General features: G+C 46.3%; 3 protein-coding genes across 7 annotated transcripts in view; all 3 read right to left on the bottom strand.

Moving 5' to 3' along the window:
* The window catches only part of Nep2 (M13 family metallopeptidase neprilysin 2), an 83,741-nt gene extending 66,306 nt beyond the window's left edge, over positions 1–17,435 (bottom strand). For 2 of the 4 annotated variants that reach the window (XM_037433548.2, XM_037433549.2), the window contains exon 1: positions 17,340–17,435. In XM_037433548.2, coding sequence (XP_037289445.2) covers positions 17,340–17,395 — 56 coding nt within the window. In that variant the 5' untranslated portion in view covers positions 17,396–17,435. Of the gene's footprint in view, positions 1–5,699; positions 5,747–16,320; positions 16,357–17,339 lie in introns of those variants that run through there. The other 2 variants (XM_075888844.1, XM_075888843.1) reach the window with 2 other exon arrangements.
* A 30,457-nt stretch (positions 17,436–47,892) lies between these two features.
* Positions 47,893–124,427, bottom strand: LOC119163969 (uncharacterized). 2 transcript variants are annotated; one of them, XM_075888837.1, is made up of 8 exons: positions 124,357–124,427; positions 114,135–114,349; positions 68,639–69,046; positions 64,139–64,268; positions 61,868–61,924; positions 57,145–57,393; positions 51,011–51,258; positions 47,893–48,273 (listed from the first exon to the last, which is right to left on the bottom strand). In XM_075888837.1, the coding sequence occupies exons 1-7, from the start codon at positions 124,379–124,381 to the stop codon at positions 51,017–51,019; spliced, it is 1,326 nt and encodes a 441-aa protein (XP_075744952.1). In that variant the 5' UTR covers positions 124,382–124,427; the 3' UTR covers positions 47,893–48,273; positions 51,011–51,016. The 2 variants fall into 2 exon arrangements, with proteins under 2 accessions (XP_075744952.1, XP_075744953.1); XM_075888838.1 differs by lacking the exons at positions 114,135–114,349; positions 124,357–124,427 and adding an exon at positions 105,529–105,658.
* On the bottom strand, positions 95,831–105,283 carry LOC142803586 (zinc finger protein rotund-like). The gene is made up of 2 exons (XM_075888840.1): positions 105,163–105,283; positions 95,831–96,856 (listed from the first exon to the last, which is right to left on the bottom strand). The coding sequence occupies exon 2, from the start codon at positions 96,854–96,856 to the stop codon at positions 96,092–96,094; it is 765 nt and encodes a 254-aa protein (XP_075744955.1). The 5' UTR covers positions 105,163–105,283; the 3' UTR covers positions 95,831–96,091.
* Positions 124,428–133,303: the final 8,876 nt, after the last annotated feature.

Genomic DNA, 133,303 nt, shown 5'->3' with positions numbered 1-133,303 from the left:
GCCACCGAGAAAGCTTCTTGAGACACAGCTAGGTATCCAGCACCTATGCACGTTTTACAGGTTCTGTACCATTTGTCATAAGCTATCCGCGTTCATCTGTACCTGTGATTACGCTTCGTGCGTCATTTGTGCGTGAAAAACGCCGGGCACGTTTCGACCTGCTTGCCATTCTTCGCGTGACCTTCCAATATGTTGCTATCGCGTTTCTTGCTTCGCCTTCGCGGCAGAGCTGTGACATTTTATGTGATGGATTGAACAACCGTATTAATTACGAGCGCCTCTGTGACAGGTGTTTGCCAGCACCACCCCTTGACTACGTTTATTTTTTTACTTTCTGAGTTCAGATTACTTTACTTTTCAGTAAAGAGAGAGCAATAAATAAAAGGAAGAGATAGAGAGGTTAATCTAGAAGAACTGGTTTGCTAAGCTGTTTAGGGGTGAGGAAATAAGGGTCGGAAAGAGGATATAGATATAGAAATTAAAAAAAATCACATGCATACACATTCAAGGCGTTCGGATCACAGTCGTTTGGACAGGCCGGTTGAACGCAAGAAGCGCTGGAGCACCTTTACAGCCTTCTTCTGCGACATTAAGTCCTGTCGATAGCGCAGGTTTCTTTCTTTCGAAAGATTCTGGTTGTCCAGTTCATCTAGTGCATTGCAGAGTGACTCTCTCTGCGAGCAGTATTGTGGGCATTTACACAGAATGTGCCAAGTTGTTTTGTCACTGCCGCAACTATAAGTATAAGCAAAACATTTGGCTAATAAGGTAACGAATTGTGCAACATAATCAACTATACTGAAAGAAAACGGCTCTGTGACAGCGTGACAAGGCAGCGTGACAAGGACCAAGTTCAAAGCAAGTCTTCATCACGTATCATGACAGTGTTCTATCGCACCAGTTTCTGTCACTGCACACGTTTTCTTTTTTGTGTTTTTTTTTCTTTTTGAGGCACGCTTTCCCCGTAACCTTTCGAGGCCCTCGAACGTGTACGCCATTGGCTGGCGCTCATGCTCGACGCTATTTGCTGCAGAGTATTCCCGTTCATCTCTCCGCTGATTCACTCCCTAAGGTTTGTAAGACTAGACTTGACTCGAGATGACTCGGAGTACTCGGATTTATGGCATATGGAATATTGAGCAAACATTTCTATGAGAGCGCGTTGGTTAGAGTGAGAGCACACCTCTGCACACTTCTATGAATATAACCTGCCATATCTTAGCCGCGAAACATTATTCACAGAGCAAAGAAACACACAACTACAGAACAAGCGGTACTTCCGACTGAATTAGACTGGGCACAGACTCGGAAATTAATATACAACATACATACATTCGCAGTCTTGACATAACAGGTTATCGAGCAATCTTCTTGTCGATACGTACAACGTCATCGACGTCACCGACGTATCGCTGATGCAGCTTTTTTCCTTTCTTTTTTATGCAATAGGCTTCCATCAACTCGCGGGAACTTTGATACCTGCTTCTGCCTAAAATCTTGATATCTAATTGATTGATTTGTGTGGTTTAACGTCCCAAAACCACCATATGATTATGAGAGACGCCATAGTGGAGGGCTCCGGAAATTTCGACCACCTGGGGTTCTTTAACGTGCACCCAAATCTGAGTACACGGGCCTACAACATTTCCGCCTCCATAAAATCTTCATATCTATAAAACGTGGTTTACACTTGCAAGTTTTTCGATACATAGGCAAATGCGCCAAGCTATCATTCATTAGATATAGCTCATGGTGCCTGGCTCGTTCATTAATACAGCGCCCGCGGTTTGCCCGGTGTATGCTAAAATATGTTATTAAGCAAGTACTGACTAGGCAAACAATCAGCCGTGTTAAAGTATAGATAGAACGCAGCTGATCTATGCGCTTGAAGCCCCACAATGTCGTCCAAAAGTTATTCATTATATTAAAAGTTTATACTCTTCAATATACAAAACACTCTTTAAAGTATGCATTGAATAATTTATAATAGTAATCGTCAGCTTTTATCGCCCCAAAACCACGGTACAATTATGTGAGACGCCATATTGGACTCCCGAAATTCCAACTTTTTGGGGATCTTTCACTTGCATCTAAGGAGGAGGAGGAGGAAAGTTTATGCGGAATGACAGGGAGGTTAGCCAGTTCTTAGACCGGCTGGCTACCCTGTGCTAGGGAAAGGAGTGAGGGGAATAAAAAATGATAAAAAGAACTGTTAGAGAGAGAGAGAGAGAGAAATTACAAAAAACATAGCGACGGAGGAAAGGCGTATAAGGCGTCAAAGAGTATAAGACACTAAAGTCTGTCTCCGAGGCCAGTTGTCCGCAAAAATCGTAGCAAGGCTTTCAAAGCCTTCTGGGCTGAAGATAGGCTCGGTCAATGACCGAGAATACTTTGTTCCTATGAAGGCCGATCATCCAGTTTATCCAGAACTGCAAGAAGTTCTTGTCTTGGCGCGTTGAACTGCGTGCACTCACATAGAAGATGCGCGATGGTTTCTTCGCAGCTACAGTAAGTGCATGTAGAAGAGCTGGCCGTTACAATGAGATAGGAGTATGTAAACTTGGATCCCGATGTGCAGCTTCGTCTTCCTTCAGGAATATCTCGAGCTGAGAAGACTTCTATGCCGCCTATGGCTTGGAGTGCATCTAAATATAAGAAGATGTACTACATGGGCCGCAAGCATCTCTGCCTCCATCGCAAATGCACCCGCCGCGGCCAGGATTCGATCTCATGACAAACACCACCTAGGCAGGTTATTGAGTGATTTCTTTACGCAGCTTGTATGTTATACTTCTATATTAAACTGACATTCTAAGGCGGGGCATTCTTTGGCAAAATGTCCTGAGTCATATCATCTTCGTTTGGCTAACAAATCAGAGAGAGAGAGAGAACGCTCTACGGCGTTTTGTGTTCGACCAGGGGAACTAGAAAAAAAAACAAATTGTAAAGGGCACGCAAGGTCTAAAATGCTTCGTAACCTTCCAATGAACGGTGGACCTTCTGACCTCATGTGAGACAAGGGTACCGATATGGGCGCTATGCTGGAAGCCAGCCTCACGTGAGAAACCTGCATATTTCGTTCCTTGAGGTGATCCCCTACCACGTCTATTCCTCACATTAGGCAGTGCTTGATCACCTCCAGCGGCTTTCGATGCGCTTGATCGGGCAGTTGTGCAGTATATCGTCTAATTACTTCTGGCAAGGGGAGTTTGCATAACCCAGCATACGACGACTGTGGAATTCGTTTATATAGAGTAAGCTCAAAGAAAGAAAGAAAGAAAGAAAGAAAGAAAGAAAGAAAGGAAGAAAGAAGGAAGGAAGGAAGGAAAGAAAGAAAAAAGAGAGAAAGAAAGAGAGAAAAAAAGAAAGAAAAAGAAAGAAAGAAAGAAAGAAAGGAAGAAAGAAAGAAAGGAAGAAAAAGAAAGAAAGAAAGAAGGAAAGAAAGAAAGAAAGAATGAAAGAAAGAAAGCACTTTATAAAAACTGATTAGGTGATTGTCCGCGACAACTATCAAGCACCTCCCGCTTCTCGTCTCTATTTACCGAGGCACGAACCGAATAAGAAGCCGACCAGCGCGTCGTCGTTGCATGGCTTCTTCCGCCGCGCGAAGCCAGAGCGCCACTCTTTGCAGGCTATTTAGCTTGCGCAACAACATTACAGGGAAAAGAAAGAAGTCCCCGCCGGAGATCAGGTTTAATCCGGCCGAATGCAAGCCGCGACAGTGGTAGGCTCTGAGGAAACGGGAGCGCCCAGTGAATACTGATGCCGCAGTGATGCGCCCACGGCAGCACCAGTGCTGATTCCCTTGTCATGAAAAGCAACTCAGGCTGAAAGCGTCCAATTCGGATGCAAGAAACGCTGGAGGCAGCTCTTCGAGAAGGTGACTCGGGGCAGAGCGGCGAGTGCGTTTCGTAATGAAAAGGGCCCCATGGGCCCGCTTTACGATGCTCTGAGCTATGCATGCCACGAAACGTCTTGCCTCACTTACCATATGGTACTCCAAACTTAGTGACAGCCTGATGGTCTGGTTGCATGGTTATGGTCGAAAACTATAGTACTCATAATAAACATCAGACACTTGGGTCATTTCGTGAAACTACACCGGCTACGTGTTTCAATCGTTCTGTAACGTCATGCTCTCAAAATGATCGTTACGCTCTTTGAATGCACGCTATTAAACGACACCTCAGTTCTCTCCACCGACTGAGTTCTTCAAGACTTCCTTTATTCTTGGGCACCATATGCGGACTCGTTGCACGTCAACATACTCATCGCGACGAAAATACTCTGGCCCGGTCACGGGACTATAGCTAAAGCCGAAGAATGTTATTTACGAAGGCTACAAACCACGTTATTTATAATTCATCAAATATATACATAATATCGGCCCTTCCCAACCCGAAGTAAGTTCTGAGACAGAAAGCATTATTCCACTATGTGGAACCTGCCATGATAATAGTGCCTTAAACACTGCGCAGCCACCAATATAAGGTTAAGAGGCAGCCCCGTACAATCCGACCCTCATTGCGATGACTTGCTGGTCCTCAAGGACCAGCAAGTCATCACAGGAAGAGCCAAGACAATGACCATAGCAGAGAGAATCCGCAATGCCCAACGAACTGTAAGAGCCAAGATGGCGCCTGGAGGAGGGTGCGCTCATTAGTTAGCATAGGAGATACGACGTGCGAACGTACGGCCGTGCTACTTTCAACAGTTGAAGTCATGAGCTGCCCTGAATGTATATGAGACCAAGATACTTTTCCAAACCATGCAAGCTCACCACCTAATTATTTGCCGCGGTTCGAAAGGCTATATTTCCACTCCGTTACTGTGAGTGAACGAGTAGCGCCATCGCTGCTGCAAGAGACCGAATGTTTAACGTGGTGATGGTTTGCAAACATATTACGCCGTCGTCATCACTTGCTCTGTCAGGAACACGGAGTTGCTTCTTAAACAGAACACAATCAGTTAACAATTCATTCAGTAGCGCTTGTGTCACTGCCACGCTCAGACTTCAGCTGCGTGCAATTCACTGCACTCTGACGCGGCTGGTTCGATCTGAACGATCAAAACATGAATACCGAAAAGAATGCACACGTAGGTTTTTCAACGTCGAACCATTCGGCAGTGCGAAAATTCATCGAACAAGATTGATATGTGGGATTTCACGTCCCAAAACAACCACATGATTATGAGAGACGCCGTAGTCGAAGGCTCCGGAAATTTCGACCACCTGGGGTTCTTTAACGTTCCCCCAAATCTGAGCACACGGGCATACAGCATTTCCGCCTCCATCGGCAATGCAGCCGCTGCAGCCGGGATTCGATCGCACGACATTCGGGTCGGCAGCCGAGTACTTTAGCCACTAGACCAACGAAGCGGAGCACCGTCGAAAAATAACGCCGTTCGCAAGGTACCGGTGAACTACGGAAATTAGCAGAGAAGCATGGGTTGTGGCCATTGCCCGCTTCATCTCTCTACCATTTAATTTCGCTTCACTGGTCGAGCTCGAACGTGATGGCAGCATGCGGCGCACCAATATATGCACAGTGGTTGCGCTGCATGCAAAGCTCGAAAGAAACACTTCTCTTTTACTTTGATCTCGCTGAAGAATGGCGTATACATTAAATACAATGAAAGTGACTTATACGGCCGGGAAATATACATTACCGCACGACGGAATGTGAAGTGCAACTCACTGCTCCTGAGTTGGCAGCAGATAGTTTACCATCGCTGTTACCCTCGGTGCTTTCACAACCTTCTACGTCCAATGAAAAATTGTCGTCCTCAAGATGGTTTCTTTCGACATCACTGCTTAAAGCAGTCTGAAGAATATCCTGCGCCGAACGACTTCAACCACACATCATCGTCACGTTATCTAAGCGCAGAGAACATTTTGCCAATTTCTCGCTCAAACCGGTCATCAAGCAAACCACGCGCATTGTGCTGTCACTTATATTCAACAAACGTACAAGAACAAACGGCACAGCACTGACTAATTTGAGATCACTTAGTTATGGAAGAGCAAACTGCGAGCAAACGCGACTTGCAGCATACAATTTAAAAGTGAGATTCATGCACTACGAAAGCAATGACGAATGCTACGAGCGAGGAAAACAATGAGTTTCCACTGAAAATGGCAGACAAAGCATTTAACAAATCTACATGGCTACAGACAACCTCACGAAGCTGATGTGTGTACGCTGTGGGCTATCACTGAAAGCTCAAGTTGTCACGTATTTTCACGAAAGCTTCGCATTTCGCAAGAACAATTATTATTTGTTTACGAATCAGTTATTATTTATGGAGGGCCCGGTTTGTTCACCGTTGCAGGAAACACGCCAAGTCGTAGTGTTCATTCCTTGCCAACGCGTTAAACTGATGCCGGCATAGCCGAACAAGGGAGCTTCTGCCTCCATTGAAAGGACGCTCCTGAATTCCGCTTGGCAGTGCAACAGTTTATGGGCGTTGGGAGTACCGAAATCAGGATAAGAGCACTCCTCCTCTATAATTTTCCCCCTTTTTAACTAAAAAGTGTTTTATGACTGGGTCCTACACTTCTTTACTTACATATTTCCGTCAAGGATGTGACGTTGTAAAATATAATCATACAGATGGCAAAAAAAGAGCTATAAGAAAAAAAAAAATCACGGCATATCCACGGAGTGAATGATGATCAGTGGGCGAAGCAGCGGAATGGTTCGGTGTTACCATAAATCATCCGTCGTGCATGTAAATTAGTGACAAAGCTGTGTACAGATGCTTATTGGTCATAAATAGTGCATTGTGTTGATTTGTGAGTATCGTTCCGCCTTCATTATTTCTGCTATCGCACCTAGCTTGAAGTCGAGGTCTCTGCTCGTTTGCCTGGTGGTTGTTGGTTATTTCCAGTCGTAAATACGTCCCAGAGCTTATCGAGACGTCATACACTGTATACAAGCCAGTTGTTGTATCGGCCAGTCGTATCATAGCGTATAGTGAGTACCTTGCATGTGCTGCGCCATGATGGCAGAAAGAGAATGTTTGGTCTGCAACGCGCTTGTTCTTTGTCATGATCAGCATCATCGCATTTGTCAGCAGCGGCTACGGCGCGACAGAAGACAGGCCTCGTTCATAAGCTGCTTTGTAACTCAAATTTCAACGCCTGCAGTTGAACCTACAACCCTTCGCTCCAGAACGCGCGGCACGAAACGACTTGGCCACAAGGGACAATGTAGTTGCGCAGGCCATTACATTACAATGCCGTACCAGCTAGCCCAAATTGAATCTTTGCTAAACATGCTAACGGAAAGCTATTTATATACTCCATTTGCCATTGGATGTACTCATTCGCTTCCACATAGAGGTGACACAACATTATACTAATGATCTCCACGACGAAGACATGCGTATCATGGCTGTGTTGAGGTCGTCGATTAGCCACTGCGCACACTCGTCACCGGATTGACAACCCGATCAGCTCGAAGCGCATTGCAAGTTCTGGATACCTTGGAGTCAGTCCTTGCAAGCCTTCTTCAACATCATGGATTGGAGTTTATACTTTGTATAAGACAGTCTAAGTCGACCAGCTCTCTGTGACAGTTCAGTTTAATGACCTTCGGGGCAAGCGCGGTATACACGTAGAAACGCATTGCTTGTCCTCTCTTTCCTTCTCTATTATTTTCCTCCCTTCCCCCTGCCGAGTCGCAAACCAGGTGCAACCTTGTTCATCTCCCTGCATTTCTGTTGCCTTTATATCTCTCTCTTTTTCTCTCGTCATCCCTTGCGAGATGGCGCGGCAGGATAAGCACGTTGCGATGCGCAAGCGCTTATCTCGCCATAGGAGCATTTTGTACGTCTTGAGCTCTCACCGCCAGTTAGAGAGAGCTTTCGCTCACAGCATCGGCCATTTTCGCGAAAAGAGTGCTCAGCTCACACATACAGGAACTACAACTGCGATAGTATTTTTTCTTCCTTTTTTTTTTCTAGTTCGCGCACATCCTGTCGTGCGTTCGTTTAGTGCGTCCTGCATTGTGTTTGAGCGGCGCGCTATGCTATCAGTGTCAAACTGTTGGCGGTTGGTTCGCACTCATTCTGCGTATGTTCTTTTGTGCGTACGTTCTTATTGAGCACCCCACCGCGGTGGTCTATTGGTTATGGCACTCGAGTACTAACCCGCGGGATCGAATCCCGGCTGCGGCGACTGCATCGATGGAGGCGAAAATGTTTGACGTCCGTGTACTTAGATGCAGGTGCATATTAAGGAACCCTAAATGGTCGAAATTTAAGGAAAACCTCCACTGCGGCGACTCTCATAATCATATCGTCTTCCGGCGTCCTTCACTGCAGCGTCTCTCATAATCATATCGTGGTTTAGGGCGTTCAACCCCACATACCAATAAAATCAATAATCATATCGTGGTTCTTCTTCTTCTTCTTGAAGAAGGCGTCGTCGTCGTCGTCGTTGTCGTCGTCATCGTTGTTGTTGCTGTTTTTGTTGTTGTTGTTGTTTGAGTTACGTTACAATTTGTTGCTATAGCATTGATTCCTCCGCCATTGTGGCGAAACAATCCTCAATAAACGCTCAGCTACTTCTCTGAAGGCAAATTTTACTTTCATGTTACGCTAATTCCTATGATAGAGGGAAGAGCCCCGTTTCTTCCTCTCAATAAAACCACTTCACTGTCATCATTTGTTCGCGCGAGAGGCTCCTTCGGTCGTTCAGTGCTGACTGCTGTGACTTAGGCACAACGTTTTCTTTGGTTGCATTTATAGTTGTAGCGCAAAAAAAAAAAAACAGACGGAGACACAGAAGGAACACATAAACAAGACGGGCGTCTATGTGTTCCTTTTGTGTCTCCGTCTTTTTTTTTTTTCCTTTTTGCGCTACAAATGTGAATGCAAGTGCCCGAAACCAACTAGCCCGCATCACCGCCTTGAGTTTTGTTTGCCGCGACCGAAGTAGAAGAATCGAGACCAATTATCGACAACGCGACAATGATGAAAAAAAAAAAAACGCAGAATCTGTGGAATATATACACGTATACGCGCAACAACTTCCTCTCGGTCTTTGGAGCAACAATAAATGCCTGCCACGACTCGCACCGTCTATAATTACAAACTGAGAGGATATGCCAAGCCTGTAAAGCACTTTAACGTAAACTCTTATCTTCACAAAAGAAAAAAAAGAAGAGCGTGCGGGTGAAATACGTCATGTATGAAGGAGGTGGAGAGATAGGGACACACAAACACACAACGTGACAGTCACTCAAATTGTGCGGTATACGGAATAACTATGCAGCTGCTTGTACAAGTCTGTGGTTTTTAAATACCTAAAAATGAGCGCCTCGTCTCGATCCACGATTACTTTTCAAGTCGACCTCCTCAAACGGTCGCAGCCGACGTCAGTCTGTGGTCAAGACGAAAGAACAATCGCGAGCGACCGTCTCTGCACATGTATATAGCGAAGACAGCCCGAGAAAACGTGTCGTCTTCTCGCTGCTAAAGTCGTCACGGAGAGCGTTGTCGGCCATTTGCGAAGGGAGCGCGTCTACGTGAAAACCACTTTTAGCCATATTTGACGAGACAGAATCGCTTCATTTCAGTATTTGTGCTATTTATTGGGTAAAGAAGTACAGCACTGCAGCGACACGCCGTGTGGTCGAGATGCATCATTCTTGAGCCCCGTGCACTGCAGCCGGGCGCTTCTATCGTGTTTTTATTTAGCTAGCTATCGTGCTTTCCTGAGAAAGCAGGAAATGCCTCCCCGAAGTTTGCGTTTGCTGCTTGAATGAGGATTATAAAACCTGGTGAAAATATCACGATTTCTCGATATCAACCAAATGGAACAGTATTCAAGCTGTGTTTTTATCTAGAACAATATATATATATATATATATATATATATACCATGTACTTTCTTCTTCAGTAATCTAAGTTGGCGTAAAATGGGCTCGATATAAGACGTTTGAGGTGCTATATACTCACCAACATGTCTTCGACTTCGGCGTAGGAAAGCATTCAGTCTCTTGACATTCGTCGCACACCATTGCTAGCAGTTTTTTTTTCTATTCTGTTAACTCACTTTTTGCAAAGAAATATATCTCTGCTCCATTTTTCTAAGTTCTGCAGCACAAAAAAAAAAGAAGAATGGTTACTCCAAAATGAAATTGCAAGCAGAAAAAAATTCCGCGAACAACAGACTGTTTGCTGGAAATAATTCAATCTATAACTTTCAAGCTCAATCCATGAAGCGTGGAGTTGACCGCTGCCGAGAAGGCATAAAAACAGTGCCATTTGCACCACAGTAAGCTCTTGAATGCGATTATTTTTGAGATTTCGCACTCGCCCATCGAGAGACCACCCCAAGGAACTAATGTCGACGGCGACCTCGGGCATTGTTCCCGCTTTTCTACCTAACACCATTTGCCGAAGAGTTCATACGCCCGCCGTCGCTACAGCATGCATGGGCTTAGCCAGAACTTTTTTTTCCGTAGGAGCGGGGGGAGGTAGTTCGGCACGACGTTCATGCGTGTGTTTGTATGTATTCACGTATATGTAAATGCACAAAATATTAAAAAAAGTTCGGGCGGGGATTGAGCAGACTTCCTAAATCACCTCCGCCACTACTCAACTGGACCGGTCTTTTCTACAACACAATCTTCGAAGCATGGTTGAACATCCTATCGGCCTCGAAAGATGCCAGCGCCAAATGCGAGGCCCAGACGTAATGCAGTTAAGCTGTCACCGGGCCGGAAAACACGCTGTACACACTTCCTCGTGCAAGTTAGCCGGTCTTGAACTCATTTTTTTATATTTCGTTTAATTAGCCTTTTTCCTTCATGGGAAAGGGATGTCAATCATTAATCTGCCCTAATTTTCCTTCCTCTCCTTCACTTTTACTTTGTTGAGCCCCCCCCCCCCCCCCCCCTACTGGCACTGTTACGGCACTGCGGATCTCCACTGGACGTAAAAGTGCAGCATTGGGCTAGCGTGCTCCGCTACTGCGTAACAGACGTCTTGAACGTAGCACGACATGTCGCCATACGACGCGGCCAGAGATTTTCCCGCAGCGCAGTGCAGAGACTTCCGGGATTGCACTGCACACATGTTGCGTGGACAGCGGAGACGACTGCCGTCGGTATAGAGCACCCGCTCTTTGCCGAATATGGAAAACTTTCGCTCCTTCGTCGTGAGGACAGTGGCTGACGAAAAAGGCATCCCGCAGAAATCGATCCATCGCAGAAGGCGGCTCCCCTCACAATGTATACCGTGTAACGGGGGAGAGAGGGATACACGGCCGCGGCGGCGGAAATCACGATCTAGGCCATCTGCGTTTGCTTCCTCAAGCGTGGTCGCTCTTGGGGCCCCGCCAGAGACCTCGCCCGCCGTCGAGCATCGCTGCAAGGCCTTCCGCCGATGCACGACTCGTTCGTTGCTCGGTATGGAAAGTTACGCCAGCGTTCGAACTGTCCCGTTCGGTTGTTACGCAAATAAACCTTTCATGTTTTCCTCTCACTACCGGCTTCCTCCCTTCCTTGTGCGAGCCGCGTGATCTAACGGGAGCAGCGACGACACCGCTTACGTCCTTGGTGTTGCGCGGGAATTCCTCGAATAGCCAGCTGCTCGGACGCTGATTAACAAGCTTCTAAGGAAACGAACTGAAAGGGTAATGTGAGAGAACTAAGGAAGAGAGAATTGCCAGAATGAAATTGACAGGATCCTGTTATTTCTTTGCATGGCACTTTCACTGCACTTCTTTTTTAGCGAACGCTCGTGTGTGTGTGTTATCAAAGCTGTGCTTCTTTACTGTAGTGCGGCAGTTAAATTCCCCAGTGTCTTCCATTTCTATATCTTTCCGTTTCTATATCTTCCATATATTTCAAGAAGCTGTTGTAAGTTGCGAGAAGCGATAATTTGAATTCTTCAGCACTACACTGTTGGGCGCTGGGACGTAATCCAGGAAGTGTCGGGTACTTTATTTCCATCGCTGTTTCAAAAACTTGTTTAGAAGCGTTTTCCTACGCACTGAGACGAACCAGCGTGCCACAGATCGGAGAACTTCGCACTGTTGCATAAACAATCGGTACGGCGAAAACAAAGACAAGGTACGGCGTATTAACGCCAGTCGAAGTTTCGTAACACGCTCGCTCTGCCGCTTTCATGTAGCACGATGCGGAAGCGTAGCTGGCGGCACTTCTACAAGTCGAGGGGGTAATCTCTCGCGCGATAAGCGCCCGAAACACCCGGGCAAAACTTAACTTAAAAACTCTCTTTCAATAAGTACTACCTCTTAGCAGCACGTTGCTTGATGAAAGTGTAAGGCCGCATGCACAGTCCCTCAACTTTGGTACTCTATTCCTTATTTCCTCACCACACACACACACACACACACACACACACACACACACAAAAACAGAAGGCAATCGTGGCGGCGCGCTTCCTACGCAAATCTTCGCGGCACCGCCACATCACGTCACGTGATCATCATGCCTGAAGCAGTTGTGCGGATTGTCTAAGCACGGTACCACTTTTGCTTCGAATCATTTAACTCAGCTGCCCCACGATAGAGAAAAAATGGTAAATATAACAAACGGGAAATTCTAGAAACTATCTTAGAACTCTGAATAAATTGAGAAATAATAACGTGTTTCGCGCAGTGATTATTTTGCTGTCGGCGAAACCCGAAGAACCACACTCTTTCTCCGTATGGTGAATATTAAACTCGCATTTTTGAGAGAAATTTCCGCCTGCTTTGTAGCGCATTTATGCGAACCTATTTAAATTCGCTTACTTCCTATTTTTTAATGGACTGCGTTATCTTTATTCCATTCAGAACCATTCGCCTTAAAAATATCGCTTTATTTCATTGGAATGTCCTGGCAAATTTCGACCGTTGTGCATTATTATCGAGCCAGATTATCCGAACACCAAACTTTTCATAGCATAAAAACTTAGTAGGAATTGTGAAATTCGTCCGATATAGCACTTGCTGCAGAATGTACAATGACCACTTCGTTCGAAGCAAGCTAAAAAGGCGAAGATCGCTGTGCAGGCCACCCAAACATGAGCGCACGAATGGGCAGGGTGGGGCCGGGTGACAAGGGGGGGGGGGGGGGGGAGCGCTTTACTCTTAATCATCTAAAGGGGGCGCAAACTGTGCCCCATATAGCTTCTCACTCGGGCCTTTCAAGTCATATTCTATTGCGCAGGGTTGTGGCTGTGCATGTATTTTTTATTCTTTTTTTACGATAATGGCGCTCAAGCAACCCTGGTGTTGAACTTGTAGACGTCTTGTCTGTTCTCATGTCAGAGAACGTGGAGCAGCGCAAAGTAGCCCGAGTGACAAGAGTGAAATGCAGTGACATTGCAGTTACCTCAGTATATGGAAATCATGGAATAAAGCCTCAGCGAATGGGCACGCTTTGGGCGGCGAAGACCACATGAGAAATAAACCTTTGCGTGTGTATGTGGGGGGGGGGGGGTATAGTAAAAAGCTCATTTGGATAATATCGTTTCATACGATACCCTGGTGCAAATGTTTTCAATATTGAAAAGCGAACTGAACAAACGGCGATAGGCGGGCTGGACATGACTCAAAGAACTAACAGCGCCAACACGCGACGCAAAAAAAAAAAAAACAAGGAAGAAACTATGAAGCGAAACTGCGCAATGTTTTAGTAAATTCGGATGGTACGTTTTCCCTGACAGCACAGTTTTCCTCACGTTTTTTCTCAAATACGAAAAAAAGAATCAACGAGTAGATTGTATACATATAGGTGTATGTGCACGTGCTAGTGACCTTGTCAAATTTGCACGCCCCCGATAACAACGTTAGCTCGCCCTTCTGGCCTGACGAAATTCGCTCCACGTGACTGGTCGATGCCCAAAGACGGAATGGGCGTACAGAAGGTCCAGAGCAGGGCCGCACGCTACAGCCCTCACGTCGACAATCGACAAACACCGCAGAGGCATGGTGATGGTCGGTCGGCTTTTCTTTCGGCACGACGGCTTCTTCTTCCTCGACTTCTTGTGGCGGCGAGAAGGCGGCTGACCCGCTTGCAGTCACTTGTCTCCCTCCCGCTACGATGGCTGCGCACGACGCAGTGAATGACGCCAGCAGAAGCACTCGAGGGTCCCGACCCGAGGGCCCTCGCCGATAGGCTGCGTGCCAAAGGCCGGAAAACCAACAAACAGGCCTAGCAGCCGCGTGTTTAATATACGCATGCGCACGACAGCGACAAAAGAACAGCAAACAGCTGCTTCCCTAGGAACGCTACGGGATTCGAGAGTGCGGAGAACGCCAGGATTTGCAGTCGTTCCTTGCGATCGCTGCCGGCGAGATGCGATAAGGAACTCGTATAACTTAACGAGCAAACGCATCGCTGGTGAGGTATGGCGGACGTTTATTCAGTGTCCTGGTATGGTGACCTCCACGGCTGTTCGCCGGATGATCAGTAATGCATTTCCGCTTCGCCGTTCAGGCTACAACACCACGAGAAGTGAATCGAAGTGGTCACGATGAATATTTGCGGCGGGAGCCGTGTGGCCAACCCCTCATCCACGCTACATGCGGCCAGTATAGCTAAAAGCGATTTATAATTAAACTCCCAGAGGAAGAACACCACCTACCAAGGAGCATTACGTCACTCAGACTGCCTTGGCCGGCCAACGCTCCAAAAAGCCAGCAGCGTCTTGGCCCAATGCCTAAGTTCTTGCGCAAACATTGAGACTTGCCGAAACATCGGAGAATGATACCCGGTAGTGTTCAATCAGAGCCGGCTAGTTCAGTCAGCTTTCGAGAACAGCACAAAGACGGCAGTACTAAAGGTGAGCGAACGCTTTGACGTCTTGACCACGTATACAGTAACTTTTTCTTCCTCCATGTTTAAACTATAGCGCCCCGAATGCGTTATCACGAGAGAGAAGAAAACGGCCGTGTCGTTGTCAGGAGGGAGAAGCGCGGCGACCGGAGGCGCTTTGTGCCAGAGATCTACGATACTCATCAATCCACCATACTCCTTACACCTGTCATCATCTTAACCTCTCCCGAGTTGTAAGACGAGACAACGCAGTACCAGCGGAGCGCTGGCGTTTGTCGTGCAAAAAGCGAAACTGAAAGTGCCCGAGCACACACTGCACTCGAGGGGGTGCCTGGGAAAAACGTGCGTGACACCGCATTCGCACGACAAGGCGAGGCATACACACGCAACTGTCAGGTCTTGTGTTCTTCCTCCTGCTGCGCTTTCGAAGACGCGCCGACCTGCTTCCCGCCGAAGGTCCCCGGGGCCAGGCTCTTTTTCTGTCCGCTCTCAGGATGCACGCTTTCCTCGCGGCTCGTCCGACACGAGACAGACCCGACGTGCCGCACTCGTCGCAGCCGACGATTACGCGCGCCAGTCACGGGTTGAGGTTGGCAGCTCTTATACAAATACATGCTGTGCAGATGGCCGGCGACATAGAAAACAGTAACTTCCATCACGCTAACTACATAAGTGGCTTGGTGAATTTACATCTGGGTATCTGGCGGTGAAGTTAGAGCATGTGCTCCTGTTAAGGACGGCGTATATAGTGGCAATAATGCTGGGCAGGCAGGTGTTTATAGTAGGACGAACTAGAGAGAGGTGAGTAACATGATGTACTTGTGATGGGTAACATGGAAAGGATGGTCGACTATGGCTAGAGTAGTAGCAAAATATTGGGTAGTGTTAGGAGACTGCGCCTACTATCGTGTAAATGATGGAAAGCAGCAAGGGAATGGTGGGCGAGAAAAACAATATACTATGCTGCACCGTTCAGAGGAAGTTCCGCAGAACATCGTCATTATGCTAGGAAGCAGTAAGAACTGCGTCTGCACTATTGGTAATCGCTTTGAAAAAAAAAAAAAAAAAGGACCGGACGCTTGAGGGAAAAGAAAGCGAATAATAGCCGGCTCGTACTGCCTCCTAAGCATGCGTAGATGAGAAACGGTACAGAATTTAAAGGCGTTTCAATGGGGTGCGCCTGTATACGTTGTCGCTTCTTTCGTTTCCCGCTCCTCACATTTAGTAGTCATCGCTTAAGAGCAACAGCGCGTTTTCGTGTGCAAATCGAAACGACGGCACTTTTTTGTTTTTGTAAGTTTACGAAATCCAAATAATAATATTAATAATAAAAGGGCATGCAAGCTCTGAGACTCAAGACTCAAATCATCCGGATTGAAACCCTCGTCAAACGTGTACGCCTTCAATTTTTTCGTGTTTATTATTTTGTAGCCCAGAGCACGCATTCTTATACAGTTATACAAACACATGAAATGCAAGCCGGTGAAGTTATACAAACACACGAAGAGAATTAGCATACCTAGCAGTCTTCTCTGACATTCGAACTTTCAGAACGATCCAGGAGCATGTTATGCGAAAGTGAGCTTATGAACACGCAGCAAGACTACAACAGGGGCTCAAGATTGCCGCTGGGTTCACCCTATACAAAACGTGTTTACGAACACCCGCTGTGCATTCAGGGCGCGCGCGATGATGCATATTCTCTTTCTTCCCTGCGCACATGCGAGGGCGCGTGTGCTCAGCGGTGGCGGCGTCACAACTTCGCGGACTTTGGCGGGAACAATGCCCCGACAATCTTTTTTACTGTGTGCACGCACTGCAGCGAGAGTTGCAGAAACCACCGTCGCACGCCGGTTCCTCGCTAAACAACACATTTCTCAAGAACATTTTTCTTGCCCTTTCCTCCACCCATTGTTTATACTTGTTTTTTTTTTTTGCGATACTCACAAATAAACTACTGATGGATAAGGTTTCGCCCAGTGAAAACTAGCGGCTACTACGGTAGCGAGAGACCCCAGCCAACATCTAATGTTTGAGCCCCGGGCGCTCATTTTGACGCTGGCCCACCACGACAGTTAGAATCGTACAGTTGTCAGGTCGGGTATTTCGTTTCTACTCTGTACCACTCAGTCTCGCTGCTACAAAAAACACGCTGTTCTTTTCTTCGCATTGAACAATCGCGAATTTCTGCTATTGAATGTTCGCGCGTGGTCAAGAATTTACAATGTGAAATGATGAAAGAGAGATGTGCATTATCACGGTTTCTAAAGAAACGTATCGTCCCTCGGCCAGAGTCTGCCGCTTTGCTTCGTCCAGCGGATTGTCCATTGTGTTCACAGACTGCCGACCTCTGACAGCTCGGCGAGTTGAGGGCGACGCGTGCTCACATCAGTCGCACGGCGATTATGTGTTTCGCCGTGCTCGGGCAGCTGTCGTTGTGCACACCATGTGCGTGCACGAACCAGACCAATCTCGAATGCCGGCCGGCACTCCACCTCAAGAGAGAAGGTTGCAAGGGAGAGAGAGAGAACAGCTCACCGGAACTTGTCCAGGTCGCCGCTGGTGAGCGTGAGCTGGCTCACGCTGACGGGCATCGCGGCGACGCCGAAAGAGCCACGCCGCTTGGCGGTGCGTTGCGCTGTGTTTGCAACAGGCCCGGGACACGCGGCCCGTTTTTTAAGGCGCCCCTCGCCCACCGAGAAGGCCGCCACCCTCACCCGCCCGCGTTGGTGGCTCCGCGGGGCGGCCGCGCGCCAACCCGCAAGGCACCGCCGTGCAGTTCAAGTGAGCTTCAGTGCAGTGCAGTAAGGGCCCACCGGCCTCTGCAGCTGACCAGCAGGCGCGCATTTAATGTACATGGCGTGGTTTCGTTGTTATGACGGCCACAGGGCAACTTTAGAGAAACAAGGCTCGCAAGCTGAGTAGTACAAGTGTTAGCAGTGGTCCATCGAGTACTCCATCGAAACATGAGATTATGCATTCTTCTTGATATCGCAACTTTTTTTTTTCTGACAGCTCAACAAGGCCATATACTTGCACATCAAAGTGTACTCTTAAAGAGGTAATATCGATTACTAACGCTATCTCCCTCACTCTCGCTCCCTCTAGAGCCCTGCATTAAGGCTCCTCGCATGGCCCCAGTCGCTTTAAGGCGTTAAATTCCTTTAAACAATATCTATCTATCTATCTATCTATCTATCTATCTATCTATCTATCTATCTATCTATCTATCTATCTATCTATCTATCTATCTATCTATCTATCTATCTCTACACACACCTGTACACGTGTTATCTGCGTATATACGCCGAACAGCAAAAGTTTGCGGGACACGAAATTTAAGAAAAACTTATAATTTCGCCTTGTTTGCGAACATAGCTTTCAATGAAATGTTGCAGCCTGTGGTATTTATCACCACCCGTACAGTTACCAGCACGCGTAGGCGGCAACCACGCAGGACTAGCGGATCATGACGCACATCACATTTGAAACAATGCGTACAACCGCGGCCACGTCTCTGTAGAGCGCGCGAGAAGCCGGTTTTTGCTCTGCGGGTCGAAACCTTGAGGGAGTTTCGGGCTCTGAAGTAGTGTGACAGGAGGATGCGAGGCTCAGTTGTCAGGCTGAGCATGTCACAGCCCGATACTGCCTCAAGGTTTCGCGCCGCGGAGTGAGAACAGGCTGTTCGCGTGCTCTACACAGACGTGGCCGCGACTAAGTACCTCAGGCAACATGCTAGGAACCCTTCTCACAACTTGGCAAGCCTCGCTACTGCGAGGCCACGCACAAAATTTAGTGCAATTGCCTGTGCGCACCGTGCATCGTTTACGACAGGTTTTACGCCTGCGGAGAAATCAGTGTACCTTCCGTGGTGCCTGGCCCTTCCTTCCACAAGTACGTCTTACGATACTAGGAATGCAGAAGAAATCAAATTTGCCTTCATCAACCCTAAAACAATTGAGCCTGCACCTTTTGCACGAAATGTACAATAATCACGTGCACATATACACCGATGTTTCAACCACAGAGTCTAGTTCTGGTGGTGCGGTGGTGATATACCAGCTAGAGGAATCACCGCTGCGAATCAAGCTGTCACACGTCACTGCGTCTACAGCGGCAGAACTTGCGGCTCTGCGAGGCGCCCTTGAGTACATAACATCACAGAGACCGAGTGAATGGGATGTCTTTTCCGACTCGAAACCGGCCTTATAGAGCGCACAGTCAGTCCTTTGACGAGGTATCCACTGATACGCAATGCTGTTTCTCGATTGCTTGGTGATGAAGAAGCCTTATTTCAGCTACTGACTGTTCATTAGGTCCATGGCGAAAGGATGACATAAGACATTGAAGAGCTGCCTTCGAGTCCGAGAAGATAGACCAAGTTCCCGAAGGTTCTTCAACTATAAACTACAGAAAGCTTTGCTGCGCTTTTTGCGGACAACTGGCCTCAGAGACAGACTTTAGTGTCGTATACTCTTTGATGTTGCGTTTCCTCTGTCGCTATTTTTTTTGTGATTTCTCTCTCTCTCTTCGCGACATTTCTTTTTATCATCTTTTATTCCCCTCACCCCTTCTTCCAGCACAGGGTAGCCAGCCGGTCTAAGAACTGGCTAACCTCCCTGTCCTTCCGCTTAAACTTTCCTCCGTCTCCTCCTCCTCCTCCTTTGACGAGGTTGCTACGAACACTTGATGTACGAGGTAGTCAAGCTTTTTCTCCACGTAACAGAAAGAGGCCATGAAGTGAATTTCAGTGGCTATCTGGGCATTTTGGGATCAGTGGCAATGATTCCGCAGACAACGCGGCTCACACATACCACCAAAAAGAGCACACCCTTCCGATTCCTTTGTCAAGTAGAGGCTCTGCAAAGCAACTTCATCACCTGGCACGTAGGCCTGTGTCTGCTGAAGTGAAACACCCCAAGCATAAGACATACGAGACTCTACCAAATAAACTCTCGACTGGAACTTCGACCTACATCGGTACTTCGCCAACGTGAAGCTTCGCTTCTTTGTCAGCTTTGGTTGGGTGTTGCCTTCACAAAAACATATACAACCCTTATTGTAATGACCGACAGTGCGGAATGCGACGTCTGCGACACCGAAGAATATATCGACCATCTGATATGCCGTTGCCCTCGATTTGCCTCCGAGAGACAAAAGCTTTCTGACGCATTGCGACAATTAGACGATCGGCCACTCTCTGTGCAGATGCTGCTGGAGCACCATCCTCGTCATTCGTCGGCTCAAAAGGCAGTCAAAGCCCTCTTGCGCTATTCGAGGACTACGGGCCTATGTGAATGCTGTTAACTTTTGTGTAGTGCCATCGCTGCATACGCGTCAGCCCATTGACTGACAATTTTTTTGTCTCTTCTCTTTTTCCTCTCTCTCATCATTATACTCCCCTTTTCCATTCCCCCAGCGTATAGGCTAGCGAACCGGGCATTTGCCTGGTTAACCTCTCTGTTTTCTATCTTGCTGTTCTTGTCCTTCCCTATACAGTACCAGCTGGGTTAGAAGCACCACTCACTAAGAGAGCAGTATACTTCCCATTCGTAGCAGAGCCCACGTAACGTAAAATTTTGCTGTCGGCTAAGAGTGAGTAAAGATTTAAGTCGATCGCTTGGGTGTGCTTTGTATAAACCCGCCTACCACGCGTGCTACTTGTATATTTACCAATCACACTTCCGCGCCCACGGGAGCAACAGTGCACCTTGAATTCTGTCATATATGGTGGTTCTCAATACTTGTTACGAAAGATTTGATTTGATTGTGTGTACTTGCTGCTATATCAATTTCGTTACTTCAGGTCAATCACATGAGGTATGCAGACGTCGGTTACACGAAAAATAATGATACATTTGTAGCCATTAAAACGATTGAATATTTAACTTTTTGCTGTTGTTCCGCTTCTCATGCATATGAATAAGTGAAAGACAAAGAAAATACTCAATTGCCTGGCGAAAGAGCAAAAGTTCATAATTCTCAACCACCCTGTGGAGTCTATACAAAACATTCTTCCACATGTATCTGACATTATGCGCCTGGTAGCCAGTGGGGAAAAGAGCCCGGTTTATTGAACGCCAGCTGGTTATATCCGCTGAATGCGTGCGTATCAGGTACATCTCTACACAGTTCATGCGCATATCTTGCGCCACGTGTACGATACATCTTTCTTCTTTGAGAAGAAAGAAACAGAACATGAAAACATCGCACCGCCTCCGCAAGGTTAGTACATTATTAGTGAAGTGTGAGTACACTGCTAATGGCATGCACCAAAAAGCACGCTTCTGGAACTTGTTCAAAGTTTCTGTCATAACTTAAACGATTTGGTGGTCTACGTTGCCTCTGTGATCTTCGGAGTGTTGACGCGTTCGTCAGATGCCCCAGTTAATAGCAACTGTTCTTGTGCTGATGCACCTCCACTGCTGTTGAGTGGCTCGTCCTCATTGTCGTCCTCGCTGTCATCTGAAAAATCACGCACAAATGTTCTCTGGTTCGCAACAAATCTCTCCTGTTACGTCGTAGGATCCTCCCCTCTTATGTGACCACATTGTAAGATCTAGGTTGTGTGCAGTGCTCCACCACCCGCGCTTTTGTGTCCCACGATTGCTTCTTTAGACGCACCACATCACTGCGCTTCAGAGCTGGCAGTGGTCGCCCCTGGCTGTCTCTCTGACGATGCTTGATGATGCGGAGACATGGATCACCTCCGAAGTCCGGTATGCTTGTTCTCAGTTTCCTGCCCTGGAGAAGCTCCGCCGGTGCCGCGCTGCCTTCCATGGTTGCTGTCCTGTAGGCAAGCAAACCAAGCCAAAAGACGTGTTTTGATTCATCAGTTTTCTTTAAAATCCGTTTCACTACTTGTACCCCCTTTCCTGCTAGACCGTTCAATTGTGGGTAGCCAGGACTAGAAGTGGCATGCTGAAAATCGTACTTTCGCGCGAACGCGGCAAAAGACTTGCTCGAAAAAGGTGGCCTATTGTAGGTACGTCTTGCCGCCGTAGTGGAAAAGGTCTATACCTACTCGGCTCCATGCTTGCTCAGGTATCGGTCGCATCTGCAATTGTTCACGGGGCTGGCTGCAGGCAAATTTCCTGCAAATTGAACACTTTTGTACAAAGTCTTCAATGTCTCGACTCATTCCAGGCCAGGAAACGCTATCACGCGCACTGGACTTGCACTTCGTGAGGCATAAATGCCCTTGGTGGATTTTTCTAGTATTTCATGCTTCATGCTAGCAGAAATCACAATTTTTCACCCTTTTAATAACACACCTTGCACGTGTGAGAGCTCTCCGTTAAACACATTTAGCTGGCCATCAATAGGTGTGTTTTTGCTCAGACTTTCTAGAACGTTTGCCAGGTATTTGTCCTTACTTGCCTCATTGGCCAGTCGTTGCTGGGTCCTGTTGCTGATACGGGATGAAAGCACACTCACGGCGTGTACCTTCGAATCGTCGTCGGTGAAATTGTCGTTGCAGTTGACAGTCGCCCGGGAAAGCATATCGGCCTAGCAGGAGGTGTTTCCCTGGAATAAGCGTAATTTCCAACTCGTATCGAAGCAGGCGCAAAAAATAAAGCGTTGCAGCCTTGGTGGCATGTCGCCGATTGCTTTCTGAGAAATCGCTATCAGTGGGCGGTGGTCTGTTTCCACGATAATCTTACGACCATATGTGAAATGGTTGAATCTTTCGCACCCATACACTATTGCCATGGCTTCCTTTTCGATTTGCCAATACCTTTGTTGGGATTCGGTGAGCGATTTAGACGCGTATGCCACAGGCTTCCACGTGCCATTTTCACACTGTAACAAGGCAGCACCTACTCCGTTTTGCGACGCATCACATGAAACTTTGGTTTCCTTTTTTTGGATCGAAAAGTGATAGCAAGGGCTGGTGACACATGCTATCACATAGAATCTGCCATTCTTTAGCGTGGTCATTAGTCCATTCAAAATGTGTGTCGTGCTTTAATAAGCTCCGGAGGAGTACCGCTTTCCGAGCCAAGGATGGCAAGAACTTGCTGAAGTAGTTTGCGACACCCAGCATCCTTTGAACCGCATGCTTGTCCTTTGGTTCTGGCATGTGGGTCATGCACTTCACCTGGTTAGGATTGGGTCTGATGCCTTGATGACTAATTAGGTCACCTACGAATTCTATTTCTTTTACACGCACCGCACACTTATTCGCATTAAAAGTTAGTCCAGCTCGTTCTGCTGCTTGCAAGGCACACTTAATTGAGTCGTTGATCATGCTCCTTCATTGAAGAGCCCCAGATTATCACGCCGTCTACGTATGCCTTTACCTCTGGCAGATTCTCAAACACTTCATTCAAAGCTTTTTGGAACACCTCTGGAGCTGAAGAAATGCCGAACGGTAGCCTCAAGAAGCGGTATCGGCCAAAAGGTGTTGCAGACGTGCAAATTTTCGAAGTTTCTTCATCCAATGGTATCTGGTGGAAACCAGCATTAGCATCAAGCCGGGTGAACACTTTTGCGCCGGCTAGTTCCGCTTCTATGTCCTCTCGCGTCGGAATTTGATAATGCTCCCTTTTTATGCATTGGTTAATCTTCCTCGGATCCATGCACACTCGAAGCTTTCCGTCCTTTTTACGTACTATCGCGAGAGGACTCACCCAATCCGTAGGCTTGTCACCCTTGCAATTATGCCACCTCGTTCCATACGCTCCAGCTCTTCACGCAGTGGTTCTGGCTAGTGGAATCCGCCGTGCTGGTTGGACTACCGGAACCGCGTCGTCACGGAGTACCATGTGGTAATGGCGCTTGACGCATCCCGTGCCACTGAAAAGGAGCCAAAAATCCTCCGCTACGCCTTCCGCTGTGCTTTTTTCCACGCTGTGCACTGGGCGTGAAACCAGCTGAAGGCATTCACATGCTTGCAGTCCCAAGATTGCTTGACCTTTACGTAGGACGAAAAATTGAAGGACTGCGGTGTGTCCGTTCAGTGTCACATCGGCTGTTATGCTGCCGCAGTGTTTGGTTTCATTGCCGCCGTACGAGCGTAGAACTGAGCAGTTGGACTTTAACAGTGGTTTTGGCGGGATCTTGGTGAGGAAACTCAAGGGAATGATGTTTGCTTGCGAGCCAGTATCGACTTTAAGGCTCGCCGATACGTGAGCAACGTTCGCGCGAACAAGCCAGTCGCGGCCGCTGGCCTTGCTTCTCAAGGATACATTCAGTACATCAAAGCATTCTTCATCGCCAGTGAGCTCGTTGACTTGACTCCCTACTTTGCAACAAATCGCGAAGTGGTTCTTTCGCTGGCAGTTGTAACAAGCACGCCCGAACGCAGGACACTTTCTTAGCGCGTGCGTTCGCGCGCATCTGGGACATATGTAGCTTGGTGACTACCAGGCGTTGCCGTTTCCTTGTCTCGCTTCTTGGTGCTGCCTTCCTGGCGCTGAGAAGTTCCGAATTGGATCCACTTGATGGTCCCGTAGCCACGTTTCTTGCTGGGCTGCTGTTGCTTCTGCTGCCTTGCAAGTATGTTCCGCTTTCTGTAGCGCGAGATTTGTGCTCCTTAGCAGCTTCTCTCGTAGTTTCTCGTTTTGTATTCTAAAAAACAATCTGATCGCGGATCATGGAGTCACGCAAGTGCTCAAAAGGTTCCCCTGGCTCGTGCATTCGTTTTCTGAACAAGTAGCGTTCATATGTCTCATTGCTCTGGCTCTCACAGTACTCATCAAACTTTTTGATTACCGTAGCGTAATTAGTGTTGCTTTCGCCTTTCGAAAAAACGAAGGTATTAAATACCTCTATGGCTTCTTCGCCTGCAGTTGTCAGCAACAACGCAGTCTTCGTCTGCTCTGGTCGTGGTTGTCTGGAAGGTTCTGTAGCCGTCAAGAAGAGCTCAAATTTCTGCTTGAACAGTGGCCAGCTCTTGTCCATGTCTCCTGTGAAGCGTACCGCATCCGGTGGTCGAACAAATTCCATCCCGACTGCTCAGCGCGCCGTGGGCGCCTACGTGTGCGGCGATGGGTACGCGGCATTTCTGACACCATGTATCGATGACATTATACGCCTGGTAGCCGGTGGGGAAAAGAGCCCGGTTTATTGAACGTCAGCTGGTTACATGCGCTGAATGCGTGCGTATCAGGTACATCTCTACACAGTTCATGCGCATATCTTGCGCCACATGTACGATACACCACATAGGTCAATTACTGAGAGGGGTGCTTGAAAATGAAATTAGATGGGCCAAGCACTTAGGCCAGGCATTCCGAAATCATAACACACATGTGTGTGCTGTCCCTAAAAAGAAGAGTGTACAAACATTGTGTACAAACATATCCTGGTAGCAGCGGTCGCGTTTGAGTGAAGGCTGAATGCGAAAGGCCCTGTGCGATGCCAGCGCACGTTCGTGGGGTCCAAATTTCCGAAGCCCTCCACCACGGTGTGCCTCTTAATCGCACAGTGGCGCAGCCCGGGGATCGTACACAGGGCCCTTGCCCACCTCGTTTTGTTTTTTTTTTCTTTCGCAATGACATACGTGGCACAAAATGACTCTCAACCACATCGCCTATCCGTTCCCCACTACAGATCAACGTTCCCTCCCTCATACTCCGAATATATGGTGGTTTTGGGGCGTTGAATCCCACATATCAATAGATTTGATTTATATGTGGGGTTGAACTTCCAGAAACCACCATATGATTATGAAAGACGCCATATAGCGGAGGGCTCCGGAAATTTCGACCACCTGGGGTTCTTTAACGTATACACCCAAATCTCAGCACACGGGCCTACAGCATTTCCGCCTTCATCGAAAATGCAGCCGCAGCCCCACATATCAATCAATCAATCCCAAAAATATATACTAGCGTTCTTCTACTTCTCTTCCTCAATCTAAATGTAGTAAGGTTCTTCTATTCAAACTAAATTCGAGCGTTTCTCTATTTCGCTCTCATCAAAATCATTGGAGTAGTTGCGTGTTTGTTTGCGCTATAGAAGTAACAGATGTGGCGTGATCTGTAAGTTACAACTATATAGGAGTGTCTAGCGCTTGGATAGAAGTTTATTGTATCAAAGCTGCCAATATGACGCCTTCTTATTTCTATCTTTGTCAATTTGTTTATTCTTTTCATGATTTCCCCTGACTGCTGCCGACGTATGCGGTTCGCATTTCTTCCGCTACACAACCACTCGATTTTCTAGGTTCGATCCGACGAGGATCCGCGTATAGAAGATGACTCAAGCAAAATCAAAGCATTTTCATATCCAGAAAATGATAGTTTCGCAATCTTCTCGGAGACCACAAGCCGACGTCACAGCGTCCTTAGTGAATGTGTTGTTTTCGGCGCATCAACGAAGCTTTCATAGCGCCGATGTTGAAATGTTAATTCTTTGATTTTTTTACTATTCATCATAAGGAAGTCCCGGATTTACGAAACTGTCAGGGGTACCTCCTATTTTTCAGTTGACAATATGAATAAATTAGGTATACTGGCACTTAATAGTAGCGAAATAGAAAAAGAAAATCACCGCCCAAGCACTCCGTGCAAATGGTTAACTAGCGAAAGCTAAAGCGTCCGGCACCAGTGTTTATCAGTCGGTTCAACCCGACGCTGCACTGAAGCCTTTCACAATTATTGGTTACATGTTCGCGAGGTTAGACAAACGTTTGGCTTGGGTTTACCACAGTTTATTTCACTGCCTACATGGTGCCTCGCATGATCACGGTCATGGAGGAGTGTAATGAGCGGTTAAATGCGTTTCGCAATGGAATAATCCACTTTTTTACCACTTTTTTTTTTTTTCAACGAAGCATCTAAACTCGGTTGTCGTGAAAGACCCGTTTCAGACTGACAATTCCTCGTTTGTCACCCACTTTCTTCAAACGAATCCTTCGATAGGGTTATCGGTTGATGTTGAGGGCCTATTTTATTCTGTCCCGCACGTTGAATTGTTTTCTTGCCTGTATAGAGGGGAGTGGGATTGTTGCCACCTGGAATGCAGCGGGCATGAAAACAAAATCGTTTACGTCACTTGAGGTTTATGGTGAAGTAGCCTTCATCAGTTTTAATGGTGATTTTTATGTTCAAAGGCAAGGCATTTGCATCAGCTCTTGTGACGCTCGTGTATTGTGCAATTTGTTACGTTTTACTGACCGTGCCTTGCACCAACATATTAGTTGAGGGGGGGTCTGAAAGTTTTTAGGTAAGTTGACGATTTCTTATTTTAAAGCAACTAACAACCGCTACATACCAGCCAATTGTTAACAATGCTTTGGCAGCCTTTGCCGACTCGGGAAGGGACTGACGAGTTGCCAGCTTGTGGCTTTTTTTTTTTTTGCACTTTTTAGGTTGTGCATTACATTTTAGAGTCGTCACACCTGTTGGCCTTTTTTTTGTTTGTGCGAAAGAATTGCTTCCCTACACTAACCTCCCTGTCCTTCCGCTTATTTTTTTCTTCCTTCTGCACTAGTCAGCGCATTCAAAAACCGTGAAAAGGGTTATAGCTAAGCACATATGCATGCGCACGAGAGGGGCAGCGGGGGGGGGGGGGGGGGCACCCTCCTATTATTTACCAATAAAGCGAGGGGGGGGGGTGAAATCTGCCCGATGCATTGACTTAGTAGGCAGAGGGTGGGGCGATGCGATGAGCCTTCGCCCCCCTTGATGGGGAACCCCGCGCACGCCCATGTCTGCGCTTACAAGGTCGCGTGCTCGCACGTTATGCAGGAGGCTTTTCAAAACCAATTGGATCGGCTGTCCTTGGCTGGTTTCCATCGCATGCTCCTTATCGGCGTCGCCGAGTCGCTCCTCCGGAAGTTCAAGGGTAAGCACAACGATAGGAAGTCGCTCCTCCGGAAGTTCAAGGGTAAGCACAACGATAGGAAGTTCAAGGGTAAGCACAACGATAGGAAGTGTCTCTTCATAGAACGCTTCTGCTTTCGGCTCCGAGCATTGTTATCAAGTTTTTCGCTTTTTACGGGAGACGCTGCTCCCTGCCCCAAGGCGACGGACGCGGAGTCATCCACTGGTCCGCCCAGCCAGAGGTCTGCTATGGCGAGCTCCTCGGTAAATCAGCGCGCCTGGCCCAGAACCAGTGAGGCCAACGGTGATAGTCACTGCATCATGGCTGTGGACGTGGAGCCTTCTGCGGCTCTGTCCGACCATAGACCACCTTTGGCAAGCTCGTCGCGGAAACGAAGCACCTGTTCGAGCACCAGCGAGGACACGGAACTGTACTCGGCCACTGGCGACGACTCGTCGGATGACGACTTCGAGACCGTGAGAAGCAGGAAGGCCAAAAGAAGAAGTATCAAGTCGTCTTCACCAGCAGGGACATTAACGTCTCATTCAAAAGGAGAATGCTGGCCGCACACCATCCTCTTCATGCCCGAGGACTCCACCATCAGCCTTCGAGCAGTAAACAGGCAAGCTCTCTCTATGTACTTTGAGGGGGTAGCACCAAACGACATTAAGGATATCCGGGTGAACACGCGGAAGAATATTCTAGCTGTGGACACAATGACTGCCAGCGCCATAGACAAGCTTCGCAGAGTATCAGATTTGGGAGGCATCAAAGTTCGACCGGTTATTCCAATGGACGGTGCCTGCACGGCGGGAGTAATCTACGACATTGATTTGGCCATAGCAAATTCGGACCTCCCAACTCTCATAAAACCAGCGAACGAAGGAGTTCTCATCGCGAATGTACTTCGCCTCGGAAACACCCGATGTGTAAAGATAATGTTCAAAGGAGATTCCATTCCGTCGCATGTCAAAGTGGGACACTTCCGACATCCTGTTCGACCATTTGTCCCTAAACCACTCCAGTGCCATAACTGCATGAAAATTGGTCACATCAAGAGTGTATGTACAAACACCACAGTATGCCCCCGATGCGCTGAGCCGCACACTGCAGACGCATGTCGGGCAACAAGTCTGAAGTGCAGAAACTGTGATGGTCCGCATGATGCTGCATCCAAGGAATGCCCTCGGATTAAGAAGGAAATCGCCATTATCAAACAAATGGTTAGGGACAATTCAACCCACAGAGAGGCTGCTGAAAGGGTACGGCGGCGACGTAGTCGCCGACGGAGGCGTGTAGGACAGAGTGTTGCGCATAACCCATTTCCTCCGAGCACGAGAGAAGTAGTAAACACGAAGCGAAATGAAGTGGAGAAGCTCACAGCTGCGGATGAGTGGCCTACGCTTCCGCGTACGCAGCCGGCAAAGGAGCCTCCTGCGAGGCCTCGCCGCCCTACACCTTCCACCGAGTCTACTTCCGTTGAGGATGTGTCAAGGGTTGATCGACAGATCATCCCGATGTTACGATCCCTCGTCGCTGTCATGGCAGACATACTAAGAAGCCTGGGAACTCCAACCGCTCGAAGCGGGTTACAGGTGTTGGACGCGCTGAGCCCAGTCCTCGCCTCCCTCGCGTAGAGTCATGGCAGGAGATCAACAATCGTTCCGCAAAGACGTCAGAGAAGCATCAGTCATCCAGTGGAACGCAAGAGGACTTAGATCACGGATTTCCGATTTTCGTCAGTACGTGTTTTCTAACCGTTTCCCAATCATCGTAATATGTGAACCGAAATTATCAAACCCGATCAGGCTATCCGGCTACGAATCAATCCCGTCCAAAACCCGAAACGAAAGCAGCAAGGTCATTGTGTATATTCGTCGGGAGCTTACCTACATCATTCAACCTGTGTCGCCTCATGATGAGAACCAATATATTTGCCTGACTGTGAAGCAGAAAACCCTCACCTTCACATTAATAGGTGTCTACTTATCTCCCTCAGCCCGTTTTGATTGCCAAAGACTGGATGACATTCTTTCGAGCGTCCCGGATCCGTGGATAATTATAGGGGACTTCAACGCCCACCACCCAATCTGGGGAAGTTCAAAAGTCAATACCACGGGCCGGAGGCTGGCTTCATTTGTATCGACTCATGAACTGTCTCTACTTAATGATGGGAGCCCTACATTTCTGCGAGGATTAACGTACAGCAGCTGTTTGGACTTGACGTTCGTGTCACGTCGCTTCGCCACAAGCGTTAAGTGGTTTTTAGACATCGAGACACATGGTAGCGATCACATCCCCAGTTATCTCACCATCGAAGGCTTTGCTAGCGACCACCCGCCGAAAACCGTACGGAGGATCGATCTTTCAGCATTCACAACCAACATTGAACACGCTTGTGAAAAAGGCTTAACCTCTGGCATTGAGCAAGCGATCAAACAAGCAGCGCAGAGGGCGATGCGCACGCTGGCATATTCTTCAAGGCCCTCAGAAACGGACATGGAGTTAGAGCGACTCCGTGCGATTCGTCGGCGTGCGGAGCGTAGATATCGACGCACAAAATCCATTCAAGATCTACGGATGGCCAGGCGCATGCAAAAGAAGATCCAGCGTCGTATAGACAAACTGGAGTTTCAACGGTGGGCGAAATTTTGCGCGAGTCTAGACCCTCGCAAACCGCTTTCTCAAATATGGCGAACCGTGCGAGGCCTACGCATATTTCCTCAACAACGTTTTCCGTTTAAAGCCTTGGCCCTTTTCCAAAATAGAAGGGATATCGAGGTAGCGGAAGACTTTTGTAGGAAGATTGCGGGCCCGCCAAATTGCACAGAAGCCCTTACTGCTGATTACACGCCACATTCACTGGACCCGCACCTGGACCTGCCTTTTTCAATGGAAGAACTGAATATGGCTCTTGCTTCATGCAATCGATCGTCATCGCCTGGGCCGGATGGCATATCATACCGCCTATTATGCAATCTCGGTGATCGAGCACGAAGTGCTTTGCTGGAAGTATTCAATGAGTCTTGGAGAGATGGAACGGTCCCCAGAGAGTGGAAAACAAGCCGGTTGGTTGCACTTCTCAAACCTGGAAAATCGCCTCTAGAGCTGACATCATACCGCCCAATAGCGCTGGCTAGTTGCGTAGGGAAGCTGATGGAGCGAATGATCCTTGCCAGACTCGAGTGGTTCCTAGAACGCCATAGAATATATCCAGACGCCATGGCCGGTTTTCGTCGTCTTCGGAGCTCCATTGACAATGTCATTGACCTGGTGACCTACGTACAACACCAGAAAATGAGCAGACGGTTATCTGTCGCACTATTTTTAGATGTCAAAGGAGCATATGACAATGTTTCTCATGAAGCCATACTTGACGCCCTCGAGTCAGTTGGTTTGGGTGGGCGAGTGTACCGCTGGATCCAATGCTACCTACATATGAGATCATTGTTTATGCAAACTGATGATGGGCCGACTTCTGAACATTATACACACCGTGGTGTTCCTCAAGGTGGTGTATTGAGCCCCACACTGTTCAACCTGGTTCTGATCGGTCTCGTTGAACGCATACCAGATTCCGTGCAGATATCTCTCTATGCAGATGATATTTGTGCCTGGACATCAGGTGTAACACGTCCTCAGGTACGTGCGAGACTCCAGAAAGCAGCGAATTCAATATCGGCGTACCTTAGAGAACAAGGCCTCGAGATTTCTCCTGAGAAATCGGCGCTGGTCGCGTTCACGCGGAAGGCAATGACGTCATTTCCCATCACCATCGATGGACACAGTGTCTGCTACGCCAGGACCCACAGGTTTTTGGGGGTCACGATCGATCGAAATCTCTGCTGGAGTCCCCATGTGGCCACTCTAAAGAAGCGCCTAACGGCCATCGCACAACTTTTCAAGTTCCTCGGAGGCAAAACGTGGGGCACATCAGTGCACGCGATGTTGCATTTGTACAAAACGCTGTTTCTGGGGTACCTGCGGTATAGCTTGCCGGTTCTGACGAACGCTTGCAAAAGCAGTATACGCACAATAGAAAACGCCCAGGGCCAGGCACTCAGAGTTTGTCTTGGATTACCACGCTGTACATCAACAGCGGAAACCATCGCAATCGCCAAAGATCATCCGGCCACAGTGCACATTACTTTGGAGGTGCTTAGAGCTCATATTAGACACCTTGCTCGCGCCCCTGCCCACCACCTAGCTTCGCTTCCAGAAGATCGACCGAGTGCCTCTTTCTGTAAGAGAGTATTGACTTTCCGTGAGTGCCTTCCAACAGTCTACACGCCTCCGGAACGGATACTAACACCTCCTTGGTGCTTGGACCGACCAAAACTGCGCTTGACAGTGCCGGGGATTCGCAAGAAGGCGGAGCTCTCGGCGCCAGCTTTAAAGCAGATGATTCTACTCATGCTACACGAAGAATACAAAGATCATGTCAAACTTTACACGGATGGCTCGACAACTGTTGGAGGATCTGCAGGAGCTGTGATCTTCCCAGCAAGAGCCGAAACCATCCAGTTCAGAACGTCACACAAGACGACATCGACAGCCGTGGAGCTCGCGGCACTCCGCAGCGCACTCCGCAGGATTGACCAAGAGACACCACAAAAATGGAGCATTTTTACTGATTCGAAACCAGCTCTCCAATGTCTACACAATGCTCTACGTCGTGGACCTCAAGACCAATTGGCGCTCGAAATACGACAACTGTACCATCACCTAATAGACGAAGGACATGACATATCTTTTCAGTGGTTACCAGGCCATTGCGGCATCATCGGTAACGAACATGCCGACAATGCAGCTAAGAATGCTCACGAAAATGGAGTGATGGAACCTATTCCACTATCAAGAAGCGACGCAGCAGCAAAGATTAATACGCTTGCGCAGGATGTCGCAAGGTCTATGCGGAATACGCCCGGTTTTCTCCACACCCGTCTTCACCGCCTGGACCCATGCCTACGACTTACTATTCCATCTGGCCTACCCCGATCCGAGACGACCCTTCTCTGCCGTATGTGGCTTGGGGTGTCTTTCACGAACGCTTTTGCCTGCCGCATCGGAATGAGAGACAGCGCTACATGCGACCATTGCGACAATGACGAAACAATTGAACATATTTTATGTCAGTGCCCCCAGTACAGCTCTCAGCGACAGTCCCTCTCAGCAGTGTTTGCTCGCCTCGACGACCAGCCATTTTCTGAGCAGTCAATCTTGGAATGTCGGAAAGATCGAGCCTCACGCCAGAAAGCAACGAAGGCGCTGATGAAGTTTCTGCGAGCGACCCGCCTCGTTGAACGATTGTGACACTACTGTGTGCGAGTGTGTGTGTGTGTGTTTGTGCTTCTCTTCCTCCCTTTCCCCCTTTTTTTTCCCCTTACCCCTTCCCCAGTGCAGGGTAGCAAACCGGATATGTTTTCTGGTTAACCTCCCTGCCTTTCCGCATTAAATTTTCTCTCTCTCTCTCACAACGATACCGGGAAATACGCCGTTCCCTAAAAATTGTTGCAAACCGACATGGCGTGCGATTGTCTTTTTCTAAGCCGTCTCACGCCCGCGTATACTATCGAATGGGAACGACAAAGGTGGATGCGCCAAGAAGCACGCCAAGTAGAGCACAAAACGTGCCACCGGTGTCGTTTATGAATTCCCGCTATATATTGCGGCAGGACGTATACGTCGGCCACACGGGAAGTTGCGCGGGTACACGAGCTTACGCTAAAGGGTAAAGATGGGGCACACTTGCCGACGCACTGACATTGAAATAAGTGAGCCATGCCTGAATAAGATTCAGATCCTCGGCTGAAGCAGGGACACCATGTCTCGGTTGGAGGCGTTCCACGTAAAATCACGAGGTTTCTTATGTATTGTGACGACGCGAAATTGACGAGCACACAAAGCGCCTCAAACAAATACGATTTATCGATCGCAGGAAACAGACTGCAACGACTTCTTCGTCTTTTGTCCTGGGCCAAAGACACTCGCGCTGCTTCGTTGTCCTCACCACTGGCACATACGCGCGTCATTATTCCCCCTTTAAAAAAACATCGTCCCGATGTTAAACGTTTGAGAAGCAAGGCGAAACCAAAACTGCACAGTTAGTCACTGAAAGTAAGGCTTCATCCGAAGCACGTGGACAATTTCTAGTGAATGTCTGCGCCGCTTTGAACACTGCACGCCGTCCGGAACAAGCTCGTAGTTGACGTCACTAATGCGTCGCAGAACCTTGTAGGGTCCGAAGTATCTTCGCAACAGCTTTTCGGAAAGCTCACGTGACGAACACAGGTGTCCAGGCCCATACTTTGTCGTCCACGTTGTATATGACGGGTCTGTGCCGGAGGTTGTAATACTTGGCATCGTCGTCTTGCTGTTTGGTGATTCGCAACCTGGCAAGTTGTCTGGCTTCTTCTGCTAGCTGGGTAAACTCTTCGGCGTCTGTCTCATTGCCATCATTTTCATGAGGGAGCATTGCATCTAACGTTGTTGTAACCTCGCGTCCGTAAAGGAGACTAAAGGGTGTCTTCCGTGAGGTCTCTTGACGAGCCGTGTTGTACGCGAACGTGACGTAGGGCAAAATGATGTCCCAGTTCTTGTGCTCTACATCTACGTACATGCTTATCATGTCAGCCAGGGTCTTGTTGAGGCGTTCGGTGAGCCCGTTGGTGTGGGGATGATACGCCGTTGTCTTCCTGTGAGCTGTACCACTTAGTCGGAAAATGGTGTCCAAAAGCTCGGCCATGAACGCAGTACCTCTGTCGGTGATGACTATTGCGGGAGCACTGTGTCTTAAGACGATGGCTTCGAGGAAAAATTGCGCCGCTTCAGCTGCCGTTGCCCGTGGCAGAGCGCCTGTCTCCGCGTATCGGGTCAGGTAATCCGTGGCGACGATTATCCACCTGTTTCCAGTGGCAGACTTTGGGAAGGGGCCCAGAAAATCCATGCCAATTTGTGCAAACGGTGTCACCGGCACTCGAACAGGCTGCAGCAGGCCAGCTGGTTTGATGGATGGTGGCTTGCGGCGCTGGCAATCTAGACATGCCTGCACGTAAGTTTTGACAACTTCGGCAAGTTTTGGCCAGTAATAGTTCTGCCTTATCCTCGCCAATGTTCTTGCGTAACCCAAGTGACCAGCGGTAGGTTCGTCGTGACAGGCTTGCAGTACCTCACGGCGAAGCGAAGAAGGAACGACGAGCAAGCAGCTGCTGCCGGTGGGTGAAAAGTTCCTCTTATAAAGAACGTCATTTCGCAAGCAGTACGACGGCAGCCCTCTCGCAAATAACTTCGGAACGCTATTCGCTCGCCCTTGTAGGTAATCTATAAGTGGTAGCAGCTCAGCATCGCCATGCTGGTGTTGAAAAAAGGCGGCAGTGTCCACAATTCTGAGAAAGGCCGTGTCGTCATCGTCGTTGTCCGGGGATGCCGTCTCAACAGGAGACCGAGAAAGACAGTCGGCATCGGTGTGTCGTTTTCCCGACTTGTAGGCAACAGTGAAGTCAAATTCTTGGAGCCGAAGACTCCATCGTGCAAGGCGGCCAGACGGATCTTTCAAGTTGACTAACCAACAGAGAGAGTGGTGATCGCTGATAACGGTGAATGGGCGGCCGTACAAATAAGGACGAAACTTCAGGACTGCCCATACCATTGCAAGACATTCTTTTTCCGTCGTAGTGTAATTAGCTTCAGTTCGGGACAGCGTCCTGCTGGCGTAGGCGATCACGTTTTCGTTGTCTTTCGACTGTACGAGCACTGCTCCAAGACCCACATTACTAGCGCCTGTATGAAGTATTGTCGGCGCGTCTTCATCGAAGTGGGCCAGCACGGGGGGTGTTTGCATTCGCTGACGAAGCTCGTGAAATGCCTGCTGTTGGTCTTCGCCCCATCTGAAGGGGGTATCTTCCCGAGTAAGCTGTGTCAATGGCCATGCGATGCGCGAAAAATTAGCACAAACCGCCGGTAATAGGCACAGAGTCCTAAAAAAACGTCGCACTGATTTTTTGTCTGATGGCGACGGGAAGTTTGCCACGGCGGCAATTTTATCCGGGTCGGGTCGGATCCCTTGGCTGCTCACGACGTGACCGAGGAATCGAAGTTCGTGGAAGCCGAAGTGGCACTTTTCTGGTTTTAGAGTAAGACCGGCCAAGCGTATTGCTTCAAAAACTGCTTCGAGCCTTCGTAAGTGTTCCTCGAAAGTCGCCGAAAAGACAGTCACGTCATCGAGGTACACCAAGCAGGTTTGCCACTTAAGTCCCGACAGAACCGTGTCCATGAGACGCTGGAATGTTGCTGGCGCCTAACACAAACCGAAAGGAAGAACCTGAAATTCATAAAGTCCGTCGGGCGTAACAAAGGCAGTCTTCTCACGATCTCTCTCATCCACTTCAATTTGCCAGTAGCCGCTTTTTAAGTCCATAGACCAAAAGTAGCGTGCGTTTCGTAGTCTATCCAATGAATCATCAATACGCGGCAGAGGGTAGACGTCCTTCTTTGTGATCTGATTAAGCTTACGGTAGTCGACGCAGAAACGCAAGCTACCGTCCTTCTTTTTGACGAGTATACAGGTGATGACCAAGGACTGTTAGACGGCCGAATAACACCATCTTCTAGCATCGTTTTCACCTGTTTTTGAATTGCTTCACGCTCCTTTGGGGCGACTCGATAAGGTTTTTGCCGGATGGGTCTGGCATCGGAATCCGTAATGATGCGGTGTTTCGTCAGTGCCGTTTGACCAACTCTTGATGTGGATGAGAAGCAGGCGTGGAACTTGTTGATCAGCGTGAGAAGGCGGTCTCGCTCAATGGGAGATAACATTGGACCAACGTCTACAGGTGTCTGTGTAGTGATAGTAGACGCTGCTGCTTCCTCCACTAAATGACAATCTTCTGTTTGCGAGAGTTCGTCAAAATAGGCAATAGCCGTGCCTTTAACTATGTGTCGGCGTTCTCTGCCGAAATTTGTCAATAGCAGTTCAGCGTATCCGTCAATAACAGTGATGGCAGCCCTGGCAACAGCAATGCCGCTAGTGAATGCGAGCTCCTTGATGTGTTCAGCGATGCCAGTACCATCTTGTAATTTGTCACAGTGCACGGATACGAGAGAACAACTTCGTGGCGGCAGTATGACGTCGTCATCGGCAATACGGAAGCGAGGTGGCTGGTGTTCCTCATCTGTAGCAGTCTCCGAGCTTACAGTGAACGTTACGCTTCTGTCACGGATGTCAATCACAGCCCCGTACTCGCGCAAGAAATCCATTCCCAATATGAGCTGTTTACAGCACTCGTGGAGAATGACGAGGGTGGCGACAAAGGTGGAACCAGCAATGAAGAGTCGGGCCGTGCACTTTCCAACCGGTGTCATCAACTGACCTCCTGCAGCTCTTATATTGGGTCCCTGCCATGGCATCTTGACCTTCCTTAGTCTGTCGGCTAGCTGCAGGCTTGTTATAGTAAAGTGGGAGCCAGTGTCGACAAGTGCCGTCACTTGGTGGCCGTCAATGTGAACGACGAGGTCAGCGCTGATATCGTCGGTTACGTCGGCAGTTGTCTCATTCGTCGAATTAGTCGTTGCTGTCGTCTTCTTCGGTATCGATGGCTTCGAGCTGTCATTTGTCTGCAATTGGGGCTGTTCGGAATTTCGAATATTGGCAACCTCACCCCCCGAGGTCGCTGCGTCTAGTTTCCTCGTCGCGGGCTAGGGGACCTGCCCCTGGTGACGTCGGCAAAACTGCAACGATTAGGTGAACTGGGCCGCGCAGGAGATGGAGAACGTGATCTGGGCATTACTGGATTCTGCGGCGGTGTGTTCACAGGGGCGTAGTTGTACATGCGTTGACCGTCGTACGCAATGTAATCAGGGTAGCGAGGAAATCTCGAGTACTGAGCGTCGCGATAACGGCAAACTCTGTAGACGTGCCCAGCTTCGCCACAATGAAAGCGTACCGGTCGACGGTCAGCGGTACGCCACAAATCGGTTTTCCGACGCTGGTAGGTAAGTGGAGACTCACTATTGGGCCACGTTGTGGGGCTACGTTGTGGGGCATGTTGGTTATACGGCATTCGTCTTGTCGGAGGAATCGGTGAGGTTGCGAAAGTGGTCGGTGCTGACAGTGGCTGTGGTTGCAGGGTTAGTGGGGGTCCAGTCATTGGGGTCTGCTGTGCTGAAGGAGCGACGACGGGGCGTCGGACTGCATCAGCATAAGTAAAATGTCGTCGCACACCATTATAGCCGGATGAAGAGAGAGCCTGGCGGACCTCATCCCAGAACTCTTCAGCGACAAAAGACAATGCCGGCGTCGGTTCAGTTGCTGGAATTAAACCAAGCTGCCGAAGCTCCTCCCTCAAAATCTCCCGGATGACTTCCCGGAGAGGCCTGTCGTTGTCGCAGAGGCTCGCCGCAGTCGTAACAGGGCTACTCGCTCGAACGTTGACCGGGTTCTGCTGGCGGTACCGTTGCTGTAGGGCCCGTTCAATAGCTGTGGCTTCTTTCGTGAACTCAGCTACTGTTGATGACGGATTTCTCACAAGCCCAGCAAACAGTTGCTCCATCACGCCTCGCATTAGATACCGCAGCTTCCTGTCTTCCAGCATCTCGGGATCCGCCCTGCCGAAAAGACGGGTCATGTCCTCGGCGAACATAGCGACGCTCTCGTTTGGTTTTTGAATTCGAGCTTCCAAGAGACGTTGCGCATTCTCCTTTCTGTCAAGACTACTAAAGGTGTCAATCAGCTGGTTGCGGAAGTCATCCCACGTAGCCATGCTTCTTTCCCTGTTGATGTACCACGTCTGGGCGTTGTCTTTCAGGTAGAAGTACACATTCGCGAGCTTGTCTTCTGGGGTGGCCCACTGGTTGTACTTCGCGCAGCGTTCGAACTGGTCCAGCCAGTCTTGTGCATCTTCATAGGTCTCACCATGAAAGCAGTCAGGAATCATGGGATTCTGAAGTGTCATGTGCAATGTCGCTGCAGTGGCCATGGTGGTTGAAGGAGGCAAGCGATGGCTGGCCGTTTCTTGAAAGGGATTGAGTTCGGGAGCTAGGCCTCGCAGACGGCGGCTGGAACGGTGGACTGGTGTGTCGACGGGTGGTAGTGATTCCGGGCTTGAATGTCGGGTCCGCGAAGGGGTGCCAAGCATGAAGACGTACCCAGCACCTCCACCAGTGTGACGACGCGAGATTGACGAGCACACAAAGCGCCTCAAACAAATACGATTTATCGATCACAGGAAACAGACTGCAACGACTTCTTCGTCTTTTGTCCTGGGCCAAAGACACTCGCGCTGCTTCGTTGTCCTCACCACTGGCACATACGCGCGTCAGTATCAGTGATACGTCAATGTCTTTCTCGCAGGCAGAGAGCAAGTTCTTAGATCACGCGTTGTGATTATAGGGTGGCATGCGCTCGATGTGTGCCTATAGCTTGCTGCGCATGTCTGTGCCCTCTAAATTCAGATGCAGGATATCGAATAAACAGTCGAAAGTTCACGCTCATCTTGACCCTTTCCCTTGTTACTTCGCGCTGAAGGGCCATATTCTTGGGGCTCATACCTGAGCTTGAAATGACTAGTCCAGTAAAAGAGTATACACATATATTTCATTTCTTTCTACGATCCCGGCAGCGGCGATCGCATTTCGATGGAGTCGAAAGGGTAGTGGCCCGTGCATGATGCGCAATGTCAGTGTACTTCAAAGAACACCAGATGGTCAAAATGTCCGAGGCCCCCCACTTCGGCATCTCTCATAATCATCTCGTGGCTTTGGGACGTGAAAGCCCAAATATTGTTACATTTCTTCCTATGATAACTTTTGTTGGCACCAAACGACCGGTAGCGTCGTCGCCGTCATGTCGTCGCTTGCGTTCGGTGTCTCGGGCGCGTTATTTCTCGTTGCTCTCAGCGTCCCTCCTCGTAAACCTGTTGACCCTCGGGCGTACCAAAGTGCTTACACGCGCGTTACCAAATGCACTGGGCAGTTGCGCCGATTGTAACATGTTTTCAAGTTATCAGGGGAGGGTTTTCTTGCGAGTGCGAATCAACTCCATTTTCTTCAACGCTCGCCATCGTTTTGCCCTGTCGTGATATCAGCTACGGAAGTGATAGCCGCCATTGTGGCTTGACGCCCAGACTTCGATTTTTTTTTCGCTAAAGATTAATAAATGTCAAAAAGTTCTTTTAACTGAAGCTTTGAGGCATTCAAATAATGCGTTTTTTTTTTCGCGCATTGTTGACATTTAAAACAGCATGCATGGTTATTTGCGGGAAAACCCACATGAACAGTTTTTCTAGACTACATATTCTGATGCTTTTAATATGCATTGTATGATTGTTGTTTAATTCGATAACTTATGTACACGCTCCTGATATGTGTCGCCAACCAAAGGCAAGAGAATGAGCGGCGAAGCGCTGCAACTGTCATTGTGTCTGACGGCCATAATGTCAGCGTCTTATCAACACAAACGCTACACAAATGCTGGCAGCACAAACGCTGCAAACGCGTTTCAAACGCACTGCATTGGAGTGGTGGCAAGTCACGTTCAAGACAAGGAGGTGGGGGCGAGAATAAGCGCGAGCACCCGCAGCTGTTGCCGACAGCTGCCGACGCCGAAGAGTGACATGGTGGGGGCTCCAGTTGCTAGGGATACGCGCGCCCGCAGCTGTTGCTATGGGAGAGGGCGGTGGACGGATCCCGGCAGACGCCTGACATAGCCCGACAAAGAATCGCATTTGCAATCAAAAAGTGTGGACTTTGGTTGAGTAAATACTCAACACTGCTTCCATAATATTAGAAGCTAGAAGAAAACAAAGACCAGACAGATCACATTTCAGAAATAACTGTTTATGATTTCGTGTATTAGGTAAGCAAGACAGACAAAAAGTATGTTGACATCACCAGCTGTCCACACCTTCACGTTTTCTCTCAACAAAAAAAACAGCCAACCAATCCCCTTATCCCAAACAGATTCAAATGTTCTGCTGTAACTGTCCTCAAATGAAGAAATTGAACCAATACCTACAGTTTACAGTTAATTTTGCCTATCCAACTAAGCCGTCAATGAGTGGATATTGAGGAAACGGAGAATGGTGGCAGTGAAAATAATCAGACAATATTCAATCTATATGAAAAAAGAACTATGACAAAGCCCCTTCACCACTGCATTGACCTAAAATAACAGACAACCAAGCAAAGTGAAATATGCTGCAATGATTCAGAAAGTAGATTTCACACAAAGCAATGTTGAAGTCTGCAAGATAGAAGAAACATTCCACCAAACATGCATGCTCAGCTGCTTCAATTCTCTGATATGCGCTTTGAATAAATTTCTATAAGGAATTTAGACTGTCTCGTAATATCCAAACAGAGCCATCAGGCAACAAAATGTTTCAAAAGCTAGAAGCATTGCCCTGGTTTATCTACTTTGTATCATTATATATAAACACAACTTGCCTCAATAAAAGTTGATTTGTGCATCCTAAAATAAGGAGTCATTTCATAAGCTAATTGATAACATCATCAGTCATGATTAAATGGGCAATAAGCACTTCCGCAGTATCCCTTCATGCCTTAGTATTTCTAATTCCTAAATACACAACAATGTTGAATTATTCAGTGCGTAACTTTATAGACACATTACTTGAAGGGAACTGTTCTGGGTAGGTTTGCTTGATAACATTTAACAGTCAATATAACTAAATGTACAAGTAAAGAAGCGGGACGCCAATATTGCCATGCAGTGACTGGAATTGCATGTTGTGCATTCTGTTCTCGGCCATTAAAAATAATTAAGTGTTCGGATATTGTACTTGTTTATAGAGAACCTTATAAGCTGTGCTGTTCTGGACTGGTTTGTACAGCACACTAAAACAAAGTTCAGTTTAATAATCTTGAGAGTAACCTAATCATGATAATATTCAGAAAATCATCCAACTTTTTTATGTCATCACAGTGTGGTAAAATACATTGCATTACTTTACACTGCCTTCGTATGAAGTTATTTAGAATTACAGGCCTTTAAAATCTGCCTGGCTAAAGTTGATTGCTCAAAAGACAAGAGTTGTACAATCTGCCAGTGATTCAAAGCGATTAATTAGTGGTGTAGTGACTGAAATTTTCCTCTCACCTTTAGTAGCCAGTCTATTCTTAAATTCAACAAATGAAAAATGTAGCCCATAATATGATTTGAATAGAAACAAATACATTTGTGGCCACAATGCTTGAAGCATTTGAATCATGCTAAGCAAATCGGAGGGACCCTTTTAAAACGTCCAAAATTTGGTCTTTATGTTATTTAAAAATTTTGTTTTAGTGACTTGATCAACCCAACCAATATGCAAGCAACAACAATAATGCTCATTTTCTCTTTATTGCCTAAAAAGCTCCCGAAGGCATATTTCCATAAACATACAATATGCTTACTGTAATAAAATTTGAAATAAAAGTGTGGGAGTTGATTTCATTATGTTTTCTGTGGAATTAGCATCTTAAAGAGGCCCTGCAAAACTTTGAGAGCATGGTCAGAAAACGCTTCCGGTGGGTAGTCAAGGCTCCTGATAACATGGAAGCCAAATATTACAGCACAGCATGTGGCCTGAAATTTACAATAAATTGTCAGTCAGCTAAAAATCACCTTCTCTTCCCTTAAGAAATGATGCCATATGCTAAAAAACTATAGCTTCATAGGCTCTCTTATCATGCCACTGGCCAATTTGAGCATGGCACATCGGGAGTTACCGAGGCTGCCACAGAATGCCACGATGCGTCCTTGCATTCACGTGCGACCGATCGCACTGAAAAGCCACGTGTCTGAAGAAAAAATATAAAAAGTGTTCAACGTCACGAGGAGCACGTGATGTACAGTGATGTTCCATACTACGCTGAAAAATTCCCATTCAGAGACATGAAAATTCTCTATTTTTGGATTTTTTCCCTGCAAACGTTGATGAAATTCCCAGCATATTTCCCTGGACAACAGTACTAATTTCCACCTTTATCTATGCACCCACATACTATAATTACACATATCTGACGTATAAGTACTGGCGACTTTTGGAATCATAGCTAGCCCCTCCACTGCGACACAACAAAAGAATCGCAATTTATATACTGTTAGTAGACTGCCCAATGTGGGATTCAAGACTAACACCAAGGGTGAGCTAGAAATCTCTCCCCGAATCTCAAGGGCTATGCTTGCGTGGTGCATGTGTCAGAGCCGATTACAGCAGATGAGGGCACACACTGACCGCTGATTAGCAGTCGTCATAGGAGAATTTACCCATTCCTGAAATTCCCTGGAATATCACAAAAATCACCTTTTTCCCTTCGGCTTAAAACGACAGGTGAAAATTCCCCGAAAAAGGAAAAATTCTCAGCACGGAACATCACTGGTGACGTACCTTCTTCACTTGTGCCACCACTGCCTGTCTAGCTTCTAGCACTTTCGTTTGTACAAGAGAAGAAAGAAAGCAATTTCAGCGTGTGACAAATCATTGTAACTCCACTTGTACTGGACGGATAGCTAAAAAGTTTTGTGGTGGTCAGTTTGTGAGGCAATAAGCTCCTTTATTGAATCTATTCCACGGCTACTTGAAGAAGTGTTGCAGGGCACCTTTAACACTGGAACATACGTGTTTGAATTTAAGAAGCAGATAACAGATAGGCGTATAATTAATAAAATACATTAAAGCTGTGAAGTGAAACATGACAAGCCAAGTTCTCATCCCACTCTCATGATTTCGCACTCTTCAATCATAGCAGCGTCAAAATCTACACAAAATGCAAACCCTGATTGATCATGTTAGCATAAAAGAGTGATGCTCCTAAGCGTGTATTTATAGAAAGCAAACAACTAATCAATTTAACGAAAATCATGTGAACTAGAAAGGAATGATATAGTAGTGGAGAGGCAACATAAACAGCAACATGTTTCAAAAGAATGTGAAGCCTAAAAAGCTGCAGCAAGAAAAGCAAAATGTACAGCTACACAAACATAGGCTTACGGACATAGCTGGCAAGTGTGACAATAATTTCAAAAATAAAGTGCCAGGATGCGCAATCAGGCAAGCAGATTTATTTGTTGATGATAGAATCAGCTGTGTAAACACTGGGGGGGGGGGGGGGGCATAGAAGAAGCATGGTGCACTTTGAGCTACATCAGAAAATGGAACGCACTGGAGAAATTCACCAGTCTGACAGCAACACCCAGGCAGCATGGCACAGTGTTTGCAGTCTATTTGGTTGCATCGTGGCAGAGAGAGAGATTTTTGATTTTATCTGTACTTCAACACAAACAAAACAAACTTAAGTCTTTGTGTTAAGGTATTATAGGTGATTAGCACTAACCCAATGCTTCCACGTGGTAAAACAAAAGCCTTATTATGATAAAACCACAATAAGATGTGTATTAAAATTGCACTCAATACAGGAACATATTAAAGCATGACATAAAGAGACGAAATTATTCCCAAACATGCATTTTGGATATCCAGCTTTCGACAGTCAGCAAAACAACGAGAAAAATGCAAATATAAAGAGCATGATATGCATTCATACACTTGTGCACCGTCGAAGTTTACACTACACGACAGCACGATTTAACCCCCATTGAGCCATCAGTTTCAGCTTACTACATGCATATACAGCATTCTTGAAATTCAACACGAATGTACCATGTGTTAGAGAGGGCAACAACATTCATACCATTCCATGTAAATTAAGAGCTGCTCACAAGTTAGTGGTATATAACATTAGTATAATGCTTTACACAGTTTGCCAGAGGACAAACTTCTTTAAAATCACTGCACATCATGCAAGAAATTGGCCAAATCATAAGTTGCTGGCTTATTGATCATGGTATGAGCTGCTGGCTATTTTTTGCAGGGTTATTATTTAACTATTTATATGTATTTGTGGTAACCAGCTGGTCCAAGAACTCAATACAGCGAAAGATGACAGTACGCTGTCAACTTCAAGGATGATTACAATAAACAAAAATCCTCTCAACAATGCTCGGTAAAAAACTTAAAAATATGAGCAAAGTTAAAGTTCAATATAGAAATGGCTTACCCAGCAGTAATTCATACCTAACTACCCTCCTCTGGTAAGCAGCGAAACTGCATTTCAGTAGCATTCAAATGCCACCAACTCAGAAAAGTAGACTGAACACCAAAAGTTTCTATGAGAAAGTATGTTTGCTCCCAAAGCCAAATTTTTGGCACTATGTTAACACAACAACTTTTCATTTTATCACATGGTCGTCTCATAACATCTGAAGACAACTATGTCGACACTTCAAACAGGGTTCGTACAGGTTTCCAAAGTGAAAATTCAAGCATATTCAAGGACTTTCCTGGACCTGTTGCTAGTTTTTTAAGGACTGAAGGCGGCATGCTAAATTGAAATTTTTCACTTCAAAATTTTAAAAAATGACCAATTTTAGCACTCACAATAAATATATGGATATCACAACTATAAAAAAAAAACACCATAGTCTTAATAACTTCTCGCACCCTCTCCCAGACTCCCCATAGGCAGAGGGCACGACGCCATGTCGGAAAGCTGGGCGGTGATGGGCTTCAACGCACACGTGTAGTCAGGCCTTAAAGAGGTCGTGCCACAATATTTGTGGCTTGCGCGCTCTTTGCTGCAAGCTTTAATTATAGCTCCAACAAGCATGATACATGCACCAAGATTCTCGCTACTTAATTTGTCTCCTTTTTTTATATGGACAATTTTGAGTTCCTATTTGTGGGGACCGAGTTGGGCACGTAGCAGTGTAGCTGACTTAGTCACGTGATCACAAATGTAACTTGATAAGACAGGTGCTTGGGCTAGTTGGTGATTGGGAATATACATATTTGCACAGCGCAAGAGAATGAGTAGTTATGACGTAACTACAGAAGAAGACATAAGGACAGAAAGAGCGCCGACTTCAACTGAAATTTTATTTGCGATAACACTGGAAATATATACTCGTGGCAGAACATCACCACGCAATCGCGCAACCTAGTGCATATAACACCACACCTCAGCACAAATTCACAATCTATTGTGTCAAAGCCAGAAACTCGATTTCTTTTTTAGTCAGAGCAAGCGAAGGCATGCTGATGCATCGATCACCCATAATTTGCATTTGATTGGCCTCAATAATCTCTCACGTTTGCTGCTGACGGTGTTTGGCTACAACAGTGCACTTTTCGAACTCTGGTCTGCAACCACAATCTTTACAATGGATACCAAAATGGCCTTGCACAGCCGAGTATACATGGTAATGATGCTCCTTTAAATGCTCATTCAGGCACTGGCCCGTTTGCCGAAGATACATTTCGCCGCATGACAACGGGAGCAAATAAATGATGGCTATCACACCTGCTACGAATAGCCTTCTATGTTTGATTGTGCAGCAACTCCTTTGTGCGGACTGCGCATTCACCCGTGTGCAGAGCGCTTGTGTCTTCGTTTGTAGTTACGTCGTAACTACTCGTCTTGCACTGTGCAAATACATGATCACAAAGCTTTGCACGCGTCATGCTGAGTATGGTCAGCTCTCGCACACATGTGGCACACAAGCACCTGAAAAACAAACTCGTCGCTATTCGAAGCAGCCGCGATGCTTTGCCGTTATGTACTGTGCGGAAGTCCGGAGGTCACTCACCTGACTACAGATCTGGTGTGACGTCACAGAACTTTCGTTGCCCTTCCTATAGAGCTACGTCAGTGTTGGACGCGCTCGCGATGGGCCTTGATTAGGAGAATGAGCATTTAGGTACACTTGGGAAGTGAGTTAAAATATATTCTTAAACCCACACGGTGCTGGCTATAGCCTTGAAATTCGATGGCACCACCCCATCAAGAGTGTCAGCTTGTGCGCAGTTGACACTCACAGCACCCTGCTCAACAACCAAGAAGTAAGAACTGAGACAGTGGTTAATTTACACTCATCCTATGGATCCATGTGTGTTCTTTTCAGCACCCTTCTTGGTTTGTTTAAACAGCACGCTTCCAGTGTCGAGCTGTGACAGTTGTTCACCAGCATTCGTCCTGTGCGTTTTTTTTTTTTTTTCGTGTGTCCTTCATGATTGAGCAGCGCGTTGCATATATAGAGTTGCATGCCCTTCTTCCTGTGAAATTCCAATTCCTTGCTATTACACTCACTGCTTCACCCTCGCCACAAACTAACTTTTTTTTCACAAGCACTTTTGCGAAATGAGATCATGTGCACCCATGCTGATTACTGCTTCAGAAATGGGGAGTTTGACAGGTTGACACACCGATGTACCACATTTAAGAGGTCGCGATGTTGATGTGAGAGTGTACTGCTCAGGGAATTCAAGGATGTTCAAGGATGCCAAGGAATTCCAGGACTTTCAAGGGCCTTGAATATGCATTTTTTCAAATTCAAGGGTTTTCAAAGATTTCAAGGACCTGTACGAACCCTGTTCAAACTGCATACTAGAAACGATGAAGCCACACTTTAGCTTTCACCATCTGTGAAACACAGTGGGACATCAGTGGCTGTTAAATGAAACAGCATCCTAGCCGATTCAAATACAACAAAAGGGAAACCAACAACTCTGAATATGAAATTCCCAGAAAGGGGTCCTTGACAATTTCAACCTTGGCTGTGCCAGCTCTAACCGTTTTTCGGGACTGGATGTAGCAGTTGCAGATAACCTCTGCACAGACACACACACACACACACACACACACACATACGCACGTAAAGAATAAACTTTACAGAAGTGGAAAGTGTTGTATTTGCATGAAAGTGATGCGGCTATTTTGTATCTAATTTAATGCAAATCAATACTCTAGTATTTAAAGGCTGCAATGCACTAAATTTGAAACAACAGACACTTTTACATAGCTTTTTTTTCTGTCTGATGTAAGAGAATGTATTGTTATACATGAGAGCATTGGAAGAAAGGGAGATATTTAAATCTTGCAATATTTGCTATGCAGACATCCCCGAATGTCCAGAATACAATGTGATGCAATATCGACACGCAATGCAGCAGTCAGAGCAAGGCTCTAACTTGTGTGTTAGGTCACGTGGCTCACCTGAAGCAAAAGGCATTGAGAAAGTTAACCCAACTGATGGTAATTACAAAGTGCTAAAAGGCAGCCACTGCACTCATCTTCCTTGCCCATAGACATGGTCGCGGTTGCCTTATGTTAAAGCAGATCATGTCAATGCGTTGACATCTTATAGTAATCTGCTTTCTATTACTCGGGCTTCAGAAGTTGTATCTTCCGATACATCAGAGGTCAGTGATCGCGGCACACTCATCCAAATACAGCACCTTCAGCAATGATGTGGAAGCATGGAAGCATAGCATGTGGTACAGCCTTTTATACGCAACAACATTGCAAATTGCAAAACTAAACAAGCACAAAAGTATTAGGGTACACTGAAATTAACCAGGGAAGAAGAAAAAAAACTGGGTGTTGCACGAGGCTTAAATTGAAATGTGCTGCAGACTCCCGTTATTGAACACAGGCCGTCTGGACACCAATATAGTACACGTCTCCCATGGATAGTAGGAGATCACATTTGACCAAGTCATGAAGGCCATTTGAAGCGGCCAGCAGTTGCTGCACTCAGCGTAAATCATTTAGAGACACGGACTTCTATCTTGTCTGCCGCTGCGACTTGTGCCCACAGGTAGGGGAGGAGGGCAACATCTTGGCGGCTCTCACCTTTGAAGTCCTGCAGTGGTGGATGGAAAGGGGAGCACACATGAGACAGGAGTCTTCCTTATAGCCCTGAACTTACATTGCGTTTGAAGCTCAGATTCTAATCGACTTAACTCGATAATAATAGTGATGTGGGATTATCGGTACGTGATGGTCACTTTGTAATGACACTGCAGAGAACAAGGACACACAGGATGATGACATGCAGTGCTAACTTTCACAAAAAAGTTTATTTTAACTTGCCAGCAGCATTTATAGCACCCTGTAGCAAAAATAGAGCTTCTCTTGTCAGAAAAAGACAGTCATTATCACTGTATCAGATGAAAATTTTTCCCAGTAAAATAGTTTGCAGCACAAAGTGCTCACTTTGTGGTTTTTTTTTTTCTTCTTCTATGAAATGTTTACATGTCATTCGATGTCAAAGGCTATAAATACTGCTGGAAAACATAAACCTTTTGCTGAAGGTTGGTGCTGTGTGCCTCCTTTCGTGTGCGTCTTTGTTTTTTCGCAACGGTATTACCAGTGAAAACAACTCCCGTAATTTCACATGGCTTGCTATGTTTCCAATACATATCAAAGTCGTGAATTCTAGAGAGTTGATTACAGTAGAATGCCTCTCCAACAAAATTTCCCATCTTATGAAAGATTCTTTACATCTTGGCTATACTATACTATGAGATTTTTGGTGTGTGGGCTTCAAAGTGCACGGAGGCGATGAATCCTGGAGCTGCAGAGTATTTTGTTACAAAGAAATTTGACTGCATTAATATTTTAGACCTCGCAATGCTGAGAAGGATAACAACAAACGCACGATTTAAAAGCATCCATACAATACAAATACAGTCGAACCCCTTTATAAGGGACACTGATATAAGAGACAAATGGGTATAAGAGACACCAGTATGCCTGCAGTAAAATAAGGGGGATAGGAAAATTCATACGAGGTCCCCTGCTTACATCTCATATAATAGAGAAGAATTGCTGCTCGGAGCATGCCTCTCATCATCATCATCATCATCCTGACTACGCCCACTGCAGGACAAAGGCCTCTCCCATGTTCCGCCAGTCAACTCAGTCCTGTGCTTGCTACTGCCAATTTATACCCACAAACTTCTTAATCTCATCTGCCCACCCAAACTTCTGTCTCCGCTTAAGCCGCTTGCCTTCTTTAGGAATCCAGATAGTTACCCTAATGACCAGCGGTTATCCTGTCTACGCGCTACATGCCCGGCCCATGGCCATTTCCTCTTCTTAATTTCGACTATGATATCCTTAATCCCGGTTAGTTCCCTAATACACTCTGCTCTCTTCTTGTCTCTTAAGGTTACACCTACCATTTTCCTTTCCATTGCTCGCTGCATCGTCCTCAATTTAAGCCGAACCCTCTTTGTAAGTCTCCAAGTTTCTGCTCCGTACCCAAGTACCGGCAAGATGCCTCGAGTCTCCAGGTTTCTGCTCTGTACCTAAGTACCGGCAAGATGCCTCAAGTCTCCAGGTTTCTGCTCCGTAGCTAAGTACCGGCAAGATTCTTCTTTAAAGGGGTTTAACTGAATCATGACGACAAGTGAAAATATCAAATTTTTGAGGCTGCCGTGCATACTAGTAGGTAACACTCGACAAGTCAACATAAGCATGACAAATATAGCAAAACCTGGCCCTCTAGCTTCGACAAGCCTTGAAACAAAGGTAGCCTCTCAAAATTAACTTGCATATGAGTGATAGCTCAATAATAACACATTTGCAAGTATTAGTACAGTCAGTATTTGCATAAAATATACCTCCATTATTACACAAAGCATCGCTCCCACATAAGCAATGTGGCGACTGGGATTAATAAATAGAAAGTACTACTCTATATATACATACATATATTCACACACATGTTCTGTGTATCTCTGTTTATGCACAGACATGTCTGTGAATGTACAAGTAATTAAATTGTAATCTTGTTTTGGACCACATATTGTACAACTTGAGTTGAACTTTTCCAATCATATGTAACAACTGAAAGTATAAATCAACTAACCCAAGTTTATCTACATAAGAATCAGTACACTACAGGGCATATGCAGCAATTTTTTTCGGTGAAGGGGGGGAGGGGGGGGCACAGGTTTGGTGTGCCAATCCCTGCCTACACCACTAGTACATCAGACTAAAGCAGTGGTTCTCAGCCATGGATGTGTTGGGGACCCTGGAGGGGAGGGAGAAGGTGGGGGGTACGTAGGTAAATTAACACAACTGGAGCGTCAAACAGGCACCTTTGATTGCTACCAAAAACATCAAACAAGCATGCCACATAACTTCATTTTGGACAGTTCATCAATACGTGGCACAGTCTCACTTAAAAAAATATGTGGGTGAGGGTTTCGCGGATCATATAAATGGCTTCGCAGACCCTAGGGGGTCCACGGATTGAGAACCATTGGACTAAGGAATTTACTTTAGTAAACGCACAAATGTGTTTGTCACTTGCAATCAGGCCTGTAGACAGAAATTTTTTTGAGGAGGGGGGGGGGGGGCAACTTGTTGAATGCCTTAAAAAACACTTATTCTCATGTTGGTCCTCGATAAACCAAAACCATTAGGATGAAACATTTAATTAATGGCTATGTTCTCAGACAAAGCTTGCTAGAACACAGTCTTCTTAAAAATTTTGGAGCCCCATAAGCTTTAAATACAAGGCGTACACAAATAGAAGCATTTGCCGCTGTCTCAGTCTCACTGCATAATGACGAACAGTGTCTGCTCACCATGCCTCAGGAGTGTGCCAGGTGGCTGGCCTGCAACACGGCCAATGAGGAGGGCGGTGGCTGCATGACTGCAGCCAATGCCGCTGCCTGCGGCTGTGGCTGGATAGCAGACAACATGTCATGGGGGGGACCCGCCGAGGGCCCACCATGCTTCTCTCTGCGCTCGGCGGCAGCGCGGCTCAGCAAGTACTGGGCCGCAAACTGGTGCTTTGGGTCCATGCGCATGTGCTCCATGTGGTGTAGCAATCCTACATAAAAATTGTGAGATTGCGGGCTTTTTTAGCTAAGCGAGACACTAGGATCACAGTAAGGTGGTCAATTGTGATAGTTAAGCAAGCAGTGCCAGCAAGGCCAAAATTTCAACTAGGAGACTTGCCTCCAAAACACGTTTCGAGCATACTGTCATGAGAGGAAACAACAAACGGTCAACTAGGAGAGAATCGCAGTTTACTTTCGGCCACAGCAGCCATGACATTCTTGCCAATAGAGCGTGGAATAACATTCTCCCCATAAAACATAATGAGACATCCTCTCAATACCGCACTCGAAAGAAGAATGAATGCTAAGCCACAAATGTTGGTGATGGATTAAACAAGAAAATAAAAGAAACGACAATAACAAAAGACAGTGGGCCTGATGGATGGCTCCACACCACAAAGTTTGTAACTTGTGGTCAGCATTGGTAGTCTGGCTTCATCATCGTGACATGAACCACGTCAGATGAATGTGGTCTACGAGATTGGTGTGATGTCTTTGCTCCGACTCTGTAGTTGACTTCGCAAAGGCAACGCAGAACACAGTAGGGGCCATATTAATGACACAGCAGCATTTTAGAACAGCAGTAGTATGCATTAGTATTTTTTAGGTATTTTACAGAAGAATTTTTTTGAGTGGCTTCGTTATGATATAGGACCCAAACCAAGACTAGGTCACCTGGCTTATATGTTAAAGGTTACTGACGGATGTTGCATCAGCGAGATCCCGACTTTGTCTAGAAAAAAATGTATGGCCACACAAGCTTCTCCACTTCCTTCGCACACTGAAAAACAACATCTGTGCCTCGAGTGGTCGTTTCAAACAGAGGTAGTAGAAGCATTATGCCTGGCATCTTAATTGAGCCACCATAGGATTGTGAGAGACACCGTAGTAGAAGGCTCCAGAAATTTTGACGACCACCTAGTGTTCTTCAACGTGCAACTAAACCTAAGCACATGGGCCTCAAGCAATTTTGCCCCATCAAAAATGTAGCCATTGTGGCCAGGATTCTATTCAGCCACCTGCGGTACAGCAGCCAAGTGCCTTAGCCACTAGACAACGGTGGAAAGCCTGGCATCTTGGTGACATCAAACTCGTAAACCAGGCTATGGCAACCCAACGGTTTTCTGTAGATTGTTGTTATAGGAAAATATGACATATGGGTGGATTCAGTCCCAACTTTTGGGCTCGGTGACAACATGCATCAAAAGAATATTTGCAGTTGTTTTGTTAAGGCATTAAATTGGTTAACCCAATGGTCTGCAGGTAGCACGCAGCTGCAATGCTGTGTGTGGTATCATTCAGTCGAGGATATCTTGGAGCAATTGTGCTGTGAATGCTGTATCATGATCTTCAATGACAACCAAGGAGAAAAATGATGTTTTTGACGAAGACTGTGTATCCTGCCCCATCAGAAGCGGTAGCTCACTGAACAGCTTGGGTTCTGCAGTAACTAGATGAGCGGCCAGTGGCAACAACAATCTGACGGTTATCAGGTGAAGACTAGGAAAAACAGCCGAGTATGTTCATCCTGACCTGTTTAAAAGGTGTGTGAGGGCGTCTAACAGGGTGAAGCAGATCGGCTGATTTCATGCATGGATTCAGCAGCGTTGGCAGTCGGTGCAAGTTTTGACACACTACTACCTCACAGCTTTTGTAAGTTTCCGCCAGTAGTATTTCTGTTTGACGCTCGCCAAAGTACATGTGAAACCGAAATGCCCTGACGGTGGTTCGTGGTGGCATGCGCATAAATTGTTGTCATGAAGAGAAGAAGGAACTAAGAGGTAAACAGCTTCCATGCGATGAGTTGCACTTGTAGAAGATGTTGTAGTTTAGATTGAAAAATCACAAATTATGTGCAAATTGTCAGGGGATTGCAGGCGATGTGTTTCAATGTATTCAATTGGTAGATGCAGGTGTGAGTCTTCGCTCTGCTGTTGAGCTACATTTAAAAAGCTTGAATAGACTACTGCAGTCTTTGTCGCTGTCTTTTAGAATGGTGTCACTGGGGCGAAAGAACGACAATAGGCATCTGAGTGTTTCTAGCCAGACTAACATACTACAGCTGCATTGAATTCCTGCAAATGAAGGCTCCATCTTGCAAGACCACTTGAAGGATCCTTGAAATATGCCAGCCAGCAAACAGTGGTCGTCACTCATAATTCAAATGGGGTGTCCGTAGAAGTATGGCCAGAACGTCGTAATACCAGACATTCTTTTTCAGTTGTTGAGCAGTTTTTCTCAGCAAACAACAATGCGTGACTAGTAAAGGCATTAATGCACTCAACACTAGCTTGAAATTGTATGAGAATGACTTAAATCAATGTTGCTAGCATCAATACCCACTTTACTGTCTGCTGCTCTGTCAACACGACCAAGGATAGGTGGCTCTTGTTGGCATAGTTGACGCTAATGGAAAGTATCTGATTGAGCAGAACCCCAAACAAAGATGACATTGTCCTTGATGAGTTTTTGCAAAGGTTCGTTGCGTACATTTTTAAGTTCCACTTAAAATTTCGTGCCATAATGATGATGTTTGTTCACTAGGAGGGGCTGCCACCTCCTCGAACTTGCAAAAAATTAAGGGACCCTAAAGCTTCGCCTTTAGGAGTTGAACGCAATAGCGACATCCTGTTTATAGTGCACATTTCAAACACTCAGTGCAAGAAACCTTTTCGAATTTGCTATGCACTATACAAGAATACACACAACAACATCCGCGCTTCTTGTAGTGGGGTACCGGCTTTCAACCGCGGAACCATTATGATATTCGTATATTCTCACGGCCATTGGCAATGGAAGCTTGCACCATGCATTAGAGAGTTTTAGTACTGCGGAAAGGTGCTACGTATGCATGACGCAAGCGCCTTGCGTTACGTGGCGTCGTTTGCCACTGATCGGCTTTTAGTACGCCGTAGTACCCACGTACGTAACGAGCGTGAAGCGTGTTGCGTCATCTGGTAGATCAAAATAGAAGCACATGTTGTTGACAGCCAATGTGAGCCAATCCAAGTGTTATAGCCAGATTATGGCCATATTTTAAGCCACAGAGCCGGTCGGTGCTTGCCTTCGATGCCACCATTTTGAAAAACGAAGTCTCGCGCTGTCGCGAACTTGTTCGAGAGCGGCGCGATCACCTCATACGTACGCACGCACGCATCTCATGCGTGCGTACGTAGCGGCTGCGTACGTAACGCGATACGTGCGCGTTGCGGTCTGCGCATGCGCACTACGCAGAACGTGGCGTCCTTACGTACGCAACGCCGCCACGTACGCAGCGTACGCAGTACTAAAACTCTCTATTATTACTGCCATATGTAGAATGTTGATATTGCAAATAGTTTTGCATTTCGTTTCAGTCAGTTTTTACTAGACGCCGATGTGACACTGAAACAGAGGATGTTATATGCCACTTATCTGAGCCGATGGGTGATATTACTATCAGTCGATAAGGAGTATTGAAGAGTCTATTGTCCCTTGATACTAAAAAATCATGCGGGCCGGATGAAATACCCACTCTTTTTTTTGCAGAGTTATGCGGAGTGGATATCTTACTACTTGGAAATTATTTTTCAAAAGTCTATTTGTACTAGTTCAGTGCCATCTGAGTGGCGCACAGCTGTAGTTGCCCTTTGTTTAAGGGTGGTGATCAATTGTCCCCATATAGTTACTTTCACATGTCGCTCACATCTATCTGCTGCAAAATATTAGAACATATCATTGTCAAGCATGTTGTCACATTCCTGGAATATAAAAATTACTTTTATCCTTATCATCATGGCTTTAGGAGTGAAGTTTCGACTACAACCCAGCTTATTGAAACTATCCATGACTTTACGACAGCTTTAGATATGAATGAACAAATTGACGTCTTTTGCATTTCACTAGGGCCTTCGATAAGGTACCTCACGACAGATTACTGTATAAGCTTCGCTGTGCTGGACTCAGTCAACTTCTACTTGATCGGATTAAAGCCTAAATGACAGGAAGCAATTCGTGAAAATTGAAAACTCCATATCTAGCTCTATGGAAATGTTTTCTGGAGTTCCACAAGGCTCGGTTCTTGGGACATTATTGTTTCTGATATATGTCAACGATATTGCAGATATAGCAAAACCTCATGTAAAACTTAAACTGTTTGCTGATGATTGTTTAATTTACACGCGAGTGACTGATAGGAAGGACCAGTTGAGTATTGCCGAATGTCTGAAGGAATTACACTCATGGTGTGAAGCTTCGGGAATGGAAATCAATTATTTGAAATCTACTGTTACCCACAATTTTAGGGAAAAAAAACTATAATTCCATTTGAATACTGTATCAGGAATCAGACCTTGTTGACAGTTAATGCATTTAAGTACCTAGGTCTCACAATAATGTATAACCTGAAGTGGCACACACATATTGATAATGTTTACCCTAGGTCTTCACAGAAGTTGTACTTGATAAGAAAAAACTGCAGGGTGCAAGTATGAACGTAAAACTTTTTGCTTTTAAAACTTTTATATGGCCGATGCTGGAATATGCTAGTATTGTCTGGAGTCCCTACAAAAAGTGCTGGCAAATAAACTTGAACGCATACAACGGCTTGCCGCTCGCTTTATATGCTCGAGATATAAGCAGCAGGACTCAGTCACAGAAACGCTACGACTCTGTGATCTGGAGACACTACACAAGCGCAGACGTAAAAATGGATTAAGGTATCTCTTTCAATTATTAGAAGGCGAGTTCAAAATTAACAGAAATGAATACGTACAACAACCTGGGAAACGAACCGAGAGGGCAAACCCCACACAAGTACTGCAACCTTATTTTGCACAAACGAAGGCATACCGTTTTACTTTCTTCCCTGATGTCATCGAAGATTGGAATGGGTTACCGAGTAACATAGCCAATGCGGGTGATGTTAATGAATTAGTGCACTTACTTGATTTATAGTTATATGATTTATTGTAAAGATTGTTGCAATTGTTATTTGTTGCATTCTGAATTAGGATGTGTGTGTTTCATTTTTCGTCTGGAATGCAGAGCTTTCATGAATTTGTATATATGTACACCTGAGCCATTGTGAAAATGTATCGTTATGTGCCTACTTCTGTTGTACAGCGTGTGTGTGTCGTACCTTTTCTGTAATGACCCACCATAGAGGGTTGACAATATCTCTAAATAAATAAATAAGTAAATAAATAAATAAATAAATAAGTAAGTAACACAACTCGTCAATGCAGGAGAAGAACAGACATGTGTTATGGGTGTAGACTGCGATAAGGCACTGTGTGCAGACCCTCGTGTTTCAAGCAATACGATGCTCAGAAATACTGTTGAATATTACTATGTAATTCCCAAAGATAGTGACACTAAATCATTGTGCCTGCATTTTTTTTTAATTTGTCCTGACGTTGAACATTTCGTGCAATAAAAAACCACAATAAAGTAACTTGACCATCTGTGAAAGTTTTCTGGGAGAAATTCGACACTCACAGGATTAAAAACAGCTTTTTTCACAAGATTACTGCTGACTGGAACTCTGTACCACAAGTGTATTTTTCAGTCTGAGGATATTGAAAAACAATGTGAACATTTTTTTGTTTAGTTTAGTTTTGTATGATGTAAATATCTATCATATTAAAAAACAATGTGAACATTTCTTTGTTTAGTTTAGTTTTGTATAATGTACATATCTATATGGCGTAAGTTGGCAGTGCCTAAGTGAATTATTTGTAGATTTCTGCTGCATACTAGCATCTAATTCACTGATTATGAGCCATAACACTGTTGTTCAAGTGCTCTTACCAACAATACCAACAAATTGGTATTGTTTGTTGCCCATCCTGCTTGGGTATGCAGAAGTTGTAAATAAATAAGACTTTCGTTGGTACCTGTCTCATGGGTGAAGACACTATGGCAGACAGTGCAGGGCCACATTCGCAGCGGGGAACCCAGGGAGGCTGCCTCTGGGTGGGTGCTCACATGCTTGCGCAGTGAGCCTTCATTCACGTAAGCCTTGCCACACACAGGGCATGAGTGGGTTTGCTGTGGCTGGCCTACACGCCGCTGCTGCTGCTGTTGCTGCTGCTGTTGTTGTTGTTGCTGTTGCTGCTGCTGTTGTTGCGGTTGCTGCTGCTTGCCTATAGCCACAAAGAGAAAAAACATAGTCGATATTGAGGCTCTTGTGACCATAGTTGCCATGATTGCCTCCTAATGTGCAAGCAACTCCGTTTTCACATTTTTATTTCCCAATGAATTACATTCAACAACATACCATCTCGTCAACAACTTCATGCGACGCACAAGATGTAATCGTTGCTCCCAAGGGAATTGCTTGTTCTGCGATGGTATAATGTAAAACTGTTTTGTTATTTCCTTAATTCTGGTTTGTCGTTTGCCCCTGTAATTGGCTGAAATATTTCAGATTATGCCCACTATGCTCGTCTACTACTAAAGCTACTACTAAACTACTACTAAACTACTAAAACAACATACAGTGCAAAACGGGTGCCTTTTATTTGTTCCTGGCAAAGAATGGTTACAAAGGAGGCATGTCAATTCCATCTCAACAACTTCTCAATACCGTATTCACTCGAATGTAACGCGAGTTTTTTTCAAAATCTCTCTGAAGTGATTTGGGGGTCCGCATTATAACCGAAGCACCTCAAATCGTGCCTTGGCGGTGCCGCCCCACTGGTTCCTTAAAATGGCTACGACAAACCTAGCGATCTTTCAACCTTGTGCTGGCGACATATGCACGCTGGCAACATCGAATCCAATCCAATCCTATTGTTCGCGACGTGTTTTGCGGGTGGTTCATTTCCTTTGTGCTTCCGCGATTTCGGCTCGAGCAAATGGCAGCACGACGAGTTCAGTACGATGCCCGCTTTAAGAGAAGTGCAATACTGATGGCTGAGGAAATCGGGAACTCAGCCGCGGCTCGACGGCTAGATGTGGCGGAATCTACTATTCGTGGATGGAGGCTCCAGCGTGAAGCGCTCTTCAAGAGTGAGCCCGGCCGAAAAGGCTTCCGTGGACCTCGTTGTGGCCGTCACACAGAACTCGAAAAAAAAGTGGTGGAGTTTGTGATTGAGCAGCGAAATCGCCTATTGGGGGTCAACGTTGAGCTGATTCAGTGGAAAGCCCGAGACGTAGCTCGAGAGATGGGAATCCCGCGGGAGAACTTTAAGGCTTCACATGGATGGGCACAAAAGTTCATGCAAAAAAATGGATTTTCCCTCCGGCGAACAACGTCGATAAGGCAGAAGCTACCAGCAGATTGCGAAGCGAAGCTAGTGGAGTTTCAGCGCTATGTGCTCGACCTGCGCCGCTAGTCGCAAATGCCGTTGGGGCATATTGGCAACGCGAACCAGACTCCCGTTTTCTTGGACATGCCTATGTCAAGGACTGTCAGCGAAACAGGTGCCCCCCAAGTTCGCATAAGGACAACAGGCAACGAGAAGACGCGGCTAACCGTGATGCTAGCCTGCTTGGCGGATGGGCGCAAGTTGCCGCCACACAATATTTTCAGGCGCAAAACCATCCCGAAGGAGCTGCTCCCCAGGGATGTGATTGTTCGCTGCCAAGAAAAAGGTTGGATGGACACTCCACTTATGCTTGACTGGGTCAAGACTGTGTGGTGCCTACGGCCAGGTGCACTCCTCCACCCCGCCTCCATCCTAGTTCTCGACTCATTTCGCGGTCACCTGACGCCCGAAGTGAAGAAGCTGATGCGGGAAACTCAGACGCAGCTCGCTGTTATTCCCGGAGGTATGACGTCCGTGCTGCGGCCATTAGACGTCTGCCTGAACAAACCATTTAAGGATAGAATGCGGCAGCTGTACGGAGAATGGATGCGAGAAGATCGGGCAACGTGCCTTAGAAAATCTCATGAAGGAGAAACATAAGTCACCTCCACTGCGATGCAAACGAGTTATCTGCTAAAGCATAACAAAACAGAAAGATCGCTGTTTCTAGTGTTGCACTGTGCAAATATGTTGATTATCAATCACAAACTAGCCCAAGCATCTGTCTTATCAAAACAGAAGCCGTCACTGTCTCGCAACGTAGTGTGCCACATATGCACTTTGCGTACCCACAAAGAACGACCTCACAGACCCCCACTTGAGAACCAGAGTACAGTCTACTCTCGTCACAACGGACCATGATAATCCGGCAAAATAAGTTCGTTCTATCCTAAGTTCGTTATATCCATACCTTGTGGCATGGTTAAACAAGACTTCAATTACTAGCAGCAGCTATTAAAATTGCAGCGCAGTGCCGTTACAGTATATGCAGGGGCACCATGCGTCTCCTGCACAGCAGCAAAGCTTAGTCCGCAAATAAAACGCTTTTTCATCAGTTCCTGTTGATCGGCTTCGAAATAATTCTCTTTTGTGCAGACGCGAAGACATATCTGCTGAAGTAGGGCCGCTGATTGCGATTTGGCAGCGGTACTCACCTGCTCGGAGCGCTGAAATATTTTGCTTTCAAGCCATGGTAGCGATGCCTAACAACGTTACTGCAATGAGCGACGAACACCTAATGCAAAACACAAACAAAAACTTTATATTTACAACTAGTTTGAAAAAAAGTTAGTGACCAACGATTGACGAGCACTCTTGAGCGATGATGTTATCACTTTGCGCTGCATTTCACTCAGCTGCAACCTAGCAACACCGCGGTCGTCTTGCTGCAGCTAGAAGCATGCCTTCCATTCATCAATGCGGTCAATCACCTGCTGTAAGGTCAGCTTTACTGCAGGGAACTCGTCTTCTTGCTCGCTGTCGTATGATGACAGCTCACAACGGGATTCGATCGTTGCTCTCACCTCCTCGTTAGTCAGCTCCTCATCGTCGACGACGCCGTTGTCATATGTGACGAAGTCAGAGAAGCTGTCTGCCCAGAATGCCTCCCTGACTTGAGGCCACACCAATGGGCATGATGTTTCATCTGCGACAGACGACTCTTCATCTGCACTGTTGTGGGCGCTGCCATCATGTTGTAGAAAACCAGCCTTCTTGAAGCAATCTTTAATTACAGTAGCGCTGAATTGCTGCCAAACACACGCCAACACTTCCACAGAAAATCCGACGTCTATATTCGATGCTCTATTACTCTGCATGTCAAAGAACAGGCGTTCTAACAAGGCGAGTACGGTAGGCAGTTTTTACGGAATGCATGACTCCTTGGTCAATCGGCTGCACTACCGAGGTCGCATTTGGTGGAAAGTAAGCCAGCTCAATTGCTTCCATCCGGGTGGCTTCATGTGGATGAAGCAGTTGTGTAGAAAGAGTAGCCCCTTCTTCTTCTGCTTTATCATCTCCTGGTCGAACTGCAATAGCCAGGTATTGAAGATGTCATTCGTCATCCATGCCTTTGTATTATCACTCCACTCAACTGGCATGTTCTTTACGTGCCACAAGGCGCGAGGCTGCTTGTCTTTCCTAATCACCAACAGTTTTCTCGATGCCGGTCATGTTACAACAAAATAACACAGACAAACGCTCCTTGGAGCGCTTACCACCGTGAAAGTGACTGCTGGAGACCGTGTAGGTCCTATTCGGCTTGGCCTTATAAAATAAATCACTTTCATCTGCATTGACTACGTCCTTCTCACTGTATCTGGCAAGAAGCGCTGGTAGCTCGTTGGTTTGCCATTCGGTGACGGCATCGACCCTCATGCTGTTGCGTTCACCGCAAACTTGCATGAATGTGACGCCACGCCTTGTCTTGAAGCACTCCAGCCATCCGTTGTTGAAAGTGACGCTGTCGTGTCCAAAGACCACAGCTAGCTGTCCAGCTCGCTTCCTCAGTAAGAATTCGTTCACACTGGAATGTTGCGAGATCGGGCATCACGCAACCACACGAGCAGTGCGGACTCAACGTCCGGCTACGTCGCCTAGCGGAGCCTGAAGCGCTTGGGACTAACTTCCCCCGCACTTGCCAGCAATACTCTTAATATTTACAATTGAACTCACGGTCTGCTTGGACAGTCTCATTGTTTTTGCAATGTCCGCCTGTTTCTCACTGCGCGCAACTGCGTTCGCTATCTTGAGCTTGTCATTCAGCAAAATTTGCTTCCGCTTTCTGGAGGCCATCACCTTGAAATGTGTGAATAGACAGAACAGTCAAGCACAGGAACACAACGACAAAATGGCTCAACTAGCTGCGTCCATGCATAACGTCGCCAATGTGTTCTCAGACTGACTTGGCCGAAAGCCACCAATGTTGCCAGCTGCAATTTAAAATTACTGTGGTTTTAGCTCGCAGAAAGCAGCGTGGTAAAATTTGTTATCAGTTCGTGTCAATGCGGCAAAAGTCCGCTATATGCGTGCGATTTCGAAAAAAAAAAAATGCTGATAATTTCGTCCACTGTAGCTATTAGTCCGTTGTATCGCAGTCCGTAAAAAATGAACTTTGCTTCATTAATTTAATACACAGACCGTACATAGGCTGAATATTGGTCTGTTGTATCCGAAAGTCCGTTGTACCCGGGTCCGTTATAACGGGCGTAGACTGTATTACCCTAACAAGTTTACTTGCAGAGCTATCAAGATGTGTGTAACAGTCTTTCCTGTAGCCAATGCATTTTGAACAAACAAATATGCTTACCTTGGTCTTCTGAAGACTGAGTGCCGCCTGAAGTGTCTCCACTGGTCCACGTTGTGCCTGGAGAAAGAATGCCAGAATACATAAATAGCCCATTTCTGGTTAAGAATAAAGCACAGTGGCCATACAGGGGGCAAGGTCAGAGAGTTGGGGAGTGGGAGACTTAAACCACGCAATCATATTTTTTCAATTTTGCATGAGCATATATACATGCACGTATACGAACACATACCAACAACCATAATAGGTTGGCCGACCCCCGCCTATTACAGGTTGGTTGGCATGCATAAAATTTCTGGCTATGCTCCTGACTGTGACACAAACTTAAAATATGCTCACAAGTGACTGGTTTTCTTTATTTGCAGGTCAAGAAACACATCAGAGTGGTTCAGTGTACTTGCCAGTTCCTCTAAATTATGCAAATATGAAGAAAAGTTTGCTGAAGAAGCAGCTGTTCTATATTCGACACATGCACATGCACGCTTCTTAGCAGACATGTGGAAAAAAATTGTGAAGTTTCAAGGACTCCGATGTTCAGCAATGGCAATATTACTTATGTTTACACAATAGTACTACTATGTGAAATATCAAGAACATGCAATGAATGGCAAAGTGTACATCAATGTTCTTGGGTTAAATTATTGGCTTCAGGAGGATTGTTATGCAGAGCAACCATGTCTCCTGTTTGGATTCACGTAGTATTGTTCCAGATGTATTGCTCCCTTTTCCCAATACAATAGTATGTTCACCTATTTCAGGGAAGTTCCAGAATTTCAAAAGTAATGTTCACTTGATATTGAGGTATTAACACTGCATAACACATGGGTCGGTTGCAATGTTTTGGCAGTAATGCAATGATCTTTCTCACCCTAATGTGGGCACAGTGAACACAGTTAAAATGTGAAAATACAGAGGGAACATAGAGCTAGTACAATGTTAGAGATACTAAAGTGAAGAAATATTTTATTTGAATCAGTTGATTACCCTTTCACAATACAAAAACACCACTCTTGCCACAGTAGGACTATTTATTATACTTTAATTGAAAAGTAAACAAGTTATGACATGATGTTCCCACAACTGCTCGCTATGATGTCTCTGACTGGGCCAGTGTCTGCCAGGGCCTATATCAATTTTTTTTTATCAGTGAAACATAGTATTACATTGCACTCTCAGGGACCCAAAATTGAACATGCAGGCGTTGGGAACTTCGACCGTACCAGCATGGCTATAATATGAAAACATGCTGTCAAATACCTGAGCTCACAATGGTGTACTGCCACTGAACTTCTACAGTGATTCTTTGCAGCTGAACTGCAAAAAAAGGTACACAACGGATAGAGAGAACAACGAGAACAAGCGCTAACTTCCAACTTAAAAATTTATTGCAAAGCATCAAGAATATATACCTGTCACATGAGAACACAATCACATCAATCAATCCAGCAAGGTGAAGACAAAATAAAACTAAGCAGCAGGGAGTTTTATGTAGAAAAACCACGTGCCAGTGAATTGAAGTAATCTAGTTCTTTTTTTATTAGTGCGATCAGCGGCTTGCTGACGCAGCTTCGATTTTCTATCGTCACTTCCTCAAAAATGAGCCTAGTACTGTCATTAGGGTGAACAGCCCCAGCACAGTTGTTTTATTAAATACCGGCAGGCAATTGAATTCTGTGCAATGAGCTGCCAGGGAACCACCAGAGCCCTTTTTTACTTTTTGGTTATGTTCAAGTAAAAAAAGATTAGATTACTTGAATTCACTGGCACGTGGTTTTTCAACGTAAAACTCTTTGCTGTTATGTTTTATTTTGTCTTTAACTAGGTGCACTGATTGATGTGATTGTGACATCATGTGACAGGTATATATTCTTGGTGCTTTGCAATAATAGTTTTAGTTGAAAGTTAGCGCTTGTCCTCATTGTCCCCTTCGTGCATTGTCTACCTTTTTTGTGCTTCAGCTGTAAAGAAAATGAAATACTAGCTAGCCCACTCCCACACTTTGCTTCTGCAGTTAAATGTTCAAGATTAAACTTTGATTTTATTTTCCTTGCAGTAATGAATGTGCAATGATGACACTAATGGCAATAGAGTTCTCAAAGAATAACTTATAACACTGGACTGATTTATTATCATAATACTGTTGCACATTCAGAATATAGTCTGGTGTCAAGTGAAAATTGAGCAAGAGAGTGAAAGCGAAAATATAGTAACGCACCTCTAAAATATTAGACTGAGGACATACTTATGAGTGCAGTAATTTTTAGCTAATCATACCGGGTGCTGTGGCTGGTGGATCCTTGTGTGAGATACGCATGTGCTCCATTAGGGCTTCAGCGTTGACGCAGATCTTGTGGCAGATCGGGCAAGACTGCGACGCTGCTCCTCCAATCAGCGCTGCGTGTTGCTGCGCCCAAGAAACACATAGTGCATAAATACCTGCTCTATGATCAGCAAAAGGTCTACAAGAGATTACAGCAGACAGGACTACAATCTCCAACCTTTTTCTTTTCTTTGATGCCAGATTTCCGGGCTGGAATGATTAATAAAACTTCTGTGTACCCCACCTCTGCAGTGCCATTTATAAAGCAGGCAAATGAAAGCGCTTAAGAATACTGCAGTCCGGGCGAGATTGTAAAATTGCATTCTTGGAAAGGTCTCACAAAAAAAACAAGCAAGAAACAGTGACACAAGACGAGTCTTGTGTCTTTGTTTTGCACGCTACTTCCTGAAAGGAATCGCGACACGAAATTCGGAAACTCAAGATGCCGGTGTTTTTTAATAGTCTTGCATGCGGTGACACTTCTGACTAATTATTATTGGCGAGCATAGCCTGTAAGATATTTTATTTTGGTTTTAAAGTAGGGGTGCGTGCTCATCCGTGTATTCAGGTCCAATCGACATTTTCTGTGGTTTGAGGTTGACAGGGGCCCCCTCGTCATACTGCAGAGGTCAAGTAGGTATTGTCGGCATCAGAGAACATTTGTGGGCTGCGCACAATGCCCCAACTGACACTCGGCAAGGACTAATGTTTGTCACCTCACTCACTGAATTGTCGGGATGCTCTCAAGGTGGTTTTGGCTGCTTACGCCAGAAATGCTTTTCTTTTTTCTGACAGGGACACACTCAAAGCACCCACATCGTTTTCATTCTTCACTACCCGTGGGTCCCACAATTTGAAAATGGTGATTTCAACGTCACTGAGTGCACATAGTCTCAGGCACTGCCCCGCTGAAGAGCGCTAGTTTCTGATGGTATAGGTAAGCGTTTCAGACTAACGCAAAATCATTCTGAATTAATGATGCTAGCATTAATCGTATGATGCATAGCATTTACAATTCAGTTTGAGCATTACCGACACAAAGCTAGCAATTGCTGCAAAAAAATCGCTAACAAAACTTTTGCTATCAGGGGTCCATCAGATCGTCGCTGTCACTCACAATGCGTTCACAGCCTTCTACGTCCACTGAAAAATCCTCGTCGTCAAGATGGTTTCGTTCAACATCAATACTGAAAACAATCTGAGAAATTCCCTCCACCGAACGACTTCAACACCGACACCGTGTCACCACGTTTATCTGGGCGCGGAGAGCATTTCCCCACCTTTGTTCTGAAGCCCGTCAACAAGTACATATTTTGTAATGTGCTGCCATCTATCAGCGAATGCACAAAAATTAACTGCGCAGAACTGGCCAGTTTGAGATAGCAAATCACAAGGCCACGCAGCTCGCGCGACTTCCCGAGTACAGTATTACTACAATAGCAATTATATGGACCCTCTTGGCTGTATTTTGTCGCCAGCGTCTGCGTCGATGTGGACGCGTCGCCGTTATTCACTGTGTATGTACACGTATCTATATATATATATGAAAACGCAAGAAAGAAAAATAATCCAGAAAAAGATCCCGGCAAGCGGAATCGAACCTCCGACCTTTTAATTGTGAGATCCAGGCGTTAGCCACTGAGCCACGAAAAGACGCCTTCTTCGCCGTTCAAACGGCAAGCTATTTATATACCACTTACCGCTGGCGACGGGCATCTCGGGGGAACTGCTATCACGTTTTCAGCATTACCGGCGAGATAGGGCGATGAGCGCGCGTCGCCATATCGTCATGACGCGGCGGTGCGCGCTATCATCTCCCACGCGAATAGATAGCCCCGCGGAGAGGGGTCGCTCTCGCGTGCACTCGCTTATCTCGCAATGGGGACAATCGCGCGCTTTGAGCTTTAACCGGAACGATCCTGTTGTAGTTACCGATCGCACAGTGGTCACTGCATTCATTGCACAGTTTCCGTTTGCGAAAAGGGCGCGCTTTTCAGACACAGCGAAGTAGCGACTGAGATGCTCATTCGCGTTCATCTGCACCTGTGAGTACGTTTCGTGCGTCATTTGTGCGTGAGAAACGCGGGGCACGTTTTCATCTGCTTGCCATTCTTCACGTGGCCTTCCAATTTACTGCTATCACGTTCATTGCTTCGCCTTTTCGGCAAAGCTGTGACTTTGTTTATGTCGTTTATGCACTACAAAAGCACTGATGAATGCTATATGCAAGTAAAACAAGCTGAATGAGTTTCAACTGAAAAGGTCAGAAGTTAGCGTTTAACTACGTGTAACTAGCGTTGAACTACGTGGCTACAGTAAACCTCGCGAAGCTGATATGTGTACTCTGTGAGCTATGTTCAAAAGTGTGAGTTGCCACGCATTTTCACGAAACCTTCGTGTCTCGCAAAAAAACGAATCAGACTTATCGTGTCACGGAAGGACATGTTTGTTTTCCTGATGCAGAAAACGTGCAATGTGGTAGTGTTCATTTCTTATTGCTAATGTGTTAACGCTCAGGCTACCACAGCCAAACACGGCAGCGTCTGCCTACTGGCCATCCCTGAGAAGACGCTCCTGAATTTTACTTGGCGGCGCGACAGTCTATGGGCCGATTCTGCTCCCCTTCCGCGCATCACCCCTCTCCGTGGGTCGGTCCCAAGGAGCTGTATAACCTCCTCGGTCGGGCCGCGGGAGGCGGAAAAGAGCCTCGAGCACACTTTCAGAACTCCACCAGCGTCACGAAACTACCGCACCTATACTCGTAACAGCCCACTCCCGTCACGCGCGGAGACGCTGACGAGCGGGTGGTGGTGAAAAACCTTATTCCTTTGAAGACCAAACAGTAAAATAATAATTAAAAAATTTAAAACGCAGCGCTGCCGGTTGTGGCGTTCAGGCCGTGCCTAGCCGCGACGTCCTCCGCCCAAGTCACCAGCCGAAGTTGCACGTCCGGCCTGGTGCTGGACAAAGCAGCCCTCCCACTGCCGCGGACTTCTGAGGTGCCAAGAGGCAAGGCGCGAGTGTGGCGCACAGGAGTAAAATATGAGTTCATAGTTGGCGATGGAGCAGCCACATAAGCGGAATACCGCCGCGGAATGCTTTCCTGGACCAGCATGTACGGTAGCTTGCGTGCACGGTATGCGGTATTCACGACGGATCTCGCCGTTTGAAAGTAGGTGAAATAACAGTTCATGCGACCTATGAAATATGTCTGAAAATCGTGAAAAGCATATTTCGGCGCTGCCTCGATAACACGCAAAATTTGGGATGCCTTTCACATATCAGACTAAAAAAAGCGCACGCGTCAGTTCCAGCTCCATTGCACTACTATACCCCCCCCCCCCCCCCCCCGAAATTGAATTCATCAGAAGCCAGAAATAGAAATTTATTCAGCATACTTGGGTAAGAACTTTGAATCAGCACCACATCTGGTAATTGTAATCACCCCCCCCCCCCCCCCACTTGTAGCATATGAAGAGAGTGGAGCAAGATTGCCGCGCCCCACCCTCTTCGTAAACCGATTTTTCTCTTTCCTGGAAGCCTTCTTTCACACAAGTTCCTTCGAAATAAACTACTTCAGTTAATAGTTTGCACTTGCACTGTCCACTTCATTTCTTGTCTTCTCCCTAACTTCCTTCTTCGCAGTAACTGTATAGCGCAATTTTTTCAGTCCTAAAAAACCAACTAGCACAATACTTCACTTTGCTCGATCATAACTCTTTCTGTGGCGGCAAGCATCTTAAAATGAGTAGAGGCATTAATTATGACAGAAATTGAATAAACTTTGTTAAATTGTGCATTTTAATTTAATCAGAGGAAACAGGCGTTTGAGCAAAATGGGAAAATTGCAGCCCTTTCTGCGACGAGCCTGTGGCCGCTTTCTAATTTCGCAAAAGCAGCCGCTGGTCATTATTAGCGATCGAATAATGAAATGTGACCAATTTCCCCAGCGAAACTGAAACTTGAAAGTGCGCAACTACCATATTCTTCCGAGGCTTCCAGCATGGTGCAAGTAGTATGTTAGGAAACGCAGAACTATAGCCCCCCCCCCCCTCCCCGCACAGTCTCCATCGTGGACAGTGACGTCATTATAGTCGTCTGCTAGTTGCGCTTATCGGAGCTTCAGTTTCAATTCCACTGGTATAGAATTGGTTGAATTTCATGGATGATAATATCGCGCATAGATGATAATAACACGCAATCATGCAAAATCAAGCATTGCATCCTACGTCGCACGCACGAAAAAGGTCATCTACAAGATCCCTTTCACCTGTAACAAGGTTTACATTGGTCAGACGTGCAAGTTCCCAAACACACGTTTAACGGAACACAACCAATCGAGATTGACTCCGAAGTTCATAAAATATCCTTATCAGAGCTTAAACATCGTGCTTGGCGATCGTAAAAGCGGGTATGCACAAACAAACAAAGACAGAACTGTGGTAATGGAATACCTTGGATCTGTGAGTCCGCAGACTGCTATCCGACGCGAAGCCCTTGCCGCATATGTTGCAGTGGAAGGGTCGGCTCTTGGCGCGTTCCATTTGGCTGTCATGATTTCGCAAATGCTGCTGCAGGTTGGACAGCTGGATGAATGCGCGACCGCACTCGGCGACGTGGCACTTGTAGGGCCGCTCGCCGGTGTGCAGGCGCGTGTGCTGCTGGACGTGCGAGAGCTGCTTGAAGCGGCGCTCGCAGTAGGAGCACTTGTACGGCTTCTCTCCCGTGTGGATGCGCGCGTGCTGCGCCAGCTGGTGCGTCGACGAGAACGACTTGAGGCACTGGGTGCACTGGTGCGGCTTCAGGTCGCCGCGGTGGGCCTCGCGCGAGTGCTGCTGCATCGCAGACTTGTGCGCGAACACCTGCACACGGGGACACACTCGGTCAGGCACTCGTCCCTGCTAGAACGGACACTGGAAATGGAAAAGAGATGCACCACTAAAGACACAAGGGCAAATCATCGTCGATTTCCTGGACTCGACGGTAATCTGCGCTTCAGGACCACCGACTGCGATCCTGTACCGTACCCGGCATGCGTCCTGCCACAGAAGTGCCACCGACGGCTGCGTAAGACGATCTCATTCTGCATAGGTTACCAAACGACGTTCGCTTGTCTGTCACATTTTCCCCCCTACCCAACGGCTCTGAGTAGCACTCCCACGAGGGTTGGAGGCCACGGATGAACAAGACTGTTGCGTACCGGTCCAGTGCGATGGTTCACTGCGGATGGAAAGCACGACGCTGGTCAGCCGACGCGGAAGCGGCCTTTTGTCTCGTACTTTTTTTTTTCATTTCATCTGCGCGTCTAATTTGCACCCTGTTTTTATAGCAGCGGCTGATGTGGCGTCGACGCGTGAAGAACATGCACTCTGTCAAGACGGTTCGGGCCTGCTCGTACACCTGGCCGGCAAGTATACCACTGCGGTGATCGCAAAGTCCTATAGGGCACTTTCCTTACACCCTATACGTTTCACCGACGGGCCATCCAGGACGAATTTTAATTTCAGCACCACCGGAGATACGGCCACACCGTAGCATATTGTCCTTGAACGATGGTGCTGGAATGACCTCCACAAGTTACGCATACAAACATTATCGAACGCGCCAGTGAGAAGGCTCTTTTCTTGTGACGTGCCGCCCGCCGCGGCGTTCTGGTAGCTATAAGGTATACTGCTTCACACAGCGTCCACACAGCGTTTACCAGCAGCGCCTAAACATGATGCCACGCACTGCGCTTGCTGTGTACGCACACAAGGATCAACAAGACGCAAGTACACTATGCAGCTCCACTGACACTGCACAAGCCGTATGTCGCAAAGAACGCTATAGGGCTTCGTGATCCAAGAAAGCAATTTTGGATATTGCGCCGATCCAACCAGAAATTGGATCTGCAATGCTTTTCTACAGGCACTATACATACCGTAGAAAACATTAAAGGTAAAACAAAGCTGCCGTACCTCGGGTGTCTGCGTAGTAAGGAATGCGCCCATGTCCGATGCGTTTCAAACCTTTTCCTCGCTCCTCATTCCATGGCAGTTACCCACTATACGGGTACGAGGGTTGGCTAAGAAGCCAGCGGTTAAAGTGGCCAGAGAATTAAAAAAAAAGTATGACACGCTAACGTACAGTTCCTCGAAAGTTAATTTTACACAGACTGATAAAACCATACATGCGAAAGCCTCATGCGATCTTGAACATAAAACCGGCGCGCGCGAACTAAAAGCAAGTAATGACGACGAAGTGACCACACGAGCTGCGCGTTCGTGACACGTATGACTGCAGTGTAATCCTCCAAGGAGCATCATCGTCATCATCCGCCCTGACGATAGACTACTAAACAGAGTAGATGACCCACTCGACTCTTGGCCGATCCCCATGGTGTCGCTTGTTGTGGCGCCATCCTTGAGAAGGATGCGCACTGTTTGTCGTGTTGTTGTGTGCTTTATATATAGATGTCAGCGCAGACCGGCACACGTGATTGTCAGTAGCCAATTACGTGTGTCCGCGTCGCTTCGTGGTGTGGTTTAAATAAACGGCTGCTCGTCAGCCGAGTTGTTGTTGGGCTTCCGCGGAGTGCGTTCGACTCGCTCGTGTCGGTGGGCCGATTGCCGGCGCGCAACGAGTTCCGCGTCCAGTCGTCGGGCTCCTTGCCGTCGTTCGGACGCCGCCCGCCGACACAACACCGATCATACCAAAAGCATCATATCATCCTCATCAAGCATGCTCTGATTAAAACCTACAGGCCACCGAACCCATTTCATTCCTTGCAAGATACTCATCCATGTAGACAACATTTCCTGAGTGACTGCAGCGCCAGAACGCAAAGCCTAGAGGATAAAAAAATAAAATGAAATTATAGCATATCCACGTAGTGAATGATGAGTGAAGCGAAGCTTTGGAGGGTTTTATCGCTAAACCGTGAATCCTCCATCTGTCTGTCTGTCTGTCTGTTCGTCCATCCGTACCAAGGACTAAACCAGACGTGGCACTCGCGCACTTTTTAGAGGCGAAGCTCCTTAAAGTGGCACGTACTCGTTCGTCCCTCGTACTTGTAGTCGTAGTGTGTAACAAGTGTTACAGTTTGACCTGCAAGGTGGTGCCGGCGGGATATTTCTCCTGTGCTTTGTTGAACAATACAAAGTTCGCGCCGTGCGCATTAACTAAAAGCCGAATGCTCCTGTCTTTCATTCCCCATTAGCAGCCATCGGCAGGTACATTGAGCACTATCTGACAAGAATGGGTTGCTACGTTATACTCGCTGGGTGTAACCTCCTTAGTTTTAGAAAGGTTTAGCGAGCGTTGAGCCGCAGTGCCATGAATACAATGAACTTGTATATACCATGAACTCGAGGTGGTTAAAGGTGGGAAGTAGATACGAAGCACAAGCCGTCAGAAAGTAAAAGCAGAATTCTCCTGTCTCTCATTCCCCATTAGCAGCCATCGGCATGTACATTGAGCACTATCTGACAAGAATGGGTTGCTACGTTATACTCGCTGGGTGTAACCTCCTTAGTTTTAGAAAGGTTTAGCGAGCGTTGGGCCGCAGTGCCATAAATACAGTGAACTAGTATATACCATGAACTCGAGATGGTTAAAGGTGGGAAGTAGATACGAAGCACAAGCCGTCAGAAAGTAAAAGCAGAATTCTCCTGTCTCTCATTCCCCATTAGCAGCCATTGGCATGTACATTGAGCCCTATCTGACAGGAAAAGGTTGCTACGTTATACTCGCTGGGCGTAACCTTGTTGGTTTTAGAAAGGTTTAGCGAGCGTTGGGCCGCAGTGCCATAAATACAGTGAACTAGTATATACCATGAACTCGAGGTGGTTAAAAATGGGAAGTAGACCCGAAGCACAAGCCGTAAGGAAGTGTGCGTGTGCCAGCTCTCGTTTAGTCCTTGGAATGTCCGCTGGATGGCGGTGCTTCTATATGGGGAATCTATGATGAAAAGATGCGAGATAGTGGTACTTGGAGTGTTGAATAGATGTACTAACGGACACACAGACAGATGCATGGATGGACACATGAACGGACGCCGGGGCGGATGCATGGACGAACGCAGGGACGGACGCACGCACGGACGGGCGGATGGACGCGTGGACGGTCACACAGACGGACGCATGGACGAACGGAAGCAAGAACGAATGGACGGACGAATGCTTCACCGCACTCTCCATCACTCACTCCGTGGATATGCTGGCAATTTGTTTACGGCCTGCGGTTCGTGTCTACTTCCCACCTTTCACCGCCTCTAGTTTATGGCTGTATATTAGTTCCCTATATTCGTGGCATTGCGGCCCAACCCTCACTAAACATGCTAAAACCAAGGTGGTTACGCCCAGCGAGTTTACTGTGGCAACCTCTTCTGGTCAGATAGTGCTCAAAGTGCGTCCTTCTGAGACAAGTTTTTTTATATATAGTAAACTTCAAATTCAAGGCAAATTTCATTGAAGATTAAGTCACAAATACTCGTCTCTGGAAGTTATTTCATCAGAAACAACTATCCTTTCATTTATGATTAACGTGCGCGGGTGACGCTCCTCTATATTGCGGCCGTGGAGGTGGCTACCTACTACTACTACTACTACTACTACTAGTAGTAGTACTACTACTACTACATACATCGCGGACGCACGACCCACGGCATAGGGAGCTTCGCCACCAAAAGTGGGCTATACGGGAGACGCGTATACGCGCGTCTGTTTTTTGCGGCCCCATAACGGTCAATAATAATGTCAACGAAATTGAGGCGGGGGCAGTGCGTAAGGCCCCCATAGTCGGTTACAAGCTAAGAACAAATACAAGCGCCGTACCCTAAACTGCGGCTCAACTGCCACTGATCTGTGTGAGAAAGTCGCATTTGCAACCGTCAGTATATACCTTTTCGCTGCTAGCACAAATACAATGCGCAATAGCAATTAAAAATTCGTCGTCCCTACTTGAAACAGTATATTTGACAGAGAGTGGTGTCGATATCTTGGCGGAAATTGCGCAGGAAGTCAACGTCTTTTGACCGAAAACCAGCAGCACTAACGTGCGTCTGTATAAAAAAGCCCCGATCTGAAATAAGCGAACGGCATTTAGCGTCACAAAAACAAACTAGCGTGATAATTTGTGTTGGGGAGTGGAAGAGTTGAGGTTGCAGGTGGAGTTTACATTTGTTATTAGGTTGTAAACGCGATACCTCAGCAGTGCGAGCAACGCAACTCCCACCGTGGACACACAACATGGCTCCAACATGGCGGCTTAGATGACATCAAGACAGTATAATCACGCGGCGATTAACCTGATTCAGTGTGACAGCGATGTTGATGGAACTTAACTGGGCCCATAAGCATGAATAAATATATAGCGAAGGAACCAGCATGCGAAATACCGATAATACTAACGTGACAGAGACTTAGAAGTGTGGCGGCTAGGACTAGTTGGTATGACATGACGGTAGTTATAGCGCGAGAACAGAATGACGACACAGAGACACACGTGTCCTTCGTGTCCTTCTTGTCTCTGTGTCGTCGTTCTGTTCTCGCGCTATAACTATCGTTGTGACAGAGACACTACAAAATTCGCGTACCACCGTGATGGTGCTCCAACGCGGCTGTTTCAGCCAAGTGAGAGCAAGCCATCTATAGACGCAAAAAGCCGTGTGTTAGGCTGGCAATGCTAACATAACGGATCGATCCCGATCCAAGGCTGGCTGCGTGGCGTACTGCTCTCTCCTAATCTCTTTCTTCCTCCACACTGGTCACGCGCAAGCCAACATCGGTCCATCGAAAGTCGTTTTGTTACGCGCTATGATTGCGTATTTTGTTATACTTATGTGAAGTACATTTACTGTGTTCTGTATAGTTGTGTATCGCGTTAGCTCGCGCTAACAGTTATATAACATTATAGCAGTTATGCACCCCAACAACGTACTTATGCCGTTATAACGCTTTAATTCTCGCACTTATGTGAGCTTATATATTGTACAACTTCCCGCTGGAGCCTGTAGGGGATTTCTGAATTAATTATTTTTTAATTATTATTAATTAATACAGCCGTTACGTGGTAGCGGCCCGCGACGTTGCTCTAAAGGAGTAGCGTTTCTCAGGACCCATTCAAGTTCTGTGTCTGTCCGTCTGTCTGTTACAAAGTTTCAGGTGGTGCCTTCTTTGGCTTATACAGCAGCGCACGGTTCAAATGACACTATAACTTCGGATGATCGGCGTTGAGACAGCAGTGAAGAAGAGAGAAATCGCGACGCCAACTGTGTCCACGTAGTGCGAAAAAAAAATGGCGGTTGAAAGAAGATGCATCTTCGAATCTCAGGGCCGCCGATGTGTTCCGGTACGAAAAAGGAGCGCTCCTGTAAAGGGGCGGAGACTGGCAAAGCCGCGGCCTAAACACGATCGAGGGGTACCGAAAAGATCGCGTCGTGGACCGACGGCAATTCTTCACCGTCCAAACCGGCGTGTGACCATCGATTCCGCTTAGCTGACCACCTGCGCTTTTGTTTGTTTTGTTTTGAGCACGTCACGACGCCCCCTGTACGAACACCCAGAATCGCAAAGTGCAAAAACAAAGCACTCCTCCCTCGGGAGTGGTCGAGCAGCGTTTTCATTCCAAACATGGCGGGGCCCCCAGACAAACAACATTTACGCGTTTGTCCAGCTTGCGAAGGCGAGAGAGTCACAGCTACACCGCTCGCGTCCGGCCGCGCTGCGCATTCGTCAGGCTCGCTGAGCCTTCCCAAGACGCAAAAGAACCGTGTCGACTTCGCAGTCGGAGAAAAAAAAAAAAGAAAAGCCTACCACCAGCTCGCGGCCACTCGACTCTGCTAAACTCACCGGCCACTTCCAGAAAGCACGACAAATGATGACCGGTGAGAGGGCGCTTGTGCACTGGCTCAAAAAAAAAAAAAGTTCGAACGGTAAAAATAAATAGAAAAAAAGGTGATAAGCAAAAATAACACTCGTCGAGAAGAATCGAGCGGCAGGCACGTCCAGTCCGCATCCCGGTCACGGATCCCGCCTCCATGGAGCTCGTTGGCGCGTCTTCATTCCGTGACTTTTAAAGCGGACAGATCTCGAATTCCGGCAGTATATGGTACACGGCCATCGATCAGGGCCAGTATAGTGTTGGGACGGGAGAGAAAGTAAGAAGAAAAGGATCAAAGTTTCCCCGATTGCCAAACGCGAAGGGACCAGAGGAAATTCATGCTTCTTCCTTTTGCCAGAGACTTCGAAGGGAATATCGAGAACCACAAGCTGGCGACCTTCCTTCTGAGTGCAAAACCGGCCCGCAGCAAAACAATGCATCGATGCACACATTGTATTTTGATCAATGTGCGAGCGAATAAGTGTTCTACTTCGCGTTTAACGTTATTCTGACGATATTTACACGATTGCCACCCTGCGAATGAATTATCTACGGATACACAAATCATTCGTAAAGGAAAACGACGTTAACAAGTTCCCTGTCAAGATTATGATTACAATAATCAACGTTTTATTTATTACATTACTATAGATATTTATAAAGGAAAACTGACCGGAATAGTTACAAACGTCTATAGATGTTATACGGTTACGTATGCCATAATAACGGAAGTCAAATCACTAACCGTTTTCACGGATCGTGCACGCGACGCCGCGATACACGGCTGTTTGTCCGAACCCATCAGTGACGATTGATTGATTGATATGTGGGGTTTACCGTCCCAAAACCACCATATGATTATGAGAGACGCCGTAGTAAAGGGCTCCGGAAATTTAGACCACCTGGGGTTCCTTAACGTGCACCCAAATCTGAACACACGGGCCTACAACATTTCCGCCTCCATCGGAAATGCAGCCGCCGCTGCCGGGATTTGAACCCGCGCCCTGCGGGTCAGCAGCCGAGTACTTTAGCCACCAGACCACCGCGGCGGGGCCCATCAGTGACGAAGGAGACGGCGCAAAAATAAAGCTGGCGGTGGCGTTTCTCGTGTACTACGAGTGGGTGCTGATTGGCGCCTTGAGCTACTCATGATCGTATATAAACGCGCGGAGTGTATACAGTTAAAAACTGAATTTACACAATTAGTGCGATTAGCGAATCAAAGCTTTCGTCTCTTTAAAACGATGCCCACCTGAGAAGAAAATTAATCTGTAATGACGTGACTAGAGCACTTTTTTTTTTCAACAATCCCCTCATCTCTATTTTACAAATATGGCAAATAAACGATTCCGATTTCATTTTCATCGCAAGTCCCATTACCATTATTGCCAAGGACTGTAGGATCGAAGAAGACGAATAACACTGTAGATTTCATTTCTTCATTTTTTAAAATCACCTTCCATTCTTAAATTAACAATTAAAAAAACTCAACGTCGCATTCTTGGCCACTCCACCAAAGTGGGTACGGTGCCATATATTGTAGGAAAACAGACAAACAAATAGGGCAGTCCGCTGAGCAGACATATAGATATGTTTATAAACTATCTTATACAGAAGATTCTGACAATTCACATGTCAAAGTTCTTACTATGCTGTTGGCGGTATGGTGCACACGTCTCGATAGTGCGGTTCTATATTGGACCCGTTCGCAAATGTATATAGAATTATAGTTTGTAGTTTACAACGGTCCTACTTACTAGGTTCTTTGTATCTGCCTTCTAGATGTTCGTAAAAGTTTGTACGACCAACCAGCTCAAACTAAAGCTCTGCTTACTTTTTCGCCAGCGTGAAATTAAAAAAAAAGTAAAGGCAGAAATTGTGCAGCGGAGCTGTTTGAAGGACTAAATGACGGACTTGTTCGCTGAGGGTGGCCATGTGTGCTGGTTGGTATTGTTTAATATTTGACGGTATAGCGCAGGATAAGGACGAAAGAATGGCACACTCGACACAGTACATCGCTTGGTTGTGTTTTGTCCTTAGCCTGTGCCACCATCAGGGACGCGTCCGTCGAACGCCACCCGTAGACACACGAGCAATATAACATAACGCCACGGTGGTTACTCTGCTCGACTTCGGACCTGGCGGTCACCGTATCAAATTTCCAATGGAAGCAAAAACCCTCGAGGCCCACGGATTTACAGCTGACCGTTAAAGAACCCTGCAGCCGATGGCCTGAATTCCCGAAGCCCTCCAATATACGACGTCCCTCATAGAGGTGTCGTGGTTTTGGAACGTTGAACGCCAACAATTATTACTATTATAATATCCACTTGAACATACGCTCAGAGCTTCGTACGCCACGATGGCGAGGGTGGTGCATTGAAGGCGGTTACCGTCAAGCAACGGTCAGCTGGAAGACGAAATAAACTACTCAATTCATACGTGACCATCTTTCATCTATAAACTATTCGTTTCCTGGCATCATCATCATCATCATCATCAGCTGTGGCGCTAGAAAACTGCGCGCGCTACACTCGACGCTTGTGCAGCAAGTGAAGTCAGGTCACAAGCCTGTCACACGTACAATCGAGAGCAAATGTTTGAGGACCATAATAGCAGGAAAGGATAAAAATTTCCTTCAAGCACAGCTTCACGGCGTGCAACTGCTTCGATGCATGCATTAACCGAACAGTTTAATTAACCAGCGCATTTAGGTTGCGAGGAAGATTCTTCGCGATGAAACTGAGTCCGCAAACTGTCGCTCATGACTGCGTGCCAGAAATCGCTTGCACACCGTTGAAACGGGGAGCGACAATTTTAAAAAAGAAAGAAAGCTGCAGACAACTGCTATTCGGTGGACTCCGCGCAATGTCACAGGAGTGCTCTCCGCACGCTTTTCCCAAAAATATAACGACAAAACAATGGAGTATGATTGATTGATACGTGGGGTTTAACGTCCCCAAACCACCATATGATTACGAGAGACGCCGTAGTGTAGGGCTCCGGAAATTTCGACCACCTGGGGTTCTTTAACGTGCACCCAAATCTGAGCACACGGGCCTACAACATTTCCGCCTCCATCGGAAACGCAGCCGCCGCAGCCGGGCTTTGATCCCGCGACCTGCGGGTCAGCAGCAGAGTACCTTAGCTACATAGACCACCGCGGCGGGGCAAACAAAGGGGTAACGACAACTCACAACTTCAATGGACTATAGCGTAAATCAAGTGCTGCGTTATGGCCACAATTGATTTCCACTCTGCCCTGTAATTAAGCGACGTCAGTTTGCAATTTCGCAATGACGCTTTCTCGAGACCTCTAAGAGATGCGAATGTATATTATCCGTCTATTGACACATAATCTTATGAGATAGCGGCGTTCGTTACGGCGAGCAAGCGCTTCGTTCGAGCGACGCTAATTTAGACACGCTGCATGGTGCGCCTCGGTAGAACAGTGGTGCTCGGACGCTGACCTAAAGACCGGCCGTGGGATTTCGATGGAATGGCAGAGAGGCCCGTGTTCTGTGCGATGTGAGTGCACGTTAAAGAGGACCAGGTCTCCACTACGGCGCCTCTCATAATTATCTCATAGTTTTGGGACATGAAACGCCAGGTAATATTATTATTATTATTAATGTATACACACGCTACTGATGCGATAATTAAGTGCGTAAGGTAATATCCACCATCGGCAGCAGCGGTGGCTGCCAAGAAGTCAAAGCTTCGACTGCCACCAGCCGCATTTAGAAGAAACCGGCAAACAAAAGCATCAGAGTACCATACCCCATTATAATTATTATCAATCAGGAGGCCACCACATCAGCCTCCCGTCCGACCGACTGTGCTATATATCGAGACGCCAATCAAATGTAACTTTAATTTAATGACCATGACGTGCTGCATTAACCTCGCATCACTTCGGTCTATTCTCGGCACACAGCCTCGTCAAAGTTTGCGCACGGATTACCTCGGCTAGGGAATGGATAACTGGTCTATAGACTGTTTTACCGATGAGTTTCGGTGTCGCTGTTTTGGGCTGGTATAATATCGTCGTTTTGTACCTTGAACTACTAAACTAAAGGTGCTGCAACGGACCCATACACACGAAAAGCGGTTGGATTTGTGTATTCGACATTTCCCGGGCTTGCCGATTCACGTCAGAAGAAAAAAAACAAAAAAAAAACTGCGAGACATTTGTTTAACAGCCTATGGTGGCGGCGCACATCTGTATTACGCAAGATCGTTGGTAAATACTTACGATTTCTCGGGGAGCGCAAAAACGCATACGGCAAACACATGGGGGCAAACGGCAAACACATTGCACACGCTATAGATCCCAGTGTATACCTGCGCCCCCCAGGACGAGTATCGGCTCGTACCAATCACTCATTTTCTGTCCAAGCTTATGTACCGCGGGTGGATGTATTTAAGTTTTCGTTTCTGGTGCGATCTATTGTTGACTGGAATGCGCTTCCTCCCGAGGTACTTACAGGATGTAGATCCTCACAGGATTTTCAACGACGGCTGGACTTGTTTTTTGCCTAACATTGTTTGTGTATTGTTAACCTGTTCACCTCCCACCCCTGCTACAGCCCGCAAGGGCTAGCAGTATTGTAAATAAAATAAAGAAATAAATAGTTGCACCTCGCTCATCCCTGTTGTGGGCGACTGCGCTTGGAAACGACAACAACAAAAATAAATACGACGCCGACAGTACTTCGATATGTGCGATTAACGCTGTTCGCCTGTTAAAGAATAAAAACTTCTAAAAAAAAACATTGCTACTATCTCGTTGTTTAGGAAACAGCAGCGTATATCTCCACGTACGACATCCTCACTGTGCACGATTGTTTACTTTAAACGCTGTTTACGGTTGCAACAAACATAGTAAGTACACAAGTACATGGACGAAGAGGCCTACCTGTATGAGCGACGGCAACGACATGAGTAGCGGCGGGCTCGCGTCTCAGCCACGGCTGCACAAGACCCCGCCTTTGGCGACCGGACGTCGTTGGCTAATCCCCGAACCGGACCCCACGGTGCCACAAAAGGGGAATCCGTCGGAGGGGGGCGCGCCATGCTGTGTCACCCACCTTCATTCAACCCTTTTCGCACGTACTTTTTTTTTTTTCAGAAACCCTCTTCATCCTGCACGCAGTCATCTATACCGCACATATCGCGCAGAAGACTGGACTGATTTCAACGCCCATAAAACGCGTAATCCCTCCTCGATGACTGTGAAGTTCTGGTTCTAGGTGAACACAATGTCGGAGGTTCGATTCCCGGCCGCGTGCTATGCGGTGGAGGACGAACGGAGAGACGCCTTATAATATGATTTTGTAAAGTTATTCCTTCCAAGAGAGTCACGTACGATTTCGTTTGCCATTTCGAGAGGTTGAAACCGACCAATAAACAACGATTTAACTTAATTCTTTACAGGGCAGCATTGGCAGAGACATTGGGGAGGGATTCGAAGACATGGAAGCCGTTTCATCCGATATCAAAGGCGTTTTGTGCTTGCTTTTACTCGCAATTTTCGAAAGGAGTTTTATTTCCGTCTTGGGAGGTTACACAATAATGGCTGAACGCATGACGGTTTAAAGGAGCACTGACACAAAATTTCGAAGGCGAGATAATGAGCGAAATAGATTTATGTGGAGACATACACAAAATCTACGAGATATCCAGGCCAAATATAGCTTAGAACATATTTAAAATCAATTTTAAAGTACACTCCGCGCGACTGAGCGAGATGCAGAGCCACTCGCGACGCCGACATCAACGCAGGAGCAATGTAAACAAACCTACGTCACGACTTTGTGTTGGCTGGTCGCTGGCACGCGCACCTCCGTGCCCGCGACTTCGCGTGTGCTGGCAGTGCTGGCTGCCAGTGCGGCGCCCACTCGCGCACGCTCTCGAGCGTGCCGCTAACGTCACGGTTTTGCGTTGTCACGTGGCCAGCCATGTTTACCTTGCTCCCGGAAGTACTCCCGCTTAGCTCGGCGCTCTTTTGAAACCAAAACCGGGACTGGGCACACGAAAAAACGTCTCTAAATAAATAACCGCCGTGCACTCACGCGAACGAGGTTTCCAGCAGTGATCACTGGGTCATTCATTATAAGCTACCTATTGCAACAAAATAAAAACAAGGTGCAAAATTTTTGTGTCACTGCTCCTCTAAATTGAAAAAAAAAAAAAGCTAGTGTGGCTTGCACTGGAGGCGCAATGCTGCAAAGACGGTGGAGCCGTGGCTCTTGCGATTTTTGTAAGCTTTGCCAATTTCCTCTTTCCTTCTTCCTTTATTTCGTTCTTCTTCTGGCTTCTCTCGGCATTTTTTATATTTTTTTTCCTCTGTTCATTTATATTTATTTGTTTCGATAACAATCTACATTTCTTTATCTTTCTCATTCGTTCTACGTTTTTGCTTTCCTCTCTTCTCATCTCTGGACGCCATGGATCTTCCTCCTTACCACCACATCTCTCCTCCTCACGCTCACTTCTTTTTCTCACCTCCACTGCTTCATTACACTGTTCAAGGCTATGACATGCTCCGCTGGCGTGCCTGGAGACCCAAGTGGTTAGGACGCTCGGTTCCAGATCGAGAGTAAGCGGGTTCGAATCCTGCCTCGATAATTTTTTTTTTTTTTGCCAAAAACGTCTCTCTCTCTACTCTTTCTCTAACGCATCACGGTTATTACAAGCCACGCCGGAGAAATCGGCCTACGCGTTCCGAGAGCGGAGCAGAAAAGGACGAAGATGCAGAAGGGCGCGCGTGTCGGTTCACGTTGATTCCCGACGGGCAGATTGAAGCGAGCTCAAACAGCTTTGCAGTTAAAATCTATCTCAAACATCTACTACGCGATCGCCCCTATATACGGCACCCAGCTCGTTCACTTACATACCACGTATACGCTAAACCGAACGGCCTCCAGCACAACGTTTGCTGCAAAGAAAATTTTCTGACCTCGGCCACTGCAGTTATTCCAGGAGTATCGGCCTCAGGGAATGCCTCCCTTAGCGGACACAGTCGGCCTGGTCGATTTCACTATGCTATTCCCATCACTGCTGTCGCTCTCGCTTTCTTTTTCATTATTACAAATTCAGCATTAGCGGATGTAAAAAAAGAAAACACCATGCATGAAATCTGAAACAAACACTCACTAATTTAGTTTTGTTCTTTCTAACTGAATCTCGTAATCAATATTATACGACAACGATGAATGACTACTGTTCATGTTTTCTTTCCCTGAATATTTTCAGCAATCGTGCGAATTCGTATTGCTTTATCACATATTCATGACACTACAACATAGTTTTATGTACTTTGGTTACCAATGCATTTGATCGGTGTATTATCGTTTTTCCACGTAGTTAACATATGCACCCGTTCATTGTGTTGGTTTGGTTAATTCTACATTTGTTCGCTAATCTTGCCATTCGTATGCAATGACTATCCACAGAAAATCCCGGCACCACATTTTGCAACATCATTCGTTGTAGCACTGCTTTCGAACTTTATTTATTTATTTATCTATTCACTCATTTATTGCGGGACAGGGCGTACGGTAGACGCCGTCTCGCCGCTAATCAACGACAGAATCGTGAATTGGTCATGGGAGGCGCGATTCAACGAACTCGACGTTGGAAGCCAATGGGCTGGCGACACCTGAAAAAGGCTGCCGAGTAACAACCGCCAGTACAGGAGTTCTGGACGAGGCGCCCCGCCCACACACTAAGAGATGTGAGAAGGCGCGACTCGAATTTTGCATAGATTGTTTTCGCATCATGAATAAAAACCACCTTGCCCAACTTATCATGATGCAGTAATGAGAAAGACTTAATTTAATTAAACGTGTATTAGACTGAACCTAGCCTCTTTCGAAAATCGCTTAATCATAAAACTGCAAGTAATCAGCTCTGTATTTCAACGTTCTTTTGACGCGTACTAAACGCGATAAACTTCCCTCGCTTTCTAAGAACTAGGTGAAGTTGTAAACGAAAAAATAAAAAAAATGCGCTTGAAAACGCCAGAGCTGAAGGGCTTGCAGCCGACGCCTCGGTGGTAATATTCGCCCATATCTTCAAATATATCACCGGGCGTTACGTTTTAAGTAAAGCTGCTGTTCTGCCCTGTTGCAAGGGTGAGATAATCAACATGAGTAACGTACATGCAAACCACACGTGCCACATTGAGCACGGTCTTTCTACAAGAAACGAGTGCACGCAGGCAATGTGCACTGGCTACAAGTGGCGCTTCTCTTGTTTATTCTTTTCTCACCCCTGCTGTTGCACGATTCGTGCTCCAATCCTCACGTATTTTGAATGAAACCCTCTCTTCGGGCGAAGGCTCACGTGCAGGCGGACCGGGGCAACGTCATCTCAACAGAGCAAAAGGATGCCGCGGATACATCTGACAGGCGCGGAGCTTCAGCCAAGCCGGAAGCTGCTGCGGCTACGCACGCTGCAACAGTACACGCAGACACCGGGTCGGAGCCTCGACAAAAGGACATCAGCCGAGGGTCGCAACCGTCCCTATTTCCGTCGGCGAACGGAAGTGGACCGGCCGATCGAGACAGGTTCCGAAACATTGAACTTCCGGGCTGCGACCGTTGCGTCGCGGGCGATACTTCACGCCGATCGTTGCAGTCGATCGACGCGCTCTGATCTCGGCTGCAAACGCAACGAGCCACGAGGGAATAGAGGGGAAAAAATGGAAAGAAAAGAGAAAACGAGACTGTCAACACAAACGAGTCCAACGTATGGCGTTCTGCTCATCTGGCTTCTTTGGTTACGTTCACGAGAACAAAAGCAATATACGCCAGAATTGAAACGTGGCGAGAGGGCACACTTCACACCACAGCACGATCCAAGGGGAACAACTAATTGAACATGTTAACACACACACACACACACACACACACACACACACACACAATGCGTGCGTGTGTAAGAGAGAGAGAGAGAGAGAAAACGGGGTTCTTTTTCACGAGGTATACATAGCTGCCCGTTCGAACTACTCCATCTTTTGTCATTTCTTATATCCAGCTGCCATATTCTCACTTGGCCACTAATGGAGGCGAGATGATCACTCAACAGTTTTATTTACAATATTGTGTTTATAAATCTATCGATAATCGAACTTGGTGTGCTGTGCAATTGTAATTAGCAGTGACAGGTTTAATTCAGCACAAGCACACACACACGCGCGCACACAGACACAGACACAAAAACAAAATGCTTGGACCATCTCTTCGAAAGGAACCTTGATGGAATGCAAAGCGGTAGCGTTGGGCACGGGTGGCATCACGGGTTGAACGGCACTAACGCGGGTGCTGCGGTGAGCGCTGGAACATTCGTTTGAAGCGATGGCTGGCTTATGTCTAGTAGGTGACACGTACAGACGTGTTTGAAAGCGTACGAAGTGATGGATGCGACATTTTGTTTTTTGGGGCAGATTCTGAGTGGTGCTTTAGGGCAGGCTCAATTGCCTATCGGAGCAGATAAAAAATGCTATATCTTAGTGTTGCTATTGGTGTTTTCGGAGCAGATGTATGTTCCTAACGACTCCTGAAGCCTAAAATATCACTTAAGCATCCAATAAATAATAACATTTATTATTAAACATGCCATATGCTACTATGCAGCTTGCATACAAGCAGTATAGTTGGCGTAAATCATGGGCGGGAGGCAAAGGGTTCAAGAGAGTTTTGACTTTTCTGGTGTTCAGGCTGTGGAGGACACCCTTGCAAGTGTACCACTTACGATTTAGCTTTAACACGTGACATAATTGAGTTAACAGTTAAGTATAGCGCAATCAACTTTTTAAAAGGCTTTTTATATTTTACTGCATACCTGTGTTAAATGCCCCTCAGCTGCGTGAACTAGGCAAAAAAGAGAACCCGAATAGGACAAAGCAATGGCTCCAGCTCGGACACCATGCTCGTTTTTATAAAATTTAATTTGAAAGAATGATTTGATTCATATATAAATAAAAATACAAGCCATATTAAAAATAAGAATTGGACACCATGGCCTTATATGTGTCACCCCTTGAGATTTTTCTGGATTTACGCCACTGAGTAGCATACTGAGATGATAATGTATACAGCCTGCTTTTGGTTTCGCTTATGCCCATGGGATAGTCCCATGGTTCAACTTCATTCTTTTTAGTTTGCCAACATCATTTTGGAGCAGTTACTAGCAAATACTGCATTTTGGAGCAGCATGGAGCAGCATTTATCTTTTGGAGCATTATGAAGCAGTTGGAGCAGCACTTTTATCACTGCGCACGTTAGGCGCGCGTCAGGTTTATTGCACGTGAACCGACGATCGCGGCAGGTGTTGCAGGCGAACGGACGAGGCGGCACCTGCGGGCGCCGCGGCAAGCGTGCGGCAGGCGAAGGAAAGAGTGACGTCAGCGCGCACTGCGAGGAGAGCGTGACGTCAACGCGCAGCAGCGGCGTCACCTACTTGGCAGTGCACCATCACCTGCGGCGCACGGCGCGTTCGTACGGAAGGACAGAGTTACACAGGCTAATCAAAGAGCTGCTTCGCATCTCGAAAGAGACAGAGAAAAAGAAAAGTATAGAGCACTAAAAACACTGCTATCGCCGCGCACCAGATGCAAGCCATTTTCAATGTGACAGCAGGCAGAAAAGATGTAATGGCAAGAGGAGTTGAAAGGCGTTCGCTTCGGATGATCAATGGCCACGGTGCTCGGTTGCTGAGCCGAAGGTCACGGGTTCGATCTCTGCCGCGGCGGTAGCATTTCGATGGAGGCGAAATAGAGGCCCATGTACTGTGTGATGTCAGTGCACTTAAATAACACCAGATGAGATGCTTGAAATTTTCGAAGCCTTCCACTACGGCGTCTCTCATAATCATGTCATGGTGTTGGGACCCAAACACCATATTATTATTATTATTAGAGTTGAAACGCACGCGTCCCTGTCGGGAGTTGTTTATTAGGACAAAACTCACAGTTTCGACGCAAACGCAGAGCAATTAATGCGGTAGAAACAAGTTGGAATGTTGAAAGAAGTAAAACCTGCCACCTAATTTTTTATGATCCGATCCCCCGTCACTCCACGAAACGCTGGCGTAAGGGAATACGGCATCTGCAATGAGTGAAGCGCTGTTCGTGCTGTCTGTGCTTTCAAGGCGAAGTAAGCGGTGAGAGCACAGGCAGCATTTACAAACTGTTTACAGCTTGTAAACGCTGCCTGTGCTCTCAGTGTTTACAAACTTGTGTCGGGGACGGCAGTACAGTAAACAGAGAGGTTGGCGAGTTGGAACAGATGCATTATTGAAAACTTTCAGTTTTCTTCGCCGACGTAGTCGAATAGCATTGGTGGGGAACAAAAGCCTTGGCGAGTATACCCCGCATATTTTCAACCACTTGTTTCCCCGTCTCTAGAGAAATAATTGAAATAAATAATCTGCTGAGGTACCCTTCCAATTTTATGCGACAGAAACGTAAACAGAAAAGTTTTTTTTTACTTCATGACAAAACACAACACACGTTTCCACTTCGGCGTACAAGATTGATAAATTAAGTGACCGGAAGTTTCTTCTTGGAGCACACGCTTTGTGCTGCTATCCCATCCTGACGCAATCGGTACGATCTGTTCCAATTCTGTCAAAGTAACACGCGCCAGAGCTCACAATCGCGCTTTCATGGTCAAAGTTCGACGTGACTGATCGAACGACGAAGACCCCCATTCTCTCCCCCCCCCCCCCCCCCCCCCCCCGAACTAATACTGCACCATCGAGCGTTGGCGCGAAGACAGACGAGCAAGGCGTTTCCTCTTTGACGGAGGAGTCGTCGATGACAGTCCTCGCGCGATGTCATCACATGCGCCCTTCAGGCGACGGAGGCGGCCGTCTTGTTTGATGTCTGTTTCAGCCACACTCGCCGGCAGAGTTCGCGCGCTTTTACTGCCACGTAGAACACACGAGTCGATGTCATAGATTCGGACCTGATACAGAACGCGACCGCGACAGCAAAAACTAGGCCGAAGTGTCTGTATAGTTGCTATAGCAATAGTTATTTAAAGAGAGTGCCAGGTGCCGTGTATCACCTTCGACTGAACTCTGGCCACTCGGCGTGATTTACGGAGTGGCGTCGTCTGAATGCGATGTGAGGGCGATTAAAGTTATAGAGCTTCTTCTTCCTGGGCAGCTGTCCCATCCTTAGATATATGCGTTCCCTACCACAACAGCGCCCGCCCTTGCCAGCCTATCCGATGCCGAAGGGGCAAGGCGAACCAACGAGCAACGGAGGCGGACGCCTATAGCATTAAGCCGACCGCGGTCAGCTCCCCAGGAACAGAATAGACACAGAGGAGGAAGAGGCCGCACTTAACGATACGCGGGGCAGCGCACCGGAAAAGCTAAGCGACAACACCAACGAGGTGGCCGCGTATAGTATACGCAGTAAACGCCAACTGTACCGCATCGCCATGCGCCAGCCGCACGGCCAGTTCCCTGACGTACACCACAGTAGCAGGATGCGGAGCCCAAGTAGACATGATCGAGCGGGCTCGACCACGTGCTCTCGAAAAAGTCCGCGCTTTTTGCCCCGCTCGCCGCAGCAGGGCTGCCCAGAACGAGCGCTAACGAGCGCTAATGCGGGCCCCGCGCCTGCCGCCGCTTTATCACCCTGTCAGAGACAGCGCACGACGCCGAGCACAGGGTTCGTAGATGCAGCGCCGCGGTTCGCGCACGCCACCCGCCGTGGCCCACCGGCTGTAAGGTGCCGCGGAACCTTCTAGACAAGGCCCTATACTGTCACCTATCAACGCCCGGCACAAACGCCGAGTCAGCGGGGTGGCGTTTCTCTATACTCGTTTCGTAGTCCCTGCGCGGACAGGTAACGCACACCAGCGCACCTTGCTGCAATCGCTGCAACGAGCGATGCTTACGTCGTGTGCGCAGTCTGTACTAAGGATTCCACTAAAAGAACTCACCGATAGGCACGCGATAGAACGGGACGTGCACAATGCTCGCGCAAAGCGTAAAGTTATCATCCTCCGTCCGTTTCACGCTGTCCAACTATAATCGCATTGCCAGTACAACTTCAATGAAATCCAAACTAGGCTTCCCTTCACTTGCATCCCGTCATAAAATATCCCGTTTGGCCACATTTCACAAATTCTTCCACAATTTTACCTAGCATGAACAACTAATCCTCAAGCCTCGGTACATTTCCTACCGTATCGACCGCCATCATAAGGTTGGCATCGCATTATGCAACTATAGCAGTGTTCTTATCGATCACTCATACCTTGTACATCAGAAGATTGGAACCATCTACCCGAGGACATAGTAACTATTACTAATAACCATCCTTTCCGTCAGACATTACCTAATTTTGTATGATTAAAAAGTGTACAATGTTCCATGTTATGTATTATTATGTATTATGTTCATATCGTATTGAGGTAGTGGTCCTTACGCAGCTATCGTATAATTCGAAGTTTTTGCTCGTCGAATAACTTTTTTGCATGCTGTATTATATTTATTGTCTACTTGTAGCCACTCCCCCATATACTGCCACATGGCGCCTTGAGGGTAAATCAAATGAAATCAGTGAATGGCGATTGATAAAGAAAACAATCAAGCCAAAGGCACCTTTACATTATTGGCGATTTTCATGACGCTATAACACGGCACCGCGAAGGTCTCCCACCGAGATCAGTGCGAGCGAGTTCCGAATGCTGTGACGTTTCTAGCGCGACGAACGAGGAAGACACATGGCCCCGCCGCGATGGTCTAGTGGCTAAGGAGCTCGGCTGCTGCTGACCCGCAGGTCGCGGGATCGAATCCCGGTTGCGGCAACTGCATTTTCGATGGAGGCGGGAATGCTGAGGCCCGTGTGCTCAGATTTGGGTGCACGTTAAAGAACCCCGGGTGGTCGAAATTTCCAGAGCCCCTCCACTACGATGTCTCTCATAATCATATATATGGTGGTTTTGGGACGTCAAAGCCCACATATCAATCAATGAAGGAAGACACATGGAAGACACGCACAGTGCTTCAATGTCGGCCTGGTTCCTTGCGCGTATGCGGACTCGCATACGTGTCCAGGCACATGAACAACGTGCCGATGCACGTGCGAGAAACGCTGCAGCTCAACGCACATTCCACCATGTTCACTACATTTCGTATGATTCCTATAGATATCCTTCGTATAACAGTCCGATGTGTTGCTATCGCATTCATTGCTTCGACCTAGTGCCGAGACTGTTTGCCCTGTTTTGCCATGCCTTCATTTCGGCTCGTGCTCGTCCCTGCGCTACAGTTTCTGAAGTAAGAAGAACTACCAGCACGCCCAGACGTCTTCCCTTCTTAATAATTAAGTAGCTTGACGAACCATCTTTTTATGTCGCCAGGCATAGTATTGCGAGACAATCTGCGCATCCCCCGGATGGAAGAGTGGTAAGATGTCACCGCATCATTTTCTTAAAGGGACATTAAGGCAAATGTTAAGTCGACGTTGATTACTGAAATCACGTCGGAGGTCCGCATCGCATAAACGCACTTGAAGTTACCCACCTCAAAGTGGCCAGTTTCACGCCACTGTTGCCGTGCACAACGCTGCCCGGCTTTACTGCGCAGCCACTGACACTAGTAGCAGCGAACGTAGCGGGAGCCACAGCTACCATAGAGTTTCCTATATATACACACTAGAGAGAATTCTGCCGCTAGTGTCTATGGGAGCAGCAACACATGGCGCTTCAGCGAGCACAGAAATTATGGGTAGTACATGGATTTGCTAGTCTTCGTACTCCCTCTGGCTTCGTGTGACTTGAAGCTATTTTGTCCCGAAACAACAATCAGCAAATGTTCGACAGTTGCACCTCATCACCGTTACCTTTTATGAGCAATAATTCAAAACGGGTCACGAAGTTGAAACGGTTTGTTCTTGGAATTGAAACAAAATTACAAACACTAGGCAAATCTATGTATTACCCATAATTCCCATGGTCGAAAAACGATCGCAGTGCCAGAGCTCCCTGAAGTTAATTTTAGAAAACTATACGATATCAGCAACAACATGCAGCTATTGAAAAATTTTCAGCCACGGCCTCCGAGATGACAGGCTTGCTTGGTTCAACTTAGCCCCGCTAGATGGCACGACCTGTCCAGTTTAACCAGGCGAAAATGAAACTTTTGAACTACTCGCGCCGTCCCCCTTGTAACGTCCGGCGGTTGTTTTTTCCATGAATCAAACAGAAACAAACAAGCAGCATTTTATTACGTCTTTTGATGAGAAGATCGGAATGTTTCTGATTTCGTGAAGCTAGTTCGATTACTAATGGTTAACTGTAAGCGGTAACTCTGACGAATCGGGATCATTTTGCGAATGTCCTAGTCATGGCACATGTGTTCTCATAAATTTACATTAATTTATCGGTAAGCAGGGCACTGCTGTTGATAATACCGTCGTTTTAAACGTTGTCATACATCGAGCTTTCACTGATATAGATTGTTATTTGACTCTAGTGTCCCTTTAACGCCAGAGAAGCGAATAAATTACAGTATACGTACGCCAGATACGCAAACTGCCAACAATGCGATAACATCGTAATAACGAAGTCCATCCTACACGATAGCTCGGTTGTATCAGAAAATTCCTTACAAACATGGCACTGTTTTAATGGCAAGCCTATTTATTTCTTTTCATCTGCTTCGTTAGCACCGACAATAGGTTCAAATCGCATTCGTTACATCAATGCCTGACGATGTAAATATTTGGTAGTTCCCCAACAGAAGCAGGTTGAAGTATACGCGCCTGTGCAGTGTCATTTCCATGGGAGTGCGCACGAGCGGAGCGAGGCGAGGGGGGTCTCTCTCCTGATCACAACGTGCCCCATTCGTTTACTCAGTTATGGCCATGCAGGTTTTTTTGACGATAATGACGGCCTAATGCCGCATTCAAGAACTGTTCACGTCTAGGGACCAAAGGCGGTCATTGTACGAAGCTCGTACATTGTGAAGCATGTCTGTTTCGCCACTGGGGGGCGGGGGCGGGGGGTACTGCTGCTATAAAATACGCGTACAATTCGTCTTTGCTATATTTTGTACGCATCTATTCACATTTAGGTTCGTTCACACTTACGACTAGCACCGGTCGCGTGACCGACTCAGCCGCCAAGCGACTGGTCGCAAACAGTCGCTAATTGCCGCTTGCGAAGTGACTCAGTCACTCACTGCTCAATTTAGCACTCGCAAACGCTTGCACTACTCCAATCGTATTGCACGCTGTTCAGGAACATTCAGCCTAATGCAGACTTAAAATAATCACGGAAGCGCGCCTATTGACGTTATGCGGCTCCGCTTAACACGGTCTAGACGTTTGCAAAAAAATTACCACGGTGCTTTAGACTGCACCACTGTATTTTACTGATCTATCTATTTTACGGCCACACCGCAATAAAACAGGCCAGCACTATACGTTCGCATTCAGCAAAACACTGTCACGATATTCAAAATCGCGAAAAGATGAGAGAAGATGCGAGACAGTTATGAAGCTGAGCATCGGCAATTCCGAATCCAGACGCCATCTTTTCTCGACATAGTGCCGCCTCCTCTACGTCGCGAGAATAGCTGCGGGAGTCAATTTCTGCCACGTTCTTTAGCCGAGAACCCTAAAAAGTAACAAAAGAGCGCGGATTCACCACAAAAAGGAAGCAACGTAAGAGACAGAATATGTTTATTCGACGGCAACACACACTCACATCGAAGACACCCACACGCGGAGACCACGGACAGATTTGCGCGTGCCAGGCACCGGCCACTACGCGTAACGTTACACGCGACTGCAATCACACTTTGAGAGGAGCAGCCAGACATAGTGCACACACGGAGACACAACCGTAGACACACAGTTTATTTCAGTCTTCTTCATACGTCACCGTCTTCGTTCTCACCTGAAGCGCTTCGTGGTTTCAATCACGCTCTCGCTATGCAGGCTCCGAAGGTAGCGAGTTTCTTCGCGACAATTCGATCCACTACAGTCATCCAGTCAATCATACACACACGGAAAGCGACTTCCACACAGGAATTCATGTCAGTTTCATTGACTGATTTACAGTTACGCGTCGATTAGAGACACCATCACCTTTTCTCATCAGAGGACCCTTCGAAAACTGAACTTTCCTGAAGGCAGCCTAAACTTTTTTTCTTTCCCCGAACAAAAAATGAACTTACACTGCGAGTGAAAAACACGAGCAGCCAATCCAGACTGCACGAAAGAGCTGCAACATAACACTGTCACAGCTTCAGGCGAGGTCATTTGTATATTTCGATTGCAGAAAGTCTGAAGTGCACGAATAAGGCAAGCGCACATGGACTTTCCATGGCGACACGATCGAAACTACTGGGCAAGGTCTAAAATAGCTTGCCTTCTCCACAAGATTCACTGGCTGAAATACAAATTTTCTGCACTCCTACCAGATCTGTCACTGCTGAAGGCTCACTTACTGCGTTGGTTCATTGTAAAGTAGTGCATTTCAATCCGCAATAAGCGAACGCCGTTCACCGCGTGTCCGCGACAGTAAGACATGGTAGCGAGCACAGCGCTAATGACGACGTATTGATGAAGTGCGTTAAACCATAATGTAATAGTCACAATACTGCAGGGCTACTGCTGCAATAAAATGGGTGAGGGAGACGGCTATTCCAAACTGTACTAAAACTTCATTGTGCTTGAGTACGGCTGCAGTGAGCATAGCAATAGGCGGGAGCATAGGCGAGCACAGGGTCCCCCTTCCGGGCGGAGGGGGGGTGAAGGCTCATTGCAGCGCTCCCCCCCCCCTCCCTATCATGTCAATGTATGGGGATGAATTTGCACTGCCCGCCGCGTCGCAGCACTCCCCTTCCTTATATGACAATGTATGGGGCTGTCATTGCCCCCCCCCCCCCCCCCTCATAGGTGACTAGGCATGCACACGAAGGGGCAGGGCGGCACCCCTTGCACCATAGAGTTTCCCACAATACTTACTAGAGAGAACTCTGGCGCTAGTGTCTATGGAAGCTGCAACACACGGCGCTTCAGTGAGCATGGGAATGATGGGTAGTACACACATTTGTCTAATTTTCGTACTTCTGGTCTGCTTCTGGCTCCGTGTGTATTCGTGTGGCTTGAAGCTGTTTTTTCATGAAAACATAAATTAGCAAATGTTCACCGTTTGCACTTCACAACCTTATTTTTTTAGGCTTACCATTTTGAATGAAGTCACCAAGTTCAAAAGGGTTTGTTCTTTCTTTCAAAACAAAACCGTAACCAGCAACAAACGAAGCCGGAAGTACGATTCGCCGCCGGCAAGTACGAAGACTAGGCAAATGTGTGTACTACCCATCGTTCCCATGGTCGCTGAACGATCGCAGCGCCAGAGTGCCCTCTAGTTAATTTTGGGAAACTCTATGCCCTGCACCCCCCCCCCCCCCCCCCCGGGATAGTCTATTTGCACCTCAGCGTCCTGGTGTCACGTGACCTCAGCAGAAACGTCACCTATGGCGTCACACAACCCCCACATAATTGAAATGAAATGCTCTGCCTGGCGTTGCACAGGAGTACAAATAACTTGCCAGTGTCAATCGTTGGCACGTATTCTTAGGCTGCCAGTAACCTACGCCACGTCGATTCACGGTTTTCTCTATTTTGTAAGCGGCACTATTGTTAGTGCCATGGTCGACAGCGACCTGCCGCGGGCCCTACCAATGACGTCACAGGTGAGGGTTCTGTACAGATAGCATTACCAAGAGTTACTTGATGTGAAAATAAACGGGTCCCAAAATAACTGTCCTGCACAGTGTATTAAAGTAGCGCCGTCAGGTATCGCCAATAGTGTTGTTTTCCCTGTTATGTGCCAGACTGAAGACAATACGACGCGCCTGTCAAGCCGAAACATTTTAGCGATGATGCGTGATGTTACGCGGAAAACTCGGAGTGGCAATTTCAGCCGACTAAAATGTACAGGCACACCAGCAGGGCAGTGGAGCCATAAATATCTGGGTGTGACCAAGATTTCCTCTGGAATGGCAAGCGCGATTGTACACTGTTCTGCAGTTTGTCAGCACCGTGACCAGCTATGATTGGACTGAACAGCAACTTTATGACTGATACCATAGATTATGTTACACTGACTAAATGGATGCTGCCAGGTTCAATAACAAAATTTTCTGCCCTCAAGCAAAAATTTGGCACCTTTTGGATCAATCAGCAACACAAAATGACTTTATCCTAATCAGATGCTCTTCATAGCAACAACACAATACAGAGAGAACTTCACAGCCCCGCATTTCACATGAGAGCTTCCTTGCAAGCTCCCAACAAAATGGTCAGGCAGTGATGAACATATAGTGTGCAAGGAGTGTAGAAAACACCCACCAAACAAAAAAAATCAAGTCACTTAGAAAGAGAGTAATGAAAACTGCCTTCGTCCACCACAAGGGGCCAGGTATCACAAACGTGACAGTAGCTCGGGCAGTATCGCGCCAGTACACACTTCTCTAGTCCTGGCAAGCTTTATGGGTAAAGTTCTCACCTGTCTTCGCGTGTCGGCACACTCATTGCAACAGGTGTTTTAGAAAGGATGACGTATGGCACATGTGCTCAAGCACCTCAGTTAACCAGCTGTTTCGCTCAATGAACGCCTCCTCGCTCTATATATACATTTCTTTTTTTTTTTCCAATGCCAGTGCAAACGCTCGCTCCTCAATGGGAGCCATCGATCTGCCTTTGTTCAGGGAGTGGTCGTGATGCGACCCCACATGTAGGGTAGGGCTGCTTGCGTCACACGTGCGTCCTAGCACTTTCCAACGGAGATGCGATAACGCGCTTTCCCTCTCCGATGCCATGCGTCTGCCAGATTTGTTCCTTCGTGCTCCTTCATTGTGGCTCGAAGCAATGCCTCAGCCACCTCGTAGCGCTAGTGTGACTCCTCTTAAAGGCAGCGCATGCAGCAGCATCGCAGTGAAGTGTATCCATTGGTTGTCCGCCTAACACAATGAACGGCGATGCCATATCTCAAAACAGTGTGTCTTTCACGGAGCCAGCGTGCCCACCAACATTGTGAACACAAGTAAGGAGCCTAAACAAGAGTTAGACACGAGGGATGCAAGACGCCGCCCCGCGAACCTGTACACAACTGAACAAAAAAAATTACTTCATCTGATTTCCATCGTATGTAATCTACCCCATGAACGCAAAGTACAAGCGAAGGCTAGGCAATGGACGAGAGGGAAAAGAGCGAGAAGAGAGGGTGGTGACCGGCTGGATCGCGCGCATCTGGCTGGCATTGAAAGAATAGAGGAGGCGCTGACTCAATTAAACTTGCTCTTACACAAAACTTTCACACAATGAGCTGTTGCAAACGAGCTACATTCACTCATGCATCAGTAATACATTTGCAATATTTGCTGATACTTATTCCTCTTTAAACACACAGCGCAGTTATTTAGCTGCCATCTCACATGATGTGCGTCTTCTTTATCTTGCTGCTAAAGAACAACAAAAAAAAAAGCCCTGCGGCAGGCGTAACGCAGTGCTTCCAGCAAAGGCCTACGATCACTGAGGTGGCGCAAAAAATGCTTTCGGAGGGAGAAAGCGCCGAAGCCACCCGGTCGTATCTCACCAGTATACAATGAGAACAATACTTGACACATTCACCCCTAATTCATTAACTGCAGTCCACAACGCCTGAGCGCTTTCACAAAATTGACTGACAAAGGTCGCGAGACAAACTGGAAGCCCACGAGTCCCGCAATATCTGAACACCCGCTGGGATGCATCTCCGGCGGCTCACTGGTGTGCCGTGACCTCTGCAGCGCGAAGTCCTCCAGGTGTGCGTGTTCCTTGCGTTTCCTGAGCTCAGGATCAGCGCATGCCAGCGACTGTAGCTCCCTCACCTGCGATGGCACTGTTCGAAAGCCAACCGGTGCGCAGACACTCACTTCGCCACTGGTTGAGCGAATAAGGCGTCCGGTTCACCGGGCAAGCACTGTCCGGAGGTCTCGAGCAGCAGCAGCGAGACGGAGCCCTGTCAGACGGGGGGCATCGAGGCAAAGTTGCGGATCTGATGCAGCGAGATGAGCTGGCTGGCGGCGTTCTTGGGCTCGTACTGGGTCTGTGCTGCTGAAGGCGTCGACACCGGTGGGGCGCTGCAGTAGGCCAAGGCGGCATTCACACCCTGCTGCTGCTGCTGCTGCTGCTGCAGAGGCGGGTGCGGCAACCTCGACTCGCCCTCGGGCCACGTCAGCGTCGTCGAGGGGTGAAGGGGCGGAGCCAGGGCGGATGGCGGAGCGGTCTGCGCGGAAGGGTGCGCGTGCCTCTGCATGTGCCTGAGCAGGTACGTCTCCTGCGTGTAGCTCTTTCCGCACCGCGGACAGATGTGCGTCTTGAGGTGCTTGGAGTCCCGGTGGCGCGGGATGTGCTCCAGGAGGGCGTCCTCGTGGGCGAAGCACTTGTAGCAGGAGTGGCACTTGAAAGGTTTGTCCGCCTGGTGGCATCGCGAGTGCGACTGGAGGTTGGACAGCTGCGAGAAGGCCTTGTCGCAGCCCGGGTGCCGGCACAGGTACGGCTTGTCGCCTGTGTGCGTGCGCACGTGCTGTTGCAGGTGCGACAGCTGGGTGAACTTGCGGTCGCACAGGTCGCAGCGGTACGGCTTCACGCCTGAGTGGATGCGGGAGTGCTGGGACAGGTAGGACGCGTTGGCAAACGCCTTGCTACACTGCGCGCACCGGTACGGCTTGGCCTCCCGCAGGTGGCTCTGCGCGTGCAGCTGCAACTCTGCCTTGGCGTCAAACATCTGCAAAACAGGGGAGGCAGCCCGTCAACCAAGGCACCCAATTGCAGCTGCCACCGCGCTGCTGCCCCCCTCAATTTACGAGCCAGCAATGCTTCGCCAGGCCGACAGTTATGCCTAACAATGGCCCACGTGGGCTACGCAGCTGGAGCACGCCACCGATTTAGACGAACGCTCGCAGTCGTCGACGTCATAACAATGCGGATGCTTACTCGAACGCCACTATACAATGATATCCATGAACGAGGGACCTGAACAAGAGACACGTGCAAAATGAACAAGTAGAGACGCAAATTGGGCGAACCAACGACGCACGTACCAGATGGAAGTCCGGTACCTAGGTATGCAAAGCAAGCACAGGGCACGCTTCACACGAAGTAAATGACGTGTATACTTTTTAAAAGCAGTCTTTTGTTTCACATTATTGGCAAAATATCTAAGAGCTCGCAATATCTTTCTTTACATTAGCATTACCGGAATGCACCGCGGTACCACTTTTCTGCCAAATGCAGGAAGGTCCGCAGAATGTAGTGCGCGCTCGAAGGACGTGCCCATCGCCGGATGTGTGTGTTCTTCGGAGCTAAAAACGGCGACACGACGCACTTTCGACCACGATTGAGCATGATTGACATCGAAGTTTGCGGGTGCGACCGGCCGCCCTTGGCGCAAACAAGCCTAGATAATCCCGGTCTAGTGAAAAGCGATTGTAAGAGCCTCACAATACTGAGGTATATTGTCGTAATTACCGCATTTAGCTGCAGTGTTTGTCAAGCTCTTGTTGATTAAATGAATCCGTAATACATCTATTATATAAAATCCATTATTTAAAACTTAATTCTAATTTATAAAACCACTCAATTCTTGGCCAATCACCCGCAGTGGGTATGCGCCACAGTTAATAGGTGAACAAGAACAAGACGTTCAGACAAAACGAAGGCGTGTGACATGTATGAACGCAGCATTCAAGACAAGCAAAGACCGCTTTGAATTCTCCGTTAAGAAACCGATTTCAAAACACAATGGGCAGCATACTGGCTAAGATGTCTACCCTGTCAGCTGTGAGAGAGTAGATCCTTCAACAGACATCGTGTAAAGCACCTTGCGATTTGTACGCAACTCTTGCAGGACTTTCATTGACGTTAATGTCACAGTGAAATATCTTCCTGTCCGACTGTCGCCAAGGCGTACCTCTTTAACACAAAAGAGTCGGCATCTGCAATAAGCATCTTCAAAGAGTCGGCATCTGCAATAAGCAATAAGGCTCCTATCCTCTACAAACAAAATGCAGATGCTGGATATTGAATGCTTAAATGGGCCATTAAATTCAATTTTCGATCATAATTTGTGTTTTCAGCATAGCTGATCAGGCAATTTATTTATAATAAAATATTTTGATAAACATGCAAGCGGCCTGACAGTCCAGCGACACTGGCGCCCTCGCGAGCCGTGATGTAATTAGCTGTGCGAGTGTCTGCATTCCAGCGAACGATGTTGTTAAGGGATATTATATATATATATATATATATATATATATATATATATATATATATATATATATATATACTTAGCTTTCTTCACTTCGGCGCAGAAATTGAACAATTTGCAGCGGCTGAAACTTTGGTAGACGATGGCGCTGTTTCATGCTACTCATGACGACACACGCGCCATGGCAAAGTGGCGGTCGCCAGAAGTGAGCGAGGTGTACAGCTGGCGACTTCTGAGGCTTGTTTTCCACTAAATATTCTTTTCTGGCCCACTTCTCATATCTGTATAGGCATTATATAGACATTATATGCCATTATTAGCACTGAAAACCGCAAATTTTCGGGTGACCATGTCACGGCCCCTTTATCGAGGTAGTAAAGCGAAAGAGGTAATAAGTTACAAACACTTAGCAATACCGTTTGATTACGTATCTGCTACCTTTACACGGTCACCAAGTCAGCAATGAATTTATTGTGGTTTAATGTTCCTTCGAGGACACTGCTCTCAAGGAAGCGAGACAACGCTAGTTTGTCTCTCCTCTCTCACTTACACACACGCACGCACACACATACATAATGCAAAGGAATGTATAGGGGAAGCTATAAGAGACCGGATGGTAATGTAAATGTGAAGAAAGAAAAGTGGGTGAAAAGATAACTTGCCTCTTATGACTTCTCCTATACATTCCTTGACATTATTGCCTGTTAGATCTCATTAATACTGTGTTAAACACGGAAAAACGAGCCGTTAAGTATAAAATTATTTCCTAGTTGATTAACGAGCGTCTCGTACTGGCAGACCTGGTGCCTTTAGGTAGTATACGAAGCACTGTTGGTCAGCTGCCACCTTGTAATAAGTTCGCGTGCTACGTGACGCCAAACAGGCTCACACAGAGTGTATCACACTCGCCGCCATGGCTACTGGTGGCGCTAACTGACACTCCCTCATTTTATTCACATATATACCCCAAAAAGTGGCTGGGGGACAGCCGCCGTGGTAGCTCAGTTGGTAGAGAATCGAGCGCGTTATACGAAGGTCGCAGGTTCGGTTCCTGCCCACAGCAAGCTATCTTTTCCCCCACTTTTCTTTGTTCACATTTACATTACAATTCGTTCTTATATAACGTCCCCTATATATTTTCGTGCCTCACAGCTGAAGCACATAAAACAAGTTCAGAGCACTGGAAAACGCTGAATATGATGTCAAATGCTAACCATAAATTACTAATCACAATTCCTCCATCAGATAGATAATTATTACCGTGGACATGTAATATCGATTAACAGCGTAATTAAAATATTGATAAAAATCCATCTGACGACGAACGTCGACGCTATGGTTTGCACAGGAGCAACCTAGCGACACGTACGCCTCAGTGGTACTGCTGAAACACGCGACCTGTGAGGCGCACATATCAAAAGTGACAATGTTGGTGAGACACAGCATTAATGAGAATCTCAATAATGTTGTAAGTTAGGTCTCATTAATGTAGTGTGTCTAACAAAAAAACGAGCCTTTAAATTTACACGTCTTTCCCTCAGCGGTTACAGAGTCAGTTACACGGGGCACAAGGATAACTTTGTCACGGTCTCAAGTTTTAACAAAGTAACGTAATTGCTACAGCAAGAGCTAAGGCGAACAAGCAACCTCAATGTAGCAAAAACGTCAAAAAACATAAAGAATGCATTAGATTACATGAAAAACTAAGAAATCAGTGGCAAGGTTTAAATTACATGCGTTAGTAAAACAAAACTAAGCACACCCACAAGAAAGACGCGAGCAGAGAGAGACGGAGAGGTTAACCAGGGCTGAGCCCCGATAGGCTACCCTGATTGATATGTTGGGTTTAACGTCCCAAAACCACCATTTGATTATGAGAGACGCCGTAGTGGAGGGCTCCGGAAATTTCGACCACCTGGGGTTCTTTAACGAGCACCCAAATCTGAGCACACCGGTAGGCTACCCTGCACTAGGGAAGGGGAGAGGGGAAGAAAGGTATAGAGGGGGGGGAAAAGTCACTGACTGGGACGACGCGTAATAGTTTCACGTTTCCCATCACAAACGACGAAACAGGCCGGTGTCTTTGAGAAAACGCAACAGAGCTTTCGTTGCCTTTCGGAATAGGGATGGGCAGTGGCATGGTCCCAATACTTTCTCGACAAGAGTAGAGGTTTAAAAACGTGGTAATGAGATTAATAAGGAGATATAGTTTCGTATCTGTGTAACAAAACGTTTGTCACTGCCACCCATTTGTGCGTTCTTTTTTTGCTTTTTTATTCATCCCATAGATGTCATTATTTGTAGGACAAATCCCTGGGCATTTTAGCCATTAAAGCAGAGTAATGTTACAGCTACTCAAAGGCGGTAGCAGTATTAAAAGTTACTCCATTGAAACGTTACGAGTTGCAGCTGAAGGATACTGTACATATAGTTAGCAGCAACACGATACTCGTAACTTGAGTCATCCCGAGGCTGGCATCGCAGCAGCCCATAGCCAGGGGGCGAGGGGAGGAGAGTGCCTAGGCTTCTCCCCAGAAATTAGGTTGGAGGGGGTGTTTTACCGAAGAAAAATAATAAAATAGGTGTTTTTTAAGCCTTCAGCAAGTGCCCCCCCCCCTTTTAAAAAAAATCCTGGCTACAAGCCCGAATGTCAAACTACGTTCCATTTATATCAAGCAAATGTGCGTACTATAGCACATCACGCGAATAAGCTACTACACCATCGCACATTCAATTCACAGACGTATAATGTTTAATATGATCGAAGTGCCAAAGATACACAAAAGCTCCTGATATAGTGTGATTTATACAACATTTACAGCCAAATATAACGCATATGAATGTCCCCTAGTGAAGCGCTCCCTTCGCTTTCACGCAAGGGTGAACGCAGGGCCTGCAGATGCCAGGCAGTCTGTATTGCATACTTACAGAAAACTTAAAGCGCCAATATAATGAGAATGGGCAAGAAAATGTAAACACGCAATACGGGCACTCATGTAATGCGTGTATAGATTCCTTCATCTTGTGTCTTTATATCTGGAGCACTAACTTTTCTAGTTCTACCTTGAGTGCTGCCGGGCACCCGTCAGTTTTTCTAATGGTGACAGAGCTACTCGGCCTCACACCGGATGTTCTGGGTACTCAAGTCTCGATAATGAGGGGGAGGGGGGGACTAATGGTGCCTTACAGTATCCAAAAGTAGGCTTTCTTATCCTCAAACCATCGCCACTAGCACTGCGTCTCGCTTCGTCAATCTCGTCCTTTACTCCAACGATACTGACCATGTTTGAAGCAAATCGATAAAACGCTCCTCCAACGGCGACTTACACCTTTAATAAAGTATGCAAGCAAAATTTGCAGTCGACGTGATTATGGGCGTTTTGAAATGGAGGCACGAAGTGTGGTGCACGGGTGTTGCTTGGGGCGAAGCAGAACGTAAGCTGCTAATCAAGAATACAATTAAGTGTATAAAAAACACAGAGTAAATGGCCTCATATCAGCCACAAGCATAACCTAAACAAGAAATTATAAATTGTATTTAAATCTATACACGAGCAGTTAATATCATCGCGGCAACAAAGAAGAAGTCGCGTTTTTGTTCGAAATGCGCTGACGGAGATAGGCAAGCGCAACACAAACGTTTGCAGATCATTAGCCACCGCAAAATAACACGCGGTGTCACTCACACGCACCCAGGAAAACACGAACAACTCGATGAACACGCTGTCACAACTCTGGCGTGACGAAAAGTGCTGGCAGCGGGGAGGGAACGCTTCCCACTTCAACACGTCCCCAAAATTCAAGAACACTATAGGCGAGAAGGAAGACAGTGCGCATCAGGACTCGCGTTTAGCCACCTGCATCAGCTGCAAGTTTGCTGCAAGATAAGAACCACGGAACGCGGACGCACTGAGCCGCCCACACAACCATAGTGAACTCACCAGATCAGTACCAATGGATGAGAAACATAATCACCTCCCTCCCCGACCCTCACATTTTGTTCAGAAGTCAACTTCCTCCTCCCCCTCCCATGTATTTCTCTCTCTCTCAGAGGCAACGCTGGATCACGTGACCTCCAATACTGGGCCTGGAACAATTGGTATCGCCAAAGCAAAAGCCTCCGAGATCGAGAGGCGTTTAATAACTCCGCCGCTAGGAGAAAGGCACATTAACCGTGCCTTCGTAAAAAAATGGAGATTTGCAATATATCTAACCTCACTTGGAATATCACAGCACCGCCGCAAGATAGCCTACGATAAGTGTGAAATTAACATGAAATACCGTGGCTGTCTAGTGCTATAATAGCAAATTATTTTGTTCCGCGTATATATGCTAGGATAAGTGGGCAAGTTGCCAAGTAATTCCGAGCATGCCATTGCTTTCAAGGCAAATTCCACAAAGTTCTTCGTCAGCTGGTCTATTATAGAGCAGCAGAATGTACCATTACAGTATATCACTGCGTTGTGAGTTGTACATTACCATAAACAAGCTCGCCATCAGTTCTACTTTACAAGTCACTTTGCGACCGTCACTGCGGAATATATCACAGACCACTGTTCTAGTTATCTCACTACGACAGCACATAGAATACGCACTTACAGAACTGAAATGTCGAGCACTACAGACCGATTTTCGCTGGAACCGAGAAATAGTGAAATGAATTATCTTGAATTTTTGCGTTGCGAAGGGCTATTGCTGCTTAAAATACCATCAATAAAAAGTTGGGATCATATACGTCATAATTTCGTATAATGAGCCCAAAACATTATGGTCCTTTCTAGCTGTTGAATTAAGCCCCTCAGTATAACTGAACACCACTTTCACCATCCCGTTTAGCTACGAAACAGAGCAAGGCAGGGCGTTCTAACCGAGATCGCCATCTCTTCCTTAACCGGATATAACATCTTTAGCATTACAAACAAAATTTAAAAAAATGGACTCTCTAAATACAGAATAACCATGTTCATTGACCAAAAGCGCACGCGCGCACGCATACACACACACACACACACACACACACACATATTCAGGTCCTAAATTTTGTTTCTCCGGAACTTTTGATAAAGTTTGTTTCGGCCATAGTCAAGATCCACTTCATCAGTCCAGCCTGAGCGGTGTGCTGTGCATGACCCAGTTAACATCATATATATATAGGGCTAGGTCACTATTGTGTTTTTTTAACTGTTAGACAATTGCTAAAGACAACCATCCTTTAACACCTAATCTTTTTTTTTCTTTTTTCAACAAGTTACATCTTGCTCAATTCGTTTTAAATTGTATTGACCACTGCATCCCCCAGAGTCGTTTGCACCAGTTTGCCGAGGAACCAAGCCACCAATCGCAGATTCAAGTAAAGCAGCTGTCTAATTCTAATGAAATATTCGCTGCTGTCGCAGAACATCTTTGATTTCTTGTAAGGATCACAAGGAACTCGGTCGATGAATTCAGCCTAGTAACTAGACAAATAATAAATGCCGTTCATTAAACAGATGTCAAAGTGCAGTTGCAGATCATATCTCAACTGTCGATAAATGATTGTGGTATTTGAATTTGATAAATGAACATGTACCTCGTTTTGGCGGAAATTGTTCATATTGCTATTGTATAAAGGATGCAGTGATCAACAATTAACGCACGAAGAACGTGGTACGCAGTATCATGCTGCATGAACGCTTCTATATATATATATATATATATATATATATATTAAGTGTAACAATTTTTGACACCAACCCAACCTACACATATGAATAATTTATCAAGGGAAAATTTACCTCAATACCACGTCCGCATCAGGGGGCCCCTAGCAACCCCCATGCTCTCCCAAGTCGTCGGTGTAAAAGAATGTATTACAGTAAAAACTTGTTAATTCAAACTCGAAGTGGACGATAAGACTGTTCGAATTAAGAAGAGTTCCAATTCCGGACGGGAGCTAGAATAGACGGGCATCGCACCACACTGCGCGGACAGTTGCCAAAGATGTGCCCACCTCTGGGTTTGTTATCGCGAACTAGACGCTACTACACGGTTGTGGCAGGTACGTACGAAGAACTTTATTTAAATATCTGGAGATGTGCCACCCCCGGACCGCTCTCACGTGGGGACAGTTAGACCTAACCTAACCGCCGCATCGCCGGCTCTCTGGACAGCCCAAAGTTGATAATTCGAGCTCTTAGGGGCCTAACTCTGTTTATGCTCTGTGAGGTCCTTATCCACACGTAACGCGGGGCACCGTCACAGCATGTGCTCTAATTCGCACGTTCCTCAGCAGCGAGGGCACTCCATAGAACTTTAACAGCAAACAGAATTGTTCAGTCAGTGATGAACCAGATACAAGCACCGACATGCTTTCATGTCGTTTTCAGCGACATGCTTTCACAGAACTCGAAGACTCGTTGCTTCCCAGCCAACAGTTGCTGTTTTCATGCATTTTTCAAGGGACGAGAAAGCTTAATAGTCGGCTCATAATGCAGTGGGTTTTATGCAATGCACCTCGTTCATTTAAAGTCTACCACTGTTGCAGATAATACATAAGGGCGAGCTTCAGCGAAGCCCATAGGCGCACTAGCAGCATGAATACGCCACGAAACCGCGAAAGTGTGCGAGTTCAGCCGGAGACGTGGCGCCAGTAAAGGGAAACTTATTCAGAGCACTCGGGCATGGTGAAAGCATCTGAAGCCACCACATAATTGCCATCTGGCACTCTCGTTGTGCGGATATTGGCGAGCAAATGCGTCACTGCGGCTCTTAACAAAAATACGGAGCAGCTTTCCTTTTTCTTTTAACAAAATGCACAGATCCACATGTGGCGTTATGTGACACACCGTAGCGAGATCATAACGGCCGGGACCGCCGCCATCTGCACAAGCTTTTTTCAGGAGAAAACACAGGCTCGCCAAATGCCCACGCGACGACAACCGAAGTCGGTACGTTGCTGTAAATTGAAAGCCGCATCGCGCCACAGAGCCGGCATACGCCGAAGACGCAATAAGCGTCAACCATCGTCAACCGGCAACGCCACAAACGCCATCCAAAAAAAGTACCGAACGCCACCTTAGCCGGCAGTGCCGCTGAGAGCAGTGAACCACTTTACCCTCTCTCCTGCCCCCCTTCTTCCACGCCCAGCCCTCGCTTTCTTTTCGCCCTCTCCAGTCACAACAACTAAAATGGCGGCCGCGTTGCTGGCTCACCTTCAGGCCGGCCCAGTCCGCAGCACCGATGAACGTGCACACTCCTTCGTCAACCTTCGCATAACCACATGTCGTTCCCAGCTCGCAGCTGCCGCCGTTCACAGTGTCATTTTCGCGGGTTACTAGCGGCGGACGCGGGGACGGTGGTGGCAAACGAAAATTTCTTCTCGCGGTCGCTCGACGAAAGCCATTTTTTTTTCCCGACGCGTCCACCGCCCTCCTTCCTCCGCTCGAACAAAGAGGGGTGTCTGAAAAAAAATTCGCCAGCGCCCCCACTCTCTGCTAACGAGAGTGCATCTATAAAACTCTCGAACCGCGCGCGCGTGACAGCAGACGACACGCGCGAGCAGACGACAGCGAAATTCAAATGCGCGCCTTCGTTTACGTTCGCTCTTACGCTACCAGAGTTTATCAGCAGTACACACCAATACGGAATGTTTTACGAGCAGCTGCTGACAAGTGACTACAAAAATCATCTTTAAACTTTAACGATCCTATTTCCGTACAAAACCCATGTTTCACAGAACGTGTTGATTCTCCTATCGATTTGCTTTCGGCTGAGCACAGCAACACAATAAACATGCTAAGGCTGAAAAAAAAACTTTGTCCTGTCTTCCAAACGAATTCCGGGTGATCTCAAGCGTCCAAGAAAGCATTACTACGCAATATTTTGTCACATCCTTGCGACATTCGCGCGTTTCAATCGATGTTTAACCCATTTCTTTTTGCTATCGTAACATCCTGTAGTAAAGCATAATTTATGCACGTAATTCTGAAACTTGCCCGTTCTACATTTGCCAGCAGTAGTAGCAAAGCAACTTTAATTTTCTCCTCGCCATCGTCATGACTCATCGTCACAGAAGAAAGCCGTGCAAGCGCTACTGGGCTTCTTACGAACTACTGGCCTGCCGGAACGCCTATGAGTGGACTGATTTTGTGTGTGCGTGTTTGTCGGTGTTTTTCTCTTATTTATTTTTTAACTCTCGCTTTCTCTTTCAACCCCCTATTCCCCAACCCCAGTGTAGGGTAGCATACCAGATACTAGCATCTGCTTAACCTCCCTGCCTTCCTTCTTTTTCTCGTTTCTCTCTCTCTCTCTCTTAATTTCCTCCTGATATCTTTTTCAGTAAGTTTCACGAAAGGCATCATTGACAAACACTCTTTCGTAGTCCGAAATGACAAGTAAATTCATATAGATTTCCATACGAAGCACAAGCAGGTATGTCTCGTTATTTATTTATGTATTTATTTATTTATGTAGTTCGTGGGCATTTGTGGGAAGAAAAACAAAAAGATGAAATGTTAAAAGCTGTCCAGTCGGAGGTTTTGCAAAGCAATTGAGAACTTTATCATTAGAACCTTTCTCGCTGCTTCAGTGTTTTACAAGTTAGTTGATTAATGTTGCTAATTAAGCAATGTAAAAGAACACAAAAGACGGTATGAATACCTCTATGCACTAGTGAGCAACACGCATTTGTTTGCGCTGTACGTCATAAATTCGTCAGAATATTTTTAAACTGTGTCTAGAGTCAGCTGAATCACCCTGCATACACTGAGATACTACTTTCTGCATTTATGCCTAAATATTCGTTATTGCGTTTTTTTTTTTACATTCATGACATATCAATTGACAATGTAAACTGACTTGAAGGAGGTAAGTGCTCTAGCCGCTGAGTATCTGACGGATACGGGAGAGCATGCATTACGCTTCCTCGGCAACTCCGCTGCCAGCAACAATACATCGCTGGAACAATAGTAGCGAAGCAAAATCACTATCTCCCACACAATTTGTTCTTCAGCTTTACCAATACTATTCGAGCTTCTTTTCTTGCTGTCTGAACGAGAAATCCCTTCATGCGGATGAAGACCGAACAGGGTATGCTTCAAGCCGTATTGAGCGGCCTTTTTTTTTCCTCCTCTCTTCACTACCTATATTGTGGGATGAATACGTAGTATCAATGAAAACCGACAGAAAATGTAAGAACAAAGCTATTTATTTAACCGCACCCAACAACGTATGTTGTGGTTATGCAGACTTCGAGCATGTCTTGCGAGGATGTGCCTCTGCCGGTCCCCTTTCCACCAAGAGGCCCTGAACAAGCTGACTAAGGCTCAGGACCTCACCTCACAAATTCTGGCCGTCCAGAGGGCCCACGCGAGGGTGGTCAGGTTTAACTTGACCATCCCCGACTGGGCTATAGACAGGTGACGTTGAGTTAACTCGCGTCTGTCGTGGACATAGTAAAAAATTGTTTCGCTCACTCACTCCCAACAACACTTGCAGCGCCCAGTGAATGACCTCTGTAAGTTGGCTCGGAAATACACTTCATTGAAAACTTGGTTCTACATGATGCGGAAATAATACTGCCCGTTCTGTGTGCAGCAGTTCAGAATTTTTGAACATTAACCCCATACTGTGAGACGAACCCGTATTTACCGACTGCGAAACGAGGCAGATCCACACCGCCCAGCAGCGAAATTTTGCTCAATCCATTTTTTTTTGCGTGTTAATATGAGCATATTTATTGAGTCGGAAGAGCGGTTTCAGAATTTTTTTATCATATATGTGGTATCAGCTTAGCTTATACATCTGCCATCAGCTTGGCTTTGAGTCATTGAGAATGGCCTAATATGTCCGTTTGCTGAGCGCTCGTCCATCCTAAAGTTGATTACGCCGCTATATAATCTGCTGCCACTTCAGTCTAGTGAAGTGAATAACAATGAATAGTTTAAATGAACCGGTAGTGGGCATGACACCCAGTACCTTCTGCAATAGAGGCGAAAACTATCACCGGATTGTGAGTTTGGTTCCAACGAAGATTGAAAAGTACGCCGAAAAAATTCCGATCTCCCTATCTTCCAGCCTTATGTAATTTGCCTTTTGACTGAGTCATGCGCGTCGTGCGGGTCCTTACCGCTTTTAATTAAGCCGATAAGCAGCCCCTTTGTATACGTTACCAAAAGACGGTTGTGCAGTAACTTACGCTTGCTACAATCTGAATAAAACTTCAGTGCAAAGGTGCGCGAATGAGAAGTCTGAGGAAAACTATACTCAATAAATAAAGAGTTTGAGATACAGCGCTCCCAAAGTATATAAGGGAACGCGAACCGTGCCTGGCGTCCAGTGTAACCCAAACCGATATACGCGAGAACGCAATCAGTGGAGGATTTGAGTCTGTCCAGCGCACCGCTGTACGCAAAACGATTTGTATAAAGTTCTTCATACCGTATACAACATACCGGTTTACAGGGTGTGAACAGCGCGTGCCTTACAGGCGTTTACCGGACATGCTCGAAGGCCCGCCATGCGATCCCGTTACTCCCAAGGTTGCCGTTCGACTTTCTACTGGCATAGGCAGATGCAGCGGCCACTGCCGCATGGACGTTGCGGGTGTATTTCGGGCGGTCACGTGCTAAAATCTCGTTACAACGGTATCCGGCGTGATGCTCTCCGGCATCCCGGTATATGCAAAGGCGTACAGGTCGTTTGAGTGCGCTATGGTTATATGGTCCAGTCTTCCTTCAAGTTTACGCGTAGCAAATTCCATAAGCAACACGACACTCGCCCCAAGCGTACAGTGGAGGATATAATAGGCGGTCCCCCTTCCCCCCCTTCTCTTCAGCGGCTCATTCTGCTCCTACCTGCATTCGCACTGGCTACTCAACCCCATTCCGCAAGAACGCTCAGAGCAGCAAGATGTGCCTATATCTGAATTATGGTAGCCGGTAATTTGCTCTAATTCTTCCAAAATTATCACTACCGCTTAAACAAATCATGAGTGGAACCCCTGTGAGCACAAATTAAAAGTATTTTTGCTTTGATTAGATTCTTGTGATAATAATAACTACTAAATTTAAACGAGTTAAGACCCGCTCTTTAGCTTTTATTCAGACAATGCCCCCCCCCCCCCTCACACACACACACACACACACACACTAGAATGAGTGGCTGGAACCACCCATGGCGGCGTTTTTCTTATGGGCAAACTTGCGTTTATCGTATCTGTGCTGCGAGCGCGTTCATTCGAAAACAAGCTGCTGGCTGAAGTGACAATACCATCGCTGCATCATTTACCAGCAGACAAAAAGTTATGACAAGATATGTTTCTCCGATATTTTAAGTGAATGGGATTGACTTCACCTCCACAGACATAAGCTGCGCCTTCTTTCGTGTAATTGGATATAACCCTTCATTCCATCTTCGTGCGAAGCGTTGCGTGCGCCACCATGCGGGAATCGACGAGGGAAGCTTAAGTGGCTAATTACGAAGGGCTCGGGAATCCCACGTGAGGCACCCTACCGGGCAGTGGCGGCAAGTCGTCTTTCGGTCGGCTTGCATTTCATGACATTTATATCGCGACGGCTAAGCTATAGGTAAAGGTCTATGTAGAACGTCCCCTATTCGTGCTTTGGAATTACTGCCTGTTGCTTTCATTAATCGAACATTTCATTAATCAAACAGCTTTCATTAATCGAACAGCAATTAATCGAACATGGAATCACGGATTGTTTGAATAGAGCAGAAATATTTAACGCTGCAGCGTTCAGTAGTTAGCATAATCAACCAATCAATCATTAATTTGACGTGCCCCAGAAAAACCATGAGGTCTCAGTGCAAGCGCACGCAAAAGTAAAACAAGAAAAAATAAACAATGCTATACAGACAGTCGTCAATCATATAAAAAGAATGAAAACGCACAGGCAAGAACATATTAGAGCTAAACTGGAAGAACAGAAAGGCAAGACGAGAATCATGGAATGAGAGTGAACAACAAAGGGGAATATACACAACTATAAGGAAGGCTCCTGAAAGACGGGAAAGACGTACATTGTGGATAACTATGTTTACACAGTGAAGAGCCGAGATAAAAGAAATGACAGTGGACTGTGAAAAAAAAAACATTAGGATAATGAAAGTTAACATTATAGAGACTTCGCATTCTTCGAGCGCTATAGTGTGTAAAGAAGTTGGCAGGCATATATGTAGATCGGTTCTCTCTGTTTCCGAAATCCCAAAAATTTACACAACTTAAAATTAAAGGGCAGGAAATCGTACCGTGAACTAGTTTGTAAAAAAATAGCACGTCACCACGATTTCACCGGAAGCGAAATGATGGTAATGATAATAATCTGGCAGTGTTACAACGAGATACAGAGTGATTTCTAGCAGAACGATGGTTGTAAATGCTTATGAATTTTTTTCTGGACTCGCACAGTGGCTTCACTGCCAGGTTTAGCAATGCCAATTCAGATCACAGATGCATATTCAAGTTGAGGAAGACATGTTGCCGTGTACTATTTGTGGAAGGCTTTGGGGAGAACTGAATTATCGAGAGATTCTGCAAACACATTTGAGAGAATGAACGAAGGTCACGCATGGTAGAACAAAATATAATAATAATAATAATAATAATAATAATAATAATAATAATAATAATAATAATAATAATAATAATAATAATAATAATAATAATAATAATAATAATAATAATAATAATAATAATAATAATAATACCGTTGAGGAAACAAGCTGCCATTTTCGAAGAAAAAAGATCGGAAGAATAAGATAAAAGCAGAGGGAAAGAAAGAAAAGAATAAGAAAGAAAGTGAAAACCGAAGTGAAACAAATAAAGAAAAGCTTATCCAGCTCTAGACTCCCTTCAGGATCGACACCTATTGGTCAAAGCTGCCTCATGTTTTTTTTTTTCCTGAATTGCTAATTAAGAACTTTTGTACAGGTCCCCGCTTCCCCGCCCTTCCCCTTTCTTTTCTTTCTGAGTGAGCGGAAGAGACTGAGGGTGAAAACGTGAAACGTATGACATGGCCAGCTCTGACGCCATCTCCCCGCATCGACACGAGCTAATGCTGCGAGCCGAAATGGAGGGGATTGTGCCACCCTCGCGGATCGAAAGCGCAGCAACGGGAGGGGGATCGCGTCTGCGACTCCGATTGGTCCGCTACACCTCGCGCATCTTTCCGTGGCTTGCCGCGTGGCGAGTTTGCGACGGGGCGTTAATTACAACGCATCATCCGCGAGGAAGAGTTGGCGGAGCGGTGCCGTATAGGTTCCAAAACGTCGTATAGCGAAGGGAAACGTTTTCGAGGCGCTCGTTCCTTATTTACAACCAAGTGATTACACCACACAATTAGGACAAATAAAGCATAGGCGTTTTCCCGTTGTTTTTAACCTTTGAAGCAAATATTACGTAAACAATAAACGAAAGCGGACGAAAAATTACAAGTTCCGTCGATGGCATCAGCTATTCGGGGTGATCCGGGATAGCGGCAGGGCAAAAGCCTCCGAGATCGAAACGTATGCGGAGACCTATACCAGAGCGTTTAGCCGGTTTTCCGCTAGGAAAAAAGGCGCATGCACCGTGACAACTTGAAAAAGTTGAATTCCCCCTGTTTGCACATGTGTTACCATTACACAACTCGATGCATATTGCACTTGTAGCACTGAGAAAACGCGTGCATTGGAAAGACCACAACAACTTCTGTTACGCTCGCCGTTATTTCTGACACCCGAGATGACCTTGCAGTCATTTGGTCATAATTGCGAGATGACAGCAGACATTAAGAAAGCGCAAAAACAGTGAAATGGAAAATGCACTCTCTGCCGTCAAACATGCAATACGGGCTGTTTTCTATGCATTGCTATGGGGAACATCCGAAGAGAATTTAAACCAACCAGACCAAGATTTCAATTCTTTGACTTGAGACTCAGTCAAGTTTTATCTAATGCTGAAATGCTTTTCTCAGCCAAGTACAGAACCGCTATCGAACGTAATAAAAAGAAAATAAGAGACACTTCATCGAAAAATTCAAATTGTATCTGTAAGTAGGTGTAGTTTTGTTAGAGTAAACATTCCTTTAAAAATAAAGCGAAATCTCTATTTTTTTTAAAACAGTAATGCGTAGTCTTTGCAACCTTGCGACGCCACAGGAACAGGTAATAAAATTTTATAGGCTGCGTACAGAGTCTTCCAATGTTGCTCACCCTAACTTTCTGTACGCAACCTTATAGAATACCGGCAATTTGTAAATTCGACCACGCGAAACTCACATAACGAAGCAGTGGTTTTACGTGAACAAAAGTTAGCGAAAACAACTTGACTCACTCAAACGTTGGATAGGTATTCACAAAATTTCGGCATATAATTTTATGAAAATACAGTTAAACTGGATTGCTCATATTTGCTAGATTTTTGCATTTACTCGAGCCTCACCAAAATTTCGAATGAAAATAGCTGTTTCCATCAGCCACCAAAATTTTGAGAATTTTTAAAATTAAATATAATATTCATATAGGTTCAGCACTTTCCAAATAAAAGCTTTTCTGCGTTTATATATTTTCGAACGGGGAACATCAGGAATATTCAGCTCGCTTGTCTCCATCGAGTTCGTTTTCACGACACAGAATTTACGTGAGTTAGGTCTCCGAACGAACAGTTTGATGTAGTTTATGGTCAATCACCGTGGTAATTTTTCATGTCGGACCATACCCACATCCACAGCAAGTCTCCAAGGTGAACAGCCTCTAGTCGATAGACCAATGTGGGTAAGGGAAACTGGCAAAATGGATCTGTAATTAAGTTATTTTCGCCGAAGGTTCAGTCGCATACAACCTTAGAAAGTTCGAACAGGCATTTGTTGTTGCTGTGGGCTTTAAGAGGCGTAACTCTTTAATCATAAAAAAAAAGTGAAAAGTACTTTTATTCTTCTTTTTTCAAGTCCTGACTTGCTGCATAAATAACCATTTTCGGAAAATTCCTGGGACGTTAAACCCCAATAATTATCAGATTATTATTTAGAAAATTTCATGAACTCTCTTTGGAGAGATATTATACACGCGTCGAAGGGTCACGACATTCAAAAGAAGACTTTTTTAAAGAGCGTCATATATACTTGAAACGTTAAGATTGACTGGAATGGTATTATATTTCCTTTACTGTTTCTCAGAATGTGGTGACTATTTTTAGTTCCTCTTTTATATGTGAGTCAGTAAAGTATACTGCCCAGACGAAAGTTTGCTACCGCAATAAAATGAAACCTTACTCGGCCATTCAGGGCAAGAAATACTTTGCAGCTCGATTTGATCGAAATTCTCGCGTGTATGCACGTATCCCCGAAAGGAGACGAAAGTCGTACAAGTGGGTCTTCGCAAAAAACGTGGCGGTTTCGAAAGCGAGCACGTTGTAGCAAGGAATGGTGAGCTGCCAACCACCGTTTGTAGCACGATGCCATAAAGACATCCACACGTATTTCTCAGAAATAAAAGCTTCTTAGTTGCCGAAAAATTTGTCCTGTCCCGGGGACCGAAACGGAGACCAGCGGGGAACCGGGCCTTTCCGGCGGGTCAGTCGCTACCGATTGAGCTAAGCGCCATATTTATAGCTTCCCGGTTAGCTCGATAGACATAGTGACCACCCGGAAAGGCATCGGTCTCGAGTTCGATCTCCGGAGCTAAAAGGCTTGCTTTCTCAGAAATCCACACGGATTTCTTCGTGGCTTCGCGCGGCAATCGGGTCATAATCAACTCCCCTTTCTCAACCCTTCCGCCTCGCTTAAAGATTTCGCAGAACTGCATGCGCCGCAGTACTGACCTGTGGGCACATCTTGCACTGGTATTTTCTGGGCTGCGTCGGGTGGCCATGCGGTGCAGTGTTGGCCGTGGCCGCGCCGTTGGCCGCCTTGAGCGGCTGCGGCGCGGCCAGCATGGGACTGGGCGTACCGGCCGAAGACGACGAGCCACTGCTTGACGCCCGGCCGCCACCGCTGTTGTACATGGGCAGCAGGTCGCCTTCCTCCAAGCTCGGGCCTGCAAAGACACAACAGGAAGACATCGCTCTTCATACACGAGGCAGCCCTGTATTATACAGGCCGAGAAGACAACGTTGCTCGTTAAGCCTAATTTGTGATTGTGCAAGCTCTCACTGCGGCCGCAGGTCATCACCTTTCGGCGAATAGCTGTCTTGAAAAGAGCACCCGAGTTTGGCATAACACCTTTCACTCAAGTTAAAGGCAGTCGCAGTTCGCCTTACCCCTTAAAACACGCAAGATATTCCGCCCTTCAGGTGTTGCTCTGCCTTGGTGCCCACAGAGCACCACCTTTCTAGAGGTTCTAGGACCACATGTAAAATTGAGCAAACAAACCCAACTTTACGTTGCGATGAACCACGTTGTCAGATGCTTGGTGGCCCGTTGAATGATACTACCTGGACATTACCACGAGAGCTCATTTAATGACTCACTGTCCTGATACATCATTCAAGCTTGCTACTCAAAGACCATAATAATACACGCGCATCGAGAAGTTATTCTACGAAAAAGAGACCGTTTTTCTCGAGCAGGCCAAGAAAAAAATTTGCCCCGAGAAGATTGAGAGGTAACCTTTTAAAGTGGTGATACACAGGAAGTACATACGAGGCCGTTGTCGAGGGAAGTGCAACGCATGCGTGCTTTTACAAAGTTATCTTCGCGACCACACTGACCACGCGTTCCAGGCGAGCCAGCCAGGAACGCGAAGACTTCAGTGCGACTAGTTTCCTTTGTGAACCCTATCGGACGTGAACCCTAGTTCGATACTCGACTTGGATTCCCGAAGTTGCGGGCTTGTTATCTGCTATGTTGGGTTCAATGTCGATCGGAGATGCCTCGTCTCAGACCTCTGCGGCGACAGCTCACCATGGGAGCGATGGTTCTCGGCCTGGCTCTGAGGCCAGCCCTTCTGGCCGGACAGGAACGACTTGAGTTTCTGCAGCGAGATGACGGGCGTCGCGCACGCCGATCCCGGAGCCTGGGACGTGCCCAGGCATGCCGGCGACTCCACGAACCCGCACGTGGCCAGTGCGGTCGCCGACCGGTCAAACGGCGCGCGTCGCTACACGACTCGTCCCGCGCTGCCGCCGGCCACTGCTGCTGCTGCTGCTGCTTCTCTCGTCGCACTGGGCTCTCGGCGCCGATGCCCGCAGGTTCCAAGGGAACGCCGCCCCGCGCCGATGACGCAACCACGCGCCCCTCATTTTGCCCCTTTGTGCGCGGGCGGGTTGTTTGTGCCTTGCGCGTGTTTTGCTGCTGGCTCGATTTGCATGCTCCCTTTCCCCAAATCGAAGGGGTTCCCCGCGCGGAGTCACCCTTTCGCCAGGGCGTCTCTCAAAAACAAGCAAGCCGCGTGTGTGCTCTTGCGACGATCGATGCCCAGCCGCGCTCCCCATACGCGTCGTCATCTCTGCTTTTGCTGCTCTTGCTTCCTCAACACGAGCAGGCACAGAGCTGCCGCTGCTGCTGCTGCTGCTGATGCCACCGCCAAGATGAGAGCGTGCAGCAACCCCTCCGGAGGGTTCGGGAAGACCCCCGAATACCAGCAAGCTGTACCGACGCGTTCCTCCCGTGCCGCGGCACGTCTGGCACGTGGCACGTGTCTGCACACGGCGTGCACCACAAAGGCGCGCCAGGAACACGCACAAGTCTATCGACGGAGTGGCCGCTTTGCTAGACTGTTCCTGCGAGGGCTGCGACCAAGTGCTCACATCTCTAGCCTGTCGCCTTTGATACTGATGCACGTCAGCCGTTCTGGCCGGAAAGACGGGAGTATGCTACTGGCTGGCATAGAAAACAGTTTCAAGAGGAAGTGCAAGGTGTTGGGAAGGCGTCGTTGCGACCACATTCTGTGTACGATGTGGTTTGTCGCGGAAAGGCGTTGCGGCAGCTGTGGGTGCGAGCTGGAGCAGGATAACCCGAGCAAAGAACAAGCGTCCATCGTTTTGCTCGAGGGCGGGCTTTCAAGCGTTCCTTGCCACGTTTGAGTACATATACCTGCCGTCAACTGTCTTTTTCACGTCCTAAAGCACAGCGAGAACGTTGGCAATTGCCAGAAATGTGATGCATATAGCCTGAGGAGTTAGGGACGGAAATGGGGTGAGTATGAAGAGTACACGTCCAGGAGGCCACAACGCACTGACCTCTGTCGACGTGAAAAATGGAGAGGGCAGGCTGCATCGACAGCTGCTGGACAGTGGTTGCACACGCAAAAAGACGTAAATTACAAGAAGGGGTCAGGGCGGGGAAAGAGGGAGGGCTCGTGCCGTATATATTGGCAGCGTCATACAATCATACATTCCAACAGGCTCTATATGCCAGTTTCGTTTTTTTAAAGACAAGTTGTGTACGCTGCTAGAATGTACTGTGTGTATCTCTAAAATATGACCATCAAACTACGGACGCCTCTACGATCTCTAATCTATAGCATACAGCAAAGCTTCTTCGTATTTCTTGCTATTTCACCTGATGCACCGATGGGCACAATACGTTGCGTGCCTTCCTGGACGACGTGTCCAGAATTTTGACGATCATGTATGAACTAACTTGTTTAATTCCTCGCATAGGTTACAATGGGAACTAAAGCGGACATCGCCAATTAATCTAGAGACGATAAGTTGAGACATCTTACGCAAATAGTATAACATTGTAGCGTGCTCTCTTGCTGACAGAGATGACGTCGATAGGTTCTTAATGTAGCACAGCACAAACAAGTTTTGTGCTAACGTTCTTAAGCTGAAACGGCAGCGCAGACAAAAAGGAACAAAACGAAAAGGACCTATCTTCGAATTAGATTCATTCTTTAACACACCCCATCGTAACAATATAAATAATCAAAAAAACTTTCCAGAAAGCGAATTTTCCACTTACAACGTGATAGAAAACCACAGCGCGTCTGTCAGTTAACGGCAATGCAAAAAATAGCAGATCCCGTTGATAGACTCGTGGTCTCTAAATATTTCGAAATTAATAGGCGAGCAAACGTAGAGTCACGGTGCTCGTTTTATAACGACATTTCAAAGTGTGAGCGTGGTCCTATCGGAAATACTAGTGATTCCGCCTTTATTTCGAAGTACTCTATTTTGGTAATGAAACGTGCACGATGACGCAATAAGAAGCTTTTCACGGGTAAACGCAGAAAGCCTGCGCTGTGGTTCCAAGTGTGGCTCCTTGAAGAACAACCGACGCGCGTAGCGACCATTTACATTACCATAAAGCATTCATCGACGATGATATATATGCGTTAGTACTCACACGTACACGCAATTAGCTAAGCTGCTACCATTATCACAATGGCGTTGTTGGAAACGTCGAAACTGTTGTCTTGTTTGATTCGCAAAACAAAACGCTAAACAGAGGAATCAGGTGCAACCACAATGAGTAAGAAAGCATCAGTGTTGCGTGCTGATGTTCATACAATGCACTAAAGGCAAGAAATATTTGCCGAAGATGCGATCCGACGCCCTCGTTCGAAGCTCTTCGGAGCCAATCCAAGAGCGCTGCTGCGCGTGAGCGCCAACGCTCGTGCGCCCGCTTTATGGATATAGTATAGTATATCCACTTTATCGATATAGTATACTGTCGCAACGTGAAGACAGACGTCGTATTTGAAGACGCAGCGAAAACAGCAGTGGGTCGGTCTTTTTATTAACCGCGCGCGCCAGAGAGTTCCTCGTCTTTCTCGTGTTTGCGTTCTGCATAAAAGCGTGCAGATGCGCGTATGCGCTGTCGCCTTCGTCTTTTTCGCGGGACACACGTGACAATACGTAACTCTATGGATACAGTAGAAAATGTGAAACCAACGCAGTACTTCACCGTGTCTAACTGATGGCTGCAGGCGTGCTAAACTTCAAGCTCAAGGAAAATTCTGCTCCACTTTGAGAGCGAAGAGGACGATGTGGTCGGACGCGTATTCGAAGTCATCCAAACCAAAACATTGAAGTGGCGTCGGCGTTTCTCTGCCGTGCACCACCTCAGTAGGCGAAGAGGATGCATCTGCCGTGTCGTAACGTCAGAAAAAATACATACTGGTGTAGTTATAAACCGTGCGCCCCGTCACGGTGGTCTAGTGGTTATGGCGCTCGGCTGCCGACCCGCAGGTCACGGGATCGAATCCCGGCTGCATTTTTGATAGAGGCGAGAATGCTTGAGGCCTATGTACTTCGATTTGGGTGCACGTCGAAGAACCGCAGGTGGTCGAAACTTCTGCAGCCCTCCACTACGGCGTCTTTCGTTATCATATCATGGCTTTCGGACGTTAAGCTCCTATTATTATTATTATTATTATTATTATTATTATTATTATTATTATTATTATTATTATTATTATTATTATTATTATTATTATTATTATTATTATTATTCCTGACATAATTTGAGAGTGCTTACCAAATGTGCTCCACCCCATTCTTATTCTTCTAGTTACTTCAATCTCGTGGTTCGGCTCCGCGGTTATTACCTGCCCTAAGTAGACATAGTCTTTTACAACTTGAAGTGCGCTATTACCTATCTCGAAGCGCTGCTCTTTTTCGAGGTTGTTGTACATTACTTTCGTTTTCTGCAGATTCATTTTAAGGGGCCACCTTTCTGCTCTCCTTGTCTAACTCCGTAATCATGCGTTGCAATTCGTCCCCTGAGTTACTCAGCAATGCAATGTCATCGGCGAAGCGCAGGTTACTAAGGTACTCTCCATTAACTCTCATCCCTAACTGTTCCCATTCTATAGGCTTCTGAAAACCTCCTGTAAGCACGCGGTAAATAGCATTGGAGAGATTGTGTCCCCCTGCCTTACACCCTTCTTGATTGGTATTCTGTTGCTTTTTTTAAGAAGCACCATAATAGCAGTTGATCCCCTGTAAATTTCTTCCAAGATGTTTATATATGCTTCATCGACACCCTGATTCCGCAGTTTCTGCATGACGGCTGATATTTCTACTGAATCAAACGCCTTCTCGTAATCTATGAAGGCTATGTATAGTGGTTGGTTATATTCTGAGCATTTCTCTATTACCTGATTGATAGTATGAATGTGGTCGATTGTTGAGTAGCCTGTTCGAAATCCTGCTTGTTCCTTTGGTTGATTGAATTCTAATGTTTTCTTTACTCTGTTAGCAATTACTTTTGTAAATAGCTTGTATACTACAGAGAGCAAGCTGATCGGCCTGTAATTCTTCAAGTCCTTGTCATCTCTTTTCTTATGTATTAAGATGATGTTAGCATTCTTCCAAGACTCTGGTACCCTTCCCGTCAGGAGACGCCTCGTAAACAGGGTGGCTAGTTTTTCAAACACAATCTGTCCTCCATCTTTCAGCAGATCTGATGTTACCTGATCCTCACCAGCAGTTTTGCCTCTTTGCATGCTCTCCAAAGCTTTCCTGACTTCTTCTATCATTACTGGTGGGGTGTCATCTGGGTTAGTGCTGTTCTTATAGTGTTAAGGTCGTGGTTGTCCCGGCTACTGTACAGATCTTTGTAAATCTCCTCCGCTATTTTAACTATCCTATCCATATAGGTAGTTATTTTGCCTTCTTTGTCCCTTAGTGCATACATTCGAGTTTTGCTTATCCCAAGTTTCCTCTTCACTGCTTTGACGCTTCCTCCATTTTACAGAGCGTGTTCAATTCTCTCCATGTTACACCTTCTTACATCACATACCTTACGCCTATTATTCAACTTCGAAAGCTCTGCCAGTTCTGTTTTGTCTGTTGTACTTGAGACTTTCATGATTTGACGCTTCTCAATGAGATTCTTCGATTCCTGGGAAAGCTTGCCAGTGTCCTGTCTAACTACCCTGCCTACAACTTCCACTGCACACTCCGTAATGATACTCATCAACATATCATTCATTGTATCTACGCTAAGGTTGGTTTCCTCACTGTATAACAGTATACCAGCTGTATCTTGCCCGTACTTAGCTACGGAGCAGAAACGTGGAGACTTACAAAGAGGGTTTCGCTTAAACTGAGGACGATGCAGTGAATGATGGAAAAAAAAGTGGTAGGTGTAACTTTAAGAGACAAGAAGAGAACAGAGTGGATTAGGGAACAAACGGGGGGTAAGGATATCATAGTTGAAATCAAGAAGAGGAAATGGACATGGGTCGGGCATGTAGCGAGTAGACAGGATAACCGCTGGTCATTAAGGGTAACTAAGTGGATTCCCAGAGAAGGCAAGCGGGTTAGGGGGAGACAGAAGGTTAGGTGGGAAGATGAGATTAAGAACTTTGCGGGTATAAATATGCAGCAGCAAGCACAGGACCGGGTTAACTGGCGGAATATGGGAGAGGCCTTTGTCCTGCAATGGACGTAGTCAGGCTGATTATTATTATTATTATTATTATTATTATTATTATTATTATTATTATTATTATTATTATTATTATTATTATTATTATTATTATTATTATTATTATTATTATTATTATTATTATTATTATCCTCATAAACTTTTAGCTAAAGGCAACTCAACTATCCCACTGCTTCGCACAGTCATCATGATTCACTTGGTGGATGTGCCATGATTTTTTAGCGGTAAGGTAATTATTGCAATTACTTTTTGCTTATTTCTGCTAAGCGTCCTCATGCATTCTTGAACATGTTGCAGAACCATTTTCTCATTAACTAAAGGAGCTATTCACATAGCACATGTCTCACATTCTTCCGAACTTTACGCTCATTCAGCTCTACTAAATTCATTAAAATTTGTCTTATAACACAACTTTTTACTACTACAATATAAATTTAGAGTTAATTAGTATATTTTAAAGTTTGGAAAACAAATACTTCCAAGTTGATAATTTGATTCTGGTACAGTAGTTGTATGCATTTATTTAAAACCCAAGAAGAAAATAATCAACTGCTTTTCTCGGAATACACAGGAAATAATACACCTAAGTAATAAAGAAAAACATTGTTTTGAAATATAGGCGAGTTTACGGTAACGCCTATTTTATTTTTATTTTGTAGTTCCGAACATGTTTATCTTTGTCTATATATATATATATATATATATATATATATATATATATATATATATATATATATATATATATATATATATATATATATATATATATATATATAAGTTCAGAACCTGCCATCTTGCTTGTCTAGCTTTTGTGTTTGTGTTTATGAGAGAGCTGTCACGCGGCTCTATTTGCAAGGTCTCGTCGATTCGCGAAGAGCTGTAACGGTTGTGCTTGGCTGCTGGCCTCAAGGTCGCGGGTTCGACACCGGCCGTGGCAGTCGCCTTTCGATGGAGGCGACATGCAAGAGACCCGTGTGGTGTGCGATGTCACTGAAGGACACCTGATAGCCATAATTTCCTGTAAGACCCCAGATATTATTATTATTATTATTATTATTATTATTATTATTATTATTATTATTATTATTATTGTTGTTGTTGTTGTTGTTGTTGTTGTTGTTGCCAACTTTTCTGTATTTCGGGGAGGATTCAATCACAATGATTTCAGAATTTTGGCAAGTGGCATACTATCATCATTAAACGAAGGAACTGTTTCTAATGCCACAATTTCTAAGTCAATGAAGCCTAAACAGAGACAGCAAAGATTTCCGACGCTAATACGATTCGCTCATCACTTCTACCACGCAATTTCTCTTCGCACCGAATTCCCATCGAAGGACTGTGAAATGGCTGAGACGACGAAGAGCTCGCTAGTCCGGCCTTGTGCACCTCAATATGTCGTCGGCATTTATTCGCAGTTACAAGAGAACTGTTTAGCGTGCCGATAAATTTGCACTTGCTGAAGTCCTCCTTTACACTCAGCACTTCGATTTAACGACAGTCACGACAGACACTATATGAAGCTATATGAGCTGAAACTGTTCGAAGAGACATCCTCCGAAGAACAACAAAATGGAAAAAAAAAGGTGCCGCGTTTTCCGATTCCCTGACAAGTTGCCCGACAATTACTCAAATACACTTGACTCGAGACAAGTATTCTGGCTGTCGTAAAGGTGTTTTCTTTTTTTTTAATAAAAAATGAAACATAAGCACGCATATAGCAAGTGCACGCCTATCGTGGGATCCGTGTTCACACAATAATACTTTCTTTAAAAAAACTGATTTTCATACAGAAACATTACGTTTTTAACAAAACCATGAATGTGGAATATATGCGCAAAAATTTTAACCTTTCGAAAACCATAACATATAAAAACACAAATATTTTTAACAATGTCTCTTTTTTGTTAGACAAACCAATAGGCATAATTTGTAGATAATTGTTAAATGCTGAAAAAGTAGCTGACCATTGAACTTCGTAAACATCGCTGTCATGTCACTAACAGAGTTGCCTTTCGAGTTTTCTAAAGTTTCTTAAGTATGGAGCCGGTTATCCTTTCTACATAAGATTACTTTGTACGAAACTCGAGCTTCAGAACCACATCTTTTGTAAAATGCGTCCCATTTTGTGTCTAGTGCTGTACGGTAGCTCATTTGCAATTCTGCTGGACGCACTTCTAATAATTCGGGCCGAACACATCATAAGAATGTTATCGCGTTCCTACATTAATCGCCAACCAATTCTTATATATATATATATATATATATATATATATCCTCGAGATTGCACAAATTTTGAATTTCCACTAACCTCTGCAGTGTCACAATGACGAGAGCCCGGCAATAACACAAGACAATATGGTTTCCATTGGTCAGCTGACTAACAAACTTTTTAGTTTTTTGTTTTCGTCTAGCTGAAAATTCCCAGAGTCTTTGCATGCCAACACTATGATATGATTATGGGTGACGCCGTAGTGAAGGACTCCGGACATTTCGACCACCTAGGGTTTATTAGCGTGCACTTAAATCTACATCCAGCGAAACGCTGGTAATGAGCCCGCGTTTTTAGGGTCAGCAGTCTTTTTTCTATGTTCACACGCATGTCTCTCCCGACCCTTCCACACAACAGGGTGGCGAGATATGTCACATGACAAGCGATCTTACGATATTTTCGGGCTTGCGGTTGCAAAAACCGAAAATATCTCTCTCTCCGACAACCTCTACATATGCCACACTTCTAATGTGTCTTTTTCTTTCATCCATCCTCAACGTTAAGCCCAGCAAAGCACTAACAAATAGCTAAGTTGAGGTTGACAGAAATCACTTTATATGGATCTTTTCTCTATGAATTCTTGCTAAGTGTATAGGTTATATATACCAACCCGCCAATTAATCACAGAGAACTCGGAATATAATTAATTAATTATACTAAAAAATGCCACATTTTCTTCGCGGTATGAAGTATTACCAGCCTGCTGCAGTAGCGCAGCTGACTCCTCATACTCGTTACCACCACACAGGCCAAACTTCATACCTCACTCTGCGCTAGCTTCAAAGCTCGATGCTCTTGTTTTTTTTTTTCATGACTGTCTCCGTCTTTCGGACAGATCGGACATGAACCTACCAACGACGGTTCGCTTTCACACTGCGCTTAAGCTTCGCTGCACAGGCTCCATGCAGTGCGGTGAAGAGCAGCTCTTCATCACATTCGCCATGGCGCGCGACACAACGGCCCCGAGCGCTCTCGCCAGCGTCAACACGCGTCGGGCCATCCTTCCCTCCAAGCTGATCCCAACGCTGGACGCCGCCATCGCCTCTTGCTCCGGCGACAGCGTAAACTCTTTTCGAACCGACAATTACCTTTCCGACAGCTATGCACATTAACAACGATGACGTCGCTTCTTTGGCCTCGTTGAAATTCACGCGTCTCGCCCAAGCGGCGATCGATGCAGACTGTGCAGTGTATTGGAGGCCCTCGCATAGCAATGAAGGCACGGCGACAACGGTGGCGGCCGAGCTCGAACGAACGGGCCCGACTCGGCAGTAATAATGGCGCTGAGCAGCAGACGACGCCCCCGCGACTGCATGCAGCGACGCGCGCGGCTCGCGGGGCGAGAAAGAAAAGAGAAGGCGGCCCGACGCGTTCGCTTTATGTTGCCGCGGCTTTCTTTTTTCAAAGGGCTGCTCTCTTTGACTACTTACTTGGGGAAGGCTGCTTGTCCATCATGGCGGCGCGCCGCCCTGCGCGCGCGCTCCCGCCGAGCTCCGATGTGGCGCCCCCGGACGGCGGGATCACAACACGCCCGGCGCAGGGCGGCGCGCGAACGAAAATCGTCTCGCCGCTGCAAAACTCGCGCGGAATTGAAGCCGCGTTGCTGCCGAGGCGTCAAATTAGGGAACCCTCCGGTAGCTGCGCCGCGGCGCGAGCTTGCGGACTGACCGTGAGCTATCGGCGTTGGGCGATAACTGCCACTAGTGGCGCTGTGGCCTTAGATGGGCGCTGCCTGCAAGGTCAATGGCGATCCTAGAACATCTCCGTGTTGTCGCTCCTCTGAGCTGGCCATTCTGCACTGCGGATGAGACTCAGAGGTGCCTCTTAAAAAAATCACGAATTCAACGTTCATGACCGATCAGTGCGAAAGACTGTTGACGCCTATACCCATGTTAGATAGCTAACCCGTAAGGATGTAATACTAGGGGTGACTGAACTTGTGCGTTTGGTTCGCTTCATCGTCGAGCGTCGGCTGCTTATTCAACAAACCGTGTAGCTTGACAGACGTAGTTCTGCAACCACTTAAATAAGGAGATGGATTTAGTCTGCTTCAGAAAACAGTCACCTTAATGTCCGCAGAGGCGAGCCAAACTGTATTGATCGCTGTGCATTTAAATAGAGTCCATTATGCAGGCAGCGCTGAATTAACGATGCGGATCAGGATTACGCAGCCCCGGACTTCTCTTGCAGGTGTGCGTTTACGCAAAACTTAATGCGCCACTAGGTACGAGTAAACTGGCTGCCTATGTTGGCGAATGGCAGAAGTGAAAGTATCAAACGGACGCATATTAGCTCAAACTAAGGAGAATAACAAAACTTTAGAAAAAAAGCAGGAGGAAGCAGGAAGGATGGGCGCCAGGTACTTACTGCTTCCTCCCCCTTTTTTATCAAGTCTTTGTTGTCTAGTTTGGACTAATATGCATCTCTTTGGCTTCAACCAGCTAACCCAGCAACGAGTTTCGCTCAATAAAAGCCTCTTTATCAAGTTCGTTAGGGCGCATGCACACGTCCGAAATGCGTTTGGGATTTCGCAAAGGAACACAAGAAATGTGTGAAAGGAATGGCTCCTGATAAACCCTCAAGTTCCAGATCCCTTTAGTCTAAATGTATGGCCCTATGGCACAATACTTCAGAAGTCATTGGACAGTTAGCAATATATAGCATCGATACTACACTAGTCCCTATTGCTAGTAAGGACTCACCACAGGTGACCTTCATGACAAACCAACTTACGGCTTTTCCTTGTCTTCACATTTTGCAGAAATCGTCTAAGTTACACACACGATTGACAGAAAGCATAGCTATACTATATCGGTCTGGCATTACTGACTACGTTTCATAATATTTACCTTCTAGAGAAGAGAACAACAAGTTTGTGCGCTTTAGAAAATGCCACTTTGTTCCGCGAAAAAATATTTAATCAGTCAAGCGAATATCAATCGTTGATTGAAGATTGTTGTGAGGGTGAGATAACTACAAATTTTACCAAGCACATAAAGACAAACAAATGTTAGGTACTCGATATACGTGAACCGTTATTTTGAAACCAGTAGTCCTGATCGAGTTAGTGTCGCAATATAACTAAAACCGCTACAGCGACAGGATGAGTTGATCATTTTGTTCAAGATCATGATTCCGTTACAAAACAAAGTAATAATATTAAAAGTTAAATAATAAAACTTCCAGCCAATTCTGTCAATGTACGTGTCATGGCTGTGCGTATTGCATTATCTTCTGCCTAAAAATGTGACATTCCGTCCCATATTGCACTGTGAACTGGTGATAGAAAGTTCATACCATGTTCAATTCACAATTGAAATGTCAGTCGCCCCACGTGCGGCTACCGCTGTATATGAATCATGAAAAACGACGCCTAAGAGCACTTCACCACTATGCACCAAAAGAAAAGGAGAAACCAACACACGCGGGTTGACAATAGAGTAAAGCAAATTATTTAAAATTGTATAGTATATCTAAACAAGAAAGACAAGCGATATTGTAGAAATTATTTTTATGCTAAGTATTATTATGAAGCGTGGAGTTCGAGTCTTACACTTTCATTGAGCAGCTGGTTAGAAGCGAGATAGCGAAGTCCTCATTTCATAAACTTCGTTTCACCGTTTAATATCAGTGTCAAAAAGGAGCTCTTCGGGTACATTTGAATATTATTAAGTTTGTGCTTTACTGCTTCTTCCGGTCAAATCTAGTGATAACGTACCTACCACTCCCATTAACTAATTCACTTCGCTCTCTTTTATATCTTCTTCGGTGCCAGTCAGGCTATTTGGTTACTTTTGACTTCTGCATTTGTTTTTCGCTGTCTTTGAAAGCCCTCTGAACCGAGTATACCATACAGACAGTAACATGCGTGCAGAAATAAAAATAATAATTAAAATTGTCGATGTCTGATCAGAAAGTTTTGCCCCTTCCTGCTGTGCATATGATTTAACCTCGTCTTCCAGACCAGACAAGACTTGCCATCGGCCAATTCAGTGTCTCATCTTCGTTCTCAAGCCCAGTTCTCTCAGTATAAGACTAAAACAGCACTTTGTACTTTTTTTCTACAGTGCAGTTTTTTTTTTGCTTTCTCGGAAATCGTGTTCGCAGAGCTTGGCTTAGATATACAGACTTAAGTTTTACCTTCCCTACAAACCGAAGACGTCTATAAAGGGCCACACTAGAGTTTTAACGTTTCTCGGCAAAGACACGAAGCAGCTCGCTATGCCCGGACGAAGAAAAATTAGTTTTTTTTTTTTGCTAGGCAAAACCGGGTAGTCCAACATCGACAGCCACACTTTCTACGGACGTTGGCCATCAGTTAATTGGCACCGGTGTCCAGCCTCTGCCCCTGAGGCACCAATCAGTGGGAAGAGCCCTTTGATGAATAATAACCGAAGCGGAACGGGTCGCTTCAAGCCACCACCGTAAGCTCGGCCGTGCGCGAACACAGTTCGCCATTGACGCTACCACTAACAATTGCGGCTACACATACGAGACTCAGTGCGGTACGTACGCTGTGCCACAAGAAAAATTCCTCGGTTTGATAATGTAATTGTGTGGGATTTACACCCCAAAACCACTTCATGACAACCAGGGACCCCGTAGGGGAGGGCTCCGGAAATTCGGCCATCTGGTGTCCTTTATAGGGCTGCCGAATCTAGGTACACGCGCCCTTAGCCATTTTTCTCCATCGAAATGCGGCCCGCAACACCGGTATTCAAATCCAGCGCTCTTGGCGTTAGCACTCGAGCAGCGTAACCTCTAGATTACCTTGGCGGGTAATTGCATAGTTCGAGAGAACATGTAAAAATACGAGAGAAAGATTTTCTTGCGCACCCGACTTCAGAAAGGTCGTGGATGCCCACAGCGGTCACGACGCTCTTTTATGCCTAATGCGAGGTCACGAGTTCGATTCCCGGCATTTACGTGGATGGTTGAATATTGAAGAACGCATGAGTGCTTAGATTTTGGTGTATTTTGAAGAACACCGGTGGAAAAAAAAAACGAGCTCGGAGTCCTTCGGTAAACGTTTCTCATTTATAGTCGACCGTGTCGCGTCGGTACGTTGACGTTCATGATTAATTGCTTGATTTTTTAAAAGCTCCTTGGATGGAAGCTAATTATCTTAAATAACTTTTTGAAGTTAGTAGATGGTTCGATTTTAAATTTTTAGCTAAGAAAGCAAAAGTGATATAAATTTTATCCGTATTTTTCCCCTTTGTGCGGTCCCCAGTTCAATGATGCTATTGAACTTTAGAGATAGCGCTAGTGTAGGCTTATGAACAATTTTTTTGCCAGAACACATAATCGACTACAACATCGCTTGCAATAAGTGAAATTTGTAAGAATTCGTACATGCACAAGCAGAACAAAATATAGGGACAGAAGAAGGAGCAGACGAGCGATTAATTAAGTGCCTTGCTTTTCCCTTCTGTGTGCCCATACTTTGCGCTGCTTGTCCATGTATGGGTGCCCAATCTATGTTTAAAATGTTGAATACATCTTGCACAAAAGCACCGGCTGTCTCACAGGCCACTTGTTTATGACACTCGAACACTGTAATCGCTGTAAAGCTACACCTCCTAACCATGCACTGCTTCAAACAGCGCTGCATTTGAATACGAGGGCACCTAGTTTGGTTTGTAGTGAAGCATGAGTCGTGAGATATGTATAGATGAAGTCAGAGGCTGTACCTCTACGGTTGTGTCTCTCGATGGGCCTGGTTAGGCCAGCATCACGTTTCGCAAAATGTCATTGTGCACTGCTCCGAAGGGTAAGGTAACGGAAATCACTGGTCAAAATATCACGCCGCATTACGTCAAAGACACATCGACATTATTAAGGTGATGGGTAGAATCGCATCGCAATGCCGACATGTGGACACGTATACATGGCTGATCAATTTCTGAATTTGACTTTGGTAGCTGCTTTCTCGAAAAGACTCGCCAATCACGCCTGAGTCTGCGACTTGCCCAAAGATGAATGAGAGCACGTTTTGTCTTGTGAGGGCACATTTGACAGAAACATTCTGAAAAAGATGAAGGAACACTCTGCCCCGACGTACAATAGGCGTCGAAAGCAGTTTCATGGAACAGATTATTATCTTGCAATTAAATTCAACAGCAAATGAGATTAGAGTCTTCCTTTAAATACGGACAGGCGTGGGTAACGCAGAGCATTTATTACAATGAAAACTGCCAAGCAACGCAGTGTCTTTCTGATAAATAAGTAAATAAATAAATACATAGTATGAGGGGGGGGGGGGGTAACGTCCTAAAGCTACTACATTATTATCCGAGACGCCATAGTGGAGGGCTTCGGAAATTTCTACCACCTGGGGTTCTTTAACGTGCACCCAAATATGAGCACACGGTCCTACAGCATTTTCGCCTCCATCGAAAATGCAGCCGCCGCAGCTTAGATTCTATCCCGCGACCTGCACGTACAAATAAATAAAGAAAAATTGTGTCTGAACATCCAGGTTACATTGAATAAAGACAAACAATTTTGAGACCTCCCGATGCATTTGAAAGAAGTGCTTCTGTCGAGAGAAGCTCGTTAAAGATAGGAAAGGGGAAACAATGAAGCGATCAAACGGTGTGCGTGAATTCCTGAAATAATCAGCAAATGATTAACTATAATGCAACAATGATTATTAACAATCGTTGGAATTATAGTTCTCAAAGTCACGATATCATTATGAAAGGCAACGTATAGTGGAGGGCCCCGAAAATTTTGACCACCTAGTGGGCCTCGAGCACTCTGTCTCCATCAAAAATGCAGCCCCAATTTGATCCCGTGACGTGCGGGTCAGCAGTAGAGCACTATATAACCGCTAAACGACAGCGCCGGATATACAATGCGACAATTTTATCAAAGTTACTTGCAACGTGGTTTGAGAATATGTGACAACTTTTGGGTATACGAGCAGTAATGTCAGTGTTTGGATCCGAGTGAGATCCTTACTAGCCTGACTGCATAGGTCGACGAAGAAAGAAAGAAAGAAAAAAAGAAAAAAAGAAAGAAAGAAAGAAAGAAAGAAAGAGAGAGAGAAAGAAAGAAAGAAAAGGAATGAAAGAAAAGGAAAGAAATAGGACTCGTACTCAAGTAAAATTTCTTCAACCGGACTCACTCAGACTTAGAATAAAGGCTCGATCAGAGAGTGAGTGAGTCCAAGTGAGTCGGCGCATGGATGAGCTCAACGACCTATGCTGATAAGTAACTGCTCAAGTCGCAGGAAGACTATGTGAATATATTAGATTCACACTAGCTAGCCGTGCACGTGTTTCCGTCCGCCAAAGAGTTCAGCAGCGTAATTTTATGGCTGTAACATGCATTAAACTCCCCTAGTATGACTCGAAGCATCGCGTATGACGTCATCGCTTTTGACTCTGCAGTGAAGCGGCACAGCTATAAGTCACTGGGCCTCCAGAGACATGGGCCAACCTCAGACACTGGAAAAATAAGCAACACTTATGCAACAGCACTCAGAAACCTCAAGGACTTTTGGCATTGATATGACGTACCACATGAAGTTTCTGTTCAAGTGACGTGGCAGGTCACGTGAGTCTCTCGCACAGCAACCGCAAGTTTCGCTGATGCTCTCTTTAGGGTACAGAAAGACGCCAGTCGGGTCAGTGTGCAAAATATTCATAGGGACCCTTATGCGTTTGCCTAACACGACTTGAAGGCGAAAACCCTATTCTTCTTGATTGATATGTGGGGTTTAACGTCCCAAAACCACCATATGATTATGAGAGACGCCGTAGTGGAGGGCTCCGGAAATTTCGACCACCTGGGGTTCTTTAACGTGCACCCAAATCTGAGCACACGGGCCTACAACATTTCCGCCTCCATCGGAAATGCAGCCACCGCAGCCGGGATTCGAACCCGCGACCTGCGGGTCAGCAGCCGAGTACCTTAGCCACTAGACCACCGCGGCGGGGCAACCCTATTCTTCTTGTCATTTAAGTTGATGTAATAATTCCTTTCGAAAGCTTTGTGCACCTGAGGGGGCTTTGCACTGAATCCAGGACCGCAACAAACATTGCAATTACTTCAGCTTACTTGGTTTTGTATTGCCTCCGGTATCGGCACATCTGTGACCAAAGGATGATGTCATGTGATGACGCCACCATTTCAAATCTGTTTAGGTGACGTTGTAATGATGTCATGCTGACGTTGCTATGACGTCACAAATTTTGGTATCTGTGATGCTGTCATGTCGATATATTATTACGTTATAGAGTGATTTTCTTTCTTTTTTTTAACCATTCGGGCTGAAGCCGATGCCATCACCTTTGGCTTTTGAGGAAGCATCTAAGGCCTTCGTTTTTAAACTCACCTGAGGCGCTCCACCGCTGGAACCCGTGCGCCGTCTCTGCCGGGCTGCCGGGTTTAGTCGCCAGCAGGCTGCGAGGGTACAGCGGCGTCGGGGGCTCTGCAGACGCCGCTCGCAGCGAGGAGGTCACGTCGCATCTTTCGGCCTCACGATGAGAAAATGCTTCAAAACAGATTGCAACACCCACAAAGGTTACATTCACGCAGCTGAGACGACAAACTTTGTAGATCTGGAGTTTCTGTGCCAAAACTTCAGCACTGTCATGAGACGCGCCTTATTGGCAGAACAAGGTAGCTGACAAGCTAGTTGGTTGTACACACTTAAGGTTAACAGTGCAAAAATAACACACGGAGGACAGAAAAAAAATTATATAAGCACTGAATTCGCATTACGTGAATTATTGACAGTGTCCGGGTTATTTTTCTCTACCTGAAGTTCTTTGACGACATCTAAGTACGGAAATGTCCTTGCGTTTCGCCCCCATCGAAGTGTGAACACCGAGACCCGAAAATCGAGCCCAAACCCTAGAGCTTCGCTGGCCCACGCTATAGCCGCTAAGATATCACAGCTGGTAAAATAGGGAACTCAAACAACTTCAAAAAAAAAATGTCTACCGTTTGTTTTTCGCACACGTCTTGTATATCACTTCAGTATGCTGAGCAATGTCCGTTAACTTCGTGCTCTTTTTCATAACTTGCACACTTAAAGATATCTTAGTCATGTTCGCTATATTGCGTGAAATGGGTGAACATTCTACTGCATAGTGAAGAACAGTGAGAGGCCAACCTACAAAAACAGTTAAGTATGCGTTAGTCCTTTCACCTGAGGCAACAGTTGTCTGAAACGTGTCACGATCTCAGCTTCCACTAAAAGGCAACATTGTGAAGCGAAAGAGAGCCAAGTGACGATTGGACAACTAAGCCACCTTAAGAAGAGGTACGAAAGACGCTGCTGAAATACTTTTTTATAATTCTTCGTCGGCAGCGCTAGCCCACCAGAAACAATTGCGCCTGTAAAGGGTGCCGCAACAGTAAACGCACTGTATAACGGCAAAGCACACTTTACACTCGCTTCGTGTTAGTGCTTTTGTTTTAACGCGATGGCGTTAAAAAGTTCGCTTCCCAGAAATTCTGGCGTCGGCGTTGGAGTCGGCGTCATTGTCTATGAGCGAAACTTCATCATCTTTGCGTGACCAAAAAATCGAGACAAATGCAAACTAAATAATATATATATATATATATATATATATATATATATATATATATATATATATATATATATATATATATATATATATATATATATATATATATATAGGTCGGAGAAAGGATTGAACCCGGGTCATTTGCGTGGTAAGCGGGTGCTCCAGCACAAAGCCATGCCTTTGCTTGTGAATACACTTGAATACAACTTCATCTGCTTGGAAATACAGTGAAGGTAACTTGCAGGTTTTACGAACACATGCGTCCTGTATAAATGCTTCCCAGTACAACATGAAATATTGCAGGAAAAATACGTGGTACAAGCGTACATTGCCATCGGGCGTTAGAAGATGAGGTTATCATTATGACTTCATATTTTTAGGCCACTCACCTACTATACAAAAGCACACACGCTACTGCACCCTTAAGGTCACGCAGTGAGCGCATAGCAAGTTCGAAAACATTTCACACACGTAGTGTTTCAAGTACGCACCAGGAACATAATATCGCCATCACGTGCATCTCCTAAAAGCGAAGCTTAAGGGTTCTCCTTTTTTTCTCTTTCAATTGCCGTGTACACAATGAGACTAACGTAAATGCATCATAATGTGTTTTAGTGTAAGTAATATTACAAGAGCAGCCCTTACATGCTTACTGTAGTGAAAACTCTTTGTCGAAAATTACAAAGGGTAGTATGCGTCAGGTAACAGATAAATCAAGACCACGCAGTGGGCTAGTTGTATTGGATTAAAATTTTATAGAGGCTAAGGGGGAAATTAAAAGGTAGTATTGTCGTGATTTTCAACCCTTAAATGTAAATAACGCTACAGTAAG

This window comes from Rhipicephalus microplus, chromosome 3 (genome assembly GCF_043290135.1).
Source record: "Rhipicephalus microplus isolate Deutch F79 chromosome 3, USDA_Rmic, whole genome shotgun sequence".
Taxonomy (NCBI): Eukaryota; Metazoa; Arthropoda; class Arachnida; order Ixodida; family Ixodidae; genus Rhipicephalus; species Rhipicephalus microplus.
This window is presented reverse-complemented; position numbering and strand designations above follow the sequence as displayed.

Excerpts from the sequence above, each read along its gene's own strand:
- LOC119163969 (XM_075888837.1), bottom strand. The coding sequence starts at position 124,381 with ATGATGGACAAGCAGCCTTCCCCAA. Across the intron at positions 64,269-68,638 it reads TGCGGACTCACAGATCCAAG|CAACACGCAGCGCTGATTGG; the intron begins GTATTCCATTAC and ends TCTTGGGCGCAG. Across the intron at positions 61,925-64,138 it reads TCCACCAGCCACAGCACCCG|GCACAACGTGGACCAGTGGA; the intron begins GTATGATTAGCT and ends TTCTTTCTCCAG.
- LOC142803586 (XM_075888840.1), bottom strand. The coding sequence starts at position 96,856 with ATGTTTGACGCCAAGGCAGAGTTGCAGCTGCACGCGCAGAGCCACCTG.